General features: G+C 42.0%; 3 protein-coding genes across 7 annotated transcripts; 1 reads left to right on the top strand and 2 right to left on the bottom strand.

The window, feature by feature from the left end:
• Positions 1-49,888: 49,888 nt before the first annotated feature.
• LOC139368131 (uncharacterized) lies at positions 49,889-59,706 on the top strand. 3 transcript variants are annotated; one of them, XM_071106716.1, is made up of 7 exons: positions 49,889-50,040; positions 54,033-54,071; positions 54,484-54,705; positions 55,013-55,303; positions 56,759-57,253; positions 57,549-57,665; positions 57,815-59,706. In XM_071106716.1, the coding sequence occupies exons 1-7, from the start codon at positions 50,007-50,009 to the stop codon at positions 58,324-58,326; spliced, it is 1,710 nt and encodes a 569-aa protein (XP_070962817.1). In that variant the 5' UTR covers positions 49,889-50,006; the 3' UTR covers positions 58,327-59,706. The 3 variants fall into 3 exon arrangements, with proteins under 3 accessions (XP_070962817.1, XP_070962816.1, XP_070962818.1); XM_071106715.1 differs by having other exon boundaries at positions 49,935-50,040; positions 57,543-57,665; positions 57,815-59,700; XM_071106717.1 differs by lacking the exon at positions 54,033-54,071 and having other exon boundaries at positions 49,955-50,040; positions 57,543-57,665; positions 57,815-59,700.
• A 5,089-nt stretch (positions 59,707-64,795) lies between these two features.
• Positions 64,796-87,466, bottom strand: LOC139368130 (vesicular glutamate transporter 1-like). The gene is made up of 13 exons (XM_071106714.1): positions 86,973-87,466; positions 74,647-74,899; positions 72,831-72,949; positions 72,325-72,439; positions 71,880-71,967; positions 71,481-71,567; positions 70,833-70,975; positions 69,691-69,840; positions 69,303-69,435; positions 68,509-68,619; positions 66,577-66,704; positions 66,163-66,232; positions 64,796-65,814 (listed from the first exon to the last, which is right to left on the bottom strand). The coding sequence occupies exons 1-13, from the start codon at positions 87,032-87,034 to the stop codon at positions 65,528-65,530; spliced, it is 1,746 nt and encodes a 581-aa protein (XP_070962815.1). The 5' UTR covers positions 87,035-87,466; the 3' UTR covers positions 64,796-65,527.
• A 22,675-nt stretch (positions 87,467-110,141) lies between these two features.
• Positions 110,142-131,486, bottom strand: LOC139368129 (sodium-dependent neutral amino acid transporter B(0)AT2-like). Of its 3 annotated transcripts, none has more exons than XR_011626928.1 (13): positions 131,381-131,486; positions 122,988-123,207; positions 122,328-122,485; positions 121,804-121,924; positions 120,939-121,114; positions 119,939-120,049; positions 118,943-119,184; positions 118,584-118,767; positions 118,119-118,320; positions 114,052-114,211; positions 113,245-113,407; positions 112,305-112,887; positions 110,142-111,399 (listed from the first exon to the last, which is right to left on the bottom strand). XR_011626928.1 is itself a non-coding variant. In XM_071106713.1 (13 exons), exons 3-13 carry the CDS (start codon positions 123,205-123,207, stop codon positions 112,546-112,548), a joined length of 2,079 nt encoding a protein of 692 aa, XP_070962814.1. In that variant the 5' UTR covers positions 130,881-130,933; positions 131,381-131,452; the 3' UTR covers positions 110,142-112,545. The 3 variants fall into 3 exon arrangements, 2 of the variants coding, with proteins under 2 accessions (XP_070962814.1, XP_070962813.1); XM_071106713.1 differs by adding an exon at positions 130,881-130,933 and having other exon boundaries at positions 110,142-112,887; positions 131,381-131,452; XM_071106712.1 differs by having other exon boundaries at positions 110,142-112,887.
• Between the last annotated feature and the right edge of the window lie 8,935 nt (positions 131,487-140,421).

The following is a 140,421-nucleotide window of genomic DNA, read 5'->3' as shown; positions in this document are numbered from 1 at the left end:
AATACCAAAAGATCGTTTTGGGGTGGAATTTTCCTTTAAAAGGCACAGCATTCCACTCTCTTTCACACTCACTCTCTCCTCTCCCTCGCTCTCTATCTCTATGTAGGACAGAGCGTGAGTATAGATATATTTTCAGTGCATTGGTCCCCAGAAACTAGAATAGGAGAGTATCCAAGGAACAGATTGTCCCACTTTTACGTCCTGTTGAAAGTGGAGCGGCCAAGTTCTGTCCTCCATATCCCTCTCTTTCACTGGGTCTTCATCCTTCTACCTCTTTCACGCTGCTAGTCCCCTCTGTTTAGACATGGGACAGTTAGGGATGTGCTGTAGCCTAGGTCTATTACAAATATAGAGGGACTGACGGAATAAACACTTTTAATGAGACAGGGGGCGTTGATAAGTTGTATGGGAGGTACTGTACCTATGAGTGGGTCATTGGCCATCGAAGTGGGGAGTGGTCAGAGTTATCAGAGCTCTGACGTAGATAGTTACTCCCATGAGAGAAGATGAGGAGGAAGAGCTACAGTCTCTAGTGAAAGTCTACACACCTCTTACATAGTCCTCACATTTGGCTGTGTTATATATTTTTTTATCTCATAACTGAATAAATTGGATCTTTTTCCTACCGATCTACACAAACTACTCAACATTGTCAACGTTAAAGAAAATTATAGATCATTTTTCAAATTAATAACTAACTTTAAAAAACATATGTCTTCACAACCCAGAGTTAATATTTGGTGGAAGCACATTTGGCAGCCATTACAGCTGTGAATAATTTTGAATAATATTCTACCAACTTTGCAAAACTCTTAGGGCAATATTTATCCATTGTTTTTGTCAAAATTGCTCAAGCTCAGTAAATTTGGTTGGGAGTTCATTGATGGGCAGCCATATTCTAACCGTCTCAGATTTCAACCAAATTTAAGTCAGGATTGTGGCTGGAACACGCAGGAAAAATCAACACCTCTTGGAAAAGCCATTTGACATTAAATTGTGTAATTGTGATAAATTAAAACTCTATCCCAGGGTTTTCAGAAGACTGAGGCGGGTTTTCCTCTAACATTTTACCAGGGCTTTGCTCCTTTCATATTTATTTTGATCCTGACAAACTCCCCAGTCCCTGCAGGTGACAAGCATACCCATAACATGATGTGCCACCACAATAGTTGTTTTACATTTAATTTTAAAACAGCAAAATGTAAAGATTGCGCAAGGGGTGTGTAGACTTTCACTAGGCACTGTAAGCTTCAGTGGATAATTTCCAGGCCACAAACACTCCTTGGGGCCATGTTGTATGCTAGTTACGTTTCTAACTACTGTTTTATAACAAACTGAGGCAACACTTGATGCAAAAATTCAATGTGAGACAGTAAACTATCTAAAATGTATACATTTTCAGATTTAGCAGGTAAATACAATTAAATGTCTGTCAAAAATAAATGTCTGGTGCCTTAAAACTGTATTTTAAATCAGATAAGAACAAATAATAGTATAATTCAGCATCCTCAACAATGATTATCTTACCCTAATTTCATGGGGAAATGAAATTCAAACAGCTATTCAAACAGACATTATATTTAATAATTAATTAAGTGCTTGATTAAAATAATTACCCCGAGCCTACACTATTTGGTAAACAATTCCCAACTCTTTGATCTACACTTAAGCCTCCCCATCCAACAACTTCCCTTCACAAAGGGTCATCCTTTTTCTGGAAACATCTAGCCATCCCCCAAGGTTACAGATGGGCTGGCAACGTTTCAAACAGACAGCTTGGAATCACACTAATAGACAGCTATCACACTCATCTGTGCTGAGTCTAGCTAGAAAGCAGCTAAGGTGACAGACCACTCAATCCGGGCTAGGCTGGCGGTGGTCTGGTGCATATCAAAGTTGGGCTCTCTTTCCCCACCAGACTGGGTGTAAATGGGTCAGGTGGAATGTGTGTTGAGGGCCTTGCCTGCCTGGGATAGGCTATACTTGGTGGGGAGGGTGGGGAGCCTACTGTGCAGAGCACATTTTAGCTCTAATGTCCCCAATGCTATTTTTGAAAGCTCCCTTTCTACCGGGAATGTAATTCTTTGGTTTTCAAGCTGATAAAAGTATTGCATTTACAATTAATTTTTAAATAAGACGCATGGTACAAATCTTGCTAAAGTGTTGGTCCCATGTTTCATGAGCTGAAATAAAAGATCCCAGACATTTTCCATATGCACAAAAAGCTTATTTCTCAGTTTACATCCCTGTAAGTGAACATTTCTCCTTTGCCAAGATAATCCATCAGAGACCCTGGGTTCGCGCCCAGGCTCTGTCCTAACCGGCCGCGACCGGGAGGTCTGTGGGGCGACGCACAATTGGCCTAGCGTCGTCCGGGTTAGGGAGGGCTTGGCCGGTAGGGATATCCTTGTCTCATAGCGCACCAGCGACTCCTGTGGCGGGCCGGGCGCAGTGTACGCTAACCAAGGTTGCCAGGTGCACGGTGTTTCCTCCGACACATTGGTGCGGCTGGCTTCCGGGTTGGATGCGCGCTGTGTTAAGAAGCAGTGCGGCTTGGTTGGGTTGTGTATCGGAGAACGCATGGCTTTCGACCTTCGTCTCTCCCGAGCCCGTATGGGAGTTGTAGCGATGAGACAAGATAGTAGCTACTAAAACAATTGGATACCACAAAAAATTGGCAAGAAAAAGGGGTAAAAATTCAACAAACAAAAAAGCCCAGCATGATCATTACAGACGTGCATCTTCAGCTGGGGACAATAAAAGTCCACTCTAAAATGAGCAGTTTTGTCACACAACACAATGCCACAGATATCTCAAGTTTTGAGGGAGCATGCAACTGCAGGAATGTCCGCCAATTTAATGCTAATTTTACAACCATAAGCCGCCTCCAAAGTCCTTTTAGAGAACTTGGCAGTAAGTCCAACCAGCTTCACAACCACAGACCATATGTAACCACGCCAGCCCAGGACCTCCACATCCAGCTTCTTCACCTGCGGGATCGTCTGAGACCAGCCACCAGCTGTTGAAACTGAGGAGTATTTCTGTCTGTAATAAGCCCTTTTGTGGGGAAGAACTCATTCTGATTGGCTGGGACTGGCTCCCCAGTGGGTAGGCCTGGCTCCCAATTAGGTGGGCCTATGCCCTCCCAGGCCCACCCATGATTGCGTTTATATTTTTGTTCAGTATAGTAACATTGTGCAGACTGCAGACTCTGTATGAGTTAGACTTCTGTAGATCTTATTACCAACACAATCCCGTCATCAAATGTTTCCTCAAGAATTTAGATTAATGACTCAATCTCTGGGGCTTTCCATTTGGAAAGCCCCAGAGATTGTGGGTGGGGGGAGGGCAGTATATGGGGGATTCAAGGCAATAACAAACATGCTGTTAAATTAATATAGTACAAATTCATTGTTTTAACACCTATTTCCAATGTGAGGTGGCTGTCCCAAACCCTGACTCCTAAACTTCATGTTTGAAAATAAAGCAATTCATTATTTTAGTAATTTTTTAACAGTATTATTTTAATAGAACATCTTGAGTTGTTCATTTATAACATTGACATGTACTGATCTAAATAGTAGGTCTGTTCATTTTAAAACATCTTTTAAAAAAAAGGTGTTCCCACCTTCTGATGTCACTACCGAATCACACACATTAAAAGACTATAGAATATCTGCCTTAAGCCGAATCCCTACAAATATCACCAGGTGATGGGAAAGCACCCCTCCCCAGCATGGCCAAATGGAGTAGTCTGTCTGCAAACATTTTGGAGAAAATGAGTGAGCAAGTCAGTAAATTATGTATTTTTAAAAAAGTGTCACAACCGAACATCTAATATACGGTTTTGGGACTAAAATATGTTTGCTTGGACGTACACTATCATTCAAAAGTTTGGGGTCACTTAGAAATGTCCTTGTTTTTGAAAGAAAAGCCATTTTTTTGTCCATTAAAATAACATCAAATTGATCAAAAATACAGTGTAGACATTGTTAATGTTGTAAATCCCGGCTTCTGGTATGTGCGGTCATTGTGGGGACGACATTGTCAATACACTTACAGTGCCTTCAGAAAGTATTCATACCCCTTGACTTATTCCACATTTTGTTGTGTTACAACCTGAATTCAAAATGGATAATACAATAATATAACAATATTTACCCTACAATACTCCACAATGAGCCCATAATGACAAAGTGAAAACATCTTTGGAAATGTATTGAACATTTTAAACAGAAATATCTCATTTCCATAAGTATTCACATGTTAGAATCATCTTTGACATTTACAGCTGTGAGAGTTTCTGTGTACATCTCTCTGCACTTCACAAAATAGATGGCTTCATGGAGAAGGAAAATTATGTGGATATATTGAAGCAACATCAAGACATCAGTCAGGAAGTTAAAGCTCGTCGCAAATGGGTCATCCAAATGGACAATGACCTTAAGCATACTTCCAAAGTTGTGGCAATTGTCCGTAGAGCTCCGAGACAGGATTGTGTCGAGGCACAGGGTAGCAAAACATTTATGCAGCATTGAAAGTCCCCAAGAACACAGTTGCCACCACCATTCTTAAATGGAAGAAGTTTGGAACCACCTATGCTCGTTCTAGAGCTGGCCGTCGGGCCAAATTGAGCAATCGGGGGAGAAGGGCAATGGTCACTCTAACAGAGCTCCAGAGTTCCTCTGTGTAGATGGGACAAACTTCCAGAAAGACAACCTTTTCTGCAGCACTCCACCAATTAGGCCTTTACGGTAGAGTGGCCAGACAGAAGCCACACCTCAGTAAAAGGCACATGACAGCCCACTTGGAGTTTGCCAAAAGCACCTAAAGGACTCTCAGACCAAGAGAAACAAGATTCTCTGGTCTGATGAAACCAAGATTGAAGTCTTTGGCCTGAAAAACAAGCGTCACGTCTGGAGGAAACCAGGCACCGCAAATCACCTTGCCAATACCATGCCTGCGCTGAAGGATGGTGGTGGCAGCATCATGCTGTGGGGATGTTTTTCAGTGGCAGGGACAGGGAGACTAGTTAGGATCAAGGGAAAGATGAACAGAGCAAAGTACAGAGAGATCCTTGATGAAAACCTGCTCCATAGCGCTCAGGACCTCAGACTTGGGCAAAGGCTCACGTTCCAACAGGACAACGATCCTAAGCACACAGCCAAAACAACACAGGAGTGGCTTTGGGACAACTGTCTGAATGTCCTTGAGTGGTCCAGCTAGAGCCCGGACTTGAACCCAATCAAACATCTCTGTAGAGACTAAAAATAGCTGTGCAGCAACACTCCCCATCCAACCTGACAGAGCTTGAGAGGATCTGCAGAGAAGAATGGGAGAAACTCCCCAAATACAGGTGTGCCAAGCTTGTAGCATCATACCCAAAAATACTCAAGTCTGTAATTGCTGCCAAAGGTCCTTCAACAAAGTACTGAGTATAGGGTCTGAATACTTATGTACATGTGATATTTCAGTTTATTTTTTATTTTTATACATTTGCAAAAAATCGAAAAACTTGTTTTAGCTTTGTCATTATGGGGTATTGTGTGTAGATTAATGAGGAAACAAATCTATTTAATCAATTTTATAAAACGGCTGTTACGGAACAAAATGTGGAATAAGTGAAGGGGTTTGAATACTTTCCTGTCCACTGTCTGTCCACCAGGTCTGTCCACCTGACGTAATGTATGTCGTAAGAAGTGTGCTGAAAGTTTTGGGAAAATAGGTCATACATTTGAAAAAAAAAGTGGTTACCCCCAATTTACACAACTTCTGTGGAATGACCCTTAAACAGTAGCGTAATATGTACACGAGGCAGCACACTTTCTCCTCAGCTCCCTCCTCTCACTGCTGGCACGGTTTGACCGAGTGCGTTAAAATGCCATGAAAAGAGCGACTGAACATGAAAGGGATCTCTGCTGCAGGTATCTTACTGTTTCACAAACACAGCAGAAAGACAGAAACACATAGGGCCAGTGGGAATATATATAGGTTGAGAGAAAGGAAAGAGAAGAACCTGTCTCTGGGTCATTTCAATGGCCCAATAATTCCACTGTAATCTGAGTGAGACACTTAATATGTATGCCTGTTAGTACAAATGGTTCTGGTTGCAATTGTGAGGAACAGAAGCATACAAGATCCTAATAAACGTTGTCAGTTATGGCTGACAACTGGGGACTATGATGTCGGGTCTTGTTAAGGTTTGTTCTGTAACTCATTACTGTAGTGCAATTAGTTTTGGAGACTGTACTTCCTGACTATTAGGCACTTATTTGAGGGATGGAGTATAGGCCACTGATGATTGCTCTTCATCTGGCTCTGTGTTGGACTCGTTCTTAGAGCCTGTTATTACAGTGAAATCATTAGCTAGGAATTGTGGTGTTTCAGCAGAAGGGGAATGAAATTACTAGAGTATAATTCTGTCATTAAACCTACATTATGGTTTTGTTATTGGAATATAAGAGCAACTGACAATGTACATTTAGATTATTATTACTATTATTATTTTTTTTTTTACAGTGCTTTATTATGGTGGCTATGTCGCAGTTTACCAGCTCCAGCTTTGCTGGCCTGTCCACTAGCCTACATATTTACTCTAGGGACTGTCCTATGTAATATGAAAGGATTGCAGAGTCAGGTGGAACAGCTATTTTGTTGTGTTGCACCATCTTATTGAGTGTTGCTCTGGCAGGCTGTTACGCCAGTTACAGTAAACAACAGTCGAACGCTCGTTAAAAGGATACATCTGAGGATAGCTGTCTCAAGGCCTTTAATTGATGGCACTTAAGCAACAGAGCATATAGGACGTTTGACTTCAGTAATCCTATGTTTTTCCACTCTATTAATATGTTGATCAAGTTATATGTGTGTGTGTGTGTGTGTGTGTGTCCCATCTGCTGCAGTCCAGTTGTGATTTCCCCATGGGAGTGAATGAAGCTATATCATATTGTAAATTCTGCATCTTACTGTGCAGTAGCTCGGAATTCACCCTCTTTATTCCTTGTAGGAGTCTCGCTGCCACAAAAACATGGTCAACATGTCTCCCTCTTGTCTTCCCCACTCTCCATAATAAACCCTTGAGAGATACTGCAGCAAACACCAGAGTTAAATCTCCTACACAGTGACCTGTCCATTGCTCTCCTTTATTCAGAAATGGTAGTAGGGGTACAAAGGGACATTTCCCAGTTCTGTCAAGTGGAAAAGCACCCAATGAGACTAAGAGCATTGTGGTCTACATTCACACTTTCTTTCATTGTTGTGCTTTCCATGAACCCCATTTTCTTTCATTTCATTTGAACTCATTACGGTTTGTTAGTAATTTCACCGTCTTTGTGGAATTAAACTGCACTTCTGTGTATTTTCTCCTCTCTGTAAATGAATTCCCAGTTTCCCATAGAAAATATAAGTGTCTGTAGTAAGGCTGGTATAATGTACACTAAGTCCAGAGAGAGGCAGGCATAGACAATTACTTTCTGTATCTATAAGATCAACGTCTCCTTTAGTTGAATCTCATGTGCATGTCTTACACCATTGATGCATAGCACATTCCCATCTTATAACAACCTCTGCCACACGCAACTTGGCTAGCTAATATGACTGGTTTTTATGCCAGGCCATGACCCCAGAGATACAACTAAAGTGGTGTGTGGCTGTCTTCAAGTAAACTGTTACTTAGTGCTCTCGGCAAAGCCTGAATCCATGAATAGAGAGATCAGGTAATGATATCTATTTTGTTGACAAGCAGCAGAAAAGGAAGTGTGTCAAATTGGGTGTTGATGAGTTCTGCGATGATTCTCCTCACCTTTCCATTTCCTCATTCTACCCCTCTGAACTCCCACAGCAAGATGCAACACATTTTATAACTCTAATAGTTTATGCACCCATTGGATCAATATTTCCTTTCCAAAATTGTAGTACATAGGATGTAGGGTTGCAAAGGGAGGGTATATTACTGGAAAATGTCTAAGTTTACCAGTAAACTACCAGAATCTGGGTAACTTTAAATTATTGGGGGGAATTTTATCAGATGACATTTAGTGGCATTCTTGGGTACCTCTGATTATCACAGGTGTCTAATTATCTCTCATATCTGGCCCTCTGTGTGGCATTATCACATGTAAAATATATAAAATAATCAAATTAAATAATTTTAAAATAATATATAGAATGACGAAGCTGTAAAACATTATCCTAAATATAAACCATCAACTTAGCGAATACCATTGGTGTTTAATATGAAATTAAATATTGTTTTTCATTAGACTATGTCCATATGTCTTTGTTGTAAATGTTTTGGCACCAAACTTGTTGCAGTTGTGAAAAAAAGTCAACATTTGGAAGAGTTGCAGAGTTCATTGAAAATAATGCCATTGTTGATTAGATGCTTTTTTCATGAATTAGGCTATTTTCGCTTGAACCTCATGGTTTATCCACTAGAAATTCATGGACAGTATTGTCACAGATGTAAAAATATATATATATATATAATATAAATACATTTGTAAAAAATTATTCAAGCATAAATTACCTAAATTACCATAGATTAACAAAATTACAGAAGATTGCGGTAAATTACCGGTAGCTTTGCAACCTAACTCGTTCTTCGGTTTTAGTTTGTACATACTCAACCATTTCCCAACCCTGGTCCAAGTGGGGCACTACTGTACGTATTAAGGAATTATTCACACTAAGAAAACTCAATTTAAATGGATAAGGTGTAGACACTGTAAACTTCTACTATTTAATATTTCAGTTGTTAAACTGTTTTACCTACTAACTGTCCACAAGCGTTTGGCTACGTACTGTACAGTAATTATATGGAAATCAGGTATACATGGTATACAAGGCACAAGTAAGTCCTGACAAATAGAGAGTGTAGAGTGATATTAAGTGATGGAGTTATATTAATCTACTCTTAAACTGCTACTTCAGGATTTTGGCAATGAAGCCCTTTATTTACTTCCTCGGAGTCCAATGAACTCATGAATACCATTTTTATGTCTCTGCGTGCTGTTTGAAGGAAGTTTCTAACAAGCGTTAGCACAATTGCTAACTAGTGTTCGCGCAATGTCTGGAAGGCTATAGTAACTGCTAGCATGCTAGTAGATACATAGACTTCCAGTCATAGCACTAATGCTAGTTAGCATTGGCTTATAAAACTTTCTCTATCTTCCTTCATACTGAATGCAGATACAGTACAGGCAAATTATATTCATGAGTTCATCTGACTCTGGGGAAGAAGATAAAGGGCCAAAATCCCGAAGTATCCCTTTAAGTGATATGCCCGATTACATGAGTGTTGGCTTTGAAGAACCCCCTGTGATCATGTAATCCCTGTACTGTCCCACTTTGTATTCATTCCCATTGACTTATTCTACATTGTGTTACAGCCTGAATTCAAAATGGATAATAAAATAATATAACAATAATGACAAAGTGAAAAACTTATTTAGAAATCTATTGAACATTTTAAACCAAAATATCTAATTTCCATAAGTATTCACACCCCAATACATGTTATCATCATCTCTGGCATTTACAGCTGTGAGAGTTTCTGGGTAAATCTCTTAGGAACCTTGCACCACCAGGATTGTACAATATTTGACGTTTGTATTCATACCCATTGACTTATTCTACATTTTGTTGTGTTACAGCCTGAATTCAAAATTGATTAAATATAGGTTTTCACTCACCCATCTCACCCATGACAAAGTGAAAACATGTTTTTGTACATTTTTGCAAATTTATTGAAATAATACAATAATATCTCATTTACATAAGTATTCACACCCCCTGAGTCAATACATGTTAGAATAACCTTTGGCAGTGATTATAGCTGTGAGCCTTTCTGGGTAAGTCTCTAAGAGCTTTCCACAACTGGATAGTACAATATTGACATAATTATTAAAACAATTCTTCTAGCTCTGTCAAGTTGGTTGTTGATCATAGCTAGATTGCCATAGATTTTCAAGCTGATGTTGCCCTTTCCTGCAGTCAATGACCAAAAGAGCACTCTTTGGCCTCATGGGTGGAACTTTATTCATATTTTGTAAAGTTAATAAAGTTATTTTTTTAAACTGGTGTTTCCATTTTTGTTATATTTCAGTCTTCTGTATATAAAGTGTAACATTGGATGCAAACTCAAAATGTAATACATTTCAACTCTATATCTATTTTAAAGTTGACTTGTTTAAGACTACCAAGAATCACTCTGTGTGAACATGATTTAGCCCACTGCAGTAAAATGTTACAAAACTGTAACTAGGCCACTCAGAAACATTCAATGTAATCTTGGTAAGAAAATCCAGTGTATATTTGGCATTGTGTTTTAGATTATTGTCCTGCTGAAATGTTAATTTGTTTCCCAGTGTCTTTAAGAAAGCAGACTGAACCAGGTTTTCCTCTAGGATTTTGCCTCTGCTTAGCTCTATTCAGTTTATTTTTATCCACAAAACTGACAAGCATACCCATAACATGATGCAGCCACCACCATGCTTGAAAATATAAAGAGTTGTACTCAGTGATGTGTTGTATTTGCCCCAAACACGTTTTTTTATTCAGGACACATTTTTCACAGTTTTACTTTGTTGTCTTATTGCAAACAGGATGTATGTTTTAGAATATTTGTATTCTGTACAGGCTTCCTTCTTTTCACTTTGTCATTTAGGTTAGTATTGTGGAGTAACTACAATGATGTTGATCCATCCTCTGTTTTCTCCTATTACAGCCATTCAACTCTGTAACTGTTTTAAAATCACCATTGGCGTCATGGTGAAAACCCTGAGAAACCCTGTTTCCTTCTTCTCCGGCAACTCAGTTAGAAAGGACGCCTGTATCTTTGTAGTGACTGGATGGATTGATACACCATCCAAAGTGTGACTAATACTACTTCACCATGCTCAAAGAGATATTCATTGTCTGCTTTTAAAATGTTGACCCAGTTACCAATAGGTACCCTTCTTTGTGAAGCATTGGAAAACCTCCTTGGTGTTGGTGGTGGAATATGTGCTTCAAATTCACTGCTCGACTGTGGGCCTTTACAGATAATTGTATGTGTGGGGTACAGACATGAGGTAGTCATTCAAAAATCATGTTAACCACTATTAGTCCATTCAACTAATGTGACTTGTTAAGAAAATGTTTACTCCTGAACTTATTTAGTCTTGACATAACAAAGGGGTTGAATACTTATTGACTCAAGACATTTCAGCTTTTTATTTTTTATTCATTTGTAATAAGTCCTCTTTGACATTATGGGGTATTGTGTGTAGGCAAGTGACACAGAATCTCAGTCAAGGGGTGTGAATACTTTCTGTATAATGCATAAAACGTTATACATTATATTAGACCTCTTCACCACCATCACTCTGTAGTACACGCCCCCCCCCCCCCCCCCCCCCTGCTTTTTCAACAGACTCCAGCGCTGTGCTCACTTCACTCTCTAAAGAACACAGCGCCTTTCCAGCTCACACCCCACTCTGTTCAAATCACGCATCGCTGAGACTATGCCACAAACCTCTTGCGTATATCCAAGCTTCCTTCTAGGCGTCTTACCTTTCTCTTTTTGCACAGTGGATCCCTGTCATCAAACCATCGCCCTTATCCTATTACTCTCTGTGCCTTCGCCTTCCTGACACTTCTCCTGTCACCTATCTCGGTCGGTCCCCAATCACCAAAACCTGCTCTACATTCCCGTGGCTCTTATGATTTACCTACTAATGTTACTCTATCAATTATTCTTTAAGACAATACATCAGCATATAACTAAAAAGAAACCTGAAGCATAAATACCTTTTACTGGACTGTGTTCTGTTTCTTTGTATCCGCAGTGACCTCCTTTATACACCCACAAAGAGAGCAAGGAGGACCAGTGGAGATGAGTAAAGATCCAGAAGGACAAATAAGGAAAGGTAAAAAAAGAGCAAATGTTTTTCCCTCCATTCAAAATGACATTTTCAGCTCTTCCCACTCTATAAAGGAGTATCAATGGGACCCAGAGCAACTGCACTGAGCAGCAGCCTCTACTTCGAGGGGGATCTGACAACCTCTCTCTCACACACATACACACACCATTTCACCTGCCCTACCCCCTCTATAGCACTGTCTCCATCTCTCCCTCGCACACACACTCACATACTCTCCCTCTCCAATGTGGCTCATTCAAACAGTCCTGCTCTCTCTTTCTCTCTTTCTCTCTCTCTCTCTACAGCTGGTAGGTGGATCTCACTCATTCACTTTCCCCCCTCTCCCTTTACCTCAATTTTCCACTCACTCACTCACTCTAGCTGCTCTTGTTACTCTCTATTCTGACTTTCTATCCCTCTCTCTCCCTCTCATCCTACCCCTCTCGCTCTCCCTCTCTCACAAACACACACTTTCTTATTCCCTCTTGTCCCCCAATATTCTACCTCCCTCTCACACACTCTCCTTGTCCCTTGCTATTCTCTCTCCCTGCATCCAACCTTCTCTCACATACATTCTCTCTTCTCTCATGACAGTATGCCCCCCCCTCCGGTGTACATCTACCACTGAACCTGCCGTCTCCAGCCTCTGTAGTGCTGTTTCAGTACATATACGGTAAGGGCCCTCATAAGGGCTCTCTGCTTCACCGTTCTCTGAGCCTGAGATGGCGTGTCTGTTCTATTTAACACAATACACTCCAGTCCTACATTGGCTCTCAATCTAGTTTTGCTGTGTCCTATGTCCTGATTCTGATAAACAAGCTTTCCTCTTGCCTTCTGAGTTAACCCTTTGCATGCCAATGGGAAGGAGAAGAAGTGGGTCATGGGCAGGCAGAGGAGAGAGCAGGGATTGTGTGGATATCTGTGGTGTGTGTGTGTGTGTGTGTGTGTGTGTGTGTGTGTGTGTGTGTGTGTGTGTGTAAAGGGAGAGGAGAAAAATTATTTAATGATTAGGATGAAAGAAAGAGTATATACTGTTGTATATATAGCTCATGCAAAGAAATGTAAAAAAAAATGCTTTCATTACACAGGGAGAATACATAGTAAGTTCTAATATAAAAGCAATTTTGGCTATTTATCAATTCATTACAAACAAAGGCCATGACCTAGTGAGATATGCATGGCGGAGGCTCAATCAAGCTAATCGTTTCTCACTTGCACCAAAAGTTTTAAAAAGTGTTGAGAGGGGACAGAATAATTGGCATATACATTATTACCCTTCTAGAATTTCCACGTGGGCGAGGATAATGGAAATTTAATCAAAGCCTGTTGGATGACAACTTCACAACTAGGACAGAATCATTTATAACTGACTTTTTCCATCATAACATACAGTTGAAGTCGGAAGTTTACATACACCTTAGCCAACTACATTTAAACTCAGTTTTTCCACAATTCCTGACATTTAATCCTAGTAAATATTCCCTGTCCTAGGTCAGTTAGGATCACCACTTTATTTTAAGAATGTGACATGTCAGAATAATAGCAGAGAGAATGATTTATTTCAGCTTTTATTTCTTTCATCACATTACCAGTGGGTCAGATGTTTACACTCAATTAGTATTTGGTAGCATTGCCTTTAAATTGTTTAACTTGGGTCAAACGTTTTGGGTAGCCTTCCACAAGCTTCCCACAATAAGTTGGGTGAATTTTGGCCCAGTCCTCCTGACAGAGCTGATGTAACTGAGTCAGGTTTGTAGGCCCCCTTTCTCGCACACATTTTCTATGGGATTGAGGTCAGGGCTTTGTGATGGTCACTCCAATTTGTGACCAAGTTTTAACTTCCTGACTGATGTCTTGAGATGTTGCTTCAATATATCCACATAATTTTCTTTCCTCATGAAGCCATCTATTTTGTGAAGTGCACCAGTCTCTCCTGCAGCAAAGCACACCCACAATAAGATGCTGCCACCCCAGTGCTTCACGGTTGGGATGGTATTCTTCGGCTTGCAAGCCTCCCCCTTTTTCCTCCAAATATAACAATGGTCATTATGCCCAAACAGTTCTATTTTTGTTTTATCAGACCAGAGGACATTTCTCCAAAAAGTACAATCTTTGTCCCCATGTGCAGTCGAAAACTGTAGTCTGGCTTTTTTATGGCGGTTTTGGAGCAGTGGCTTCTTCCTTGCTGAGTGGCCTTTCAGGTTATGTCAAAATAGAACTCGTTTTACTGTGGATATACAGTCGTGGCCAAAAGTTGAGCATTTTTACAAAGTCTGCTGCCTCAGTTTGTATGATGGCAATTTGCATATACTCCAGAATGTTATGAAGAGTGATCAGATGAATTGAAATTAATTGCAAAGTCCCTCTTTGCCATGTAAATTTACTGAATCCCCAAAAAACATTTCCACTGCATTTCAGCCCTGCCACAAAAGGACCAGCTGACATCATGTCAGTGATTCTCTCGTTAACACAGGTTTGAGTGTTGACGAGGACAAAGCTGGAGATCACTCTGTCATGCTGATTGAGTTCGAATAACAGAATGGAAGCTTCAAAAGGAGAGTAGTGCTTGGATTCATTGTTCTTCCTCTGTTATCCATGGTTACCTGCAAGGAAACACGTGCCGTCACCATTGCTTTGCACAAAAAGGGCTTCACAGGCAAGGATATTGCTGCCAGTATGATTGCACCTAAATCAACCATTTATCTGATCATCAAGAACTTCAAGGAGAGCGGCTCAATTGTTATGAAGAAGACTTCAGGCGGCCAAGAAAGTCCAGCAAGCGCCAGGACCGTCTCCTAAAGTTGATTCAGCTGAAAGATCGGGGCACCACCAGTACAGAGCTTGCTCAGGAATGGCAGAAGGCAGGTGCAAGTGCATCTGCACACATAGTGAGGCGAAGACTTTTGGAGGATGGCCTGGTGTCAAGAAGGGCAGCAAAGAAGCCACTTCTCTCCAGGAAAAACATCAGGGACAGACTGATATTCTGCAAAAGGTACAGGGATTGGACTGCTGAGGACTGGGGTAAAGTCATTTTCTCTGATGAATCCCTTTTCCGATTGTTTGGGGCATCCAGAAAAAAGCTTGTCCGGAGAAGACAAGGTGAGCGCTACCATCAGTCCTGTGTCATGCCAACAGTAAAGCATCCTGAGACCATTCATGTGTGGGGTTGCTTCTCAGCAAAGGGAGTGGGCTCACTCACAATTTTGCCTCAGAACACAGCCATGAATAAAGAATGGTACCAACACATCCTCCGAGAGCAACTTCTCCTACAATGCCTTTTCCAGTATGATGGAGCACCTTGCCATAAGGCAAAAGTGATAACTAAGTGGCTCGGGGAACAAAACATAGATATTTTGGGTCCATGGCCAGGAAACTCCCCATACCTTCATCCCATTGAGAACTTGTGGTCAATCCTCAAGAGGCGGGTGGACAAACAAAAACCCACAAATTCTGACAAACACCAAGCATCGATTATGCAAGAATGGGCTGCCATCAGTCAGGATGTGGCCCAGATGTTAATTGACAACATGCAAGGGCGTATTGCAGAGGTCTTGAAAAAGAAGGTTCAACACTGCAAATATTGACTCTTTGCATCAACTTCGTGTAATTGTCAATAAAAGCCATTGACACTTGTGAAATGCTTGTAATTATACTTCAGTATTCCATAGTAACATCTGACAAAAATATCTAACGACACTGAGGCAGCAGACTTTGTGAAAATTAATATCTGTGTCATTCTCAAAACTTTTGGCCATGACTGTAGATATGTTTGTACCTGTTTCCTCCAGCATCTTCACAAGGTCCTTTGCTGTTGTTCTGGGATTGATTTGCACTTTTCACACCAAAGTACATTAATCTCTAGGAGACAGAACACACCCGCTGTCCTTCCTGAGCGGGATATGACTGCGTGGTCCCATGGTGTTTATACTTGCGTACTATTGTTTGTACAGATGAACGTGGTACCTTCAGGCATTTGAAAATTGCTCTCAAGTATGAACCAGACTTGTGGAGGTCTACAATTATTTTTCTGAGGTCTTAGCTGATTTCTTTTGATTTTCCCATGATGTCAAGTAAAGAGGCACTGAGTTTGAAGGTAGGCCTTGAAATGCATACACAGGTACACCTCCAATTGACTCAAATGATGTCAATTAGCCTATCAGAAGCTTCTAAAGCCATGACATAATTTTCTGGAATTTTCCAAGCTGTTTAAAGGCACAGTCAACTTATGTATGTAAACTTCTGACCCACTGGAATTATGATACAGTGAATTATAAGTGAAATAATCTGTCTGTAAACAATGGTTGGAAAAATTACTTGTGTCATGCACAAAGTAGATGTCCTAACCGGCTTGCCAAAACTATAGTTTGTTAACAAGAAATTTGTGGAGTGGTTGAAAAATGAGTTTTAATGACTCCAACCTAAGTGTATGTAAACTTCCGACATCAACTGTAGGTACAGAAGACCCCCTAATTGTATGGGACTCTTTTAAATGTGCCTTTAGATGCCATGCAATTCAGTACTAATTTCTAAAACAAAAGCAATTTAGGCCCAAAGACTCCATATTAACAAAGGAAATGGAAGGTCTAACAGTACAGATAGATAGCAATAAAAACTGTACCATAGAGGCACTGAATATGTTAGAGGAAAAACAAAAAGAAATGGAGGAACTGTAATATATGTGTAATATATTAAAAAAAGAAAGAGAACTGGATAAAATATGGGGGAAAATGCACCAAATTCTATTTTAAATCTTCAACATAACTTTTTACAAATAATAGAGTCACCCTTGATTCACCAAACTATACTTTGAAAGAGGAAGTAAAGTACTTTAAGCATATGTTTTCATTTCAGTCTCCTCCATCTCCACTAGCCAAATTTAATTGCATGGATTTTTTTCTAATAATAATGTAAAATTAACAGCTGTATAGAGTGTCCAAATTACAGAGGAGGAACCTCTTGATACAAACAAATCCTTGGAAAACTCCAGGGCTGGATGACATACCAGTGGAGGTATACCAAACCTTTTTGGACTGAGGACTGTTATTAGCCTGTTTTAACCACTCCTATAAAACATTGTAGATTATCAGATACTCAACAAAAAGATCTGATTTCATTATTACTGAAAAAGGATCCAAGTGGTAAATATAAAGATCCAGTCCATTTAAAGAAAATGGAGGCCCCTTACATCGCAGGGTGTGATGCAAAAAAATTCTAGCAGAATTTAAAAGGTATTGTTGGATATTATTCATCAAATTCAGACTGTTTTTTTGACATGGCTGATACATTGGAGATAATATAAGACTAGTACTGGAAACAATAGAACACTATGAAAATCTGGGAAACCAGGCCTGGTATTCATAGCTGACTTTGAAAAGGCTTTTGATAAAGAAATAAAGAATATTTCAATTTTGGAGAATCTCTTATAAAATGGGTTAAAGTTATGTATAGTAACCCTAGGTGTAAAATAGTAAATAATGGCTACTTCTCAAAAAGTATTAAACTGCCAAGAGGAGAAAAACAAGGTTGTCCACTATCGGCATATCTATTTATTATGGCCATCAAAATGTTAGCTATCAAAATCTTATCCAACAATAATATCAAGGGGTTAGTGATAGGTGAGAATTGTCTGTTAATTGAATGATTAGAATATTCTGCCCTGAAACATAGAATTGTATGGAATTGATTAGAATGTATAAAATCATAATCAATAAATGTGTAGTCCTAGTCAGAATTAGGGTAAAACAATATGTCTTTATGGTATTTTAAACACAGACTGTCTGAGCTTGGTGCCGACCTGACTAGAGATTTGGGAGAGAATGGGGAGTACGTCTCAAGGACAAGGTCACTATCTCTGTCGGCTGGGAAGTGAGACAGACAGTGTGTGCGTATGTTTGTGTGTATGTGTGTGCGTATGTTTGTGCGTATGTGTGGGCGTGAGAAGTCAGTATAAAATTAATTGTTTTGTATTCTTGACTTTGGAACGTTCCCGTGAATAAACCTTTTTGACTATTTAGCTGGGCCTCCGTCTGCTTCATTCGACCAGGATCTTACAAATTCTGGTCCGCAGACTGAGAGTAATATAATTAAATTGGGTTATGTGCCTGGAGAACAAAATTCTTTTATCAGTTAGAAATCCAGGGCTAAAGACAAAAAGGTGTCATTGTACTCTGATGATTCATGTTTCATTTCACACAATTTGGATCCCTCCCCAGCCTCATAGAGGGTCTAGATACTTTTTCGAACCTTTCTGGATTACAACCAAATTATGATGTGTACTATATTACGTATTGGATCACTAAAGAATTCAACTTTTACATTACAGTGTAGTTTACCAATAAAATGGTCTGACGTGGACGTGGACATACTCTGTATACATATCCCGAAAGAAGTTAGCAAAAAAAAGTTAGCAAAAATACATCTTGCTACCATGGAAAGGAAAATACCGATCTATTTGTGGAAAAATCACCCTGATAAAGTCTTTAGTCATATCCCAGTTTACCTATTTGCTTTTGGCCTTCCCTACACCTACAGTGCCTTGCGAAAATATTCGGCCCCCTTGAACATTGCGACCTTTTGCCACATTTCAGGCTTCAAACATAAAGATATAAAACTGTATTTTTTTGTGAAGAATCAACAACAAGTGGGACACAATCATGAAGTGGAACGACATTTATTGGATATTTCAAACTTTTTTAACAAATCAAAAACTGAAAAATTGGGCGTGCAAAATTATTCAGCCCCTTTACTTTCAGTGCAGCAAACTCTCTCCAGAAGTTCAGTGAGGATCTCTGAATGTCTCAGCCTCCAGTATTTATGCTGCAGTAGTTTATGTGTCGGGGGGCTAGGGTCAGTTTGTTATATCTGGAGTACTTCTCCTGTCCTATTCGGTGTCCTGTGTGAATCTAAGTGTGCGTTCTCTAATTCTCTCCTTCTCTCTTTCTCTCTCTCGGAGGACCTGAGCCCTAGGACCATGCCCCAGGACTACCTGACATGATGACTCCTTGTTGTCCCCAGTCCACCTGGCTGTGCTGCTGCTCCAGTTTCAACTGTTCTGCCTTATTATTATTCGACCATGCTGGTCTATTATGAACATTTGAACATCTTGGCCATGTTCTGTTATAATCTCCACCCGGCACAGCCAGAAGAGGACTGGCCATCCCACATATGCTCTCTCTAATTCTCTCTTTCTTTCTCTCTCTCGGAGGACCTGAGCCCTAGGACCATGCCCCAGGAATACCTGACATGATGACTCCTTGCTGTCCCCAGTCCACCTGACTGTGCTGCTGCTCCAGTTTCAACTGTTCTGCCTTATTATTATTCGACCATGCTGGTCATTTATGAACATCTGAACATCTTGGCCATGTTCTGTTATAATTTCCACCCGGCACAGCCAGAAGAGGACTGGCCACCCCACATAGCCTGGTTCCTCTCTAGGTTTCTTCCTAGGTTTTGGCCTTTCTAGGGAGTTTTTCCTAGCCACCGTGCTTCTACACCTGCATTGCTTGCTGTTTGGGGTTTTAGGCTGGGTTTCTGTACAGCACTTTGAGATATCAGCTGATGTACGAAGGGCTATATAAATAAATTTGATTTGATTTGATTTGAGATGCAGCCAAGAGGCCCATGATCACTCTGGATGAACTGCAGAGATCTACAGCTGAGGTGGGAGACTCTGTCCATAGGACAACAATCAGTCGTATATTGCACAAATCTGGCCTTTATGGAAGAGTGGCAAGAAGAAAGCCATTTCTTAAAGATATCCATAAAAAGTGTTGTTTAATGTTTGCCACAAGCCACCTGGGAGACACACCAAACATGTGGAAGAAGGTGCTCTGGTCAGATGAAACCAAAATTGAACTTTTTGGCAACAATGCAAAACGTTATGTTTGGCGTAAAAGCAACACAGCTGAACACACCATCCCCACTGTCAAACATGGTGGTGGCAGCATCATGGTTTGGGCCTGCTTTTCTTCAGCAGGGACAGGGAAGATGGTTAAAATTGATGGGAAGATGGATGGAGCCAAATACAGGACCATTCTGGAAGAAAACCTGATGGAGTCTGCAAAAGACCTGAGACTGGGACGGAGATTTGTCTTCCAACAAGACAATGATCCAAAACATAAAGCAAAATCTACAATGGTACAGGGAGTGAACATTTAATGAACGGACAAGTGACAGAACAGGAACAGCATCAGATCAGGGCGAACAAAACGACATGACAACAATTAATGCTGAAGCCGGGAACAGAGCTGGGTAACAGTCAGATATAGGGGAGGTAATAACACAGGTGATTGAGTCCAGGTACGTCTAATGAATTGCTGATGCGCGTGACCAGGGAAGCAGGTGTGCGTAATGATGATGGCAGGAGTCCGTAGTGCTGGGCAGCCTGGCGCCCTTGGGCACCAGGGAGGGAGAGCGGGAGCAGGCGTGACACCTAGCGACCTGTTTTTTTAAATTATATGAGCAAAAGATATTCCATTTTATTTGGAACGGCAAGCCAGACAAAATTAATATGAATTCGGAGGGCAGAAATGATTAAATATTAAAGCATTAGACCTCTCACTAAAGGCATCAGTCATACAAAAGTTATACTTAAATCCGACTGGTTCTCTAACAAATGAAGAATGTCTCACCCCCTGTTCAAGAATGCCATTTTTACCTTTATTCAGATTACTACCTCACTTTTCGTTATTTGAAAATGATCTAAAAAATATCGCTATTTTTAAGCAATAGAAAGTTGGTTGCAATTTCAGTTTAATCCACCAGAAAAGACATAACAAATAATACAACAAATATTGTGGTTAAACTCAAATATACTAATTGATAAAAAAATACATAAAAAAATAAAGGCTTAAAAAAGGTATAATCTTTGTAAATGATATCATAAATAGGACTGGTGGAGTTGTCACACATGCAGCTAACAAAAATATATGGAAACGTCTGCTCTACACAAAATTACAACCAACTAATTGCAGCATTACCGCAAAAATGGAAGAGGGAAGTGAAATGGGGAAAAAGTAAGGAACTTGTCTGTCGGCCCAGCATTAAAGACCAAAATTGTTTAAAGAAAATTGTAATACATTTTTAAAAATACCTGTTTTATTTAAGGACCAGAAAAAAATCACAGCTGTTCCATATGAATTGCAAAATAGTTGTGAAGAGATTCGATGTATCGATTCCATGCCACATTGTTCTTTAAATGATACAGAAAATAACGCTAGATTCAAAACTTCACATTTTTAAATTTACATCATTATACAAAAGTCTTGCAACCAGTAGGCCGTCATTGTAAATGAAGGTTAAATAAAAATACAATTAAAAATAGAATGTTATGTGAGCGGACCAAGTAATTTGGTGTCACTCTAAAGCGGAAAGGTGGAATAAACGAGTCAGGAGTAGGTCTTCTTGATTGAACACAGTTCTCTATTGAGGGATTTCTGTCAATACAAACACTCCAACACAATCAATGAGAATCTCCCAAGGAAAAACACAACTCTTCTTCTTCAGATGAAAACAGGAACACAAGACGATTATCTTTAAACTATAAGAAAAATCACAGGTTTGTCACCGTCTTAATGGTTCTTCGGGGACAGCTCCTTTCTCTTGGTGGCCATTCTCCAGAGATAGTTTATCTTAATCTCCCCCCCCCCCCCTCCCTGCTGGTTCCCTCCTCCCTCTTGTAGGGAAAAGAGAATATGTCATTAGTACCGTAAGCTGTGCTTAATTGCCTCTGGTCACATTGACTCACATGCCTGGTTGGGCTACTATGCGTGAGCCCAGCCTGCCCTCTGGTGGCCTTTCCACAGTTATATATATGGGAGAAACAACAATCCGATCTCTGCAGATTTTCTTGCGAAGAGACAATCATTAGATTATTTGTTTTGGTACTGTCCATATGTAGCTTGTTTTTGGTTGCAGGTCCAGGAATGGCTGAATAATTGCAACATTTACCTGCAGCTATGAAAAGTCATAGTCAATCGATCAATAATATAATAATACATTGTATTTAGTTTACAATCTGTAGAAACTATGAGAATAGAAAGTTTCAGAACTTTTGTGAAACATCACAGCACAGTTGAAAAATATATGGCTAATAGAAATCCAATACGGATGTTGTGAAGAGATGGATGGGAGAAGTTGAGTGGAGTTGAAAGGTGGGACTAATAACAAGATAACTCATGTCAAATATACAGTGTCCGTAAAATGTATATAGGTCCGGAACTTCTGTGAAAGAGCACAGTTAAAAATATGTGGCAAATAGAAATCTTCAGAAATAGATGGGAGGGGTTGAGTGTAGCAGAAGGATAGGATTAAAAACAAACAAAATACAACTATTGTAAAATAGATTGTGTCCATATATAATATGTATAAGCTGGAAGTAGAAGCCTAAGTGTTGTTGTTCATTATTTTTTCTCCAATTAGGGGAGGTCTGGTATGGTTAGTGGAAAATAATAAAGGAAAATATATATTACAATTACAAAAATGGAAGCAATTGCCACCATACGGTTTAAGGGCATTTCTACAGTGACAAAGGAGCGCAAAAAAAGATATCAGTCCAGAAAGATCATTGCTACACTCAACTTTGACCTCAAATCACAAAGCCATCTGGTTTATCTAAGAATGTAGGCTTAGCGTACAATTTATTTAGTGAAAAACAACACAGTGGTGAACTCTAGTGGTGTTTATTAGTAACTGAAAGAAGATAAGCTGCCTGTGGCCAATGCACTGATCAAGCTTTGATCAGCTGTGTGGAGTTAGGTAAAAAATTTAAAAAAACGTGCACCTCTTGGGGTTCTGAGGACCGAGTTTGGTAAACGCTGCACTGAGTGTAGAAAACATTAGGAACATCTTAATATTGAGTTGCATCCCCTTAGAACAGCTTCAATTTGTCGGGGCATGGACTCTAAAAGGTGTCGAAAGAATTCCACAGGGATGCTGGCCAATGTTGACCTCCAATGCCTCCCACAGTTGTGTCAAGTTGGCTGGATGTCCTTTGGGTGGTGGACCATTCTGCGTTGCAGTTCTTGACACACTCAAACTGGTGCGTCAGGCACCTACTACCATAACCCGTTATAAAAGGCACTTACATATTTTGTCTTGCCCATTCACCCTATGAATACACAATCAAATTAAAAATGTAAACATTATAAAGCCCTTTTTACATCAGCAGATGTCACAAAGTGCTTATACAGAAACCCAGCCTAAAACGCCAAACAGCAAGCAATGCAGATGTAGAAGCACAGTGGCTAGGAAAAACTCCACGTCTCCATGTCTCAATTGTCTCAAGGCTTAAAAGTCTTCTGTAACCTGTCTCCTCCCGAGTGACGCAGCGGTCTAAGGCACTGCATCTCAGTGCTAGAGGTGTCACTACAGACCCTGGTTTGATTCCAGGCTGTATCACAACCGGCCGTGATTGGGAGTCCCATAGGGCAGTGCACAATTGGCCCAGCGTCGTCCGGGTTAGGGTTTGGCTGGGGTAGGCTGTCATTGTAAATAAGAATTTGTTCTTAACTGACTTTCCTAGTGAAATAAAGGTTAAATGAAATGAATCTACACTGATCGAGGTGGATTTAGCAGACAGACATCAATAAGGGATCATAGCTTTCACCTGGTCAGTCTATGTCAACTAGTCAGTCTATGTCATAGAAAGACTGGGGTAATAAGTCATACAGACTGTATAACAGGAAACTCTTGCTAACAGGCACTTACTATAAGTCACTCAATTCCGGTTATCTGCAGTGCAGTGGTTAACACTTTTCAGTGGAAGTGGACAAAGGGCCTGACACCAGTAGCGTTTGGCCACTGGTTCCTCTTTCATTATGAACGCATAGCTATTTCTACACAGTACTCAAAATCTCACAGGAAGCTAAAAGCTATTTACTGTCTTTTTTAATCATCACATTGAAACCACATCTCCTCCGCCTCTCTGGTCGGCCATCAAACAAAATCTATGGCCTGTCTGTAACAAAAGACAATAAAAAGTGTTCCTCTTTTAGTGTAAAGTCTATCAGACTTTGCTGTTACAAAGCTCACAGACCCAATCGTGGATTTATTAAAGATGAAAGATAGATGAAAAAGTCAACCTTAGCCCAAAATGACTTCAGTTAAAAGTTCAGTTAGACCTGTTGGTTGTATACCCAATCCCCTGTTTTCACAGGAAGTCTTGTTTCTTCTTTCATGGTCTGTTTTGGGACATTATTACATTCTACAAATGTCGAATCATCTGATGTTTGCTGACCTTTCTTGCACTTCTGCTCCAGCATTTTGCAGATTGCACAAATGGTAATTGTTGGGTCGTTCCACGAAAAGAGTGCCTTTGCCTCCCTTTGATATTTTAAGTAGACATTGTGCACCAATATTGAGTTTTAAAAACATGTTACAATATATTAAGTGCCCTTTAATATAGACCACATGGAGAATTCAATAAATCCTATTTTGGATATGAATAAAGGCCTGGTAGTGCCAAAATTCAGCATTTTGATGTGTCCCTCCATCAACTCTGCATCACTTCGAGAAAGATTTTCAACCCACTTAATCCCAAAATGTTTTTTATGAAATAGATCATATGCTCTTTATGACAGAATTTTCAAATTAGGTGAAATTAAATGTTTTTGTTGTTTTTTTTATACCAAGTTTACACCTCTCAAAAGGCACTGAGTCGGTGGAATGACCTGGTTATCTGACTACAATGAGTTCTTCCCTAACTAGTTTTGAATTTAGTCTATTTCTCTATGCCCGATTAGTCATCAGTTCACAGATTTTGGTTCTGTGGTGATCCTACTGTTTCACATCCACAGAGAAAAGAAAGGAACACAGAGGGTCAATGGAAAAATATCTGTCTACGCAACAGTTCATCCCCGTGTACCCATTACGACGTGCATATTCCAAGGGCACGTTTTGCTTTTCAGATCTCGTCTCAGAGCTCTTCACTAAAGACCCGTGGCCTGAAGCCCTAGAAAAGCAGGACAATAGCAGCATAAAAAAAAAACTCCCTCAGGTTGAGAGAAAGGAAAGAACCCTTCTCTGGGTCATTTTGATTATGGATCATCATGGACCAATATTCCACTGAATCTGACAGACAGACTCACTTAATAATATTTTACTGCAGTGGGCTAAATCCGGGGCACACAGAGTGTTTTAAACCAATCTACTTTGAAAAAAAAAGTATACACCTCACACCTGTATCATGTCAGATATAGAGTTGAAATGTATTCCATTTTGAGTTTGCATCCCAATATTACACTTTTTATACATCACAGAAGAATGAAATATAACTCAATCATTTGACAAAGAAACACTGTATTATTGGGCGTGTAAAACATTATTAATCATGAAAAATATCAATAACATTCCACCCATGAGGCCACAAGAGGGTGATTTGGTAATTTGACTGCAGAAAAATAATACTATGTATTCCTGTATGTATTCCTGTATGTATTCCTGTAATATGTATTCCAAAGGGTTCTGGTTGCATTTGTGAGTTTCAGAAGCATACAAGATCCTAATAAACGTTGTCAGATATGGCTGACAACAGTGGGATTATGATTATGCCTGAGATTAGAAGTGAGAAGAAGTGACTGTCGGGTCTTGTCGAGGTTTGTTCTGTAACTCATTACTGTAGCGCGATTCGTTTTGGAGAAGGACATTTCTGTGCTTCCTGACAATTAGGCACTTCTGAAGGATGGAGTAGAGGCCACTGATGATTGCTCTTCATCTGGCTCTGTGTTGGACTCGTTTTTCAAGGCTGTTATTACAGTGGAATAACTTGACCAGCTCCAGCTTTGCTGGCTTGTCTTCTAGTCTACATCTAGGGGTTTGCAACAGGCAACCCGTGGGCCAAAACGGTCCCACAAAATTGTTTTCAGTGTTTGGTAAAAAAATAAAAATACTAAAATCACCAGGAATTCACACAAAAAAAGTTTAAACTGTTCCCAAGTTTTCCCACATTTTTTTTAAATAAAAAAAATATATGTGATCATGTCTCAATGTAATCAAGGTATGCCATGATAGTTATTTTCCAATACAATCTATTTTTGGGCTTATGGTCAATTTGCAGTGTACAAATTATTATTATTAGTTTCTGTCCACGGTTGAATCTAGTTGCCTACCCCTGCTCTAGGGACTGCCCTATGTAATATGAAAGGATTGCAGAGTCAGATGGAAGGAACAGCTATTTTGTTGTGTTGCACCATCTTATTGAGTGTTGCTCTGGCAGGCTGTTACGCCAGTTACAGTAAACAACAGTCCTATCGCTCGTTAAAAGGATACATCTGAGGATAGCTGTCTCAAGGCCTTTAATTGATGGCACTTAAGCAACAGAGCATATAGGACGTTTGACTTCGGTAATCCTATGTTTTTCATTCTAATGTGTTTCTTTAGATATGTTCGCAACTACTGTGTGTGTGTGTGTGTGTGTGTGTGTGGTGTGTGTGTGTGGCCCATCTGCTGCAGCCCAGTTATGAATTCCCCATGGGAGTGAATTAAGCTATATTGTATTGTACATTCTGCATCAATATTCTACCTCCCTCACACACACTCTCCTTCTCCTTGTCCCTTGCAATTCTCTCTCCCTGCCTCCAACCTTCTCTCACACACATTCTCTCTTCTCTCATGATTCTCCCCCTCCGGTGTACATCTACCACTGAACCTGCCGTCTCCAGCCTCTGTAGTGCTGTTTCAGTACGTATATGGTAAGGGCCCTCATAAGGGCTCTCTGCTTCACCGTTCTCTGAGCCTGAGATGGCGTTCTATTTAACACAATACACTCCAGTCCTACATTGGCTCCCTATCTAGTTTTGCTGTGTCCTATGTCCTGATTCTGAGAAACAAGCTTTCCTCTTGCCTTCTGAGTTAACCCTTTGCATGCCAATGGGAAGGAGAAGAAGTGGGTCATGGGCAGGCAGAGGAGAGAGCAGGGATTGTGTGGATATCTGTGGTGTGTGTGTGTGTGTGTGTGTGTGTGTGTGTGTGTGTGTAAAAAATGATTTAATGATTAGGATGAAAGGAAGGGTGAGCTTAAATACTGTTGTATGAATAGCTCAAGCAAAGAAATGTAAAAAAAAAAGGCTTTCATTACACTGGGAGAATACAAGGCCAAATGCATTTGTATATTGTAACTTACTATCTATCCATTCATTGCAAACAAATACTATGGAAGCAATTGCCACCATATGGTTTAATGGCATTTCTGCAGTGACAAAGGAGCGAAGAAAAAAAAAAAAATCGGTCCAGTTTAATAATTTCTACACTCACCTTTGACCTCAAAACACAAAGCCATCTGGTGTATGTATGTAATGTAGGCTAAGTATACAACATATTTAGTGAAGAAAAACACAGTGGTGAACTCTAGTGGCGGTTATAAGTAATTGAAAGAATGTAAGCTGCCTGTGATCTTATAGAAAATAATAATATGTCATAAAGCTTACAGGCACTTACTGTAAGTCACTCAATTCCTGATATCTGCAGTACAGCGGTAAATACTTGTTAGTGGAAGTGTACTAAGGGCCTGACACCTGTAGGGTTTCAGAGCTCGACATTTAAGCTTGTCCACTTGCCTAGGGCAAGTAAAACAAATCGTTGGACGAGCAGATTGTAGATTTAAGTTGTCCGAATGCGAATGGACAAGTAAAAATAATACCGCAAGAATCACAATATCAAACAATAAAGCTACTCAATCAGAATTGGATCAAAATGTCCTCTGGATGCGATCTGTTGCGCACACTGAGGTAAAATGCTAACCTCCCTTGTTATTGTAATTGTAAGAGGTTAGCATGTCTTGGGGGTATGATATTTGTGTGTCTGTAGCCTTCTCACTGTAACGGTTTTCTGTATGAGAAGGAGAGTCGGACCAAAATGCGGCGTGTAGATTGCGATCCATGTTTATTGTGACTATAGCAACACGAATCTAAATACAAACAGTGCAAAATAATAAACGTAATGAAAACCGAAACAGCCTAAACTGGTGCAAACTAACACTAAGGACAATCACCCACAAACACACAGTGAAACCCAGGCTACCTAAATATGGTTCCCAATCAGAGACAATGACTAACACCTGCCTCTGATTGAGAACCATATCAGGCCAGACATAGAAATAGACAAACAAGACATCCAACATAGAATGCCCACCCAGTTCACGTCCTGACCAACACTAAAACAAGGAAAACACACACGAACGATGGTCAGAACGTGACAGTACCCCCCCTCCAAGGTGCGGACTCCGGACGCACAACTTAAACCTATGGGGGAGGGTGTGGGTGGGCATCTGTCCGCGGTGGCGGCTCTGGCGCTGGACGTGGACCCCACTCCATAACAGTTTTAGTCCACCTCCTTAGCGTCCCTAGATAGGTTACCCTCCTTAAAGACCGCTCGGGACAGAGGGGCAGCTCGGGACAGAGGTAGCTCGGGACTGATGGGTAGCTCAGCACTGAGAGGAAGCTCAGCACTGAGAGGAAGCTCAGGCAGGTGGTTGGATCCGGCAGATCCTGGCTGGCTGGCGGTTCCGGAAGAGTCTGGTCGACTGGCGGATCCGGAAGAGTCTGGTCGACTGGCGGATCCGGAAGAGTCTGGTCGACTGGCGGATCCGGAAGAGTCTGGTCGACTGGCGGATCCGGAAGAGTCTGGTCGACTGGCGGATCCGGAAGAGTCTGGTCGACTGGCGGATCCGGAAGAGTCTGGTCGACTGGCGGATCCGGAAGAGTCTGGTCGACTGGCGGATCCGGAAGAGTCTGGTCGACTGGCGGATCCGGAAGAGTCTGGTCGACTGGCGGATCCGGAAGAGTCTGGTCGACTGGCGGATCCGGAAGAGTCTGGTCGACTGGCGGATCCGGAAGAGTCTGGTCGACTGGCGGATCCGGAAGAGTCTGGTCGACTGGCGGATCCGGAAGAGTCTGGTCGACTGGCGGATCCGGAAGAGTCTGGTCGACTGGCGGATCCGGAAGAGTCTGGTCGACTGGCGGATCCGGAAAAGTCTGGTCGACTGGCGGATCCGGAAGAGTCTGGTCGACTGGCGGATCCGGAAGAGTCTGGTCGACTGGCGGATCCGGAAGAGTCTGGTCGACTGGCGGATCCGGAAGAGTCTGGTCGACTGGCAGATCCGGAAGAGTCTGGTCGACTGGCAGATCCGGAAGAGTCTGGTCGACTGGCAGATCCGGAAGAGTCTGGTCGACTGGCAGATCCGGAAGAGTCTGGTCGACTGGCAGATCTGGAAGAGTCTGGTCGACTGGCAGATCTGGAAGAGTCTGGTCGACTGGCAGATCTGGAAGAGTCTGGTCGACTGGCAGATCTGGAAGAGTCTGGTCGACTGGCTGCTCTGGCTGCTCCATGCTGACTGGCTGCTCCATGATGACTGGCAGCTCTGGCTGCTCCATGCTGACTGACTGCTCCATGCTGACTGGCAGCTCTGGCTGCTCCATGCTGACTGGCTGCTCTAGCTGCTCCATGCTGACTGGCTGCTCCATGCTGACTGGCGGCCCTGGCTGCTCCATGCTGACTGGCGGCCCTGGCTGCTCCATGCTGACTGGCGGCCCTGGCTGCTCCATGCTGACTGGCGGCCCTGGCGGCTCCATGCTGACTGGCGGCCCTGGCGGCTCCTTGCAGACTGGCAGCTCTGGCGGCTCCTTGCAGACTGGCAGCTCTGGCGGCTCCTTGCAGACTGGCAGCTCTGGCGGCTCCTTGCAGACTGGCAGCTCTGGCGGCTCCTTGCAGACTGGCAGCTTTGGCGGCATCCTGCAGAAAGGCAGCTCCTTGCAGACTGGCAGCTCCTTGCAGACTGGCAGCTCCTTGCAGACTGGCAGCTCCTTGCAGACTGGCAGCTCCTTGCAGACTGGCAGCTCCTTGCAGACTGGCAGCTCTATGCAGACTGGCAGCTCTATGCAGACTGGCAGTTCTGAACAGGCGGGAGACTCCGGCAGCGCTGTAGAGAAGGAAGGCTCTAACAGCGCTAAACAGGCGGGAGACTCCGACAGCGCTGGAGAGGAGGAAGGCTCTGGCAGCGCTGGACAGGCGAGGCGCACTGTAGGCCTGATGCGTGGTGCTGGCACTGGTGGTACTGGGCCGAGGACACGCGCAGGAAGCCTGGTGCGGGGAGCTGCTACCGGAGGGCTGGGGTGTGGAGGTGGTACTGGAAAAACCGGACCGTGCAGGCGCACTGGAGCTCTTGAGCACCGAGCCTGCCCAACCTTACCTGGTTGAATGCTCACGGTCGCCCTGCCAGTGCGGCGAGGTGGAATAGCCCGCACTGGGCTATGCAGGCGAACCGGAGACACCGAGCGCAAGGCTGGTGCCATGTAAGCCGGCCCAAGGAGACGCACTGGGGACCAGCTGCGTAGAGCCGGCTTCATGGCATTAGGCTCGACGCTCAATCTAGCCCGGCCGACACGCGGAGCTGGAATATACCGCACCGGGCTATGCACCCGCACTGGAGACACAGTGCGCACCACTGCATAACACGGTGCCTGTCCGGTCTCTCTAGCCCCCCGGTAAGCACAGGGAGTCTGCCCAGGTCTCCTACCTGACGTAGCCATACTCCCTGTTAGCCCCCCCCCAAGAAATTTTTGGGGCTGCCTCTCAGGCTTCCATCCGCTACGTCGTGCTGCCTCCTCATATCTGCGCCTCTCAGCTTTCGCCGCCTCCAGTTCTTCTTTGGGGCGGCGATATTCTCCTGGCTGAGCCCAGGGTCCTCTTCCTTCTAATTCGTCCTCCCATGTCCATACCTCCTCTTTGGGCTGCTCCTGTTGCCTCTTCTCCTGCTGCACCTTTGGGCGGCTACACTCCCCTGGTTTAGCCCAGGGTCCTCTCCCGTCGAGGATTTCCTCCCATGTCCAGAAATCCTTATTGCGCGTCTCCTCGCGCTGCTCCTGCCTGTTGACACGCTGCTTGGTCCTTTTGTGGTGGGTGATTCTGTAACGGTTTTCTGTATGAGAAGGAGAGTCGGACCAAAATGCGGCGTGTAGATTGCGATCCATGTTTATTGTGACTATAGCAACACGAATCTAAATACAAACAGTGCAAAATAATAAACGTAATGAAAACCGAACCAGCCTAAACTGGTGCAAACTAACACTAAGGACAATCACCCACAAACACACAGTGAAACCCAGGCTACCTAAATATGGTTCCCAATCAGAGACAATGACTAACACCTGCCTCTGATTGAGAACCATATCAGGCCAGACATAGAAATAGACAAACAAGACATCCAACATAGAATGCCCACCCAGTTCACGTCCTGACCAACACTAAAACAAGGAAAACACACACGAACGATGGTCAGAACGTGACACTCACTCATCATTATTCATGATTCATTCAGGATTATCAAAAATGATGGTTGCATTCACATTAATGTAGAAGTGTTTAGAAAATTATTATATTCTTATTTACAATAACAGTAAAATGGCAATACATTATTTACCATTCATTTCTATTGGGCACAAAATAATCTGAAACGCAACCAAAACACACAACAAATGCATCCAACAAAGTTGCAGAGTCAAAAGCTAGAGGTAGCCGAAACCCCCCAAATTTTCACTATCCCAATACTTTTGGAGCTCACTGTAGCTATTGACATGTGCTCATTTCATTGTCATGTCCAATGTCCTAAAAAAAACTTTCCACTGGCACTTGTGTATAACTGCAAACGGACTCAAATGCCCGACACGCAGTTGATAGGGGTGCTCAGTCGATGAAACCAATGCTGCATACTCTGGTTGTAAAACCGTTTCTCAAGCTCTCAAAATTGGGTGTTGAGAAATGATTCTGACACCTGACAAGTAACACCTATGCTGCCAAGATCTCCCCTGAAAACTGAATATTTTAGCCGTACAAATAGATAAACATGTCTTGGTTAGCTACCTTGCTTTGAAGTCACCCACCTTGGCCATTTGATCCCTGGTTCCTTGTATTAGGGAATTATTTTATAAAGACATAACAAGTATTTGGTTGTAATTGTAATGTTGCAGGGTGCTTAACCATCCTCCAGGGGGGGGGGGGCATAATTACAAATAATTTGTAGAATCCAAATTGACAACAAGAAGCCCAAACAGAGATAATGTTTGATTAAAGCATAATCATTTAAAACCTTGCTCTCATTTCTATTTGATCACGTCTCACTAACATGTGTGAGAATATTTGGGAACCGATTTCTTCAATTCAAGTCACTTGGATCTGTTTTCACAATCTTATTTTATAGAAGTTTTTTTATTTTGCTTAGAAAGCTTGGGGGCCCTGCTTTACAGAATAAGACTTGTCTACGCTGCGGGAGGGGGGTTCTACTAAGCTATATGGAATTGTTTTAAGAAGGTCATACCAAGGACCATTAGCTATTTTATTTTGAATTTTAAGACTCCTTGAAGTATCCCCCCAAAAAATATATATCAAAATGTCATGACAATTTTTATTTGACCTTACTGCTATTCGCCCATACAGACACACTGAATAACAGATTCATTACATGGAACAACAGACAGTCCCCCCAAAAATCTAAAGGAAGTTTGAGAGACATAAGAAAGATCAGGAAACATGTAAAAAAAATATATAATTAACTCCTTATTTTCGGAACTGAACAGTCTCCATATATACTTCCATTTATTTTTGTAACTGGTAGAGGGGGACTTTAAGACGAGTCTTGTGAGGCCGGCCCGTAGGCGTCCTTGAGCAAAACACCTTTCCACAGAGGGGTCATATTGGTGTGAAGCCCAAACTGTTTGGACGCTACTGACAGAAGTTGTCAGATCGGTTGTATCTACGAGTCCCAAGACGCTTTTGGGGGTCGTAGAGCAAAATGGAGAACACCATCGTTTGCAAAATTGGCAGATGCAGTGGATTGAGATGCATCCAATGCAAAAAAATGATATCTCTTGCTTAAACTGACAGATATTTATGGAGATGTTTTTATTATGCTAATTTGATTTCCTTGAAGGTTAATGTCAAGTGACTTTTATCTCCCTCACAAACTTTAAACATCTGCTATCTGAGCAGCTAACCGATCGCTGCAGCTGTACATAGTCCATCGGTAAATAGCCCACCCAATTCACCTACCTCATCCCCATACTGTTTTTATTTATTTACTTTTCTGCTCTTTTGCACACCAGTATCTCTACCTGCACATGACCATCTGATCATTTATCACTCCAGTGTTAATCTGCTAAATTGTAATTATTCGCCTACCTCCTCATGCCTTTTGCACACAATGTATATAGACTTGATTTTTTTTCTACTGTGTTATTGACTTGTTTATTGTTTACTCCATGTGTAACTCTGTGTTGTTATCTGTTCACACTGCTATGCTTTATCTTGGCCAGGTCGCAGTTGTAAATGAGAACTTGTTCTCAACTAGCCTACCTGGTTAAATAAAATGTTTTAAAAAAGCTTGAGGTCTGTTTCCTCTTTCAAGAAGACTGCATTGCAATTTCTCTACAGGACATCTGATTCCCACTTTCACAATGCATTTTAAAGATGTTGTTCTTCTCAGAAATGTACAGGAAGCGAAAAGCTATTCACAGTCAATTTTTGTCACCACATTGAAAACACATCTCCTCAGCCTCTGGTTGACCATCAGACAAAATATATTGCCTGTCTGTGATGCACAACAATATCAAGTGTTCCACTTTTAGTAAAATGACTACCACTCTTTGGTGTTGCAAAGCTCATGGAAGCAATCATGAACTATAATTGGTTTGCCTCCCAGGCCCATGTTGCCCAGGGTTAAAAACATAAATTGTAGATTAATAATAATACATTGTATTGTATTACAGCCCCTAAACTTATTCCACATATCCCTTGTCCAAAATGTGTTTAATCTATTGTTAGTAATATATATATATATATATATATTTTAAATATATAAAAATAAATATTATTAAAAATAAATGTTGAGATCTGTCTGCTGACCGCCTGCAAGTACCTTGGACTTCACTTTGAGAACCGCTGGGTTAGACAGACAAATGTCTATTACATCCTGTTGACATCGACAAATGTTGGCAGAGGCAAGTCCCCTGTAATACTGACCTTTTGCTCCAGCATTTGACCAGATTTTTCAAATGGTCATTACTATCTCTTAAACGGAATACATTTGAATTATTCCTTTAACTCAATTTTAATTTGGTCTCTTTCGCTCTACATGATTAGTCATCAGTTCACAGAAAATAGGATGTGTCAGAACAGCCAAGCTTGCTGCACATTTCTGTTTCTGTGATGATGGCTAGGCTTGGCTTTGTGGTCGTGTGCTTAGTGTGAAACTTGCTAAACAGGGGAAGTACAGCTTCAAAATAATACCACATGTCATGTTGCAACCCAATGAAGTAACTTCACACTAAGACAAAGAGACACGCTCTATAGACATAAGAAATTACTGCACAACAAGAAATGTTTTAACCAGCAATGTATTGAACTATATTACCCAAATCCTCACTATCCTAAATAATTATCAGTACAGTAATTTCCCACTATTGATATTAGTATCTCTGGCTGAACCAGAGAAAACATCACATCACTTGAGCTGTACAGGGCTACAACTGAACCCAAATTTATACTGAGCAGGGCTGAGTATGTCTCTACGATACAACACAAGTCAGTTTGGTGCAGTCCAATTGTATAAATAAACAGAGGTTTTGACAAATACCTCATGACCTAAACTTTGTTTTAATAGGGAAATCTGCAGTTCATCAAATAACTTCAAGTTACTTGCATAACCCCGATTCTCTGATATTATGAGTGTGTAATCTCACATATGGGACATGGACCTTCGGGGAGGGGACCACAGGAAGCTCCTATCACACGTCTTTCGTAGGCAGACAGAAAGTGTATTGGACCACGTCAACAAGATAATAGTGTCCTGTAAAAAATTATGAATTATGAGGCTGGAAATTAGGTGTCTGGTAGGTGGACAGCTTAGCTAAGAATTTTCTTTTGGTATCAAAAATTATAATTTCATACTGTTAGGTTCTACTTTGTCAGAGTAAATAACTCACGGACACTAGAGAAGCTTAATCAAGTTTAATTCCCAAAGGGTCGGCACAGCTGTATTCAGACAAAAGCATGTTTCCACCATCACAAATATATATACTCCACTTTAGGCACTCCTCTTTCTCTCCAATCCTTACATCTTAAGATTCGACAAGAAGAGGGTAATAGGATAATAAACCATAATTTCTCCGTTCAGGGGATCTGACCTGACCGGCTGACCTCAACCCCCCCTGTCCATCTGCTTCCCCTATAGCAATCTGGTGACTTCCACCTGTCCACCCGCTTCCCTTATAGCAATCTGGTGACTTCCACCTGTCCACCCAACACATTCCAAAGCCATCTGTCTTTCTACAGAGAACCATGAACTTCTGACATAAAACCCAGTCTCTTTCACTCCTTTATATACTATACTTCTGATCTATCATGTCTTCAGTATCTCAATGTTCAAAGTTTACCCCGAATCCAACAATACAAAAAGCAATCAGTCACATATACAGTTGAAGTCGGAAGTTTACATACACCTTAGCCAAATACATTTAAACTCAGTTTTTCACAACTCCTGACATTTAATCCTAGTAACAATTCCCTGTCTTAGGTCAGTTAGCATCACCAGTTTATTTTAAGAATGTGAAATGTCAGAATAATAGTAGAGAGAATTATTTATTTCAGCTTTTATTTCTTTCATCACATTCCCAGTGGGTCAGAAGTTTACATACACTCAATTAGTATTTGGTAGCATTGCCTTTAAATTGTTTAACTTGGGTCAAATGTTTTGGGTAGCCTTCCACAAGCTTCCCACAATAAGTTAATGTGAATTTTGGCCCATTCCTCCTGACAGAGCTGATGTAACTGAGTCAGGTTTGTAGGCCCCCTTGCTTGCACACGTTTTTTTCAGTTCTGCCCACACATTTTCTATAGGATTGAGGTCAGGGCTTTGTGATGGCCACTCCAATACCTTGACTTTGTTGTCCTTAAGCCATTTTGCCACAACTTTGGAAGTATGCTTGGGGTCAAGCCATCTATTTTGTGAAGTGCACCAGTTTCTCCTGCAGCAAAGCACCCCCACAACACAATGCTGCCACCCCCGTGCTTCACGGTTGGGATGGTGTTCTTCGGCTTGCAAGCCTCCCCCTTTTTCCTCCAAACATAACGATGGTCATTATGGCCAAACAGTTCTATTTTTGTTTCATCAGACCAGAGGACATTTCTCCAAAAAGTATGAGCTTTGTCCCCATGTGCAGTTGAAAACTGTAGTCTGGCTTTTTATGGCGGTTTTGGAGCAGTGGCTTCTTCCTTGCTGAGTGGCCTTTCCTGTTATGTCGATATAGGACTCATCTTACTGTGGATATAGATACTTTTGTACCTGTTTCCTCCAGGATCTTCAAAAGGTCCTTTGCTGTTGTTCTGGGATTGATTTGCACTTTTCACACCAAAGTACGTTCATCTCTAGGAGACAGAACGCGTCTCCTTCCTGAGCGGTATGACGGCTGCGTGGTCCCATGGTGTTTATACTTGCGTACTATTGTTTGTACAGATGAAAGTGGTACCTTCAGGCATTTGGAAATTGCTGAATGAACCAGACTTGTGGAGGTCTACAATTATTTTTCTGGGGTCTTGGCTGATTTATTTAGATTTTCCCATGATGTCAAGCAAAGAGGCACTGAAGGTAAGCCTTGAAATACACCTCCAATTGACTCACATGATGTCAATTAGCCTATCAGAAGCTTCTAAAGCCATGACATTTTCTGGAATTTTCCAAGGCACAGTCAACTTAGTGCATGTAAACTTCTGACCCAATGGAATTGTGATACAGTGAATTATAAGTGAAATAATCTGTCTGTAAATTTTTTGGGGAAAAATTACTTGTGTTATGCACAAAGTAGACGTCCTAACCGACTTGCCAAAACTATAGTTTGTTACCGCCCAAATAGGTCCACAGACGATGCAATCTCAACCACACTGCACACTGCCCTAACCCATCTGGACAAGAGGAATACCTATGTGAGAATGCTGTTCATCGACTACAGCTCGGCATACAACACCATAGTACCCTCCAAGCTCGTCATCAAGCTCGAGACCCTGGGTCTCGACCCCGCCCTGTGCAACTGGGTACTGGACTTCCTGACGGGCCGCCCCCAGGTGGTGAGGGTAGGCAACAACATCTCCTCCCCGCTGATCCTCAACACTGGGGCCCCACAAGGGTGCGTTCTGAGCCCTCTCCTGTACTCCCTGTTCACCCACGACTGCGTGGCCACGCACGCCTCCAACTCAATCATCAAGTTTGCGGACGACACAACAGTGGTAGGCTTGATTACCAACAACGACGAGACGGCCTACAGGGAGGAGGTGAGGGCCCTCGGAGTGTGGTGTCAGGAAAATAACCTCACACTCAACGTCAACAAAACTAAGGAGATGATTGTGGACTTCAGGAAACAGCAGAGGGAACACCCCCCTATCCACATCGATGGAACAGTAGTGGAGAGGGTAGCAAGTTTTAAGTTCCTCGGCATACACATCACAGACAAACTGAATTGGTCCACTCACACAGACAGCATTGTGAAGAAGGCGCAGCAGCCCCTCTTCAACCTCAGGAGGCTGAACAAATTTGGCTTGTCACCAAAAGCACTCACAAACTTCTACAGATGCACAATCGAGAGCATCCTGGCGGGCTGTATCACCGCCTGGTACGGCAACTGCTCCGCCCTCAACCGTAAGGCTCTCCAGAAGGTAGTGAGGTCTGCACAACGCATCACCGGGGGCAAACTACCTGCCCTCCAGGACACCTACACAACCCGATGTCACAGGAAGGCCATAAAGATCATCAAGGACATCAACCACCCGAGCCACTGCCTGTTCACCCCGCTATCATCCAGAAGGCGAGGTCAGTACAGGTGCATCAAAGCTGGGACCGAGAGACTGAAAAACAGCTTCTCTCTCAAGGCCATCAGACTGTTAAACAGCCACCACTAACATTGAGTGGCTGCTGCCAACACACTGACACTGACTCAACTCCAGCCACTTTAATAATGGGAATTGATGGGAAATGATGTAAATATATCACTAGCCACTTTAAACAATGCTACCTTATATAATGTTACTTACCCTACATTATTCATCTCATATGCATACGTATATACTGTACTCTATATCATCGACTGAATCCTTATGTAATACATGTATCACTATCCATTTTAACTATGCCACTTTGTTTACATACTCATCTCATATGTATATACTGTACTCGATACCATCTACTGTATCTTGCCTATGCTGCTCTGTACCATCACTCATTCATATATCCTTATGTACATATTCTTTATCCCCTTACACTGTGTACAAGACAGTAGTTTTGGAATTGTTAGTTAGATTACTTGTTATTACTGCATTGTCACTGCATGTCATTGTTATTACAAGCATTTCGCTACACTCGCATTAACATCTGCTAACCATGTGTATGTGACAAATAAAATTTGATTTGATTTGATTTACCAAGAAAATTGTGGAGTGGATAAAAAACTAGTTTTAATGACGCCAACCTAAGTGTATGTAAACTTCCGACTTCAACTGTACATCATAAATCACAAACACGTGGAAATACAGTGCATTATGAAAGTATTCAGACCCCTTGACTTTTTCCAAAGTTGTTTATGTTACAGCCTTATTATAAAAGGTATTAAATATATTCTTCCCTCATCAATCTACACACAATACCCCTTAATTACAAAGGAAAAAATATTTTTTAGAAATAAAAAAATGACAAATAAAAATAAAATCTGAAATACTACATTTACATATACAGTGGGGCAAAAAAGTATTTAGTCAGCCACCAATTGTTTAAAAAGATGAGAGAGGCCTGTCATTACAGGTACACTTCAACTATGACAGAGAAAATGAGAAGAAAAAAAATCCAGAAAATCACATTGTAGAATTTTTAATGAATTTATTTGCAAATTATGGTGGAAAATAAGTATTTGGTCAATAACAAAAGTTTATCTCAATACTTTGTTATATACCCTTTGTTGGCAATGACAGAGGTCAAACATTTTCTGTAAGTCTTCACAATGTTTTCACACACTGTTGCTGGTATTTTGGCCCATTCCTCCATGCAGATCTCCTCTAGAGCAGTGATGTTTTGGGGCTGTTGCTGGACAACACGGACTTTCAACTCCCTCCAAAGATTTTCTATGGGGTTGAGATCTGGAGACTGGCTAGGCCACTCCAGGACCTTGAAATGCTTCTTACGAAGCCACTCCTTTGTTGCCCGGGCGGTGTGTTTGGGATCATTGTTATGCTGAAAGACCCAGCCACGTTTCATCTTCAATGCCCTTGCTGATGGTAGGCTTTGTTACTTTGGTCCCAGCTCTCTGCAGGTCATTCACTAGGTCCCCCTGTGTGGTTCTGGGATTTTTGCTCACCGTTCTTGTTATCATTTTGACCCCACGGGGTGAGATCTTGCGTGGAGCCCCAGATCGAGGGACATTATCAGTGGTCTTGTATGTCTTCCATTTCCTAATAATTGCTCCCACAGTTGATTTCTTCAAACCAAGCTGCTTACCTATTGCAGATTCAGTCTTCCCAGCCTGATGCAGGTCTACAATTTTGTTTCTGGTGTCCTTTGACAGCTCTTTGGTCTTGGCCATAGTGGAGTTTGGAGTATGACTGTTTGAGGTTGTGGACAGGTGTCTTTTATACTGATAACAAGTTGCCATTAATACAGGTGACGAGTGGAGGACAGAGGAGCCTCTTAAAGAAGAAGTTACAGGTCTGTGAGAGCCAGAAATCTTGTTTGTTTGTAGGTGACCAAATACTTATTTTCCACCATAATTTGCAAATAAATTCATTAAAAATCCTACAATGTGATCTTCTGGATTTTTTTTCTCATTTTGTCTGTCATAGTTGAAGTGTACCTATGATGAAAATTACAGGCCTCTCATCTTTTTAAGTGGGAGAACTTGCACAATTGGTGGCTGACTAAATACTTTTTTGCCCCACTGTATATTACTTGAGGCTTGGGCCGATTCCGGTGTGAGTTATCTGGCCCAAATGTATTAATTTGGGCTCGGGCCGATTGAGCCTAGTCTCTGGCAGATGATTACACGGGCTGCTTTATATAATTAACATTTAATTATTTATTTGTCCATATTTTCTCATTGTTTCTGTGATCATAAAATACAATTAACATTTCAATAAAATTCTTTAAGAGTCCTGTGTAGTATTTTAGTATTTTGATACTTTGTGCAAGGCAATTGATAGGCATTAAAAACATTGTTGACTCCCAATTGGTGCAGTGGTCTAAGACACTGCATTGCAAACTGCGTTGCTACAGATGCTGGTTCGAGACCTGTACCAGCTGCTCCTGGGAGAACCATGAGGCAATGCACACTTGGCCCAGTGTCGTCTGAGTTAGGGGAGGGTTTGGCCGGCCGGGATATCCTTGTCAAATCGTGCTGTAGGGACTCCTGTGGTGGGCAAGGCACATGCATGCTGACACAGTCACCAGGTGTATGAATCCATGTTTCCTCCGATCACAAAATATAACAGGTTATAGAGCACATCATTTTTTTAGGGGATGCTTCCCCGGAGATTTTACACACGCACCGCTACTGAAAATCAGGTGAGTTAGTGCTACTCTTTTTGGACATTTTCTGGTGTTTTGTGGTGGAAAACTGAGAAGGTTGAGCATAACACGTCAACCCTGTTACACATAGATAGACAGGCTAGAAATGTTTGGCTAGATAATGGCGCTAGAGGGGATGGCTGCCATTTTACGGGCTCCTGACCAATCGTGCTATTTTGTGTGTGTTTTTCAAATTGTTTGGAACTTATTTTGTACATTATTGCTCAATCTAATATTTATATATTTCTTATTTCCATTCTTTTACTTTTATATTTGTGTGTATTGTTGTGAATTGCTAGATACTACTGCACTGTTGGAGCTAGGAACACAAGCATTTCGCTACACCCACAATAACATCTGCTCAATATGTGTATGTGAGCAATAACATTAGATTTGATGTTGCTGCTACCATCTCTTACGACCGGAAAAAGCTTCTGGAAATCAGAAAAGCGATTACTCACCTCATAATGGACAAAGATTTTTTGTCCATATAATGTTGCTCTCAGACAAGTCCCAAATCCCCGTCATTCGCATAAAGAAAAGACGAAAAGGGGCACAGATCAGGGTTCGCTATGAGAATTCGTCGGCGATGGGGTAACCCCCCTCTACCATCCGTTCTTTTGCCCAACGTGCAATCACTGGAGAATAAACTGGTTGACCACCGTTCGAGACTATCCTACCAAAGGGACATTAAAAACAGTAATATCTTATGTTTCTCTCAGAGTCTTGGCTGAACGACGACAGATACAGTTGGCTGGGTTTTCCGTGCATCGGCAGGAAAGAACAGCTCCGTCCGGTAAGCAGACAGGTGGGGGTGTGTGTCTATTTAATGCCGGAAAACTTAAATAAGTTTTACCAGCATGTCACATGTGCAACCAGAGGGAAAAAACAACTCTAGACCACCTTTACTCCACACACAGAGACACGTACAAAGCTCTCCCTCACCTTCCATTTGGCAAATCTGACCATAATTCTATCCTCCTGATTCCTGCTTACAAGCACAACCTAAAGCAGGAAAAGCCCATGACTCGCTCAATACGGAAGTAGTCAGATGACACGGATGCTACGCTATGCAGGTAGCCTAGTGGTTTGAGCGTTGGGCCAGTAACCGCAAGGTTGCTGGATCGAATCTCTGAGCTGACAAGGTAAAAATCTGTTGTTCTTCCCCTGAGCAAGGCAGTTAATCCACTGTTTCCTGGGCGCCGAAGAAGTGGATGTTGATTATGGCAGCCCCCTGCACCTCTCTGATTCAGAGGGGTTGGGTTAAATGTGGAAGATACATTCAGTTGGACAACTGACTAGGTATACCTCTTTCCCTATGGGACTGCTTTGCTAGCACAGACTGGAATATGTTCCAGTATTCATCCAATGGCATTGAGGAGTATACCACCTCAGTCAACGGCTTCATCAGTAAGTGCATTGAGGACGTCGTCCCCACAGTGACCGAACGTACATATCCCAACCAGAATCCATGGATTACAGAAAACATCCGCACCGAGCTAAAGGTTAGAGCAGCTGCCTTCAAGGAGTGGGACACTAATCCGGATCCTCAAAAGAAATCCCGCTATGCCCTCCGACTAAACCATCAAATAGGGAAAAAGTCAATTCAGGACTAAGATTGAGTCCTACTACATCGGCTCTGATGCTCGTGGCAGGGCTTGCTAACTACTACGGACTACAAAGAAAAACCGAGTTGCCGAGTGACATGAGCGTACCAGACGGGCTAAATGCCTTTTATACTTGCTTCGAGGCAAGCAACACTGAAGCGTGCATGAGACCACCAGCTGTTCCGGACAACTGTGTGATCACCCTCTGTAGCCGATGTAAGCAAGACCTTTAAACAGGTCAACATTCACAAGGCTGCGGGGCCAGACGGATTACCAGGATGTGTACTCAGAGCATGCGCGGACCAACTGGCACGTGTCTTTACTGGCATTTTCAACCTCTCCCTGAGTCTGTAATACCTACATGAGTCTGTAATACCTACATGTTTCAAGCAGACCACCATTGTATAGTCCCTGTGCCCAAGAAAGCAAAGGTAACCTGCCTAAATGACTACCGCCTCATAGCACTCACGTCAGTAGCCATTAAGTGGACAAAAGGAATCTGGACAAAAGGAGCACCTATGTGTTCAACACCATAGTGCCCACAAAGCTCGTCACTAAGCTAAATGGCAACTGCTCGGCATTTGACCGTAAGGCGCTACAGAGGGTAGTGTGTACGGCCCAGTACATCACTGGGCCAAGCTTCATGCAATCCATGACTTATATACTAGGCGGTGTCAGAGGAAGGCCCAAAAAATGGTCAAAGACTCCAGTCACCCAAGTCATAGACTGTTGTTTCTGCTACCGCACGGCAAGTGGTACCGGAGCACCAAGTCTAGGTCCAAAAGGCTTCTTAACAGCTTCTACCCCTAAGCCATAAGACTCCTGAACAATTAATCAAATGGCCACCTGGAAAATTTGCATTGACACCCCCACCTTTGTTTTTTAAACCTTTGTTTTTACACTGGTGCTACTCGCACTAGATTATTATCTATGCATAGTCACGTTACCCCTACCTACAAATTACCTCAACTAACCTGTACCCCTGCACATTGACTCGGTACCGGAACCCCCTGTATATAGTGTCATTATCGTGTAATTTTATTGTGTAACTTTTTTTTTTACTAGATTTTTCACATTTGGGGGTCTCTCTGTCAGAGATCCATTACTACACACAATGGGCCTGCCTGGTATAGGTGATGTCTTCCTCTTGTGAATTTTGGGTAGAGCGTACAGTATGTGACAGGTGTGGGAACCCCACTACCAGGCGCCAAGGTCCCGCTCTCTGACATTCTCAACCATATGTATTTCTCCTTACGCTTGTAGCGAGAAGGGCAACGCGGTGAGATACCTCACTCATTTTATCAGAGAATTGGGGTTACGCAAGTAACCTTAAGTTCTCTTTCAAATAATTGTTTCGGTATCTCACATATGGGATATAGCAAACTCCCGTATCGCTCATATGCACTCCAGATAGTCCTGGCAGACTCATCCCTCCGATGCCCCAAACTAAGGATTGTTTGCGCCGAGAGCAGGTGCAACGATATCCGTACGTTAAAAGCCTCGTAACCTATGAGGGGTAACTAAAGTGCCGCATTACAAATCTCCTGACAGAGATGCCACAAGTGTTGCCATTGATTGGCCATGACCACAATAGCAAAGGGACCCTCAAGCCTCACCGGGGTAGCATACACGTGCCAACATAATGAACCTCCGCTATCCCATGGGGACAGACATTTGATGAGAGAGGGGACCTGCCCCCCTACCCAAACTAGGGAGGCACCCCTTTGGGACCCACGTCCCCTGAATGGGACAACGTCCTGCCGGTACCAGGCACAAGGTAGGGTTCCGTTCTGGAAGAAAGCCGAGCAAGCTGCTGGCAATAGCAGAATTTGCTCAGCAGATGAAGCGTTCATCCGTCCGATAGTGCAACCCGAAAAGGAAAAAGGAAGACACTGGAATCCAGACTTCCTATTCCTGGATAGGAGAACAGCTATACGTATTTGGTCAGCTTTGGCCCGTCTCCTGTGGTGGAGGGGCTGCAAGAGCTGCTGTGTCCCTCACTGCTTGTACCTGTGAAGGGGAGCAGAGAGGGTAGTAGCCCTAGTGCGTGAACCAAACACAGGATTGAAAATAAGTGGACAGTAAGGTGTGAGAGCACTGTGGACTTGTGAAATACCAGATAGCCGTCCGCCCACCAACATCTTTAGGTAACAGTAAATATAGTGGGTATCCATCGTACTGACGGTTCCCTAGTTCAAGTTCAATAGACAGCTGGAAAGAACAATTATTTAATCTGAGTCCCAGATATTATTTTATTTGCATGGGCACTGAACAGCTTTGTCAGGATGATCTTGAACCCCAGTTCAATGAGAAGGGCTACAAGAGCTGCTATGTCTCGTACCACTTGCTGTAATGTGTCTCTCCCCTCACCCCTTTCCTCTGGGGAACAGGAAGAACTGGGAGTAGGGCCTGTAGGCTCTCTCCTCATAGTACTATTCTGATTGCCCCTTTGGTTAGCGAAGAGGAGATATAACGTGATATTGGCAGGTAAGCCCCCCCATCTCCACCAATTAATGGTGCTAACCGTCTTCTGCTCTGTTTAACTCTGCATACAATTGTTTTTCTGTTATATTATGACCCCAAAAAATAAAGGGAACACTTAAACAACACAATGTAACTCCAAGTCAATCACACTTCTGTAAAATCAAACTGTCCACTTAGGAAGCAACACTGATTGACAATACATTTCACATGCTGTTGTGCAAATAAATAGACAACAGGTGGAAATTATAGGCAATTAGCAAGACATCCCCAATAAAGGATTGGTTCTGCAGGTGGTGACACAGACCACTTCTCAGTGCCTATGCTTCCTGGCTGATGTTTTGGTCACTTTTGAATGCTGGCGGTGCTTTCACTCCAGTGGTAGCATGAGACGGAGTCTACAACCCACACAAGTGGCTCAGGTAGTGCAGCTCATCCAGGATGGCACATCAATGCGAGCTGTGGCAAGAAGGTTTACTGTGTCTGTCAGCGTAGTGTCCAGAGCATGGAGGCGCTACCAGGAGACAGGCCAGTACATCAGGAGACGTGGAGGAGGCCGTAGGAGGGCAACAACCCATCAGCAGGACCGCTACCTCCGCCTTTGTGCAAGGAGGAGCACTTCCAGAGCCCTGCAAAATGACCTCCAGCAGGCCACAAATGTGCATGTGCGATGGGTCAGTCATGGTGTGGGGTGGCATTTCTTTGGGGGGCCGCACAGCCCTCCATGTGCTCGCCAGAGGTAGCCTGACTGCCATTAGGTACCGAGATGAGATCCTCAGACCCCTTGTGAGACCATATACTGGTGCTGTTGGCCCTGGGTTCCTCCTAATGCAAGACAATGCTAAACATCATGTGGCTGGAGTGTGTCAGCAGTTCCTGCAAGAGGAAGGCATTGATGCTATGGACTGGCCCTCCCGTTCCCCAGACCTGAATCCAATTGAACACATCTGGAACATCATGTCTCGCTCCATCCACCAACACCACGTTGCACCACAGGAGTTGGAGGATGCTTTAGTCCAGGTCTGGGAGGAGATCCATCAAGAGACCATCCGCCACCTCATCAGGAGCATGCCCAGGCGTTGTAGGGAGGTCATACAGGCACGTGGAGGCCACACACACTACTGAGCCTCATTTTGACTTGTTTTAAGGACATGACATCAAAGTTGGATCAGCCTGTAGTGTGGTTTTCCACTTTAATTTTGAGTGTGACTCCAAATCCAGGCCTCTATGGGTTGATAAATTTGATTTCCATTGATCATTTTTGTGTGATTTTGTTGTCAGCACATTCAACTATGTGAAGAAAAAAGTAATTAATAAGAATATTTCATTCATTCAGATCTAGGATGTGTTATTTTAGTGTTCCCTTTATTTTTTTGAGCAGTGTAATATAACTAAATATATACTATAGAACTGAAATTGTGAATTGTGTGCACTTTTTCTGTGGATTTGTAGACTCCTTGGGTTGAATTCAAATGTAAAGATTAAATAATTATACCTTTAAATGACAAGAGGGTGAATGACAGTCGCCTACTCAAAGGCATTTAATGGTGTTTTTTGCAGTTTTTGAGAAAGTAACTAGTTTAGATGCAAAATGGATATGAGTCAGTAACAAGGTTTGCATCCAACCATTTATTTCAGATGAATGACCGGATGCATAAAAAAATAGTTATGACAGGTCATTTTCTCGGTATTGGATCAGTTTGGGTCTGTAAAATGTATTATGCGAGAATTGGTGGGGGAAAAGCCTTAACGCACAAATATTGATACAATAACTATCATATCAAAGTAAACTTGGAGTTACGCGAGGATATGTTGTGTGGTCCTACCACTACTACTTGGGAAAGCATGCAGTTTATTAGGGTCTTATTCTGGTGACGTGATGGTTGATAGAAAAACCATCATGTAAGATTGGAATCACACGATGATGTTGTAGCCTAACACGACATTGAAAAGCATGCAGAGTTTATAGGCAGATGGAATAAGTTATTATGACCTTAATAACTTATTTCATAACTTCATAACTTATGGCGATTAAGTGCATGTTGATGAGCTTCGTGCAAATGTTCAATAAATATCGAGGGTAGGCTATTGTGTGAATGATGCTGGTGACATGATGATCGGTAATTGGCTGGCAATTGTTTTTTAAGGATGTTTATTTTATTCATTTCTCAACGTATAACCTAGAGCATGTTCCCAAACCAGTGTGCAAGTATGCTATTTATCGCGACAGTTTTAGTGGGAAAAAAATCCAGATTTGAAAATGCAATGGAAACACATTAAACTTCAGTTACTATTCCATTTAACCCATCTGAACAATACAGTTCTCTTGACATGCCATATTTGAAGTCCACATCTTTGGACTAAAATTTGTATAGCGCCTCATAAATCATCACATATTTCCCAAACATTAGGCTACTGTTACGGCCCTCCCTTCTCTTAATTTTCAACTCTACATTTCACAGCTTTTCTCTTATTGAATTAAACTCCGACATTGTCTTTTTTGTCTCAGTGGATCGACGTTAACTTTTTCTGCCCAAGTCCCCAAAAGTATCTTGTCAATTGTCGTGTATTTGACACACATAGTTAGGCCCTAAAGCAGATACAAATGAAAGAAAACACTCAATGTAGCCTATAGATATGAATTGCACAATAATTATATATTTATGGATTTTTAATGCATTGTTTTCTCTTTATTCAACCCGCACCCCCTACACGCTCGTCATCCACACAAGATTTAATGACCCTTAACCCACCCACCCCACGGATATAACCACGGGGAATGCGGGTTATGAGTCAACCAGCGCATCACAAGCAGAGGGAAGATAAATGACTTACACCAATGATAGAAGGACTCATATCTCCCGGTTCCTCTCTATAAAGTGCCTTTAAAGTTGATATTTAAAATGGCCTCGTAATTACTTCTGGAGTTGATTCTACATTTAGTATTCATTTCTAGGCCCTGAATTTCCCATTCCATTTAAAAAGGTAGTCTGCCGTTTGGACAAGAAACATTCTATCACGCTGCATGTGTCCACAGTTGCGCATTTTAGTACCAGGTGGATACGGGGTATTTCCCAAACTCTATAAGATAGAACTACATTTCTAAATGAATAATCTGTTGAATAAGACATGATAATGGATATACAAAAGGATAAATAAGGGTGCATCAATAATTTGGGGAGCTATAAGATATATTAAACTACAAACAGCGTTACAATATTTATTAGAATCATTATCCCCTTTATTTGCCAAATACATTTACAGTGCCCATAATAAGCATTGGATTTATATTGTATTTTATTTAACTAGGCAAGTCAGTTAAGAACAAATTCCTATTTTCAATAGTGGGTTGACCTTCAGGAGCAGAACGACAGATTTGTACCTTGTCAGCTCGAGGGTTTGAACTTGCAACCTCCCGGTTACTAGTCCAGCGCTCTCTAACCACTAGGCTACCCTGCCGCCCTTAATCACCATCCTCAGATCTCTAATCACAGCCATTCAACTCCGTAACTGTTTTAAAATCAACATTGACCTCAGCAAAATCCTCTCCAGCAACTGAGTTAGGAAGGATGCCTGTATCCTACTAGTGAATGGGTGTATTGATATACCACCCGAAACCGAACGAATAACTTCACCATGCTCAAAGGGATATGCCCATCTACCAATCCGTGCCCTTCTTCTCGAGGCATTGGAAAAACTCCCTGGTCTTATTGGTAGAATATGTGAGTGAACTTCTGTACTCCACTGAGTGACCTTAAAGATAATTGAGTGTGTGGGGTACAGAAATGGGGTAGTCATGTTAACCCCTATTATTGCACACAGAGTGAGTCCATGTGACCCATTATGTGATTTGTTAAGCAAATGTTTTTTTCATATTTGTGATGTCTTCACTATTATTCTACAATGTAGAAAATAGTAAAAAATAAAGAAAAACCCTGGAATGAGTAGGTGTCCAAACTTTTGACTGGTACTGTACACATTATGAAGTATTTTGTGTAGCGAAGTGAAATAAATCACAATTAAATCCCTAGCACAGCCCCCACTTTGTAACGGAACAAAATGTGCATTACAAAGTGAGAAGGTTTGTAAGACGGTCAGTTCTGGTGACTTTTTAAAAATAAAATTATATAAAATATAATTTCCCCCTCCAGAAATAAACCCAAGAACATATTGGTCCATATTATCAGGCAGGTGTTATTTAGTAATAAGCGTTATCACCTTCTGTAGCCTAACTGATGCAGGATAGTGGCAATATATACATTGGCCGAGAGTTTTCCATCTGCATTTACCCAATTGAATTCGACTAATCATTTTCTAAATCACAAACTCTAAACATTAGATTGAAGCTAGTTAGCAACATAAGCATGACTTGAATGTCCCCCAAAAAACGTTCCAATGTCACTCAGGCAAGGATCATGTACTATGAATATAATGTAGGCCTACCTGTTACAGCTGACCCGTGTTACATTTAAACCCGGTCTCCCCTAAGCGTTCAACGCCATTGGCGAGGACTAACTGGCATAAACCATGTCCCTGCTAATAACTCAGGTTCTAAAATGGTTCAGTTCACTAATATTTTGGATATGAGAAGTAAGTAACAAAAGAAAGCCCTGGATGACTGACCATCCATGATATCAAAAGAATAGTTTTAACCATTGTTATGAGTCCATACAGTGTTTGCTTACATTTACGTTGTTTACAAACATTGAAGTAGATCAAGCTTATATTTTGGGTTCTGGTGGGATATGACAGTTGAAATAAGTCCATGAGGTGGTTTATACGTTATGTTCTTCAATAATCAATGGGTGTACATAATTAATTTCAAAGACTATATAATGAATTGGGTAGTGCACCAGCAGTTTCTCTTGTCATGTCAGTCATTGCAGACCTCAGAGCTATTTATAACTCAGAAATGTACAGCTCAACTAGTTCATGTCAGCTAATGCTTTTTAGCTAGGTTTATTTTTCAGCCCATTGATTTTGTTGTAATGTTTGAGTCACTCAAATATCACATGAACACATATAAGGCACGGCAAAATGTGTATAATAGCAGGAAATTAGCTTTAAAACTGCTTAATTTTCTCTGCACCCCATGACAAAATGTGTATAATTGCATGAAATTAGCTTTAAACCTGCAAAATGTTATCTCCGCCAACAAGAGGGGTGTGAACAGTTTGTGTCATGAACAGTGCTCATGCCCATAGACATAGAAGTGGAGCACGTGCGCGGGGGGGCGTGCAGAAGTTTGTTCGGGAATGTTCTACTAAAATCAATCAAAACAAAAATATTTTGGGTGTCTTCCAAGTCTCAACTTCCTCAACATTGTTCTGTCTGTAGCACAGCCCCCATATGTGTTCTCCATTCACTGTCCTCTCATTGTTAGTCACCCAGTCATTTCCCTGATGTGCAGATCTTAAGTAGGCATACTGAACAGCGATGGGAATGACATACCTTTTCCTGATATTGGCAGGTAAGCCCCCCATCTCCACCAATGAATGATGCTACCAGTCTTCTGCTCTGTTTAACTCTGCATACAATTGTTTTTCTGTTATATTATGACCAACAAAATGTTATGTTTATATTATGACTAAATATATACTATATAACTGGAATTATGAATTGTGTGCACTTTTTCTGTGGATTTATAGATTCCCTGGGTTGAATTCAGTATAATGATCACATGTAAAGATTAAATAATTATACCTTTAAATGACAAGAGGGTGAATGACAGTCGCCAACTCAAAGGCATTTAAGGGTGTTTTTTTTGCGGTTTTTGAGAAAATAACTAGTTTAGATGCAAAATGGATATGAGTCAGTAACAAGGTTTGCATCCAACCATTTATTTCAGATGAATGACCGGATGCATAAAAAAAATAGTTATGACAGGTCATTTTCTCGGTATTGGATCAGTTTGGGTCTGTAAAATGTATTATGCGAGAATTGGTGGGGGAAAAGCCTTAACGCACAAATATTGATACAATAACTATCATATCAAAGTAAACTTGGAGTTACGCGAGGATATGTTGTGTGGTCCCACTACTACTTGGGAAAGCATGCAGTTTATTAGGGTCTTATTCTGGTGACGTGATGGTTGATAGAAAAACCATCATGTAAGCTTGGAATCACACGATGATGTTGTAGCCTAACACGACATTGAAAAGCATGCAGAGTTTATAGGCAGATGGAATAAGTTATTATGACCTTAATAACTTATTTCATAACTTCATAACTTATGGCGATTAAGTGCATGCTGATGAGCTTTGTGCAAATGTTCAATAAATAGAGGGTAGGCTATCATGTGAATGATGCTGGTGACATGATGATCGGTGCTTGGCTGGCAATTTTTTTTTTAGGGATAAAAAAATATATATATATATCTCATCGTATAACCTACCCTATCCACCTGTTGTCTATACAGCATGTTCCCAAACCAGTGTGCAAGTATGCTATTTATCGCAACAGGTTTAGTGGAAAAAAAATCCAGAGTTGAAAATGCAATGGAAACACATTAAACTTCAGTTACTATTCCATTTAACCCATCTGAACAATACAGTTCTCTTGACATGCCATATTTGAAGTCCACATCTTTTGACTAAAATTTGTATAGCGCCTCATAATCATCACATATTTCCCAAACATTCGGCTACTGTTACGGCCCTCCCTTCTTTTAATTTTCAAATCTACATTTCACAGCTTTTCTCTTATTGAATTCAACTCCGACATTGTCCTTTTGCCTCAGTGGATCGACGTTAACTTTTTCTGCCCAAGTTCCCAAAAGCATTTTGTCAATTGGCGTGTATTTGACGCACGTAGTTAGGCCCTAAAGCTTAGGCTTATGCACTCAAGGCAGATACAAATGAAAGAAAACACTCAATGTAGACTATAGATATGAATTGCACAAGAATTATACATTTATGGATTTTTTATGCATTGTTTTCTTTTTATTCAACCCGCACCCCTACCCGCTCGTCATCCACACAAGATTTAATGACCCTTAACCCACCCACCCCACGGATATAACCACGGGGAATGCGGGTTATGAGTCAACCAGCGCATCACAAGCAGAGGTGGAGATAAATGACTTACACCAATGATGGAAGGACTCATATCTCCCGGTTCCTCTCTATAAAGTGCCTTTAAAGTTGATCTTTAAAATGGCCTCGTAATTACTTCTGGAGTTGATTCTACATATATTATTAATTTCTAGGCCCTGAATTACACATTCCATTTTAAAAGGTAGTCTGCCATTTGGACAAGAAACATTCTATCACGCTGCATGTGTCCACAGTTGCGCATTTTAGTACCAGGTGGATACGGGGTATTTTCCAAACTCTATAAGATAGAACTACATTTATAAATGAATAATCTGTTGAATAAGACATGATAATGGATATCCAAAAGGATAAATAAGGGTGCATCAATAATATGGGGAGCTATAAGATATATTAAACTACAACCAGCGTTACAATATTTATTAGAATCAGAATCACCTTTATTTGCCAAATACATTTACAGTGCCCATAATAAGCATTTACCCCCCTTGGATTTCTTCACATTTTATTGTTTTGAAAAATACTTTTGCCAGTGATTACAGCTGTGATCCTTTTTTGGTAAGTCTCAAGAGCTTTGCACACCTGTATTGTACAATATTTGTCAATTTTTGTAATTTTTTTAATTCATCATGCTTTGTCAAATCTTGCCATAGATTTACAAGCAGCTTTAAGTAAAACTGGAAATAGATATTAACCGTCTTCTTGGTAAGCAGCTCCAGTGAAGATTTGGCCTTGTGTTTTAGGTTATTGTCCTCCATGCTGTTTAATTTTATCCTGGGTTGCTGCCTCGCTATGTTGTTGTCTTAGGTCTCTCCTTATGTAGTGTTGTGTGTTGTCTCTCTGGTTGTCATGTGTGTTTTGTTCTATATTTATATTGTATATATATATATTTTTTTATCACCATCCTCAGTTTTCTCTAAATCACAGTCATTCAATTTCTTAACTGTTTTAAAATCAACATTGACCTCAGCAAAATCCTCTCCAGCAACTGAATTATGAAGGATGCCTGTATCCTACTAGTGAATGGGTGTATTGATATACCACCCGTAACCGAACGAATAACTTCACCATGCTCAAAGGGATATACCCATCTACCAATCCGTGCCCTTCTTCTCGAGGCATTGGAAAAACTCCCTGGTCTTATTGGTAGAATATGTGAGTGAACTTCTGTACTCCACTGAGTGACCTTAAACATAATTGAGTGTGTGGGGTACAGAAATGGGGTAGTCATGTTAACCCCTATTATTGCACACAGAGTGAGTCCATGTGACCCATTATGTGATTTGTTAAGCAAATGTTTTTTTCATATTTGTGATGTCTTCACTATTATTCTACAATGTAGAAAATAGTCAAAGTAAAGTCAAACCCTGGAATGAGTAGGTGTGTTAAATTAAATCCATTTCAATCCCCCTTTGTAACGCAACAAAATGTGCATTTCAAAGTAAGAAGGTCTATGAGAAGGTCAGTTCTGGTGACATTAAAAAAATAAAATGATCAAAAGTATAATTTCCCCCTCCAGAAATAAACCCAAGAACATATCGGTCCATATTATCAGGCAGTTGTTATTTAGCAGTTAGCGTTATCACCTTCTGTAGCCTAACTGATGCAGGATAGTGGCAATATATACATTGGCTGAGAGTTTTCCATCTGCATTTACCCCATTGCAATCACAAACTCTAAACTTTAGCTTGTTGCTAATTAGCAACATACTGATAACTTGAATGTCCCCAAAAAACGTTCCAATGTCACTCAGCCAAGGATCATGTACTATGAATATAATGTAGGCCTACCTGTTACAGCTGACCCGTGTTACATTTAAACGCCGTCTCCCCTAAGCATTCAACGCCGTTGGCGACATTGGCGAGGACTAACTAGCATAAACCATGTCCCTGCTAATAACTCAGGTTGTAAAATGGTTCAGTTCACTAATCTTTTGGAAATGAGAAATAAGTAACAAAAGAAAGCTCTGTGATACCCTCTTTTAACAGTGGCCATCAAAACTGCTTTCAAAATGTGTGTTTTCCCACGACTGCATTAAGAATGTTATACAATGACGGGGCATGCATTCTCTCCCTGTGTGGCACCCGCAATTTGAATGTGCCTCGAGAGGAATATTATTTTCTCACATAGAATACGACAAGCTGACCAAACTATTCTACTGGGGTTATCTGACTTTGCTGTTGCTACTCGTGTTGTTGGCTCAGAAAAGTTAATTGTGGACAATATTTTTCATTAGATAATTCAAACTGTGCATAACCAAAGGTAGTTTCTGGGGTCTCCGTTCTGCCTATCTTTCATTTGGATCATAGGTCGCCTCAACCCGCCCAGTTTAACACGCTACCACAGCGTAGAGAGAATGGGAAGTGCGTACAGAATTATGTAAAAACAATTTTTATTTTATTTTTTACAGTGTTTTCTGTTGTGGTCAAGAGTCAGCTCAAACCCCAGGGTAAGTACACAGCGTTTTACAACCCCACGCAACCAAAAACATGTATTTTTCACTTGAAGCCAGAAACCATACACGCCTATCTACCTAGTCCGCCCGCCAAGCCTCCACCTGCTCCCCCCGGACCCCCCTTCTTTCTGCTTCCGCCCATTATTTGGCACAATATCTCTGAAAGTGTGATAAAGGCGTTAGCCATTACAGCAACTTTCATATCGCTTCTAAAATGCGATGTCTCAAACGCTGATGCTTGTAATCTACCGCTAGGTGGCAGCATAAACCTAACCTCAGACTGCAGTTGGCAAGTTCCGATTTACAGTAGCCAGCAGTGACAAGCATAATATTGTGAGAATTCCTATTTGCACCAAGAGAAAAAAGCATCTCCTCCAACGGTTCTCTCTCCTGTATCTCTTTTCAGTTTCCATGGTCCTCACATTCAAGCAAGTCTACTCTGGGGATACAATAATTCTGAGTTGTGACAACAGCATAGGTAAGGTAAAATGGTTCTTCAACAAGGTTGAGGATCAAAATCAAGCCAACAAGACATGGAGCATAAGGGCTGTCTCCGCTAAGAACTCCGGCTCATATCAGTGTGAGAACAATGGACAGAAGAGTGACAACTTCAACATCACAGTTCAAGGTAAATATACCACGCCAACTCCCGAATGCCTAAGCCTCATGGACATATCGTTTCAGCTCAGTGGCATAAAATGTGGGTAGTTTAAATTAAGCAGAGAATTCATAAACTAACAGATATGGCAAGAGTTATTACACTTTTTTTATACAAGTATTGCTGTGTTCAAAATGCATGCGTCATATACATGCTGTTTTCATGCTCAACCTCAACCCTTACTTAAAAAATAAATAAAAAACTATCCCCTTACTTTACTTTTGAACCTTCCACTCCACTACAACCTACTCTGGACTCACCTGGGACTGCATCACAGAGTACCTTCCACCTGCTACTCTGTTGCTCAAGTCAGGGGAGCCAGTCATCAACATAGATGGCTCAGTAGTCCTGGAGCTGCTGGTGGAGGAGGATGAGAATCTGAAGGGATGGTGCTGTTGGGTGTACAAGGCTGGGAGAGTAGGAAGAATAACACTCAAGAAAAGTCTGACGACCGAAAATCACAAAGTGTTGACCTTTCAACCCAGCAAACTGAAAGACAACGTCGCCATCTACTGGTGTAGTGACGAGACTAACCTGAGGAGCACCCCCCTCACCATCAAGACCTCAGGTAAAACAACCATTGGTGGCTGCAATGTTTCCATAATTTCAATGGAATTGTGGAATAAATATGAACTCTCGAATTCATGTTTTGGCAATTAATCATCTCGATCCTAGAAACCCAGGACTAAAATATTGTGTCAAGTTCTCATACCATTATGTTACATACCTAGTCTGTCCACGATTAGGAAGAATTAAAGCCTCCTTGGCAAAGTGTTAATGGTTACAGTAGGCTGTGTCAGACCTCCAAGTTGTTGTAGCCTAGGCCTAGCTTTGACGCAAGGGCGTTTTCACACCTAGTCCTGAGCTATAGTTCGAATCAGAGTGCGATTATTTGTTACATTGTATTATTTTTCATTTCTTCCATTTCGTTTCACATTGCCAAATGTCAAACGAACTAAGATGTCTAAACAAATCACGTGATCATGCAAGTCTATTGTTTGTTGAGTTCATTGTTTATTGGAGAAAAATGGATGAAACTATGATTATCAAAAAGCAGAACTTGTGTCCCCCAAAAATTACTTTGGCTTTGGTCTTCAACAACAAAATGCGTTAGCAAACAGCGCAATAGCTGCTCTAACTGGGAAGTAAGTAGGCTATATTCTGTAGCCTATTGGCGCTTTCAACACAACTGAGAACTAAACAACAAAAGTTAGGTCAAATTATGATTTCATTGTTCTTCAGGTCGGAAAGTCTCTAGAAATATGCCAGAATTGTCCATTTGGAATTCCGAGTTGGATGGCCATTCAAAATATTTTTCACAGCTCGTTGTTTTCCGGAGCCATGAATTAAAACAAAAGCAAGAAATAGTCTAATAGCAAATGACTTACTAGAATAACTAAATAACTCACCAACAGTAACTTTTGAACCATTCAAGCTAGACACCAAACCGGCTTTCACATCTTCAGGCTATCCTAATTATTTCTAATTCTTTAACATCTTTATAAACTACATTTTCTTCAGGAACAGTACTTTTCTAGTTTGTATTTAAATCCTGTCAAGCCATTCCTGGGTTTCTTTCCAGTTGTGGGCGTCCAAGTTAAGAGTAGGTTTGTTTCCTGTTTTTCATGTACAGTATATTCTAGTTAAGTCACAGCGTTTGAGATGTATTGGCTTAATAGGTCTATCCAAATCACCTTGACCTTTTATGCTATACAACATGCTCATGATGCCTCTCCTTTGTTGCAGAACCACACACAAACCTTTACCATATCCAACCACAAGTCCTCCATAAATATGTGACATTTGTCATCTGCTTACTCTCTAACCGGGGAAAAGTACTCCTGGTGAAATCTAACCACCCAGTTACCTATCTTGGGTTCCTGAGCCATTTTTTTTGCTACTATACAGGATGTCTGCATCAAATGATAACCCTGTTTTATCTGATCCCTCCCTTCTCACTTTGCAACTATGCCCTTTTTTCTCTTCCTCTCTTCCACCTTCCCTGTTTCTATCTCTCCTCCAGACCGGGTCGTACGGATGATGATATTGCCTGGGCCTGCTCTTTTGGGGGAGAAACTGAGTCTGCGGTGTGTTGTGTCGGGGACCGACCGAATTAGCCACACTATATTCTACAAGGATAAACAGACGATAGAAGACGGTTCCAGTTCTTCTTATGTTATCAACAATGTGACCGAGTCCGACCAGGGGATATATAGCTGTCAAGCCACCTTTACGCGAAGCGACAAAGGAGAGCCAAACACAGTCAACTCAACTCAACAAGAACTGATTGTTTCAGCACCCCCTATGAAGGCAGTTGTCTCGGAGTCCGCTGGCCTGTCCTGCTCATGCTCCAGCTGCCCCAACGGCGCCTTCTATCACTGGTACTACAAACAGCACAATCCTCAGTGGCTACCTAAAGGCATCAGCGAAAGCTACACAGGTTTCATGCCGGCTGGTAGTTACGCATGCAGAGCAGTGTGGAAAAACGGGAGGTCTGCACTAAGCAATATCCATCATTGTGAGTTCTACACAAATGAGAGAACCTGAACATATATTATTGGAGCGTGAAAATATGAGAGTAGATTCTTGTTGAAGGACATGCCTGATAGAAGTTTGAAATATTCACATAAAAGTTAGTTGCTCAAGCCAGCTCTGCTTAAGCCAACTCATCATACAGTGTAGTAGGCCTATGATGTTTTTTTTTAGTGATACACTTGTCAGCAAAATTAAACAAAGTTAATAAACCTTTAGAATTGGACAAACCTAACATTGATCATCTTTCTGCTTTACTCATACTCATTTACTCGTGACAGATGACGTCGACGCTCAAGAGACACATGTGCTACTGATCACCATTGGGTTGATCGTCTTGGGGGTTATGCTGGTCATAGGAGCCATAGTCATGTATCGCAAGAGGAGGACTAGGGAAGGTAAGCCTACAACTGGTATCCTCAGCGCGTTTTTGTGTGCACAGACATACATGTATGTTTAAATGACACATAAGTCTTTTACATGACATCAACTGTTTACCATTCAAAAGTTCTTCGTTTAAAATGTATTTTCTGTGTTTCTCTGCTAGAGGCCATTTACCAAGATATGCCCCTGATGACAGTGAAGTCGCAGGATGGAGGAGATGGGGGGTACGAGGAGCTCCACAAAAAACATGGTACCAAGAGAGAGGGAGAGTACGACACCCTGAACACAACTCCAGCACAAGCAGCAGGAGGAGAGAAAACAGAGGGAGCGTACGAAGCGCTGAAGAAAGCGGAAGGAAAGGAGGAGGAGTACCACACCTTGGAGGAAGGAGCGGCGAAAGGTGGGGATGGGGGGTATGAAGCGTTGAAAAAGTCCAAAGATGAGGGAACTGGGGATCTGTACCACACCTTGGGGGCGAAAGGTGGGGATGGAGGGGATGGGGGGTATGAAGCGTTGAAAAAGTCCAAAGATGAGGGAACTGGGGATCTGTACCACACCTTGGGGGAAAAGGGGGCGAAAGGTGGGGATGGAGGAGATGAAGCATTGAAAAAGTCCCAAGATGGGGGAACTGAGGATTTGTCCCATACTTTGGGGGCAGAAGGAGGCAAAGAGTGAGATGGAGAGTTTGAAGCATTGGAGAAGACTAAAGAGGGGTATACCGATCTCTGGGAGCAGAAAGGGGAGAGGAGAAGTAGGCATAAATCTGAGACAATAGCAAGTCCTGTAATGACAAGAGGAAAGGTGGGGTGTAGGATCGGTGGCGTAGCGCAGTTTTGCAGGGCCCCCCGCAAGGTCCAAGCAAGGCAGTTTTATAGCTAAGCTATTTGACCCATTTTGCCATTAGGCTGAAAGAAAAGTTTGCTGTTTTAGAGCTAATTTCCTGCTATTCTACACATTTTGCCATGAATCTGAGAGAACAGTTTGTAGTTTTAAAGCTAATTTCCTGTAATAAAAATAAATAATTCCTCCCGAGTGGTGCAGCAGTCTAAGGCACTGCATCGCAGTACTTGAGGCATCACTACAGAGCCAGGTTCGATCCCAGGCTGTGTTGCAGCTGGCCGCGACCGGGAGACCAAAGAGGCGGTGCACAATTGGTCCAGCGTCGTCCGGGTTAGGGGAGGGTTTGGCCGCCCGGGATGTCCTTGTCCCATTACGCTCTATCGACTCCTTGTGGCGGGCCGGGCGCATACGATCGGCAGTTGTGCGGTGTTTCCTCCGACACATTGGTGCGGCTGGCTTCCAGGTTAAGCGAGCAGTGTGTCAAGAAGCAGTGCGGCTTGGCAGGGTCGTGTTTCGGAGGACGCATAGCTCTCGACCATCGCCTCTCCCGAGTCCGTACGGGACTTTCAGCGATGGGACAAGACTGTAACTACTAATTGTATATCACGAAATTGAGGAGAAAAAAGTAGGGGTAAAAAAAATACAAATAAATAATAATAATAATTAATGTCTTATGACATGTACATATGTTATCTGGGATGCCCAACCTTCGGAGGGTATCCCAACCCCCCAAAAAATGTAATAATTGTTTATTTTTGGGTTGTGGGAGGGGGGGGGCGTATGAAGCTAGTGTGTAGGATAATGCTTTTATCTCTGTAATGTGTGAAGTGTTTAAAAGGAGGGATTTCAATACTTACTTTTCTTTGTAATATTAGACATTTTCAGTATTGTTTTAGACAGATATCAACTGCAACACTGAAAGTTTGACAAAAAATGTTTGTATATGTTTTGGTGTTTTGATTTGAGCTTTAAGGCAAATATGCACTGTTCATTAATTAAGCACTTTCTCTTTTTTGGGTTACGAATTAAACCGAGTCTGTAATGTAAATAGAATGTATAAAACATATTATGCTTAAGTTGCACAGTATCTGAGATATCTAAATGCAGTACTCCAAACTGTATATTCATGTCATTTACAGTGGGCGGCAGTGTAACATTGGTAATATATCATTATGATAATTTAGTTTGCTGAAATAAAGTATTAGCATAATCAATTCTCGTGTTTTTTTGTTTGTTTTGTTTAATCAGGTTGTTTGATTCCCACACTCAAGATTAAATCGGTATCATTTTACCATGGTACTTTGGTGTACGTTGGTGCAGGATCACCTGTGCTGGAATAATAATGTTTTATTTTATTCCACCTTTATTTAACCAGGTAGGCCAGTTGAGAACAAGTTCTCATTTACAACTGCGACCTGGCCAAGATGAAGCAAAGCAGTGCGACACAAACAACAACACAGAGTTACACATGGAATAAACAAACATACAGTCAATAATACAATAAAAAAAAGTCTATATACAGTGTGTGCACTAAGCCATAGTGGCGAAATAATTACAATATAGCAATTAAACACTAGAGTGATAGATGTGCAAGTAGAGATACTGAGGTGCAAAATAAATAAATAACAGTATGGGGATGAGGTAGTTGGATGGGCTATTTACAGATGGGCTATGTACAGGTGCAGTGACCTGTGAGCTGCTCTGACAGCTGGTGCTTAAAGTTAGTGACGGAGATATGAGTCTCCAGCTAAAGTGATTTTTTCAGTTTGTTCCAGTCATTGGCAGCAGAGAACTGGAAGGAAAGGCGTCCAAAGGGGGAATTGGCTTTGGGGCTGATCAGTGAAATATACCTGCTGGAGCGCGTGCTACAGGTTAATATTTTATAATATTAAAATAAGGTTTGAGAACAATGGAATGAGAAGCAGAGTTTAATAGCACTAGACAAGATGGATGGGTAATTAACACGGTCTACAACTGGTTACTGTTTTGGGCCTGTATTCACAAAGCATCTAAGAGTGGATGTGTTTATCTAAGATCAGCTCCCCCCTGTCCATGTAATCTTATTAATTATGATTGAAGGCAAAACTGATCCTAATCAGCATCATGCTTTGTAAAAACGGACCTTGCTCTTAACAACCTTGAAGCCAGTAGCTTTGACCCAAGAAAAACCACTGAGAGGGAAGCTGAGTGAGCAGTGCTGGGCGGGCAGAGGAGGAATCCTCCTGCACCACACTCATCCATCTTGACTTTAATTTGCCGAACCCACTGTTCCCTCCAGGAAGCTCCTCAGCCCGGCGCTGCGTGTCAGAGAGAGACCTCAGCTAACCTGACAGCTTCTCTTTCCTCCCTCCTGCCTCACTCCCAGTCTCTCTCCCCTCAACCCCTAACAGAGAAATGCCAAGAGAATACAGAGTGCAGTTAGAATTCAGGTGTCATATTAAAGTACCGTTGTCTGATATCACTTACCAATGGCTCTCCCTTCCCCCCTCCTTTTCTCTCTCTGTCGGGCAAAGAGATTATCTCTCCCTGGTGTTAGACAACGACAAGAGAGGAAGGGAGAAAGAGAGAGAGAGAGAAACAAACAGGGAGAGAGAGAGTCCTGTCCCATATGACCAGTGTCGAAAACTATTTTCTGACATGACGACATAGACCCTACAATCTTGGAAAAAAGGTATCCAAAAGGGTTCTTCGGCTGTCCCCATAGGAGAACCCTTTTTGGTTCCATGTAAACCTTTTTTGGAAAGGGTTCTACATGGAACTCAAAAGGGTTCTACCTGGAACCAAAAGGGTTCTACATGGAACCAATAGAGTTATTTAAAGGGTTATCCTATAGGGACAGGCGAATAAACCTTTTAGGTTCTAGATAACACCTTTTTTTCTAAAAGTGTACACGCGCTCCCTGGACAATGGCAACGGCCTCTTTCAGATCCCATCAAAATCTTTATTTCTCCCTGACATTATCTCTAGCCCAGCGATCAATAGATGGAGAATAAATAGGTGGAGCGTATTAGTAATACGACACCTCGCATCTGGAGAGAAGGGTTCTTTGCCCGTTAGCAGCCAAACCAGAGGGAGAGGAAAGCAGGGGGTGAAGAAGGGAAAGTTGTGGGCTGACAGAGTGGGAAGCAGAGGCTTTGTGTAATATACAGTTTGTTCATTAAGCATTTGTTTAAAGATCATTTCACGATTCACATTCACATACAAACCTGAACAGGCTCACAGAGAAAATATAATGTAATGTTAAAAAATAATCATTTGTAATAATGTTGATAGTAGTAGTAACAATAATATGAATAATATAGTAATAATAACATTGTACTCTAGCTTTTTTTTCACCATATTTTTTCACATTAATATGTTTTTGAACATATACAATTGTACATTTTACAGGAAAGAACCAAACAAAAAGAAAATAAACAAACATTCAAAAAGACAACAGGAAAATCCCTAACAGTTATTATTCCTATTTTCCTGGAATGTGATTTTTATTTTTGATTGTTTACAGTATCTCCATATGGACTGAAGCAAATTCTCCAGTCAAAGCATCGGACCTGGGTCAAATACAAATAAAAAACTGTTAAATACTCGAGCTGCTCTTGAGTTAGTTTGCTGGTTTAAATCAAGGGCATCTCAAATACCTTCAAGGTTTTGACATACAGTATGTGTTTGATCCTAGTGACACACCTCTCTGCTCTACCAATGAAAACATGGGTTTTATATTTGGCTCACTAAACAACTCACAACGCTTACCATTAAAATGATTATTTCTGTACAGTGACATACATAATTCATTATTTATTGCTTTTCGACTAAGTGCGTAAAAATCACTAGCCTACAAATGTTTCTAAGTAGTAAAAGTCCAGTGCAGGCTACAATATAAAGGAAGGAATTGAAGAGAGAGATATTCCTCCATAGGAGAGAGATCTCAGTTCCCCTTCTCTGCTCTGTATGAACACCAGGGTCGTGTTCATTAGGGCGCAAGAATGAGCATTTCTTGTAGGATAAGTCCAGGTAGTTCCCCCCTGTTTCAATCTGTTTTTTCCCCGTTTGGTGCCTAATGAACACGGCCCTGCAGGAGAGGGAGCCTGGGGCTCCATCAATCCCATGGTTGACATGCACTGTCAGCAATCGACTGGTACATAGCTTCATGCACCATTTTGCCCTTCAAAGCAGTCACTATTTGATTGGTTCGAATGAGTGATTGATAGGGTCGTGGTGGGTGCTCGTTGGGATCACGACACCGTGGTCTCTCTCCCTCGGTGTGTTATTGCTTCGCGATGGCGGGCACAGGCTGGCGTGCGTGGGTTTTAGGCTCCTTGGTGCAAGAAAACAGCTTCTTCAGTGAGAGCGCACTGACACTGCAATATATCAAGCGTGACCGTCCAGACAAAGTGGAAACCGATACAATACAATAACTTCCAGACTATTGGAGGTGGAGAATACAGTATATATGGAATGCAGACTTTTTTGCGTTTTACGCGATTGTGAATGTTCCTTTGCCAAAACACGTTCAGACGTAAAACAGATCCGAAATGTCCTGAAGAGTCCAACAAATATATGTGAAATATGTACCATATACTGTACTTCTTCACTGTATTTTGTAGAGCTTGGATTGGATGGAGATGCTGTGTTGGTCTTTGAAGCAACTATTCTTCTCATCCTTCTCTTCCCATCTCAATTGACAATAATTTTCAACCAGGCAGACAGGTTAGGCCTAATATATACCTGTATATACAATTCGTTGACATGATAGACTGTAAAAGTGTGCTTATCGAAGTGACACTGTGGAAGCAACACTGAACGGACTAAAGATACTTCATTGTGACCAGTATGCAAGTCAATAACTTTGAATTTTAAAACTGCCTTTCACCAGATTAAGCAAACCAATGTTACAGCACAGAATACTGTGCTTTATTGGCACAAGTAATATATTTTTTCTTAAAAGTGAACATTATCATGAATTGATTAATTTAGCTTTCAAGGACGTTAGCCGCCAGATAGTGACGACATACATGGCCATCAGTTGTAGCTACATCTACTGATAGTCGTGTAACAAAAACTGTCACAAAAATCAGGCTCATACTCATTATGAAATAAAACCAGACTGACAACCCACATGGTGGGTTATAATAAACACACTGTTGATGAAAGTAACCAAACTAGGCCCCCCAAAAAAACCTCTTCAATAAGAGGTGTAATACCACTATCGACATAGAAGCTTTGGTGCCCTAAAATACTCTTAGAGAGCCTGTCACACATACGGGGCACAAACACAAAACACACTCACATAGAGTGCATTCAGAAAGTATTCAGACACCTTCCCTTTTTACACATTTTGCTACGTTGCAGCCTCATTCTAAAATGGATTAAATAAACAAAATCCTAATCAATCTACGCACAATACCCCATAATGACGAAGAAGGTTTTTAGAGATTTTAGAAAGTTTATAAAAAACAAAAACTATTTACATAAGTATTCAGACCCTTTGTTATGAGACTCTAAATTGAGCTCAGGTGCATCCTGTTTCCATTGATCATCCTTGAGATGTTTCTACAACTTGACTGGAGTCCACCTGTGATAAATTAAATAGATTGGAAATCATTTGGAAAGGCACACACCTGTCTATATAAGGTCCCACAGTTGACAGTGCATGTCAGAGCAAAAACCATGAGGCCCGAAGGAATTGTCCGTCGAGCTCCGAGAAAGGATTGTGTCCTTAACAAAACATTTCTGCAGCATTGAAGGTGCCTAAGAACACAGTGGCCTCCATCATTCTTAAATGGAATAAGATTTGAACCACCAAGACTCTTCCTAGAGCTGGCTGCCCGGCCAAACTGAGCAAGCAGGGGACATGGGCCTTGGTCAGGGAGGTGACCAAGAACCTGATGGTCACTCTGACAGAGCTCCAGAGTACCTCTGTGGAGATGGGAGAACCTTCCAGAAGAACAACCATCTCTGCAGCACTCCACCAATCAGGCCAGACGGAAGCCACTCCTCAGTAAAAGGCACATGACAGCCCTCTTGGAGTTTGCCAAAGGGCACCTAAAGGACTTTCAGACCATGAGAAACAAGATTCTCTGGTCTGATGAGACCAAGATTGAACTCTTTGGCCTGAATACCAAGCGTCACGTCTGGAGGAAACCTGGCACCATCCCTACGGTGAAGCATGGTGGTGGTGGCAGCATCATGCTGTGGGGATGTTTTTCAGAGGCAGGGACTGGGAGGGAAAGATGAACGGAGCAAAGTACAGCGAGATCCTTGATGAAAACCTGCTCCGGAGCGCTCAAGACCACAGACTGGGGGGGGGGGGGGGGCAAAGGCAAACCTTCCAACAGGACAAAGACCCTAAGCACAGAGCCAAGACAATGCAGGAGTGACTTTGGGACAAGTCTCTGAATGTCCTTGAGTGGTCCAGCCAGAGCCTGGACCTGAACCCGTTTCAAACATCTCTGGAGAGACCTGAAAATAGCTGTGTAGCGACATCTAACCTGACAGAGCTTGAGAGGATCTGCAGAGAAGAATGGGATAAACTCCCCAAATACAGGTGTGCCGAGCTTGTAGTGTCATACTCAAGAAGACTCAAGGCGGTAATCGTTGCCAATAGTGCTTCAACAAAGTACTGAGTAAAGGGTCTGAATACTTATATGCGTTTTTTTATTTGAAATACATTTCCAAAAATGTCCAAAAACCTGTTTTTGCTTTGTCATCATGGGTTATTGTGTGTAGATTAATGAGGGGGAAAAACGATTTCATCCATTTTAAAATAAGGCTGTAACGTAACAAAATGTTAAAAAGTCACGGGGTCTGAATACTTTCCGAATGCACTGTACAGACTTAGTACATGGCTCATCCTCTTTCCGCTGTTGTACAATCTGTTTCAGTTCTCCGTAAATAATACTTTGGTCCTCCCCTTCTTCCGCTCCTCACCCTCATCCCAACCACCCACCCCACCTCTTTCCAAGTTCCTGTGCCAAAAGGAAACCATCTACTCTTTCTGTCTGCTACCCCACTCTGTAACTCCTACCTGTAAGTCCCTCTATGTTAGCTCCTTGTCTTCCTCTCCTCCGTATAGGTAGCTATTGGTTCCTGGTGGTTGTACTAACTCCTCAGTCTTATCCCAGTCCGAGACCCAGGTTCCTGCGCCTCCTCCTCCTCCGTTGGGATCCTGAGCTTGGATCGTTGCTCCGTAGCCTCCTTCTCCGCTAGTACGGTACAACTCCTCTGTCTCATTGGCCAGCTCATCCTCATCCAGAATTCCACACTTCTCATCGCTAAGTTGCTCGGGCTCTGCCCACCACTGCTTTTCTCCGGAGGCAAAAAGTCCTAGAATACAAAAGATAAATGAAATCATTCTTCCCAAAACTATACTTACTTTGACTTGGATCGAGATTATGCAGTCCAACTCTAAAGGGTTGCATGCCTAGTTAAATAAAGGTTCAATAAAAATAAATGAATACAAATGAATATAAGAAATAAAAAACCAAACTTCATTAAATGTTAATATTAGGACAATATGGAATACAATCGTGCAAGAACGAATATCAATACAATACACAATTGAAACACATTCATTTACTTCAGGGTCAATTCAAACAAGTGTTGCATCACTATACAGCTTCATTATGACATGCGACGACAGGGGGGGGGGGAGAAAACAGACAGAATACGTACCGTAGAATATAACACCCCCGTAATGAACGAGTGCAGCAATGAGAAACACATACTGCCACTCTTCCCGCGTCTAAGGCGGGAGAGGGAGGGAGAAAGATAAAGAGGAGTTTTATTGTCACGTGCAGAAGTACAGTGAAATACCTAATGTGATTGATAGACGGCGGGATAAAGAGTGAGAGAGTGTGTGTGTGTGTGCGTGTGTGTGTGTGTGTGTGTGTGAGGGAGGGAGAGAGAAAATAAAAAGAGAATGAACGGAAGTGAGAGAAATAAACTAAAACAAGTGATAAAAGAGGGATGAATATTGAGTAAGAATGTGTATCCCTCCATAGATAATGATGTATATGATGTGTGATGGTGGGTGTGCAGTAGGCAGTGTGCTGTATGGTGTAGGGTAGAAGCAGGGTCATTTCGTACCTTATGTTTGGTCATGGCACCAACAATGAGCGGGCACACCATGCCAGACAGAGTGCCCACCCCGTTGGAGATGCCCATGAGGATACTGGCATAGCGGGGAGCAATGTCCAGGTGGTTCACATTGAAGCCTAATGGGGAAACAGAGAGAAAGGTCACCAATAAATTGTTGTTGTCACTGTTGTTGTTGTCGTACCGACACAGACCATCAACTTTCAAGAAGTATGATATAATAGTAGCCAAACTCTACAGTATGTCAGATAGCAAAGACAATCCCCTAAATAACTGAGCTTGAGAGATTATGCAATTCTCTATGGACAATTCAAGGTTAGCTGTTCTGCTGACGGAGCTTATCCTTTTCTGTGAGGAGGTGGAGTGAACTCTCTGATCTGTTGTGTGATAAACCTGCCAAAACCTGTCTTGAGGAGAGAATAACAGAAGACCGAGAGGTAAGAGAACTATGTGGACACCTCTTCAAATTAGTGGATTCGACTATTCAGCCACTCCCGTTGCTGACAGGTATACAAAATCGAGCACACAGCCATGACATTTCCATAGGCAAACGTTGGCAGTAGAATGGCCCGTACTGAAGAGCTCAGTGACTTTCAATGTGGCGCCTTCATAGGATGCCACCTTTCCAACAAGTCAGTCTGTCACATTTCTGCCCTGCTAGAGCTGCCACGGTCAACTGTAAGTGCTGTTATTGTGAAGTGGAAACGTCTAGGAGCAACAACGGCTCAGCCGCAAAGTGTTAGGCCACACAAGCTCACAGAACGGAACTGCCGAGTGCAGAAGCACGTAACGTGTAAAAATCGTCTTTCCTCGGTTGCAACACTCTACCAAGTTCCAAACTGCCTTTGGAAGCAATGTCAGCACAAGAACTGTTCTTTAGGAGCTTTATGAAATTGGTTTCCATGGCCGAGCAGCCGCACACAAGCCTAAGATCACCATGTGCAATGCCAAGCGTCGGCTGGAGTGGTGTAAAGCTCGCCGCCAAGCTCGCCGCCATCACCATCGGCAGTCCGACGGACAAATCTGGGTTTGGCGGATGCCAGGAAAACGCTACCTGCCCCAATGCATAGTGCCAACTGTGCCTTCTTCTCCCCAATTTTGTGGTATCCAATTGGTAGTTACAGTCTTGTCTCATCGCTGCAACTCCCATACGGACTCGGGAGAGGCGAAGGTCAAGAGCTGTGCGTCGTCCGAAACACAACCCAACCAAGCCGCACTGTTTCTTGATACATTGCCCACTTAACCCGGAAGCTAGCCACACCAATGTGTCGGAGGAAACACCATACATCTGGGGACCGTGTCAGCTTGCACTGCGCCCGGCCCACCACAGGAGTCGCTAGTGCGCGATGGGACAAGGACTTCCCTGCCGACCAAACCCTCCCCTAACCCGGACAACGCTGGGCAAATTGTGCGCCGCCCCATGGGTCTCCCGGTCGCGGCCGGCTGCGACAGAGCCTAGTAAAGGGAAATCTTAACACTACAGCATACAATAACATTGTAGACAATTCTGTGCTTCCAACTTTGTGACAAGAATTTCGGGAAGGCCCTTGCCCCTGTGCACAAAGCGAGGTCCATACAGAAATGGTTTGTCGAGATTGTTGTGGAATAACTTGACTGGCCTGCACAGAGCCCTGACCTCAACCCCATCGAACACCTATGGGATGAATTGGAACGCCGAGCCAGGCCGAATCACCCAACATCACTAATGCTCTTGTGGCTGAATGGAAGTCCCCGCAGCAATGTTCCGACATCTAGTAGAAGCCTTCCCAGAAGAGTGGAGGCTGTTTTAGCAGCAAAGGGGGGACCAACTCCATACTAATGCCTATTGATTTTGTAAGGAGATGTTTGACAAGCAGGTGTCCATATACTTTTGGCCATGTAGTGTATATGAGAGATATGTAAAGATAACAACCAAAGTCTCACCTGAAATAGCGAACCCACTGAAGCCCACAGCCAGAACCAAAAAGGTGATAGCCACAACTTTCGTATGAGAAAACCCGACCACTAGCAGCAGGGTGGCTTCCATTCCGAAACCTATCACGAGAAAGTTAAGACACATAAACAAATATGGAGGAAGTCAAGAATCAAGGTAGCATTATTTCAATACTCGGGTAAATGAACGGGGATAAAACAGCACACAAAGACAGTGGTGAAACTTGATAGAGGATATTCTTCTAGTTAAAAGGTATTGAGTGCAGTCTGCCCGAAATGTGGCTCTATGTGGTTCAGCTTCCCACAGTGATATAGATATGTATAAGCTTCTCATTCCCCTCACTCCTGTATTCTCTGCAGTTCAAAAATAGTTTACTGTGGCAAGCAATGCTGCGTTACTGTAAGTCATAATTTGCCTTGTGCCGTGATCGTTTTCTCACGCACCGACCGGACACCATGGTTACCACAAAACGAGGTGTTGTATTTTCCAAGTAAATATCTCTCTTACATTTTTTGGGTGAAACTTTTTTTACTTTCTATTTTTCCTTCTAGCTGAGTTGTTTTGTTCATGTAAAAGTAGTCTTTGGTTATATATGACAAAACTGGCACGAGCTGTCAACGAACAGCTGATACGAACAAACCAACAATCTTTCACAGTTCTTAAAAAGCAACACTTGATAGCTAATCACGAAATCAAAGACATGTCTTGCCCTGTCGCCTGCTTCTGCTTTTTCCTTCCTCCTTCCTTCTCTTTTCCACCTTCTCTTTTCACCCTCCTCTCTTACCTCCGCAGTTCATCATCTTCCGGACGTTGGTGGTGCTCATGATTTTGTTTGTGCGCAGGTAGTCAGCCAGCTGGCCACCGATCGGCACGATGATGGTCATCACCAGATGGGGGAGAGCCGACACCAAGCCCACCTGGGATGAGAGGTGGAGGGGTGGATAGGAGGTGGCCAGAGGGTGGAGGGTATTTTTTAGTACTGTACAACAAATAAAACCAGTCTTGGAGGAGCATAACAGTACTTGTTAGTAGTCCTCATAAGAAAAGCTAAAAAGGCCATTTGTGCACCCCGGGATCACACAACCCTGGGTTCACATAGGGCCACATAAACCTGCACCAGCACAGTACTAGCTCTAGGCCAGATGTACATGGATATTCCTTGTCTTAGTCACCTTGCTGATCTCAAACCCAAACACTTCTTCAAAGTATGCAGGTTGGCTGATGAGGAGCAAGTAGAAGGTCCAGCTTCTACAGAAATTGGCCACGATGATGGCGTAGACTGGCATCGAAGTGAAAAAGGCTCTCCAAGGCGTGTTCCATTTCTAGAAGGACCAGAAAACATTCAATTTACAGTAAGGAGGCAGGCAATAGTGCATGGTAAAATACAAATTAAACATTGAGTAGATACTGGACAGAATAGCGATTACAAGATACCGACATTAACATTTTTTGCGTATTATGACCAAATCATTCAAAAGTATCTAAAATGTTTTGTGTATCTCAACAAAGTCACTTACAGATGAGTTGTAAATGGTGTGAGAAAAATGCTACTATACATATGTAGGATCTTCATTTTGAGACAGTTTGCTACAGCAGGAAAGTGATCCTGCAGCAACAGGAAATGTGAATTATTATTATTATGTGGTCTATAATCAATGTAAATTTTTTGTAGGGGTTGATATATCTTTTGTTAGGGCAAATCAAGTCTGAGATTTTAAAGTGGAAATTACAAACTTTAGAAGCCTTTTTAAACATTGAATACTCTACAAGCTTGCATTTCCTGTTATGCAGGAAAGTAATTCTCAGCAACAAAAGAGTGATCAAATGAAGATCCTACATCTGTAAATACCATGACTTGCATGGGATTTGTGCCATTTGTGCCAGCATTTGGAAACAGTGCCAGGGAAACTAAACCAAAGCATGGATTGCTGTCATACTTTGTCCATAGATTGCTTACAGGGGTAAGGAGACCAACGTGTCATTTTGTAATTTGAGTGAACTATCACTTTACAGTTTTTGTAACAGCCACCACATTGAGACCAGGGTTGATCGTGATCATCTTATCATGACTCCAATATGTGTTCTAAAAGACACCATATCCCCTATATAGTGCACTACTTTTGGCCATAGCATGCCACTTCAGATGAAGACACTGTTAAAAAGAAATATTAGTTTAAAGGCTCAAATCCCCTAAATCACATTGTCAGAACACAGCAACGAGGGGCCATGAAAAGTGGATCTGCAGAGGAAGAGAAACAAAGTGATGTTTAGCTTAGAAGCGAGATAGTGGATAGTGGAATTTGTGTAGACTAACCGTAACAGGTGTAGAGTTAGCGGCTGACATTCCAATAGCCTCCTCAATGTATTTCCGCTCCTGTTCTGTGATGGTGGGGTGGGCTGCCGGGCTCTCGTACGACACCAGGATCCAAAAGAGATACCAGAAGATCCCAAAGCTGCCTGGGAGGTGGAAGGTAGAGTGGAACGAGTGTAGAGAAAAGAGTAAGAATAGAGAAAATTAGGTTTCTTAAAACTAGGACAGACTGAGGTTCAGAGCTACAGTGCATACGTTTCACAACCAATTCATAAGCCTTTGTAGCATTTGCATACTTGAACTGAACTGAAGGATTGTTCACTTTTGCACCGCTAACCGATACAATCCATTTCCACTAGCATTGCTACATTCTCCAAAAATGCTAGCCAGGAGATGTAGGACTTCGCTAAATACATAGATAACCAGGGTTGTGGTCAATTCCATTTCAATTCAGGAAGTACACTACAATTCAAACTCTCTTCAATGCTTTTCAATAAGGAAAAATGTGAATTTAAATTGGAGTTTGGTCCACATTTTGAATTGACTGGAGTTTAAATGGAATTGACCACAACCCTGCAGCAAACTGATACAATTAATATCATACACCTGTATCACTTTAAGTTGGGAACAGTTATGACAGAGGTTACTAACCATAGACATAGAAAACAGATGACCACCCTGAATACTGGACTAGTACTCCAGCCAGTGGCATGGCTATCACGGCTCCTGCATAGGACCCTGAGATACAGAGGCAGACACACTCAAACATGAGTGAGACATAAAGGTCAGTCATATGGAAGTGCACATCAATAAACAACATTGCTTTGGAACTAGAACTACTATCTTGAGCAATCCGAGCATGATTATTAATGATTACAATGGTAGAAATAGTCAAAGTAGATGTTGAGATGGTTCCAGTCATATAGGATTATGGAGAATTAAGTCATCACAATAAGTTATATTAATTGTAGTAGAGAGCACAACTGTGACCCTTTGTAGTGCCCAGACAAAGACAGGAGAGAGGATGACAGAAGAGTGAGTTGACCTCACCACAAAAGGCTGTCGTGGCCAATCGACTTCTTTCAAGAGGTGGGGCCCATTTTGCCCAGATACCGTGGCACGCTGGGTATGAAACACCCTGCAAGAGAAAGAATTACAGTTAAGTGACCAGGAACTTTTCATATTTGTAGTTATACTGAAAGGTTACTGACAACTTATTGTTTTCTCTATGGTCAACTGGCCACTGACCATGTCATAATTTTTTATGTTTTCTTTCTAATATGAAAATCTCCTAACATCCATGACATCACTTCCTGGTGCAACTCTTTCTCTCAAAGGGGTGTTTCAGGTGAAATGCACTCTACACGAGAAAAAAAACCTTCTCGTCATGTAGGACACATGGCCAGTGACCAGTTCACCATAGAGAAAACAATCAGTTGTCAGCATAGTGAAATCTGATGTATGCTAGGGAAAGCCATGGAATGTAGCCAAGCACCTCCACGAGTCCTTGACATATCCTGACAAGGATAACACAGGCAATGTGAGTTCGTGCTGCCGAAGGGATCAACATATTCAGGCATGAGGTAGCCACTATGGCAAAGCCAAAGACTCTGCGTGATAGAGGAGAAAAAAGAGGGAATATAATCAGATATGTACCTACACTCTTAGGAAAAAAAAGGTGCTGTCTAGAACCTAAAAGGGTTCTTTGGCTGTACCAATAGGAGAACCCTTTGAAGAACCCTTATTGGTTCCAGGTAGAACCCTTTTAGTTCCAGGTAAAACCCTTTTGGGTTCCATGTAGAACCCTTTCCACAGAGGGTTCTACATGGAACCCAAAAGTGTTCTACCCGAAACCAAAAAGGGTTCTACCTGAAACCAAAAAGGGTTCTCTTATGGGGACAGCCAAAGAACCCTTTTGGAACCCTTTTTCCTAAGAGTGTACAGTAATAGTTATTGAAATATTCACAGCATATTATTCACATATAAGTATAAGCAGCTGACCTGTTGGCTGCAAATTTTTGACAGATGAATCCCCCGGGTATTTGGGTTACTATGTATCCCCAGAAAAATGACCCATGGATCATTCCAACTGTTTCTGGTTCCCAGTTGAACTGAGCTTTCTACGGAGAGATGGAGAGAGTGAGAAAAAAAATGAAAGGAGAGTTCAAGGCAAAGAAATGGGAAGGAAAAAAATACATGTGAGATCGCTCAACCAAAGTAGGCGACCCTTACTACCACCCTTCAATGGTAATCATTAATCAAAGCCTTATCAACCCAACAAAAGACAAAGTTGACAATCAAACGATTTAATTGCGATAGATGAACGTTTTCACTAACTGTAACAATCCTCTTTTAGCTAGTGCAACATTGCATGCGTCTCGTGTTTGCTGGTCAATAAGGTCATTATCATTATCCATTTAGGAGAAGGAGGTAAAGCCAAACCAACCAGATTGGTCCAACTCTCTGACTCTTAGAGAGCATACAATACCATCACTGACAATAAGGATTCAGTCTCCCAAAAAGTCACACATATCACTCATGGAAACAAAGGTGCTACCTAGAACCATAAAGGGTTCTTTGGCTTGTCCCTGTTGGAGAACCATTTTTGGTTTCTGGGAGAATGTTTCATCCAACAAAGAACACTCAAATGATGGAAAAGGTTCCATGAACACTGAACAAAAATATAAACACAACATGTGAAGTGTTGGTCCCAGTTTCATAAGCGGAAATAAAAGATCCCAGAAATGTTCTATACGTATAAAAATGTAATTTCTTTCAAATGTTGTGCACAAATATGTTTACATCCTTGCAAGTGAGCATTTATCTTTTGCCAAGATAATCCATCCACCTGAAAAGTGTGTCATATCAAGAAGCTGATTAAACAGCGTGATCATTACACAGGTTCACCTTGTGCTGGGGACAATAAAAGGCTACTCTAAAATGTGCAGTTTTGTCACACAACACAATGCCACAGATATCTCAAGTTTGGAGGGAGCATGCAACTGGCATGTTGACTGCAGGAATGTCCACCAGAGCTTGTTGCCAGAGAACTGAATGTTCAATTATCTACTGTAATATATATATATGTACTCGATATGTATATACTGTACTCGATACAATCTACTGTATCTGCCTATGCTGCTCTGTACCATCACTCATTCATATATCCTTATGTACATATTCTTTATCCCCTCACACTGTGTACAAGACAGTAGTTTTGGAATTGTTAGTTAGATTACTTGTTGGTTATTACTGCATTGTCGGAACTAGAAGCACAAGCATTTCGCTACACTCGCATTAACATCTGCTAACCATGTGTATGTGACAAATAAAATTTGATTTGATTTGATTTGATTTGATTTGATTTGTAAGCCTCCTCCAACATCGTTTTAGAGAATTTGTCAGTACATCCAGCAGGCCTCATAACCGCAGACTATGTGTAACCACGCCAGCCCAGGGCCACCACATCCGGCTTCTTCACCTGTGGGATCGTCTGAGACCAGCCACCTGGACAGCTGATGAAATTGAGGAGTATTTATGTCTATAATAAAGCCCTTTTATGGGGAAAAACTCATTCTGATTGGCTGGGCCTGGCTCCCCAGTGGGTGGGCCTGTTCCCTCCCAGGCCCAACCATGGCTGCGCCCCTTCCCAGTCATGTGAAATCCATAGATTAGGGCATAATAAATGTCTTTCAATTGACTGATTTCCTTATATGAACTATAACTCAGTAAAATGGTTGAAATTGTTGCATGTTGCGTTTATCTTTTTGTTCAGTATAGAACACTACCAGTCCTCAAATGACCCTTTTGGACTCACCACAAGGATGGGTTTGTCGCCCTTGTAGATGGTTTGGTTGTTGACCATGCTGACGATGGCCACGCCCAAGTTGCATCGGATGCCAAAAGAGATGCAGAAGCCCAGGCCGGAAAGGATGGCGATGATATAGCGCCGTGGCAGGCCGAAGCAGGTGCAGTCCACCACGGGCATCTCCTTCTCCTCCACGATAACTGCCTGGCCCTCATCGGTGAGCTCGATGGTCTCGCCATTTTCCTGCCGCTTCTCTAGGATTCTGAGAACAAAGAGGAGAGAATATATATACTGTATATATAGAGACCGTTGGCTTGTGACTTACAGCGACAGCTGTAACATACAGATGGCAAAGAGACATGATTCAGCGACATTGCACAGTCGAGATTTTGTTGATATTAATTGAAAGTATTTGGAGACATATGTTACATTTACAAGTAACTGCCAAAATAAAGGAAACACCTACACAAAGTGTGTTAATAGGGCATTGTGGCACCACGAGCCGCCAGAGCAGCTTCAATATGCCTTTGCATAGATTATATAAGTGTCTGGAACTCTATTGGAGGGATGCGGCACCATTCTTCCACAAAAAAGTCCATCATTTGGTGTCACAGGCACCGCTCCTGGCTTGAGATCTGGTTATTGAGATGACCATGGCATATGGTTTCCATCGTTTTCATGCTCATCAAACCATTCAGTGACCACTCATGCCCTGTTGATGGGGGCATTGTCATCCTAAGTGAGCACAACCATGGTAGCCAAAATAATGGGCAACTGGGGCTGCCCAGCATTTTTATAGATGGCATGATGGTTAATTACTTAGGAATTGCTCAGAAACCACACCTGTGTGGAAGCACCTGCTTTCATTGTACTTTGTACCCTCATTTACTCAAGTGTTTCCTTTATTTTGGCAGTTACCTGCATGTTCTTGTTAGCATCAGTCTGAGGTATGATTGTGTAGGTGTGTGTGTGTGTGTCTTCCATGCATTAGTTATGCAAGTTATTTTGCATAGCATTAAACGTCCATGAGGTTGTATTCATTGCTAATGTATTTTAATGGCTATGCTTGACAACACAAACATATTTCCATTGTGGAAAAATCAAGACTCATCCAAGACTGAGACTTTCCTTCCTGTAAACCTCTTTAAAAAATGTCAACCACCTCTGGGCTATTCAATGTCACCTTGGCCAAGCCATGGCTTGCAGTGATTATTATTATTTTTTCTTATATATTTTTTGCTGACATGGCCAGTCTGACAGGCCTGGCTGGCAGGCTGTGGTAGAGTAGAGCCAAAACCATAAGGTGAAAACAGTACTCAAGCCCCACCCCGCTCTCTCCTGCTTTCTCCCAACTCATCCAGCTCACTGAGCAAACATGCTAACGACCTGTGCCAGCCTCCAGTCTGGGAAACATCAAATATGTATTCAGCCGAGGCACATCATCCATTAAGCATGAGATCTGCCCGGCCCCAGTGCGAGGCTGTACCTCTGCTGCAAGGCCAGGGAATATGGGGAGATGTGGGGGAAACTGAGGTTTCACATGCCCCTGCTTTATTTACATTCTGGTCATACGTTTTTAATGCTCAAGTGATTAGGGGGAAGGAGAGCCATTGGTTAAGAGCAGACTGTAGGAAGCGGTAGAACACTAAACTGTCAATCAGTCAGTGGTGATGCCAGCATTGTTTGAACTGCAAAATTGACCGTTTCTCGTCTGAGGAATCAGACTATTGGCTTTGTATATATTTTAGCTAGTTGGGTATAGTTCTTGGGAATGGTAAAAAATGGGTACTGCCTTGAACCACACTGTGATTTGCTATGTTATACTTTTTTTACCCAGACCTTTTCATCCCTCCAAAATCTCACTTTTGTCATTTTACAGACGTATCAGAAACAACGTAATATGAAGTGGAAGGAGGAAACTGCTGTTTAAGGTAAAAAGCTTCACAAGAAACAGGGGAAGGTGATGCTTAGACGGGATGTCTCGCAAATATAGTCTCTGAAAACGGTACAGAATACATTTTTTGATACATTTGTCCATATCAAGACAAAAGTATTTATCATACTGGGTCAATGCTCTGATATCCTTACCTACCAGAAACTTGACCAGAATTTCAGAACCACCAGGGCAATATCTACTGAGACAGACTACCCAGGTCCTGTCAAACCCATGATAAATCAAGCTAGGGTAATCTCCTGACAGTGTCACCAAAGCAGTATGTAGACCAATGTCACAATGGCATAGCGATCTGTCACACAGCAGCACTGTCACTGGGCACAAGGTGTGTGTCTGTCACCCCATCAACATGCAAGGCCATTTTAGAAGGTGAGCTTCCTATGTGGAGGCTTGAGAATGATGCGAGGGTAAAATAGACATGTCCTCTAATACACCTTTGAGAGCAAACTTTATACCATATTTGGCATCAAACTATAGTTCACAAACTGTGCATTGCGGCAAGTCAAAAACTGCTGTGGTATGCGGAACCTGTGTACGCTAACACATGGGAGGAAGCAACATCCACAAGACGGGTGCCACTACGGTAGCCTGGCTGACTCGTCCCACGTGACTTACGTCGAGGGAGAGCTGTGACACGCTGGTCTGGACCGGAAGCCGTTTGATAATGCAATAGTCGCTCAGAAATTGAGGGGACGAAATTGATTAGTTCTCTCAAATGTTTTGGATTTGAAAATCCAACAGTTGTAATGGAAGGGGACAGCGCTCAGGGGCTGTCCATGGCTGTGCGTGTGGGTTCGAGTGAGAAAGCGACGAAGGAGAACCAACCAGTAAAAGCACAGCACCCTTCATTATCGACGCATTGTGCCGACAACATCAAAACAGTCTTTCCAGACTCTGCAGTCAGGAGGACTTTTGAATTTGGTATCAGCCAGACTACCACTACGGTGCCTTTACCAATAGCAGTTCACACAAGCAATGGCTCCAACATTCTTCGACATTGATGAAGTATTAATGACTTTCGCTGACGATTAATTATTTATATCTCCTCCTATTTCTGTCTTAGTGGGCCTCTCTTTCTTTCTATTCCTCCTGTCCCTCGTTCATCTTTTTTGGGTCTGGTCTCAGTCCCTGCCTCCCATCCTCAATTCCCTCTCCTCTCACATTGTCACACCCATCTTGCACGACTGTTCTTCTAACACCAATTCCCCCTTTCTGCGTCTTGAGAAATCACTCCCTGTCTGAACAGGAGAGCACACAGAAGGACACATCTGTGCAGGTGAAACAATGTCCTTTTGATACCTGTCAGGTGTTTATGAAATGTGTTCAAGGGGGAAACGTGCTCAACACTACTGTCTTGCAAATAACCGCTGAAAAAGTGCGAGGAGCCAACTGTCCCATAGTAATGAAGTAGAAGACAGGCCAGAGCTCACTTGATATCATTGCAGCAGATGCTTAGATTTTTTTAAATGCATTTCCTTTTCTGTCTTTTCTCCTCCATGTCTCAACTTCCGGTTGCCTTCGCCTGGCCCCGAGACGTATAGCCCTTTAAACCCTTGGCTCTTCACTAACCCCTCTCGTTTTGACTCTCTAAATAATATCACACAAACCGACAGAATGATACGTACCTGTGTAGTAAATGTGGATGTCTTTCTGCACAAAACTCTTTTGAGAAATATTACAGGAGAGGAAATGAAATAGAGGTCAATGACTCTGAATAGTTGTTCACTGGTTTGTCCAATGAGTATACCAGGTTCTCTCCAACTTAATCTCTTAATTCATTTGTCAAGGACACTGACGTGAGGACAGTTCAGCGTTGCAGTTCAGAGTTCAATCAACAGGTTAAGATGATTGAAGAATCAGTTGTAATGTACATGAAGAGTAGGACTAGATCTGGGAAGCAACTAGAATGGGAATTATTTTCAAGGTACCGTACCACCTGAATATGACACAGACCCTCTTGATATGAGGTTGCAGACTTCTGAATACACAACGGAATAGTTAAGTCAATTGTTGAGAAAAATGTGAAATGGCATAGGAAAACCTTTCGACACCGAGTGAAAAGTAAGCTGAGGGCAATGGAACTCTCTCTTGAACAATACGATCATAGATGTAGAAATTAAAATACATCTCTATGAATACAATAACCAAACATCTTATTCTCTCAACAATCCACACACTGTACCGGGCCAAAATGAGCTTGAGAAACACTCAGGCATTTTTTATTGGGTTTATGAAAACTCTGCTCTAAACTCACAATAGATGGCTGATTGGTGACTGATAATATTTTGTGTTAATGACATGACATCACATGGTAGAAAACACTGGCTACTTCCCACTGGGCACAGACATCAATTCAACATCTATTCCACGTTGGTTCAAGGGAATTTAATTGAAATGACGTGGAAAAAACTTTGATTCAACCAGTGTGTTGTGTTAATAAGACAAACTATACCGCAGACACAAGTTAATCTGCAGAAAATGTCCCAGAGTATTATCACCATGTGGGCAAGGGACTCAGCCTTAATCAATTGAATTGCATTCAGCAGCTAAATGTGATATTGTTAAGACCCCAATGCTTGACAAAACAGGTGGATCTAACTATATACTCTCTGCCTTGGGGACAATGTCAACCAAATGTCATTATGCAACTGTTTATACAATGTTTTGTAAATGACGAATTATGACATGGATTGGTTATATCAAATTAGGGGCACTGCACTTGAGTTGCTATTTTACTACAAGATGAGACACTCTCTCATCCTTTCTAAAAGTTCTGAAAACAAAGATACTGTAGTTCTAGGCAAAAGCCTCCATTTAATGCCACCTCTTTGTGTTTGAAACTTGCAGAGAGCAATGTCAGGTTAATTAAAGAAACATTCCACCCAAAAACAATCTTTTGGTATTTGTTTCATTAGTCCATGGTTGACATAGTCTAAAATGTTTTGTTTGTCAGCAATCAAGTTTTCAAGATATGTCAACTTTCTAAATACAGACATCATCCCTGTATGTTGCATTTTGCATTATATGAAAAATGCATCAGTACAATCAAAATGAATTGAATGAGTCTGGCAACCTAAAACATATACGTATATGGAGAACTATTGCTATGGCGTAGTAAATGTCACAGAAATGCACGCATGACAACTACAACTTTATATTGATACGCATATGCTCGTTAACCTAGCCACAAACCAACACCTCTGGGAAACACCTCCGCGCACGCACGTGCTGAGGAAGTGAGGGTTTACCGGACACTATCGCGTAAGGCAATAGCCTACAGTAATCCTGAGTTTAAATGCTTTTGGAAGGGACAATGACGAGTTGTCGAAAGGGGCGGACCTGGAGAGGTGTAGGCTACTGAAAGAAAGAGAGGGGGGAGAGAGAGAGAGAGAGAGATTGTAAATACAACCCATATTTATGTTGATTTATGTATTTGCACATTGTTACAACACTGTACATAGCCAAAATATGACATTTCAAAATGTCTCTATTCCTTTGAAACTTTTTTTTAAGTGTACTGTTTAGACCTACTGTTCATTGCTGATTGTTTATTTCACTTTTGTTAATTATCCATTTCACTTGCTTTGGCAATATAAACATGTTTCCCATGCTAATAGAGCCCTTTGAATTGAATTGAAGTGAGAAAGAGAGAGATAGAGCGAGAGAGAGCGAGAGAGAGAGAGAGAGAGAGAGAGAGAGAGAGAGAGAGAGAGAGAGAGAGAGAGAGAGAGAGAGAGAGAGAGAGAGAGAGAGAGAGAGAGAGAGAGAGAGAGAGAGAGAGGGGTATATGGTGATTGGGATTTATGTGGGCCAACAGCTTGGAGGGGGAGGGTTATTTCGGGAGAGGATTTGTGTGTTTAGACACATCTTAAAATCCCGAGAAAAAGAGAGACCGCAAACTCTTTGCCCTCTTATATCCATCCAATGTTTCTGAAGATTCATCATACCTTTTCTTGCATCGTGGGCGCGCCAAACAAACACTATGTTCCCTTTTGAAAGATGTGTCTTTCACATTTCTTGAGCAGAGTAGCCAGCTCTCGCAAGTGGTCACATTGCATCTCACTAGGCAAATTAGCTGCTGATCTAACTTTCATTTTATGTAGGCCTAGGCTAATTCCAAATGCTTTTTTTGTATTTAGTTTTTATTTAACCTTTATGTAACTAGGCAAGTCTGTTAAGAACAAATTCTTATTTACAATGAAGGCCTACTTTTACAATGTGACAGTACTTAGCTGACCAGCTGGACACAATAGGCTATGGACTGGGTGGACAAAACATTAGGAAAACTGTGCCTTTTTATTAAGTGCCTTTGAACGGGGTATGGTAGTAGGGGCCAGGTGCACTGGTTTAAGTGTGTCAAGAACTGCAACGCTGCTGTTTTTTTCTCACTCAACAGTTTCCTGTGTACCGGCCTCCCGGGTGGCGCAGTGGTTAAGGGCGCTGTACTGCAGTGCCAGCTGTGCCATCAGAGTCCCTGGGTTCGCGCCCAGGCTCTGTCGTAACCGGCCGCGACCGGGAGGTCCGTGGGGCGACGCACAATTGGCCTAGCGTCGTCCGGGTTAGGGAGGGATTGGTCGGTAGGTATCTCCTTGTCTCATCGCGCACCAGCGACTCCTGTGGCGGGCCGGGCGCAGTGCGCGCTAGCCAAGGTTGCCAGGTGCACAGTGTAGCCTCCGACACATTGGTGCGGCTGGCTTCCGGGTTGGATGCTGGCTGTGTTAAGAAGCAGTATGGCTGGTTGGGTTGTGTATCGGAGGACGCATGACATTCAGCCTTCGTCTCTCCCGAGCCCGTACGGGAGTTGTAGCGATGAGACAAGATAGTACTACAACAATTGGATACCACGAAATTGGGGAGAAAAAGGGGTAAAATTAAAAAAATAAAAAAAATACAGTTTCCTGTATGTTTTAAAAATGGTCCACCACCAAAGGACATCCAGCCAACTTGAATCCCTGTGCAACACTTTCGATACCTTGAAGAGTCAAATGCCCCAACGAATTGAGGCTGTGCTGGGGGCAAAAGGGGGTGCAACTCAATATTAGGAAGGTGTTCCTAATGTTTTGTACACTCAGTGTATACCGTTCTTTTGCACACAAAAAATACCTAAAATGCATGCAAACTCTGGGCACAAAGCCACATAGAGATCAGCTTGTTGTACCCCCTGTATATAGCCTTGTTATTGTTATTTTATTGTGTTACTTTTTTTTTTACTTTAGTTTATTTAGTAAATATTTTCATAACTAGTTTTTTAAAACTGCATTGTTGGTTAAGGGCTTGTAAAGTAAGCATTTCCACCTGTTGTATTAGGCGCGTGTGACAAATCAAATTTGATTTGATTTGTTATCGTGTCATTACAGTAAAATAACCATGATTATTGGGGGGTAAAATATGAACCAAGCATAAACTTAAATGAAACTTCATGTCTCCGACTTCATAAAGTTCTAAAAAACGAAGATACAGTAGTTCTAGGCTATAGCCTCCATTTAATGCCACCTCGTTATGTTTGAAACTTGCAAAGAGCAATTCAACTGGGCACACCACGTCATTTCAAAGTGGATAATTGGATAACATTTGGTTGAGACGTTGATCAATGAGATTGCAACCTACAGTTGTGGCCAAAGGTTTTGAGAATGACACAAATATTAATTTTCACAAAATCTGCTGCCTCAGTTTGTATGATGGCAATTTGCATATACTCCAGAATGTTATGAAGAGTGAACAGATGAATTGCAATTAATTGCAAAGTCCCTCTTTGCCATGCAAATGAACTGAATCCCCCAAAAACATTTCCACTGCATTTCAGCCCTGCCACAAAAGGACCAGCTGACATCATGTCAGTGATTCTCTCGTTAACACAAGTGTGAGTTTTGACGAGGACAAGGCTGGAGATCACTCTGTCATGCTGATTGAGTTTGAATAACAGACTGAAAGTTTCAAAAGGAGGGTGGTGCTTGGAATCATTGTTCTTCCTCTGTCAACCATGGTTACCTGCAAGGATACACCTGCCGTCATCATTGCTTTGCACAAAAAGAGCTTCACAGGCAAGGATATTGATGCCAGTAAGATTGCACCTAAATCAACCAATTATCGGATCATCCAGAACTTCAAGGAGAGTGGTTCAATTGTTGTGAAGAAGGCTTTAGGGCGCCCAAGAAAGTCCAGCAAGCGCCAGGACTGTCTCCTAAAGTTGATTCAGCTGCGGGATCGGGGCACCACCAGTACAGAGCTTGCTCAGGAATGGCAGCAGGCAGGTGTGAGTGCATCTGCACGCACAGTGAGGCAAAGACTTATGGAGGATGGCCTGGTGTCAAGAAGGGCAGCAAAGAAGCCACTTCTCTCTAGGAAAAACATTGAGGACAGACTGATATTCTGCAAAAGGTACAGGGATTGCACTGCTGAGGACTGGGGTAAAGTAATTTTCTCTGATGAATCCCCTTTCCGATTGTTTGGGGCATCCGGAAAAAAGCTTGTCCGGAGAAGACAAGGTGAGCGCTAATATCAGTCCTGTGTCATGCCAACAGTAAAGCATCCTGAGACCATTTATGTGTGGGGTTGCTTCTCAGCCAAGGGAGTGGGCTCACTCACAATTTTGCCTAAGAACACAGTCATAAATAAAGAATGGTACCAACACATCCTCCGAGAGAAACTTCTCCCAACCATCCAGGAACAGTTTGGTGACAAACAATTCCTTTTCCACCATGATGGAGCACCTTGCCATAAGGTAAAAGTGATAACTAAGTGGCTCAGGGAACAAAACATCGATATTTTGGGTCAATGGCCAGGAAACCCCCCAGACCTTAATCCCATTGAGAACTTGTGGTCCAGCCTCAAGAGGCAGGTGGACAAACGCAAACCCACAAATTCTGACTACTCCAAGCATTGATTGTGCAAGAATGGGCTGCCAAGCATTTCATAAGTGTCAATGGCTTTTATTGACAATTACATGAAGTTGATGCAGAGTCAATATTTGCTGTGTTGATCCTTCTTTTTCAAGACCTCTGCAATCCACCCTGGCATGCTGTCAATTAACTTCTGGCCCAAAATGTACACCTATGTAGATATTCCATTTTTTTTTTAAATGCTGTTTCCAGCTACAATAGTAATTTACATCATTAACAACGTCAACACTGTATTTCTGATCATTTAGATGTTATTTTGATGGCTTTTCTTTCAAAAACAAGGACATTTCTAAGTGACCCCAAACTTTTGAACGGTAGTGCATATATATTCACTACATGGCCAAAAAGTATGTGGACACCTGTTCGTTGAACATTTCCTTCCGAAATCATGGGCATTAATAAGGAGTTGGTCCTCCCTTTGCCGTTACAATAACCTCCACTCTTCTGGGAAGGCTTTCCACTAGATGTTGGAACATTGCTGCGGAGACTTTCTTCCATTCAGCCACAAGAGCATTAGCAAGGTCGGGCACTGATGTTGGGCAGTCAAATCAAATCAAATCAAATTTTATTTGTCACATACACATGGTTAGCAGATGTTAATGCGAGTGTAGCGAAATGCTTGTGCTTCTAGTTCTGACAATGCAGTAATAACCAACAAGTAATCTAGCTAACAATTCCAAAACGACTACCTAATAGACACAAGTGTAAGGGGATAAAGAATATGTACATAAAGATATATGAATGAGTGATGGTACAGAGCAGCATAGGCAAGATACAGTAGATGGTATTGAGTGCAGTATATACATATGAGATGAGTATGTTGGCGTTCCAATTCATCCCAAAGGTGTTAGATGGAGTTGAGGTCAGGGTTCTGTCCAGGCCAGTCAAGTTTGTCCACACCGTTCTCGACAAACCATTTCTGCATGGACCTCGCATTGTCATGCTGAAACTGGAAAGGGCCTTCCCCAAACCGTTGCCACAAAGTTGGAAGCACAGAATTGTCTACAATGTCATTGCATGCTGTAGTGCAGGGGTAGGTAATTCCAGTACTTGAGGGCTTGATTGGTGTCACAGTTTTGCCCCAGCCCCAGCTAACACACCTGACTCCAATAATCACCTAATCATGATCTTCAGTTTAGAATGCAATTTGATTAATCAGCTGTGTTTGCTAGGGATGGAAAAAATGTGTGACACCAATCAGGCCTTCGATGACTGGAGTTGCCCACCCCTGCTGTAGTGTTAAGATTTCCACTCACTGGAACTAAGGGGCCTAGCCTGAACCATGAAAAACAGCCCCAGACCTTATTTATCCTCCACCCAACTTTACAGTTGGCACTGCATTGGGGAAGGTAGTGTTCTCCTGGCATCTGCACAACTCAGATTCGTCCATTGGACTGCCAGATGGGGAAGCGTGATTCCTCACTCCAGATAATGCATTTCTGCTACTCCATAGTCTAATGGGGGCGAGCTTTACAACACTCCAGCCAACTATTGGCATTGCGCATGGTGATCTTAGGCTTGTGTGCAGCTGCTCGGCCATGGAAATTATTGTGCTGACGTTGTTTCAAGAGGCAGTTTGGAACTCGGTAGTGAGTGTTGCAACCGAGGACAGACAATTTTTACGCACTGCGCGCTTCAGCACTCGACAGTCCTGTTCTGTGAGCTTGTGTGGCCTACCACTCTGCGGCAGAGCCATTGTTGCTCCTAGCCTTTTCCAACAGCACTTACAGTTGACCGAGGCAGCTCTAGCAGGGAATACATTTTACTAACTGACTTGTTGGAAAGGTGGCATCCTATGACGGTGCCACATTGAAAGTCACTGAGCTCTTCAGTACGGGCCATTCTATTTCCAATGTTTGTCAATGGCGATTGCATGGCTGTGTGCTCGATTTTATACACCTGCCATCAACGGGTGTGGCTGAAATAGCCGAATCCATGAATTTGAAGCGGTATGTTCAATGGCTAAGGGGTGTTATTAAGCATGATGCAACTCGGAGTGGATACAGTCATTATCCGTGGTATATTGGCCATATACCACAAACCCCTGAGGTGCCTTATTGCAATTTTAAACTGGTTACCAACATAATTAGAAGAAAAAAAATAATTGTCATATCCGTCTGATATATTATGGCTTTCAGCCAATCAGCATTCAGGGCTCAAACCATCCAGTTTATAATCATGTTTAGATCATCATGGTATATCTATATAAAATAATTTACATGTCATATTAGAATAAACTAATGTTGGCTATTCGGTCTCTTCATCCATCCATCCCATCACAAGCTGACTGAGCTTTGCGCACCTAAGTGAGCTGAGGCTAACTTCTTTATTTAGGTTCGGCCTACAGAAAACGTCCGTGAACTCGAAGATACTGCAGGTTCAAATCTAGCCTTTAGGGAAACTATTTGAGGTAAGACCTATCTATAGACTTTAGAATGGACGGAACGGAAACTGTCTCAAGTTAACAGGTAAAAGTGAGGACATTCCCACATCGATATTAATAGGGCCTGAATTAAATCAATCTAGTTAGCTATATTTCAAATCCAATTGTATTCGTCATATGCTTCGTAAACAACAGGTGTAAACGAACAGTGAAATGTTTACTTACGGGTAATTTTCCAGCAATGCAGAGTTAAAGATACATAATAAAATACAATAATAATAACAGAAATAGTGACACGAGGACTAAATACACAGTGATTTACGAATAAATATAACGAGTAAAAATAACATGGCTAATACAGGGAGTACCAGTACCGAGTCTATGTGCAAGGGTACGAGGTAATTGAGGTAGCTATGTATCTCTTTGCAATGTCCTTGCTCTGACATTTGACATAGAAGCTATACATTTACACACGATGAAAAATCAAATATTTTCTATTAGAGCAACCATAAACCTTTTTGAAATTAACAATTTAACATGAAAGATAATCAAATAACCCACATTAAAAACAGTTGGCTACTCGTAAAATACATCACTGAACATAAATAAAATGTAGGCTAGGCCTATCTTTAATTTTACTCAGTTAGAGTTGTCTCAAATGTAAAAAATAAAAATAAAAAAAAGAAAAGAAAAGGGGGTTTTATGAAATTGACAGAAACACCAAATTGATCATTGCAAACAGATGTTTCGTCAGGTCAACCAACCCCGCTCAGGCCTTTGGGCATCTTGATATTCCCTAGCCTACAGCCAAATGTGTCTACCGGCCGGCCCACCGGTTCCTTTTTAGCCAAAAGTGCAGATAAAAGTAATCCCTGATCTTTTACAACGCTTAATAGGCCTAGGTTACTTGAATATACATACATTTAAACTCTATATAAACTCTAAATGCGTGCCGGGCGGGATGACAAGTGACTATTTTGTAATAAAAAATCAAGACCGCGCTAAACTGGATTTCACGCGCTACGATAACAAAGTAGGCTACACAATTTGCACCAATAAACCACACAGAAAAAGTAATAAAGCTGTTGTTTTAACTTACTTGTGTAATTTTCCGAGGGTCTGGCCCGCGACGATTTTAAACCTATCTGGTCGTATCTCCATCCTTGCGACTCCAGTCTCTGACCGATTTGCTGTCCGCGCGCACTCCCGCTTGAGCGCGCAGCCCTATTCACTATCACCTTCTCTCTCCGCCCTTAACCTCTCACTCACATACCATTAAACCTGGCTTCCCTTTATCAACTCGCTGGTCCACCCCCTATGCTGGTCCACCTCCTATGCTGGTCCTCCTTTTCGTGATTATTTTAGCCCAATTCAACCCAACGTGAGCAAGGAGTAGAAATTCAAGAAAAAAGTACAAAAACTTCCCATGCCTACATTTTACACAATCGAGATTAGAAAATACGTTGTTTTAGCAGTGTTTGGCAATTAAAAAATAACTTATCAAACAAATCCAAATGTGTATCTCGAATGAATGATCGCGCGCTGTTTGGCCGCGAGTGTCACTATCCATGGTGCTGAAACCAGATTACTGACCTCAAGACTAATCTGCCCGATTGTGTGTAGCGAGTATCTGTCACTTCCTTTCCAGAAGCCCAGCGTCTTAAGTAGCCTGGCTATTCTCGTACCACACTGAATGACGGGCATTAGATTAGTCTATACAGACACACATGTATCCTACTGGAGGAACAGGTAATTTAGGGCCAGAGTGGTCGCCTGAGATTAGACGTGAGTAAAGGTATAACTACTATCTTGAGTAAACTCATTTAAAGAGACGTACATACCGTGGCTGTTTGAGTTCTGTTTGTTGCCACAATAACTGTAAGACCACAAACATGGATGCGCTCTGATTCGGCCATATTATCAGTAGTACTATTGGCTTTTATTTTAGGCTATTTTGTTTTGATTGAATAGATGAGATGCTTATTAATCTTTCTAATTCCTGCCATCACTGACGTCTTTATCATAAAATAACTCTACAGTACCACAAGTATCACCAATAGCTAGGTGTTCTAGCACCTACTGGCTTGAATATGACATGACATGTAATCTACAGTAGACTACTCATCTATGACCATAGTACTGCAGACAAAAAAAATGCAGTTCTTGAATTTCAGAATTTCCAAAAACCATAGGATCACAGGAAATGCACAGTGTAAACATCAATTAAAGGTAGAGAGAGAGTCACATGTATTATGTGTTCAACAGCACCAACTTTAGTTAATTACAAAAATATATATATAGAATGTATGGTGAGTATAACTCCTACCAATTATCCGGTTCGTATGTCGCTAGTCACTGGTAATCTAATATAAGATGACGCTTCTCTCCAGATTTCTAACTGATATGGTCCTGAGAGGGTAAGATGAGAGAAAGAGGGGAGGGTAGGGTAGGGCACTGCAGCGGGAGGAGGAGCCAGCATGGGTGGTACAGAGATTATGGAGGTGGTGTCAGAGAGGAGAGATCCATTACTAGCCCTCCACACCTCTTTCTTTCTGTTCATCACTCTGACAGAACAGTGGAAAAAAACAGGAGATGCCTCTGGGAGGTCATGGGTCAACTTTTTAGAGAGAGAGAGAAGGTGAGAAAGAGATAAAGAAAGAGGGACAAACAGAGAAAGAGTACATATTGTCAAAGTGCAGTACATATTGATTGAGAACAAAAATAATAAACATAAGTAGTCTAGAACTTGCTTCTCTGACGTGGCCCACGTGGTACACAGTGAGGAAGAGTTGTGGCCCACTGATCTAGAAAGGAGTCCGTTTGTTGGTGCAACATTCATCCAGGAATTGATTGAGCTTCGATTGGTTCTCTCAAAAGGTTTTTTCCCCTGGGTTTATGGAGATGTATGCTCAATACAAAAGTATAATCAACTCATTGCAGCTTTGCCACAAAAATGGAAGAGGCAATTACTTAAAAGAGAAAGGAATTAATTGGTTTCTCTGCCTCCAATGAAAAACCATGCATGGCTTAAAATGACTAGCTAGCATCATTCGTAAATTGCATGTTTTACTTAAGGTCGAGAGGTTTGACAACTATTCCGCATAAAATTCTAGATAGTTGGAAACAGATGTTTTATGTCCCAATACCATGGCATTGGGTTTATGAACTGATATACAAAAAATCATTCAGTTCATTTCAATTTAAACTATTAGAAAGAAATTCTCGCCACAAAAAGAATGCTCAACATATTGAACATTGAACAGTCAGCCTTGTGGAGACTCTGCCCCAAGGAAACAGAGTCAACAGATACTCTGTTTTGATTACTGTCCTTCGGTGGCTTGATTTTGAAGTCATGTCCAGGAGTGGTTCTTAAGTCATAATGTCTGTGTTCAGATAGATCTACAAACAGCACTGTTATGATATTTGAAAAACCACATTCAATCAATGGGAAAATGTATTACACTCTTAGATAAAGTATTCATTTTTTAGGGAAATCTCTATAGAAATGGTACACAGCAATTCTTCAAGACCCTCATAAGACATCACAGTAAAAGAGAAGGATGTATTGCAAAAGGAAATAGTAAAGGGGTAGTGTACTGGGAAAGATGGGTTATGGGTTGATGGACATCTGAGTGTTGGAATTAAGATTGGAGTGATTGGATGATTGGCAAAACACTTGGAGTCCAGTACAATTCAACGAAGAACGTTATATATACATATATAGAGTTGTAATGTTTTCCACCCACCAAAAAATATAGTGAATAAAAAGGGGAATTCAAAATTGTGCAAGTAATGTTATTTGATAGACTCCAATTCTATCTTCTAATTTCATAGCTGATCTATCCCCTAAAAAAATAAGACACCTTTTCCCCAACTCCAGGCCAGTGGCTATTGATGGGCCAAACCCCCATGTTATCGTTCAAACTAAAAAAATATATATCTCTCACAACACAAGCAGTGGAGCGGCTTCTGTTGTGAAAAGCAACTACGGATCCGGGCTGTCTGCAGTTGTTTTTCAAAACAGAAGACGCCCACTGCTTGTGTGGGGAGAGTGAAAAAACAGAATTTGAACGAAAACATGCGGGTTTTGGCCACCATACAGAACCAATCAGTCACTTTGTTATCGATAACTATCATCAGAAATCACGCGATATGAATCAGACGCGTCTTTCTTTTCCTCAACGCAGTTAAGCCAAAACCACGCCCCGTTATTCAGATGTTAGTTCGACAACGCTTTGAGCGTTCTCCAAGTCCGGAAGTGAATATCACGTAGCGCGAAATTTCAGTCACTGATTAACATTTGCCCTTGTATTTCAAGATAGAAAAATATAATAACATAATGTTGTGGACCGAGCTAACCATTAACGTCCCTTAACGCTCAAAGACAGATTGAATGGCTGTGGCATAGCTTATTCTACTGAATGATTAGCGAATACATATTTGAGAAATGATATAACATATAACAACTTCAAATACTGAGCTAGTAAGGTTAAGTAACGTTAAGCAGCCTAGGTTAATGTAGCTGACCTTCAATTGAGGGAATTCAGCAGAGTTCTGAGACATTTTTACAACTCATTGAAACTCTGAAAATAAATACATGGGCAAATGTTACCAAACATGATAATAATAGGCTTGCATTATGGTTGCCAGCTAATTGTTAAATTACACTTTCCATCCTTACCTTGGAAGGTTACTGTCTGCACTGATGGCCTATGAGTGAGACAACGCTAGCTAGCCAGTAGTAGAACGTCTCTCTGAATAACGGGGCGTGGTTTTGGCATAACTGCGTTGGGAAAAAGAAAGGCGCGAATCAGACAGAGGGGCGCCGCCTCACCCACTAATTGGTCAGAAGGTTCAAATCAAATATTCATACCATAATTTCCAAGTGAAATGTTTACAGTAGGCAAAAAGCATCAACCACTGCTGTTATTGGACCCTGTACTAGTTTGTGGGGGAGAACTTTTCATGAGTGCAATTCGATCCGAATGTATTAACAATTTCCCATGATTTGCAATTTTGCATTTAGCAGTCGTTTCGGGTTAAATTTCCCAGGAACCATGACATTATGTAATTTCCTGTTTTGGGTGATAGACTGTATCCAGTGGCGATTTTAGCATGTAAATCTTTGTGGGGCAAACTAAAAACATAATTTTTTGTTCAGCACTTTTGAAATGTACAGCAACAGAATTCAGAACATGGGCCGTTCTTACACTATTCACCCTGTACACCAAGTCAGAACCGTAGGATAAATTAAGGATGCATATAAGCAGACAATGAAAGCTCTTACAATATGCAATGATTACATTTCTCTACATGTGCACACCACCAAATCAGAACAGCTAAATTATGAGGGCAAAAGGGACCAAATTATTAGGGTGAAGCACATGGACTACTAGCAGCTTACTACACAACATACACTTAGTAATACTTTATTAGCAACAGAAAACATATCTCCCTGTCACGCCCTGACTTTAAAGATCATTTTTATGTCTTTATTTTGGTTTGGTCAGGGCGTGAGTTGGGGTGAGCATTCTATGTTTTGTGTATCTATGATTATCTATTTCTATGTTTTGGCCGGGTATGGTTCTCATTCAGGGACAGCTGTCTATCGTTGTCTCTGATTGGGAACCATACTTAGGTACCCTTTTTCCCACCTGTGTTTGTGGGAAGTTAACTTTCTTTGATGGCACATAGCCATATCTGTTTGTTTAGTATTGTTTATTGTTTTGTCGGCGGCATTTCAAATAAAAGAGAAAATGTACGCTCACCACGCTGCACCTTGGTCCAGTTCTTTTAACGGCCGTGACACTCCCTTGCATATTACATAATTTATGCAGCAGCATACAATACATGTTTGGACTCACCTTGAACTGGAAGGTGGTCCTTCTTGTTGGCAAATTTGGTCATCAAACTTTGTCATCAAAGTCTGGCATTCTCTGAATTTATGGTGCTTTCAAACAACTGGGAACTTGAAAAGAAAACAGGTAGAATCATGACGTCAGTGACAGCACATATTTTCCTAGATGTCTTGAACTCTGAGATTTCCCAGTTCCGAGTTTCAAGTTATTTTGAATGCGACAGAAGTTATTCTGGATTGACAGCATGGCCAATGTATTCAACCTTTTCTGGCACATGATGTGTTGCGAGTTAATGTTTATCCTTTTAAGCTTGGAAAATAGACCCTTAAATCCAGACTTGGACCACACATCCTCTCCACTGAATAGTAGGCTAGTGATCGCTATGCAAAGCTTGCAGTTAGCCACTGATTCCTTCCAAACTACTCACTGTTGAATTTGCAATTTCCAACTTGTTGTGTAATGTTTAAATCCAATGGCCGATGAGCACCAATACGTTTAATCTATAATTTCTCTTCATATGACAAGGATTTGCCAGCAGATTGTCAACTTGATTCATGACGATGACTGCTTGACTAGCTTGCTAGCTAAGATTCTGAAAGTATTATGTTTACATGATCAGTCCAATCAAAGCTACGGTAGACATAACGTGATTTGACATCATTTCATCTGTTGCCAATGACCTTGAGCCTTCTTCGATGGGCAGTACTAATGTAAATCTATGGCAGCACCCAAGGGGCTTGAATTTTCCAGCTCTCCCCGTTGATTTTGCGTCCCCATGAGTGACAGAACACTGAGCCAATCACGGCGCAACTAGAGAACATTACCAACCCCTCCGATCCGTATTTTCCGTTGGCTGCCTCACCACCACAGAAAGCACTGAGCTAGGCTGAAACACTTGCATTTTGGAGCTGTCTTACTCAAGAAAGCAAAACAATACACCATGTTTGTATGTGGCTTTATTAACTCAATGTTGTTTTTTTCATTGTTTGCAAACTGATATGTGACACGTATTAATGCCAAAATAACATGCAAAGCATGCTCTGCCCCACCTGTCCTCAATTAGGGGTCGCCACTGGCTGTATCTCATTTCTCTGGCTGAGTCTTAATTATCCACACTTCTCTCAAAGTGTGCACCAGTACACTTTCTCACAGGGACTTAAACTCCCTCTTGACAATACTTACAACATTCCTATCCTATGATTTAAAATCCATGACAGGGATGGTGCAAGTGCACACTTCTGAAAAAGGGTAGATAATCAGGATGCAGCCTGTGTCCTTAATCCTGAAGTGCACTCTTGATCATTCAAATGAATATATTAAATGACTGGTATAACCATTTTGGTGAAAAATCCCCCAACCCCTTGTTTACATCAATCAAATGAGATGACAATTGGGATGAAAGGAACAGATAGAAAAAGCCATGACCTAATGTGGCTTATGTAGACAGACTAGGCCAGTGGTTAGGGTGACAGGTTCCAGCTCACAGCTGCAGAACTGCAACCATGCTTCCTGAGCTCTTCCTGGAATGAGGACCTTCCGTTTCTTAGATTGCATTGCTAGACATTACACAAGTGCTGGTGAGATACATGTCTCTAAGAACTTTCAAAATGACATATTTTCATCATAACAGTGTGAACAGGGTCATGGTAAACTGGATCAAATTAAATACAAATCTAAGTTGTTATTTATGCAGGAATACAGTGTAATGTGCACAACACAATGAAAGAAGTAGGTAACTACAGTATATTAAGTACAGTGCTGTAGATAACTACAGTACAGTGCATTCGGAAAGTATTCAGACCCCTTGACAGGATTGTGTTGAGCCACAGATCTGGGGAAGGGTACCAAAAAAATTCTGCAGCATTGAAGGTCCCCAAGAACACAGTGGCCTCCATCAATCTTAAATGGAAGAAGTTTGGAACCACCAAGACTCTTCCTAGAGCTGGCTGCCCTGCCTAACTGAGAAATCGGGGGAGAAAGGCCTTGGTCAGGGTGGTGACCAAGAACCTGATGGTCACTTTGACAAAGCTCCAGAATTCCTCTGTGGAGATGGGAGAACCTTCCAGAAGGACAACCACCTCTGTAGAACTCCACCAATCAGGCTTTTATGGTAGAATGGCCAGACGGAAGCCACTCCTCATTTAAGGCACGTGACAGCCTGCTTAAAGTTTTCCAAAAGGCACCTAAAGGACTCTCAGACCATTATGAAACCAAGATTGAACTCTTTGGCCTGAATGCCAAGTGTCACGTCTGGAGGAAATCTGGCACCATCTCTACGGTGAAGCATGGTGGTGGCAGCATCATAGTGTAGGGGTGTTTTTCAGAGGCAGGGACTGGGAGACTAGTCAGGATTGAGGGAAAGATGAACGGAGCAAAGTACAGAGAGATCCTTGATGAAAAACTGCTCCAGAGGGCTCAAGGACCTCAGACGGGGGAGAAGTTACACCTTCCAACAGGACCACAACCCAAAGCACACAGCCAAGAAACACAGGAGTGGCTTCGGGACAAGTCTCTGAATGTCCTTGAGTGGCCCAGCCAGAGCCCAGACTTGAACCCGATCGAACATCTCTGGAGAGACCTGAAAATAGCTGTGCAGCGATGCTGCAAGAAGACTCAACGCTGTAATTGCTGCCAAAGGTGCTTCAACAAAGTACAGAGTAAAGTCTGGTGAGACTGGTAAGACGAGGGGTTGGGGTTGTGTGTCTTTGTCAATAACAGCTGGTGTGCAATGTCTAATATTAAAGAAGTTAATATTAGCTGTAGACCACATCTACCAAGAGAGTTCTCATCTATATTATTCGTCGGCGTCTATTTACCACCACAGACCGATGCTGGCACTGAGACCACACTCAACCAACTCTATAAGGCCATAAGCAAACAAGAAAATGTTCATCCAGAAGTGGCACTCCTAGTGGCCGGGGACTTTAATGCAGGCAAACTTAAATCCGTTTTACCTCATTTCTACCAGCATGTCACATGTGCAACCAGAGGAAAACAAACTCTAGACAACCTTTACTCTACACACAGAGATGAATACAAAGCTCTCCCCACCCTAAATTTGGCAAATTGACCATAATTCTATCCTCCTGATTCCTGCTTACAAGCAAAAACTAAAGCAGGAAGTACCAATGATTCGCTCAATACGCAAGTGGTAAGATGATGCGGATGCTACTCTACAGGACTGCTTTGCTAGCACAGACTTGAATACGTTCCGGGATTCATCCAATGGCATTGAGGAGTATACCACCTCAGTTATCGGCTTCATCAATAAGTGTATCGATGACGTCATCCCCACAGTGACCGTACGTACATATCCCAACCCGAAGCAATGGATTACAGGCAACATCCGCATCGAGCTAAAGGCCAGAGCTGCCGCTTTCAAGGAGCAGGACACTAATCTGGACGCTTATAAGAAATACAGGATTTTTATACTTTTATTTTTTATTTTACCCCCTTTTGTCTCCCCAATTTCGTGGTATCCAATTGGTAGTAGTTACAATCTTGTCTCATCGCTGCAACTCCCATACAGACTCGGGAAAGGCGAAGGTCGAGAGCCATGCGTCCTCCGAAACAGGATGCAGTGCCTTAGACCACAGCACCACCCGGGAGGCTACAATACAGGATCAAGATTGAATCCTACTACATCAGCTCTGACGCTCGTCGGCTGTGGCAGAGCTTGAAAACTATTACGGACTACAAAGAGAAACCCAGACACGAGCTGCCCAGTGACGCAAGCCTACCAGACGAGTTAAATGCCTTTTATGCTCGCTTCGAGGCAAGCAACACTGAAGCATGTACGAGAGCACCAGCTATATGGATGACTGTGTGATAGCACTCTTGGTAGCCGATGCGAGCAAGACCTTTAAACAGGTCAACATTCACAAAGCCACAGGGCCAACTTGCAAGTGTCTTCACTGACATTTTCAACCTCTCCCTGACCGAGTCTGTAATACCAATATGTCTCAGGTGGATTCCCTCCAGGTGGAATCCCACAAACTCTCCCCCCAATTTATTGTCCCGTTCCCAATATCCAAGACCTCTACCTTACCCTGACCCTGACCCTGCCTGCCGCCGGTACTGTTGCCCCACCTCTGGTTTACTGACCCCTGCCTGCCTAGACCTGTCTATTTACCTGCCCATGTTGGGATATTAAGCTATTGTTTATTCAACGTGGTCTGCATCTGGGTCTTACCTTCATACCTGATAGTAAGGCACTACAGAGGGTAGTGCGTATGGCCCAGTACATCACTAGGGCCAAGCTTCCTGCCATCCAGGACCTATATAATAGGTAGTGTCAGAGGAAAGCCCAAAGAATTGTCAGAGACTCCAATCACCCAAGACATAGACTGTTTTCTCTACTACCGCACCGCAAGCGATACCGTAGCGCCAAGTGCAGGAAAAAAAGTTCCTTAACAGCTTCTACACCCAAGCCATAAGATTGGTGAACAATTAATCAAATAGCCACCGGACTATTTCTATTGACAACCCCCCCCCCCCCCCATTTGTTTGTACATTGCTGCTACTCTCTGTTTATTATCTATGCATAGTAACTTCACCCCTACCTACATGTACAAATTACCTCGACCAACCTGTACCCCTGCACATTGACTCTGTATATAGCCTCGTTATTGTTATTTTATTGTGTTACTTTTCATTATTTTTTACTTTAATTTATTTGGTAAATATTTTCTTAACTCTTCTTGAACTACACTGTTGGTTAAGGGCTTGTAAGTAAGCATTTCACGGTAAGGTCTACACTTGTTGTATTCGGCGTATGTTGACAAATAAAGTTTGATTTGAACTGCAACAAACACTCAAACTGGACAGTTTTATCTCAATCTCTTCATTCAAAGACTCAATCGTCGACACTTACTAACAGTTGTGGCTGCTTTGCGTGATGTGTTGTTGTCTCTACCTTCTTGCCCTTTGTGCTGTTGTCTGTGCCCAATAATGTTTGTACTCTGTTTTGTGCTGCTACCATGTTGTGCTGCTGCCATGATGTTGCCATGTTGTGTTGCTACCATGCTGTGTTGTCATGTGTTGCTGCCATGCTATGTTGTTGTCTTTAGGTCTCTCTTTATGTAGTGTTGTCTCTCGTCGTGATGCGTGTTTTGTCCTATATTTTTATTTTTAATCCCATTCCCCTGTCCCCGTGGGAGGCCTTTTGCCTTTTGGTAAGCCGTCATTGTAAATAAAAATGTGTTCTTAATAACTGACTTGCCTAGTTAAATAAAGGTTAAATAAAAAATCGAAATAAATTTATATTTCAGTAAAAAAATGTTTTGTAAATTTGCACAAAAATCTAAAAACCTGTTTTTGCTTTGTCATTATGGCATTTCACTGTACTTGTGCATGTGACATTAAAACTTTAAATGAATTAAGACACTGCCAGAGAAAGGAGATGCAGCCTAGCACCCAAGACATGAAATAACACCGTGCCCGGGAAATTTAAGTAAAAAATACTCTCACTCAACAAATTATATCTCCTACTATGGGTCATATTCTGGGACTATCCCAGTATAATTGTTTTTTAAAATCCATTACATTAGCATGTAAATCAAAAAACATTTTTGGGGTACCTTTGACCTTGAAGAAAAAGGAAGTCAGAAGATCTAGTTTTAGTTACAGCACAATCAAAAATGTATGAAAATTGTAATTACCTCCACTAACTTGTATGGGGTGTAATAACAGGCGTGGTTGATGATTTTTTGCCTACTGTAAACATATTGCACTCTGAAATCATGATATTAATAGGATTTGAACCAGTCTGACCAACTAGTGTGCAAGGCTTAGCCCCTCTCTGAATTATATTGTGTTATTTCTGATTTATGTATTTATAATTCTGGATTATATCGACTGATAGGCTCTGTATGGGGTATGGGTGGGGGCAAAGCCCCATGTATTCGTTCAAACTCTATTTTTACTCTCACAACAAAAACAGTAGGCGGCTTCTGTTGTGAAAAACAACTGCAGATCCGGGCCACTGCTTTTTCATAACAGAAGCCGCCCACTGCTTATGTTGTGAGAGAGAAAAAATAAGAGTTTGAGCAAAAACATGGGGGTTTAATTTTGGCACAACCATAGCCGCATGGATGGCATTGGGAAAGGTGCGTCTTTGCGCTAAATCCCGCCCACTCGAACGACGGTTATTGTGGCATTTTAGCAAATTAGATTAGCTCACTCACAGCGTTCTGTCTCCTCCATTCTCTCTCGCCTGCTTTTGAAAAAATTCAAAGTTAATGTAGGAGAGTCAGCGAGAAGCGCAAACGTGGATGAAAATGCACTTGCTTGAAATGAGACTGGGAATTCAAGACCTCGGAAATCTCTGACTTCAGGCAATTTATGTTCAAAACTGGGAAAAATCTTTTGAATGGTCGTCCAACTCGGCATCTCGAACCTTTTTCTAAAACTCCGACTTTCCGACCTGAAGATCACTGATGTCATGATTTGACCTTGATTTTTCCAAGTCCCCAGTTTCAACAGTCCTTCTCCACTTGTGTGTTATTATGCAAATTACATTTACAAGGGTGGATCCCAAAAGCCAGGGGCGCAACTTTCACTGGGGACATGTCCCCCCCCCCCACCACCACATTCTGAAATGGCATTTTTGTCCCCCCCCCAGTTTCATCATTGGAATGTAATACAAAACAAGGCAACGGTGTGCTTTAGGACCATGTGGACACCTCCGAGCAGTCAGGTTGGAGTGTCTATCTGATTGTAATTAGGACTAAGCGGACACCACAGAGCGGGCTGACAGGTGGTGTGAAAGCAAAGCTTCTGGAAGGCTGGCTGAACCAGCATGGGAGAGTTGAGCATAGTACAGTGTGTACGTTGCACTCTTTCACCGAGTTGTAAAAGGAAGCAAAACAGAAACTGGCTACTATTTAGTTGACTGATGTAGCTGGCAAGGTAACTTCTGTTTAACTTAACAGAAAAAAAACTAAACTTGTGTTTATTTGCAGTGCTGAGCTAATATTGTAACTGACATGTGACGTTAGCTAATGTTTCATCCCCTCTCGACTGAGGTGAATAAGCTACGCTAGTGAGTAGCTACCACAGCCATGTCAGCTCTAGCCTCTAGTTATCTGTCAGATAGTGATATGAGGTGGCTATTATTCCTATCTAACAGCAGTTGTTTGTATGGACATGTTTTGTAGCCTTTGTTTTGTCATGTTTCAGACATAAATTAACTTGGCAAGCTTGACAGTTGATGTACCGTTAGAGAGAGAGAGCTTGCCAAAAGTTGGCTTACATTAGCTATTATTTTTGCCTCAATCAAGTTAGACCTGAATCAAAAGATGAAACCATTGAACAAACGATTCAAGATTGATATTTTGGCATTTTTTTAGTGCAATGTGAGTTGCATTAGTCAGTATGTCATTGTAACGTTATTGATCTGTCAGTTTCCCTAGCTAATTCCCTACTTTTTCAGACACAGTCATAAACAGCTCTAAAGTTACAGGCTTCCCTGTCATGGTGCACAGTAGAGGTCTGCGCAGGACCGATTTCTTCATCCCGCTCCTGCCCAGACCCTCTGGCTTTCAGTCTAACTCCAGCCCTCAGTCTGACTCCCGCCCACTATGGCAAGAACTGGTCCCAAAACCCAACCGCAGTCCCGCAATTATTTGATGCGTATGTAATGCAGCTCACTTGACAGCCGTGGTCCCAGAACTTTTGCACCCTATAGGCAATATAAAATGCGCAAAAATAACTTAAGAAATATGTTGTATTCTCACATGGCCTTTACATTGTATTTCTGGGCTATATCAGCCAATATGCTAGATGTAGTTTGAAGAGAGCAGAGTAGGAGAGACTTACACTTTCTCTTGAGCTATTTTCATAGCCTACCTTATAGGAGTGGGAGGATTTTCATATGGAGAAATATGGGTGATCAATATTTAGGCCTATTTCTAGGCAATGTAGTAAACTAATCCATCTTTCAACGAATGTGACAGGGGATCCAACCACCAAGTGACCAAGCAGCGTGCCCAGGAGTGGAGGACATCCTGGACCTTGGAGGAGGTAATGGCAGGGGACAAGACCCTGCGTTGGAAGCAGGCGGAGGCAGCGAGAGAGGAACGGCGACGAGACCAGGAATCAAGGAAACAACGGAAGCCCGAGAGGCAGCCTCAACAAAACAATTTGGGGGGGCACACGGAGCAAAGGTGGGAACAAAAACCAACTCCCTGTAATTACGATGAGGAGTTGGTCACGGTTCAGATACCATGTTTTCCTGCCTCCAGTGCACACCCTTAGCCCGGTGCGTTCTGTGCCTGCTTTGCGTACTTTTTTATTTTACTGTTATTTTATCAGGTAAATTGACTGAGAACTCGTTCTCAATTACAGCAACGACCTGGGGAATAGTTACAGGGGAGAGGAGGGGGATGAATGCGCCAATTGTAAACTGGGGATTATTAGGTGACCGTGATGGTTTGAGGGCCGGATTGGGAATTTAGCCAGGACAACGGGGTTAACACCCCTACTTTTACGATAAGTGCCATGGGATCTTTAATGACCTCAGAGAGTGAGGACACCCGTTTAACGTCCCATCCGAAAGACGGCACCCTACACCGGGCAGTGTGATATTTTTTTTTAGACCAGAGGAAATAGTGCCTCCTACTGGCCCTCCAACACCACTTCCAGCAGCATCTGTTATCCCATCCAGGGACTGACCAGGACCAACCCTGCTTAGCTTCAGAAGCAAGCCAGCAGTGGTATGCAGGGTGGTATGCTGCTGGCCGTGCTGTGCCAAGGTGAGCAACTGTCCAGGACAGATTGTGCCGGCTCAGCGGTCCTGGTCTCCAGTGCGTCTCCTCGGCCCAGGATATCCTGCGCCAGCTCTACGCACAGTATCCCCAGTTCGCCAGCACAACCCAGTGTGGCCTGTGCCAGCTCCTCACACTTGCCGTGGTACAGGGGATATCCAGCCAGGACGCGTTGTGCCAGCTCCACGCACCCGGCCTCCAGTGCGTCTCTCCAGCCCGGTGCGTCCTGTGGCAGTTCCATGCACTCTGCCTCCAGTGATGATCCATGGCACGAAGCCTCCAGTGAGGATCCATGGCACAAAGCCTCCAGTAATGATCCATGGCACGAAGCCTCCAGTGATGATCCACGGCATGATGCCTCCAGCAACGATCCACGGCACGAAGCCTCCAGCGACGATCCACGGCACGAAGCCTCCAGCGACGATCCACGGCACGAAGCCTCCAGCGACGCACCACGGCCCGAAGCCTACAGCGACAATCCACGGCCCGAAGCCTCCAGTGACGATCCACGGCCCGAAGACTCCAGCGACGATCCACGGCCCGAAGCCTCCAGCGACGGTCCCTGGTCCGGAGCCTCCAGTGACGGTCCCCGGTCCGGAGCATGCAGTGACGGTCCCCAGTCCGGAGCCTGCAGCAACGGTCCCCAGCCTCCAGAGACGGTTCCCAGTCCGAAGTCCGCGACAACGATCTACGGTCCAGAGTCCACGACGACGATCTACGGTCCGGAGTCTGCGGCGACAATCTACGGTCCGGAGTCCGCGACGACAATCTACGGCGACGATCCCCGCACCAGGGGCGTCACCAAAGTGGGGGGAGCCTCAAGCGGAGCGGGGTCTGCCTCCACCGAGATGCCCACCCGGACCCTCCCCTATAGGTTCAGGTTTGCGGCCGGAGTCCGCACCTTGGGGGGGGGGGGGGGGGGTACTGTCACGCCCTGACCTTAGGGAGCCTTGTTTATTCTCTATTTGGTTAGGTCAGGGTGTGACTTGGGTGTGCAAATCTATGTTTCTATTTCTTTGTTGGCCTAGTATGGTTCCAAACAGAGGCAGCTGTTTATCATTGCCTCTGATTGGGGATCATACTTAGGCAGCCTTTTTTCCCACCTTAGATTGTGGGATCTTGTTTGTGTGTAGTTGCTTTCTGCACTGCATATAGGTTTACATTCATTTTCTTATTTTGTTTTTCGGTGTCATTTTGAATAAAGAAAAAATGTACACCTACCACGCTGCACCTTGGTCTCATTCTAACGACGGACTTAACAGGGTAGTCTGGCTGAAATTTGATATAAGAGTTTCTTAAAGACAATCAAAAGTTTTCTTTGTATTTTATTTGTAAGAGTTGTTAATTTGTTAGCCTATTGGTTAAAGGTGCAACACAATATTGATTATTGAATTATCATTTATCTAGTTCTGTCTTATCAATCACTTAAACATATTTAATAATCTCTTACCTAGCTTGACTGTGGGCATTTTTGCTTACTTTTTGTTGTTCTAAATAGAGACGGCTAGAAGGGCCATGGGTCATATTAGATTGTGTAGAAATTCAGGAAATGTGCTTTAGATGCCCCCCAAAATTTGAGGACCCCAGAACCCCTGCCAAGTTATGTCCCCCTCTGCAAATAGCACTGCTGGGTGATTTAAAAGGTTATAGTCATTAAATCAACAATATGATAATACTCTTAGCAAAAAAATATATATTTTTATTTACAATATGTAAAATCTATGACAATAGAAAGGACTTTTGTTAAACATCACAGCACAGTTTAAAAAATGTATGGCAAATAGAAATCAAAACTAGATGGTGTTTAGAGATAGATGGGAGGGGTTGAGTGGAGCTGAAGGACATTGTAAAATATACTATCTGTAAAATTTGTATAGTATGTATAAACTGGAAGTAGAAGCCTAAGTGTTGTTATCCATTGGTGTACTCCAATCAGTGGAGGGGTGGTAGGGTTAGAGGATTAATAATAAAGGAAAATATATTTTACAAATATATTTACAAAAAAATATATGGGGGATTGGAAATGATGCAGACAATTACATTGATGGAAGCCACAATCTATCTGCAATATTAAAGCTGATCTACCCCCTAAAAAAACGAACAAAAAACAAAGTTGCGCCCCTGCCCAAAATAAATGTATAAAGTGACCAAAACAAATTAAGTTAGTTGTGAATGTTTTTAACCTCCGACAAAAGCTGATTTAAAGGGGTCTGTCAGATTTCAAAACTCTTCCGCAATTGGATACACATGAGTAACCTTTTTCGTCACTAGTTACGACAGCCATAAAGTCAGAAAGCCCGCCTACTCGACCTATCAAATGAGGGAGTATGATGACACGTATGCCGACCCGTTTGCAGGGGTAGACGAGACACATGCATTTCTTTTATCTAGTGATCCATCAATGATTTGGTCATTTTTTTGCTATAATAAATCCAACCGCTCTAAAAGCAAAGTGTTAATCGGAAATCTTATTCAAGCGAAGCTTGCAAGCTTATCATGATGTTTGCCTTTACCCATAGTTGCTTGTCTTCACCAATGTTCCCTCTAATTTTTGGGGTCACTAAGCAAATTTCAGGTCTGCTGAGAGCAAACTTTAACTTTCAGCGCGCATTTACTGTGAACACTGAGGCTGATGGCCATGTAGGCTACTGTGGCAATTTGATCATAATGTAGGCCTACCAGAGTGACCTACAATCAAAAACAATGGAGAAAATGCATCCCATAACATTTTCACATGGAAATAGCTGTTCTATCATTCAGTCTACAGTAGCAACCAATGTGTGGTGTTCAATGTAGGCCTAGATTCCATGTGACTTGAAAAAAACTTGCAGGGCTTGACATTAACTGTTTATCCACTAGTTCTTCAGACAAGGAGGTGACTGATAAAGTTGTGTTGTTTGATGCAAGAAACCACTTGACAAAATAAAATGCATTATTATTCCCATACCATTAGTACAGAGAATCAGACAAATTATGCTACCCTCTGCCTACTGGCTACTTCGCTTATTCAAGCCTGTCTCAAAATACAACACTACCCCTTTAAGACAAAAAAAAGCTCTTTACCAGACTCGCTTTTCAAAGATGTCTAGAAATGTACACGTTTGGTGTTCTTGTAGGAAGCAATCACTCCCCTATTGCTGACTCCAAATTATCTATAACTGGGCTAACTCACTAACTAGCAAAAGATATGAACAAAATGTCCTCACATGTAGTACTCGCTTTGAACTCAAAACAAGTGCATCTACTCACAACTGCTCAGCTGTAAACACAGTCCAGTTCAAAGTAATTGGCACAGATCCATATATGGCAATGGTCTATTTGCATATAGGCCTACTGCAGCTCTGATTGCATGTCAATCCAATAGAATCCTACTCCGGTGCGTTCTGCTTACAACAAAATCTCTTGCATAGTTTGTTTTGTTTTGGTATGTTGCATTGAATGTGGCTAATATTGCGTTGCCTAGTGGTTAGAGCGTTGGACTAGTATCCGGAAGGTTGCAAGTTCAAATCCCCGAGCTGACAAGGTACAAATCTGTCGTTCTGCCCCTGAACAGGCAGTTAACCCACTGTTCCTAGGCCGTCATTGAAAATAAGAATTTGTTCTTAACTGACTTGCCTAGTTAAATAAAGGTAAAATAAAATAAATAAATAAAACAATTGCCAAAGTAAAGGGAAATGCTGATAGTGTTAACTGGGGAAAATCTAAAAGTGGTCAACAACCTTTTCTGAGTACAAATTCAAGTCAAAATCTCCCAGGTCCTCCCGGGTGACACAGTGGTCTACGGCACAGTGGTCTCCGTCACTGCATCGCAGCGCTAGCTGTGCCACCAGAGACTCTTGGTTCGCAACCAGGCTCTGTCGCAGCCGGCCGCGACCGGGAGGTCCGTGGGGCGACGCACAATTGGCCTAGCGTCGTCCGGGTTAGGGAGAGCTTGGCCGGTAGGGATATCCTTGTCTCATTGTGCACCAGCAACTCCTGTGGCGGGCTGGGCGCAGTGTGCACCAACAAAGAAAGACAGGTGCACCAATGTTCCTCTGACACATTGGTGCGGCTGGCTTCCGGGTTTGGAAATTTGTGTTAAGAAGCAGTGCAGCTTGGTTGGGTTGTGTTTTGGAGGACACATGGCTTTCGACCTTCATCCCTCCCGAGCCCATACGGGAGTTGTAGCGATGAGACAAGATAGTAATTACTAACAACAATTGGATACCACGAAATTGGGGAGAAAAAGGAGGTAAAATGTATCAAATAAAAATATATTTTAAAAATGCAACAATTGAAAACAGTACTGTAGCAATTAAGTTTGTGCAGTAAGCTAAAGGCCCAATACATGATCACTGCATATTGGCTTTGCTTGAATTTCCCAGCATTTTTGTTCAGGCCATTTAAAATATATATATTTTTTAAAATATATACTTGTGAGGCACAGTTGAGTGAGCATAAATTTAAATAATTTGCTTTTTATTTTACTGGGATGATGGCATCTGCTTCCAGTGGTCAGTCTCAGTGGAGGGAGAGAACAGCAGTCTGCCTTTCAACAGCTCTTCTAACTAATGGCGAAACTCGAGTCGAACCGCATTATTTCTGCCTCATGCACAAATTCATTAAAAAAGACCTAAGCCACTGATAATAACAACAACGTAAGCCTTTAGATCAGTGGAGGCTCCTCCTCAGAGGAACGGGAGGACCATCCTCCTCAGTGAATTTCATAAAAAAATTGAAATTGTAAAACATTTCAAAAGTTATCCTTTTTAGATAATTGATTAAAACACACTATTTTGCAAAGAAGGTCTACAGTAGCCTCAACAGCACTCTGTAGGGTAGCACCATGGTGTAGCCGTAGGACAGCTAGCTTCCGTCCTCCTCTTGGTACATTGACTTCAATACAAAACCTAGGATGCTCATGGTTCTCATCCCCTTCCATAGACTTACATAATAATTATGACAAGGAGGACATCCCTCCAGCCTATCAGAGCTCTTTCAGCATGAACTGACATGTTGTCCACCCAATCAAAGGATCAGGGAATTAATCTAGTACTGAATTCATAAGCTACAGCTAGCTAGCACTGCAGTGTACAAAATGTGGTGAGTAGACTCAAAGACAGAAAAAGACAATGGTTGAACAGTTTTGAATAAATTAATTTCCTCCCAAATGAAGGAGAAGCCAGAGAGAAATAGGGACAGAAAGATTTTGTCCTTTTTTTTCACTTTCAGTTTCACTTTCTTAGATAGCAAATGGAGCTAGCTAGTAGCCAAACAGAGGGATGCTATGTTAGCTAGCTGGTTATGACTTTCCAACAACACTGGAACTCTTCTGAGTCAATGTAAGCTTTTGGTATTACTAATTTATTGCCACCGGGGCCCTCCAGTGTAACTGCTAACTGACTGTACACTGTAACATTACCGCATGATTTTAGCGGGTTCACTAACGCATTCGTTTTTTCTATGCTGACTATGACATTACTTTAGCTAATATGGTGACAACGATGTAGGCTGTGTGTAGCGGTTTGGCTTGGAAAGTTGTTTTCTCCTGGTCACATACAGCTGATGTGTTGTGCATTGAAGTCCACAAGCGAAGGGAAGAGGTGAGAGGAGGAGAGCGCATAGATGCGACAAAGAATACAACGTGGCTGCTATGAAAGTGAACTGTGTTCACACGTTATCAGGGGTGTATTCATTCCACTGATTCTGTTGAATTTTTTTTCTTAAACAGAAGCAACGCGGTATTGAATATCACTGTTTGTGACCTCAAATTTGTCTCTCGACCTGGGTGCACCTACGTTGGTTGTAGCAAATGCATGAGGGCTATAGGGAAAAGTAGAGTATCATGTAGTAGCCTAAACCTATCGCTGTTACATTGAACTGGGTGAATGGAATATGAATGACAGTGATCCAATATCAAATTGTAATCAGCAACGTAACTTGGATTACCCACACTCAGTAACATAAACTGATTACATTCTCCTTAAGAGGCATTAGAAGACAAAAATGTATGTTACCAATTGAATGACATCTGTTTCAGGATAAATCAATGTTACATATTACATAGCTGGCCATATATGGATGTAGGCTTCTTCTAACCCATCGCTTTCTACTACATATAATAAATCTATGATTAAATTACAACTTTACATTAATAACCAAAGTATCAGAATTCCAGTAATTCCAATAAATGTTATACCCCTTGATCTTCAAGAATAAGACTTGGCAATATGGAAGTATAGATTACCCAAATTGTTTTACCTGAGTATAACCCCAAAACTAAGGCTCATTGATTCGAGTTGAAAAATAAATGCTGTTTTTATGGAATGGCATGCTTGGAGCACTACTGAAAAGTGATATTTACATGTGAAAAATTAATTCTGCATTTGCTATAGGCCTAATGTATGCCTTTTTGTTGGTGACACTTTGATATCCTGATGATATGCAGCTGTTTAAAGGGAAAATCCACGGAAGAAACAATAACAAAACCCTCGCCACACCTCTGTTTTGGTAAAAAGCTGAGGGATGGGCCTGGAGAAATGTAACCACTCTCAGATTAATAGACAGGGCTATGGATGCAAGGACTGACCGTCCATGATATCAAAATTATGGTTAAAACAATGTTATGAGGCTACACAGTGTTTGTTTATATCTACAATGTTTACAAACATTGGAGAAAAACAAGCTTCTAGTTAGGGTTCTCATGGAGTGTGACAGTTGAATTAAGCTCATGAGGCATTTATAAGTTATATTATTCAAGAATCAATGGAGATGTATAGTACCAGTCTCAAGTTTGGAGACCTACGTTTTTCTTTATTTTTACTATTTTCTACAATGGTGAAGACATCAAAACTATGAAATAAAAGTGTTAAACAAATCAAAATATATTTTAGATTTCAGATTATTCAAAGTAGCCACCCTTTGCTTTGCACACTCTTGGCATTCTCTCAACCAGCTTCATGAGGTAGTCACTTGGATTGCATTTCAATTCACGTGTGTACCTTGTTAATTTGTTGAATTTATTTCCTTCTTAATGTGTTTGAGCCAATCAGGTGAAGCTGGTTGAGAGAATGCCAAGAGTGCAAAGCTGTCAAAGCAAAGGGTGGCTACTTTGAAGAACCTCAAAAAATATATATTTTGATTTGTTTAACTTTTCTTTGGTTACTACATGATTCCATATGTGTTATTTCATAGTTTTAATGTCTTCACTATTATTCTACAATGTAGAAAATAGTACAAATAAAGAAAAACCCTTGAATGACTAGGTGTCCAAACTTTTGACTGGTACTACATGTATGTGTTTTTTTTATCAGCATGAATTAGATTGAGCAATAAAAGCCCCACGTTTATTCCATAGGCTGGGCTGTAGCCTACAAAAGCCTATTCCTACTCTTATCCCGCAATCCATCAAACCCATTTTGTGTGCCATCATAGTGGTCTCTGATTTGTGGTCAGACTTTTTATTTAACTAGGCAAGTCAGTTAAGAACACATTCTTATTTTACAATGATGGCCTACCCCAGCCAAACCCGGACGACGCTGGGCCAATTGTGCGCCGCGCTATGGGACTCCCAATCACGGCCGGATGTGATACAGCCTGGATGGAACAAACGTAAATTTGCGCCTTTTTCAATGCTGATTTGAATGTCATTGAGAAAACAAGTGTCAAATATTTTTTTTCGCAAACATCGTTTATGAATTTAAAAGTAATCTAAGTAATCTAGTTTTTCAAAAGTATCTAATCTGATTAGACTACTTTTGCTGGTAACGTAACGGTTTAGTTACCATTTTTATAATCCCTTACTACATGTAATGGTAATCCGTTACTCTCCAACCCTGATTGTAAACTTTATACTGTGCATCAAACCACATCCACTGCACGCACGCCTGTTCTTAAAACTATGTGGAGATATGGGATCAGAGCATGCCAATTTTCTATTTCACACTGAGGCTTAGTTGTTATCGAGGGGGAGTGCTGGAAAGACTTTCCGCATTGAGAGAGGAACTGTTGTCATTCACAATGGATGTAAAACAAATGACTTGGTTGATTTTCTATGTAATGAAAATAAAATGTAACCTTGCCTATGTAACAGACTGGGAAACTGAACGCAAGCATGCACGGTAAATACAAAAACATTATTCAGTGTATTCAGAGGAAATAATTCTTATTGAAGTCTTTCAAAAGCGAACCATGAACACTTCCCTCCGCTGTGCATGTTTCTAACAGAAAACAGCATAAGTAAATGTCATCCCTCGTGTGGGACTGCTCACCTCCAACACTTGGAAGAGCACTTTGGGATCTACTTACCAATCAATCCATTTGATCATGGCTAAATTGACATGCCGGTGTTGTCGAAAATCCCCCCCCCCCCCCCCCCCGTTCTAATTTTGTGGCTAGAGTCATACTTTCTATAGAACAAACTTCACATCAGGATAGGCAACCGAAATTAATAATTAATGTATGTGTGTTATTAAACAGAGGGAGTAAAATGTTGGCAAGCAATAAACACTTCAGAACAACTATGGCTGAATTATTATCATTACACTTTCAAAAATACTAGTCGAATAAGACATGAGAGAAATTACGAATTTTGGAAAATAAATGTATTTATAGACTAATACAAATCAGTAGCGGATTTCGGTACGGGCGACATGGGCAGACGCCCGGGCGGCATCTTGCCAGGGTCATCGCATTCACGGGCCATTGTGGAGGAGTTTTGGTTCCTGACAAACTGAATACCCTGCAGTCTCCTTCTGAGCATTAATGCCTCGTTCAAAACAACTGGGAACTCGGAAGAAAACGAGCTCCGACTGGGAAAAAAACTTTTGAACGTTCAACCAACTTGACTTCCCAAACTGGGGATCACTGACGTCATGATTTGACCTCGTATTTTTCAGAGTTCCCAGTTGTCTTAAAAGCACCATAAAAACTCATGGTACCCTTCGCATATCATATCGTTGTGAAGCTGGCTTCAGTGCTCTCGACTGCATTAAAGCGACATTTAAATTTAGGTTGGATGTGACAGCAGAGATAAGGTGCGCAGTCGGCCACGCGACATGCATCAAGCAAACCCACCTCATTAGTGGGGGTAAGATAAAGAACATGTTAGACTGCAATTGATTGTCATAACCCCACATTAAAAGTATGCGATGGTGAAATAGCCTACCGTTAGAATGTGTCTCAATTGATTGCCATAGCACCAAATAAAAAAGTAAACATTGTGTGTTAATTACAATATCTACACATGGTTGGGGTCATGAGAATTTTCAGATATCAAAATGGGGTCGTGGGCAAAAAAAGTTTGGGAACCCCTCTAAGAAGCAATCTGTTACTGGTAAGGAAGAGACTCTATTCCTCTTACTGGTATTGTCATGGCCCTGCCTAAATTTAGAACCTCCATAGGCATGTGCTTCTATCTTCAATTGCTGACCTTACCTCGAGTTGAGTTCCACATCCCTCCTGGTCCTTGTTTCACAGGAACTGGCCTGCCTTAATCAGGAACTGAAACTGAACTGTTGCTCTTTTCCTCCTTCCTTATTAATATTCAGCAATAACATGTTTGAACAAACTTCCTGTACTTCCCCTTGTCTCTCTATTCACCCCTACATATAAATGTATTATAATCAATATGTTCTAATATGGTAACAGGAATAAGTATATTTCAAGTTAGAACCCAAGTCATTCATTTATTAAATCCCAACATTTGTGGCAACTGCAGATAGACACTAAGGCAGGGGTGTCAAATCAACCTTGGAGGGCGTGGTGTCTGTAGGTTTTTGGTTGTTCCTTTCAATTAAGCCCTACACAACTAGGTGTGGGGAGTTCCTTAATCAAATACAAGGAAGGAGCAAAAACCCGCAAACACTCGGCCCTCCGTGGAATGAGTTTGACACCTGTGCTTCGAGGCAACAAACATTTCAAATACAAGCACAAGTCAGAAAAGTCTACCATAATTCTAGCCTGCTTTTCTTTTTTTAATTTAAAAAACACATACACTATGGATAACTTTTAAATATATATGGTAGAAACATTAAAAGTAGTACTTGCATTATATTACACATTTGTATAAATAGTACTTTGAGAAAGTGTATCTTAAAAAATACTTAACATCAAATTCCATCCAAAAGTAAAGTGGAATGTACAGCGAGGTTCAAAATATTCGGACAGTAGCATTTCAGGGACCCACTAAATCCTAGAGGGACTGATTCATGTGGAAGTGTTCAGAAACATTCTAATTTGCATATGTGACTCAAATGACACAATACATTATTCACCATTCATTTCTATTGGGCACAAAATAATCTGAAACACAACCAAAACAAACTGCAAATGCATCCAGCAAGTTTGGAGTCACAAGCTTGATGCAAACATTGCATGCTGGGAATATGGGACCAAATATTGAACGTTTGACTACTTTAATACACAAGTTGATTTGTCCCCATACTTTTAATTTACTAAACTTGGGGGGGGGACTAGGTACAAAAATGGTTCACCCAATATGGATCAAAAGACCCACAAATTAAATCTGACAGTCTGCACTTTAACCCCATAGACATTTTTAAAGCGGTGGAGTACAGATCCAAAACAACAAAATTGCCACTGTCCAAATACTATTGGACCTCACTATGTCAAGTTCATGGCTCATATCCTCATCAACAGACAAAATAAAGTTGGATACGGAGCCACTTCGAAACATTTCACTTACATTAAACTGACTCAAAACCAATAGGCTCAAGTAAAAGGAAGCTACATTGAAATCATGCATGCTCTGATGAATGTCTGACGACCTAAATCACAGCCTAAAGAAATTGGAAATTGTGTATTGATCCTGAGTGTGCGGAGATGAATTTTCCAGCTTCAAACAGGTGCTCGTGCTCCTATACTGATCAAATTGATACACTGATACTGTGCTTTGTCAAAATCCCTAAGGCTCAAACTGTTGTTTATAAGTGAGATGTGTTGCCAAAATGTTCAAACCTGCAACCCACCTATTGTGTTTTTCCACACCACTGTTATGTTTAACATCCCATACTTGGTTAAATATATATTTTTTTAACCTTTATTTAACTAGGCAAGTCAGTTAAAGAACAAATTCTTATTTTCAATGACGGCCTAGGAACAGTGGGTTAACTGCCTGTTCAGGGGCAGAACGACAGACAGATTTGTACCTTGTCAGCTCGGGGATTCGAACTTGCAACCTTTCGGTTACTAGTCCAAAGCGCTACCCTGCCGCCCCAAGGCTCATGATATGGGGTGGTAAAGAACTCTTGGACTGGAATATTCCCTTCCACCACAGGTTGGGCAGAAAAGTATAGTTCCATTGATTGTTTCAAAGTGAAAAGCAGGAAAAATGACGTATTACCAACAAACTGGCACAATATACAATTTGGCAAGGATCGTTAATATTTAGGCTCAAAAAAACAAATTGCCATTTTTCAAGTGAGTGGATGACTTCTATTCTGTATGGGAATTATTACTGAAGGCAAACAGGAAAATATTTTGTCACCCATTTTGCATCTGCATTCACCAAGTTACCTCAACACATATTTGCAGGACATGTTACAGGTCTGTGTAACTGCTTTCGCTTTGCAACACAATCGTACAGTGGAACTATACTTTTCCACCCAACCTGTGGTGGGAGGGAATATTCCAGTCCTTAAGAGTTCTCTACCGCCCCATATCATGAGCCTTATTATCTGTAAGCAACCAAGTAAAGTGGTGTGGAAAAACACATTAGGTGTTTTTTGAGGCAACGTCTTGGCAACACATATCTCCTCACTTATGAACAGTTTGAGCCTTAGGGATGTTACTGACAAATCCGTTTTTCACCCCTCTGGAATATAGCATTAAAAAAATGAAATGTAACCCAACATGGCTGCATTCATATTATTTAAAATAAAGAAAACATCTGAAAGCAGAGGATCTTTTAAAACTAGTAATTTTATCTTTAAAATATATTTTTCAATGTATACGTCAGTATACATTCTTTTGTGGTCCCATGATGTAACATCTGACATCAAGCAGCTCATATTTCCCTCTTTTAGTCTGTTTTCTCCTTGTTTCCTCCCCCTCACACGCTAGTTGAATCCTCTACATCGTCTGCCCCTTCCCTCTGTGGGAGGAGCCGGAGGTTCTCCTCGGCCAATGGCGAGGGAGAATCCTTAGGTATTCTATTCCTTTCCAGGTGTTCGTCCAATAGGGAAGCTACTGGGGTGTCACACTCCACAGTGCTGCACTTAGTGTATACGCCCCCCATGTCGGTTCCCAGGCCACTTCCTATGGAGTTGCGTCTAGCTCTGTTCCTCAGGGTGGAGTGGATGTAGCCCAGGGGAACAGGCAACGTGGCGAATATGATCAAAACAGCCAAGACACCCAGGGCCCAGTCAGGGTAGTCCAGAGTCTCCTCGGAGGCCTGAGGGAGAGACCGAGATGATTAAATACAATTATAAACTGGGTGGTTCGAGCCTTGAATGCTGATTGGTTGACAGCAGTGGTATATCAGACCGTACACAACAGGTACGACAAAATATTTATTTTAACTGCTCTAATTACGTTTGTAACCAGTTTATAATATCAATAAGGCACCTCAGGGGTTTGTGATTATACGGCCAATATACCATGGCTGTGTCCAGGCACTCCGCGTTGCATCAAGCATAAGGACAGCCCTTAGCCGTGGTAAATTGGCCATATACCACACCCTCTGGCCTTATTGGTTAAATATAATACGGTCCAAAGTGAGAGGACAATGAGCAGCCTAGTGTTGCCTAACCTTTTCTCTGTTCCAGGCAGTGTAGGTGGGCCGTTTGAAGCACATCTTTAGCAGGCTGGCTCCCAGCAGTCCCAGCATGGCCAGCAGACACACATACTTCCACAGGTACTTATAGACCACAGGAGGGCGCCAGTGCAGCATCTTCTCTATGTCATCAAGGAACCTGATCATTCAGATATACAAGGCAATGATCAGTGAGAGACCAGGGGAAACAGACAGACACAGCGAGTCAGCCTGAAGGATCAATGTTTGAGACACTTTCGTTCTACCTTGAATAATTCAAGTATGATTACATTTCTTCATTAAAGATATTCGCCGGTACTTTTGTACAATTTTTAGCCAGTAGTTCTGAAAGAAGCACCCACGAGCCAAAAGTGTCCCTGAAAATTGCAAATATGTGCACCACGTCATAGCTCTCTCCCTGGCTCTACTGTGTGTGTCTTGCTAGCTGTCACTCAAATGGCGAGGGGCTGAAGTTCATTGGCTGAAACTCAAATTGCTAGGGGGCTGGTCCATGTGGGGGTAAATATAGGGAAAGTGTCACCGCACATCTTCCAAAAAACAATTGCTTTTAAACTAGGGACTTTGTGGCTAATTTAGGTAATCTGCTCATAGATTATGCATGTATGAACTATACATTGACACATCACTACAAAAGGGAAGGTTTCCAAAAAATACTTACTTGTCGCCAAAGTACCGGAGAATGTCTTTAATGAATATTCCGCTTTCGTGAAATAAAATGGTCTCATCTAATTTCTGAAGTGTGCCATGCGGTTCATGCAGTCACTGTAGCTAATAGATTCTTACCGGTCAGCGCCGTACACCCAGGACACACTGAAACACTCAAACACCACCACGATGATGAGGGGCAGGGTGGCGGAGTAGTCGTCAAACATCATCACAAAGTAGTTCCCACAGCGCTGAGTGAACAACATGCCAATCAGGAAGCCGATGATGCAGCTACACACTGGGGGATAGAGAGAGAACATTACAGATCCCACACAGATATACTTGGCATATTTACTAAAGAGGGGTCAGGACTAACAGTCAGGCCCCATTATGATGCCATCTTATAAAACGTAACCGCATATTAAAATTTGGTTTGCTCCTAGACAAAGCGAACGTCTGTGCCTCGCATACTCTCTGAAAAGACCTTTGCTTGAACAAGAAAAAAAGTGGCAATGTTTGTCCTTCTTGAGACGCCATATCAACAACTTAGCCAGGATACACTTCCTCAAAATAGACAAATCAAGAAATCTGTAATTCATTGATGTTTTTACCAAGCAGGCCTTACTTAGTCAGGCAAATTTACATCTAACTAAGATGTTTGGTGCAGTATTTCTCAAGTGAAAAAATGTTGCATGAAAACTAGTCCTCAATAAATTACAAACACTTAATTGAAGAATCCCATCCATAAGTCCCACTCCTACTGGGAGTAGTAAGTAGTTGACCAATCACCGACGAAGGGGCGTAGACTTCGGGCTACCAAACTTCCGACTGTTTTTCAAATCCCTTTTGAAATACTGACAGCCTAAACACCAATTACAAGTTACCAAATCGGATGCGTTTGTTCAGACAGCAGTCATTTGCTGACATGGCTACACTAGCTGTCATAGTAACGACAGGCGTGTTGTTACGGATATAGGTAGCCCTATTCACAGGTGCCGCCAATCAGTCACCAATCTGAAGACACACCTGCTCCTTTTCCCTTACCCAATCACATCCCCTTTCCCTTGGTTTAAAAAGCCAGTCAGTTGTTTTCTCAATAGCTCAATCTCTCAGTCACTCAATCTCTCGCTGGATTGAGCTCTCTTTTTTTATCTCCTACATGTCACATTTGTTCGGTATTATGAGAGTGTGTTTGACTTTGTTTGATGGTGGGAAAAGGGGGTGCCAAGTCGCCCATGGGCATACATTACCCGTAGGAATACATTGTCTAAGAACACTAGTTAGAACTGGGCGGACCACCCGCTGTATTTGATTGGTTAGTTAGCTGTATTGAAGCAAGCAAGTCTAGCTTAGGGGTGTTTTTGGATATTTATTGTTTCTTTCCTTGGGTCCAGCTCAGCCCCTTTTCCCCTCACCGTGTGTTTAAACAATAAACCATGAGTGTTTGACGGTAGATTTAAGTTGTCTGTGGTTATTAGTTCTCACTGTTCCTTTTCACTGTTATAATTTGCATGAGTTATGTTACGGGTCTCGTATCCACCCCCCCTAGACTGCAGGGCCAAAGGGATTCGTAACACATGTGCACAGTGGTGTAGGCTGATTGGTGGTTGTTAACTCAATGACAAGTTTCCAATTTAACAACTTTTACTTAACTGTATTAGCACACTACATGGTTGCCATTGCACTCAGGCCAGGTTCATCAACAACGACTGCAGGCGCACTAATAACAGAGTGATAGCCCCGTAATAATAGAAATATAGGGATACTTAAAACAACTTAACAGTGGTGCTCGTGCTTCCCATCACTCATGTAACCTGCCATGGATGTTTCCCAGTTTCTTTAAATGTTCAAAATCATGATGTAAGAACACTTAAAGCCTCTAAGGATAAGATGCACCGCCTTCAAAACTTGAGACATCTGTGGCATTGGGTTGTGATAAAACTGCACATTTTAGAGTGGCCTTGTGTCCCCGGCACAAGGTGCACCTGTGTAATGATCATGCCGTTTAATCAGCTTCTTGATATGCCACACCTGTCCAGTGGATTATCTTGGCAAAGGAGAAATGCTCAGTAACAGGAAGGTAAACTATTTTTTTCCACAACATTTCTTAGAAATGAGCTTTTTGTGAGAATGGAACATTTCTGGGATCTTATTTCAGCTCATGAAACATGGGACGAACACTTCACATGGTGCGTTTATATTTCTGTTTAACTTTCAATACTTTGTTTGTAAACAATTAACAAGCTAGTTTGATACATGTTCTTGTAAAAACTGTCAAATAATAATATGCCAAATAAGTCTAAAAACCACTTGAGGCCAAATAAATCCGATTTGACGTTCAGACAAGTCACATGGACAGGAATCCGATTTATATATATTTTTATTTTACCTTTATTTAACTAGGCAAGTCAGCTAAGAACAAATTCTTATTTTCAATGACGGCCTAGGAACGGTTAACTGCCTGTTCAGGGGCAGAACGACAGATTTGTGCTTTGTCAGCTCGGGGATATGAACCTTTCGGTTACTAGTCCAACGCTCTAACCACTAGGCTACCCTGCCGCCCCATCTGATTTCAAACCACCTACGAAGGTGGAAAAATATTGGATTTGAGGCACTTAACTGCCAACGTGAATAAGCCTTTATTGTACTTGACCTGTATAGTTTTCTTCCAGTGGTTCCCAAATAGGGTTTAATACCTGTAAACAGTATCCCGAGATTTCCCGACCAAGCTCCTTCCTGTTTCCTGAGAGAAATAATGACGGGACCAATAATATACAATTGCTATACCACACTAATGCAAAATGGGCACGTGCGATTAGCTACATGAACTGGACATAACTCTCTGGCTTCATTCATGCATACATAAGACCAGTCATCACAACGCTAAAATCCTGCCATATTTACTCGACATAAAATCCCCGATAGAGTACTTCATGGCTTGAATTGCTGACTATCATGAATAGGCTACACAAGACCGACACAGTTACGGTAGACAATCTCCATACTACCTGTGTGGCACTGGCAGAGGCTCAAAATATGTGCGCTACTCGCTCACTGTTATCAAAACGGCTGATACACTGGGTCCGAAATAGCGTAGACATTTGTAACCTTGTTCCATGATTCCATAACAAAAGCAAGAGCATGGCGGACTTAGTCAGATTCACTAGGAATTGATCAACCGCAGCGCTATCCATGGTGCTGAATCGCCGCTCCTTGCTTTGTTAAGAGGAGTATCTGATATGTTCCCTGTCAAAGTCTAAGCAGGTTATCATAAAGTAAAAACAGACAATTTTCACTAGGCTGTAATAACCTCAACAATTTACCAGTTGGCCAACAGTGCTTCACAGATTCCTACATAAAAACTAGGCTACATCAACGAAATATGGTGGTGACTTGGATTAAATAGCAACAAATACAGCGCATTCGGACCCCTTCTGTTTGTTCACATTTTGTTACGTTACAGCCTTATTTAAATATTTTTTTCTGCAAACAGAAATACCTTATTTACATAAGTATTCAGACCCTTTGCTATGAGACTCGAAATTGAGCTCAGGTGCATCCTGTTTCCATTGATCATCCTTGATGTTTCTACCTGGCATAAATTAAATTGATTGGACATGATTTGGAAAGGCACACACCTGTCTATATAAAGGTCCCACAGTTGACAGTGCAAGTCAAAGCAAAAACCAAGCCATGAAGTAGACGGAATTGTCCATAATCCTCCGAGACACAGATCTGGGGAAGGGTACCAAAACATATCTGCACACTGCTTGTGCCTCACCAAAGGTGCTTCAACAAAGTACTGAGTATAGGGTCTGAATACATATTTAAAATGTGATTTCAATTTCTAAACACCTGTTTTTGCTTTGTCATTGAGGTATTGTGTGTAAATTGATGAGAAAAAACAAACAATTTAATCCACTTTAGATTAAGGCTGTAATTTAACAAAATGTGGAAAAAGTCAAGGGGTCTGATTACTTTCCCAATGCACTGTACATCAAACAATTAGATCATTGTGTATATTTCTCGATTTACAGTGGTATAGTCATGTCAGATTTTTTGCGCTGGAATTATTTCTAAATTGCAGTTCTGTTTTGAAAGGTGAATCTATCAATTTTCTCGTCAAGGAAAATTGGTAGATAAAAAATATTCACAAACTTGAGGTCAGAAACTCACGTTAAGCTGGGTCACGAGATGCTCTTTACCTGTGAGTATGGTCTTGTGGCGCTTCAGCACTTTGAAGTTGTCGGTGAGGGGTGTGAGGATGCCCTCCATGGTGCCGAACATGGTGCTAAGACCCAGGTTGAGCAGCATGAGGAAGAACAAGGCTGACCAGAAGGGACTGCCCGGGAACAGAGTCATGGCCTCTGTGAAGGCTATGAACGCCAGCCCTGTGCCCTCCACACCCTGCGAGAGAGGAATGATGCTATGTCATTTATCGTGACATAGCATCTCAACAGATCCAAACTTTATCTTTACATTTTATATACACATTTTAGCAATATACCTACTAAAATGTAATTTGTTAATTCATAATGAGTGGGAGGAGCAACAAACAGGCAGGTTAGTTTGGTTTCCAAATAAAGAGGGCAAAGCTGTAACTCAAAGAATATAGAGAGCGAGATGCAGTAAAAGAAGAGGCAGGCTTGAATGCAAGATCAACCGTTTACTTTGTTCATCTCATTCTCCAGGCTGCAGTCGGTGAGGTTGCCAGGGACATTGGCTCCGTGAACCTTGAACCAGTCCCTGTAGGCCTCCAGGGGACCCGAGCTGGGGTCAGAGATGTTGATCACGGGCAGCAGGTCCCGGTCAATAGGGCCCACTGAGAACTGCTCCGACAGCTTCTCCAAGTTACTGATAGAGGGGAGGGTGAAGAACAAGCAGTCAGTTCATTGTACATTTTAGCAACGGCCCAGAGCTGAGTAGGTATGACATTTAACAAATTACTCCAACTGGTGGCCCGTGGGCGATTTTATTGGGCCCCCAAGTTCTGACCAAAAAAAAAACACACACAAAAAAGCACACTCACTGAGTCACGCAGCGCATTGCGACTTCCCTGGCGCGGAAGCCCAGCACGGCGAACACCACCAGCGTGGCGAGGACAGAGGTGAGAAAGTTGATGGTGGAGACAGTGAGGGCGTCGCGGTGGCAGTTGTTGCTGCGTGGGTTGTAGGAGGAATAGGCAATGACCGAGCCAAAGCCAAGGCCCAGGGCAAAGAAAACCTGCGTTGCCGCCTGGCGCCACACCTGCACTTCACCCCAGATCTCCAGCTGGAGGGAGAAAAGAGGGGGGGGTGAAGAGAGCGAGGGGGAAAAAAAAGAGAGATAGTCAGTGGAGAAAAAGTCAGCTAGATTTCTGCCCCGGTCAGCTGTCATTATGAAGTGGAAAAGTCTAGGAGCAACACCGGCTCAGAGCGAAGCGAAGCTCACAGAACGGGACCGCCGAGCACTGAAGCGTGTAAAATACGTCTGTCCTCGGTTGCAACACTCGCTACAGAGTTCCAAACGGCCGCTGGAAGCAAGTCACCACAGCAATGTTCCAACGTCTAATGGAAAGTCTCATTTTAATGTCCATGATTTTGGAATGAGACGTTCAATGAGCGGGTGTCTACATTCAATTTTTTTATTTTACCAGGCAAGTCAGTTAAGAACAAATTCTTATTTTCAATGACGGCCTAGGAACAGTGGGTTAACTGCCTGGGTAGAACAGGCAATTTGTACCTTGTCAGCTCGGGGATTCGAACTTGCAACCTTCCGGATACTAGTCCAACGCTCTAACCACTAGGCTACCCTGCCGCCCCAAAGTGTTTCTAGTTTGTTATTTGCCATGGTTTCAAAAGCTGAGAAATTCTGAACCACATACCCCTTTGGAGCACATCAGAAGAACAGTTACTAAACACAGGATTTGTTATAAGTGTGTGCTTAAGAACGCTGTATGGTCAGGTTATCTGGCTTTCCAGACCCTCTATTTTCCCTTATAACTATCGTTCATACAAGCAGTGTGCTGGGTGGATGATGATGATACCTTAGGGTAGAACATGTACTTGATGCCCTCTGCAGCCCCTTCCAGCATCAGCCCTCTGATGAGGAAACACAGCAGCACCACATACGGGAAGACCGAGGAGAAATACATCACCTTGGACGAGAAGGAGGGGTAGATGAGGCTCACAGCAAAGAAAACGTTCATTTATAAACAGGGATGCAAACTGGTGAGGGCCCAAAAATGTGATACTTTCCCCCCCCCACTGAAACACGCAGAAAATCCCTGCAGGTTTTAACTAATTAAACGACAAAGAATATGATCTACATGATCAGTCTGTGTGTAAAATAAAAAGTGGTTAATGTGAACCTAACTCACACCTAAAAAGAAAGCAATCCAATGTTATTTGTTGCCTAGACTTCACTGCAAATGACACTCAAGTCTTGAGAAAAAAACAATACACTAATATTGCAGTTAGCCATGACAGCCTTTATAATAGAATGCTTGTGACCACACACACATCTAAATACTGCATTTGGGGCGGGGGGCATCTTAACTAGAAATAGAATGAAACAAGCAAGCATTCTATTTTTTCTCTATTATATAGCACAAGGTTACATATGTGCAAAAACACTGTTCACTGAGTAAAACATTAAATAATCCCCCCTCACTCACACACATTACTGTCAAGTTCAACACAACAAAAGCAATATCTTTGGGCTCCACTGCACATCATACACTTTCTTCCTGTGGACATCTGTTCTACAATGTGCCAGCAGATCATGATTCCCTTTGTTGGCATACTTGATCTCTTTCAGGCAGAGAGTACACCTGGCATACCCCTTTTAATCCACTCCAGCTACACTTGATCCCTGAATCCACTTGTTTAACAAGCAACGCCTCATTTTCAACTAATTCTCTCATTCTGAAAATTAACCACATACTGTAGAGGGAAAACATTAGTTTACAGATAGTAGGTAGTTAGCTAGCTATTTAACATTTCCTATTTTCCCCAGAGTCCAGTAAGAAACGGAACATTCAGTACCTTGGCAGAGGATTTGATGCCCTTGAACATGCCCAAGCAGACGATGGTCCAGGCGGCCAGCAGGCAGCAGGTGATGACAGGGTTAAACTCGCCCGTCTGTTCGATGGAGTCGGTGATGTTAAGAGCCTTCCGGAACCAGAAGTAGGTGGTAGGACTGCTGGCCGCACATTCCTTCACTGAGATTAAGAAACAAAGCAATGGTCAGGTGAAAATATTAGGCAAAGAATATGGAAGAAGATTGTTGCAGCCGAAATGACAAACTATTCCTTATATAGTACACTTTATGTGCCGCCTTGCTCAAAAGTAGTGCACTATATAGGGCAGGGATGGGCAAATGGTGGCCCCTGAGGATCAATTTCCACACAAAAAAAAGGTATATATAGTATAAATATTTTTGGGGAAATCGGTCAGGGTCTCAACTTACTGTTTGTCGACAGTTAGAATACAGCAGGTTCAATTTTGAAACCTGGTTGCGCATCAGCAGTTTTTCGATTGTTATGTCAGTCACTGACAGTCACTCAATTAGCTCGTGTCAGCAAAAAAAAAATTGACTGGTAAATTATCTCAACTTGCCATCAGCATGGTCGAATTACCGATTTGGGGGGGTGCATTGACCATCAAATAGCATTAAAAAAACTGAAGACATTTGTCTCCACCCTATAGCAAAAATATTAAATTGCCCAATTTTTTTTTTTGCCGCTGTCAATCTGGGTACTGCAGATCCACGAACCACTGTGGCCCCTCATGATGAGTTCAGATTTTTTGTGTGGGCCCCACCCACATCAAAGAAGCATCCCTGATAAAGGGAGTACGACGGTTTTTCAGACACAGCTGATGGGTTATTGCTATGGGAGTGTTAACTTACCAGTTATGTTACCGTGTTCAGGACACTCATTCCAAGGTAGTGGATATTGAAATGAGTTTCCTAAGTAGAAAAGGCTCCAGCCGATGATCACGTTGTAGTAGAGAGCAACAAAAAAACACACCTGAAAAGGAGAAAAGTTTACATGGGTTAGTAACACATTGTTGTCTCCCTCAGGATATTTATAACATGTTCGGGATACAACTTTCAACTCTATTAGAACGCTCTCCAGTCAAGTGATGTTATGTAAAGTCAAATGCAATGCGCCCGTAGGATTTCAAATCTCGTGCTCAAACTGAAGCATTGCTAATCCTTGACCTTGGGCCATGTGTGGTCAGGTCAGGGGTGTATTCATTACAGAATCCGTATAAAAACAAAACGATAGAAACTCGTTTGCGCTGGGACAAATTCAGGTAAATCCTCCCTGTTTCGTTTAAGAGTTTTTGAAACAGAATTGGCGCAATGAATCCGCCCCAGATGACCGCGTTTGTATGACTAGCAGACAGCTACGTTGTTAAATCTCTCACCACACAGCTGGAGTAGCCGATCCCCGCCAGCTTGGGAGAGATGTGCTTCCACACGCCGATGCTGCCCTGCCGGATGGACTGACCAGCCGCCAGCTCCAGGAAGAACAAGGGAATGCCCACCAGGATCATGAGCAGCACGTACAAGAGGAGAAAGGCCCCTGTGGGAAGGAGAAAAAGATAGAAGTGTTAATGAGGGCTAAAAACAAAACTGGCCTTGTGCCAAGTGTTAGATAATATGACAGTGAGGATAATAATTGAATCATATTGGCAAATCCATTAGGACATTTGAAGATGCAGTAAAAAGGCATACTGAGTTATTGTTTTCCAAGACAAATGCATTCACAGCAAAGATTAGAGGAAAATGTTCAAGTAGTTTGCCGCCTCAGACCTTTGCCAGTATTTATAACATGTCTCAGAGTAGGAGTGCTGATCTAGGATCAGGTCACCCTTATCCATGCAATCTTCTTCATTATGATCAAAAAAAAGAAGGCTAAACTGATCCTAGACCAGGTATATTCATACAATATGCATTATGAGTATGGGCCCAGGTGAGAAAACAAATACGAAAATGTATGTACTCACTACTGTAAGACACTCTGGATAAGAGTGGCTGCTTAATGACTCAAATGTAAAACCCACTGATATTGACACCACCCTCACCTCCTCCATTTTGATGGCAGAGGTAGGGGAACCTCCACACGTTGCCCAGGCCAACGCTGAACCCCACCTGAGCCAGGAAATACTCCAGTTTACTGTCCCACCCATCCCGGGCGGGGGGCTCCACTACGCCCTCCTGACCATCCTCGCCGGCCAAGCTGTCCAGCTGAGTCTCTGGTGTCACTGACGTGTAATCGTCATTGGGCAGGGGAGGCTTCTCCATCTATCAAAAGACGGAAACAATATAATTTAGTAGGGCCGGGACAATACCAGTATCGAGACACTCATTAGTATCATGGCCATGAAACCAGACACGAAGCAGATTGAACTTCTTTAGGAAAACAGCCCTGATGTTGGAAACAAAGATTAAATGTGTATCTGGATGACCATTTATTTTCCAAGCTACAGCACACAATATTTTACATGCAGCAGGTTTTCAAAGGAACAGAGTTGTCTGCTTCAATTTTTGCCATGGAAAAATATATTGCGATACTGGTATCATCCCAGCCATAACGTTTAGTGTGGCTAGTAATATGCCACATGCATCTAGGCTACTACATGGCGTGAATCGAAAGTGGGCACACCAAGCAAAAAGTGCATTGTATAAATCCATTTGAATCACTTTTTGACAGCATCCCTTTTGATTGAAAACTTTCCATAAATGTTTGCCCATGAAAGAAGGGGTCAGAAAGTGACTTTTTAGACCCGAATGCCAAAACATTCAGGAGACAATGGTGCTAAAAGTTGACCTCTTTTGGAAAACCTGTTTCAGTCGGCTTTCCACCAGACACTGGGAGATAATTGTTCCCTTCAGCAGGACAATAACCTAAAACACAAGGTTAAATGTACACAATCTCCATAGACAAACATTGGCAGTGGAATGGAATCACTGAAGAGCTCAGTGGCTTTCAACGTGGCACCGTAATAGGATGCCACCTTTCCAACAAGTCAGCTCATCACATTTCTGCCCAAATCAACTGTAAGTGCTGTTATTGTGAAGTGGAAACCTCTAAGAGCAATAATGGCTCAGCCACGAAGTGGTAGGCCACACAATCTCACAGAATGGGACCGCAGAGTGCTGAAGCGTGTGAAATCCGTTGCAAACTGCCTCTGGAAGCAACGTCAGCACAACGTTCCATCGGGAGAATCATGAAAATGGGTTTCTATGGCCGAGCAGCCACATACAAGCCTAAGATCACCGTGCACAATGCCAAGGGTTGGTTGGAGTGGTGTAAAGCTCGCCGCCATTAGAATCTGGAAGCGCTTTTTCTGGAGTGACGAATCACGCTTCACCATTTGGCAGTCCAACAGACAAATCTGGCTGGGTTTGGCTGATGCCAGGAGAACACTACCTGCCCCAATACATAGTGCCATCTGCACATTTTGTTGGAGGATGCATAATGGTTTGGGGTTGTTTTTCATGGTTCGGGTAGGCCCCTTAGTTCCATTGAAGGGTAATCTTAACGCTACAGCATACAATGACATTGTAGACGATTCTGTGCTTCCAACTTTGTGGCAACAGTTTGGGGAAGGCCCTTTCCTGTTTCAGCATGACAATACCCCCGTGCACAAAGCAAAGTCCCTACAAAAATAGTTTGTCGAGATCGGTGTGGAAGAACTTGACTGGCCTGCACAGAGCCCTGACCTCAACCCCATCGAACATCTATGGGATGAATTGGAACGCCGACTGCAAACCAGGCCTAATCACCCAACATCTGTGCCTGATTTCACTAATGCTCATGGCTGAATGGAAGCAAGTCCCTGCAGCAATGTTCCAACATCTGGTGTAAAGCCCTCCCAGAAGAGTGGAGGCTGTTATACACGAAAAGGGGGATAAACTTCATATTAATGCCCATGATTTTGGAATGAGATGTTCAAATGAGCAGGTGTCCACATACTTTTGGTCATGTAGTGTAAATTGGCTTGAAAATCTATTGCAAGACTTGATAAAGGCTGGTTAGCAATGACCAACAACCAACTTGACAGAGCTTGAATATTTATTTATTTTTTACAATTCATGTGCAAATATGTGTTAAGTTCATAGACTTACCCAGCAATTGCCAAAGATGATTCTAACATGTATTGACGCAGGGGTGTGAATACTTATGTAAATTAGATATTTTTGTATTTCATTTTCAATACATTTGCAAAAATGTAATTGTGGGGTATTGTGTGTAGATGGGTGAGGGAAAATTATTATTTTTATTCAATTTTGAATTCAGGCTGTAGTGCAAAGTGGAATAAGTTAAGGTGTATGAATACTTTCTGAAGTCACTGTGTAGCTTAGACCCTATTTCACTTCTGAGGTTTTTGTGTTGTGCCCACCATCGGTTCAGACAACATGCTCTTGAATACAAGGTGGGTGTCATTTCAATCGTAGAAATAGAATTCATAGAAGGACCTATCCTTTCAGACCACTGTGCAATTTAGCTGGTACGTCACACCGTCGACTGTCAACTTAAAATGGTAATGTCTATTCTGTAGTCTTTATGATTTCAATAGGTTCCTATGGAGGATTGACAGCAATGTTCTCTCTAAACTGCGGGCACCAACCCAGAGACTGCCACGCAGCTCCCTGGGACTGAGCGCAGAAGAGAAGTACGAGATTGAACTTCACTCAACTTTCTAGTTTTCCTTGTTAGTTAACAGTATCAAAAAGTTGCTCTTTACTGTAGCAATTGTGATTGAATCAACGTATTAGCCACTTTCAATGCAACATGCCGAAAACAAAATGAACTATGCAAGAGCTGTTGTAGGCTGTTGTAGGCAGAACGCATGACTCTGCCAGTACTCTACACATACCAGTGTGGCATGGCCAATCAGAGCTGCAGTAGGCCTATACGCAAATAGACCATTGCCATATATGGATCTGTGCCAATTACTTTGAACTGGACTGTGTTTACAGTTATGGTCATGAGTAGATGTGCTTGTTTTGAGATCAAGTAAGAGCTGCATGTAGCCACGTGTACGTGCACATTTTGTTCATATCCTTCGCTGGTTAGTGAGTTATTAGCCCAGTTATTGATAATCGTGTAAGCAATGGGGGGTGATTAATTAGCACAAAATGTGTACATTTCTAGACATCTTTGAAAAGCGAGTCAGGTAAAGAGTTGTCTAGGCGGAGGTAGTATAATTTGTCTGATTCTCTGTAATAATGATATGGGAATAATAATGCATTTTGTAAAATGTTTTCTTGCATCAAACTAAATTTTCAGTCACCTCCTTGTCAGCCAAAACTCGACCCTGTATTCATGCGTCTCAACCGATGGCAAGCACAACACAGAAACCTTAGACCATGTAACATAGGGTCTAAACTACATCAGCAAATATTAAATTCAATCAGAGTTGACATTACAATTTAGTGATAACACTTTTTTCTAGAAATGATTAAATAGTTTGACAACCCTATTTGTAAGCTGATATCAATCAACAACTTTTATATTTTCCAGTATGAAGACATGGATGTCTCATGGTATGCAAAACGGGTCAACTAAGTACCTTTATCTTTTGGATGATTTGGCATTCAGGCCCAAAAAGTCACTGTCTAAGCACTTATACAATAGGGAAATGTGTGGAAGAATTCAATACTCTACAAGAGAGCCAAGGAAATTGTTAGGTATGTGAAGTCATCAAGTTATAGCAGCAATCTACCTCACCAAGCAAAGTAAGAAGAATAAGAGACCACATTGAAGCTGCCCAGCAAAACCCATTGGGGTGGAGTTGTCATCATGTTTGACAGTCTGTCTGAGGGGAAGGAGTCTCACCAAGAAATGGACATATCACAGTCTGCCAATATGGACAGCCCCATCAAGAGGTTCCTCCTGGATGATGTATTTTGGGAGAGAGTGGTAATTAGCCTGAAACCTATAGCAGTAGCCATTGCACGGATTGAGGGAGACAATGCCATCCTGTCTGATGTTCAGACTCTGCTTGCAGACGTAAGAGAAGAAATCCATACTGCCCTGCCCACTTCACTGTTGCTCCAAGCAGAGGAAACTGTAGTTCTGAAATACATCAAAAAGCGTGAAGACTTCTGCCTGAAGCCCATACACGCCATAGCGTACAGGTTGGACCTCAAGTATGCTGGCAAGAGCATCCTGTCTGGTACAGAGATCAACGAGGCCTATGGTGTCATCAATACTGTGTCTCGCCAACTTGGCCTGGATTAGGGCAAGGTTCTTGGCAGTCTGGCGAAGTACACTTACAAGCAAGGGCTTTGGGATGGAGATGCAATATGGCAATCGTGCCAACATATGACATCAGCCACCTAGTAGAAGGGACTTTGTGGATCTGTTGCCTCCATCATCCTCTAAATCCAACCAACATCAGCCGCCTCAGAGCGCAACTGGTCCTTGTTTGGGAACATACACAGACCAAGGCACACAAATGGCTGACTATTACAAGGGTTGGAAAAAAAAAAAAAAAAGTGTTTGCCATCTGGGCAAATTTGTGTCTTTTTGAGCCCGACAACAAGCTAACCTCAACAGGGTTGGAAAGCGACAGTGAAGATGAGGCCTAGGAGTCTGATGTTCAAGAGGTGGACATTGAGGAGGTCCAGGGAGAAGACATGGAAGCCTGAGAGGAAGACAACCAAAGCTTTCGTTTCTAGAATATCATTTTACAGATCATTGGGGGCATTCAATATTCCCTTTTGTTGTTCAGTGAAATCAGTGCATGTGAAGTCAACTCATTTAATTAATGTTCAATTCGTAACTCAATTGTTTGTTTTTTTCTATTGGAAGGATGTAATAATTTGCAATTATGTCTACTTATGATTATGTAAAAATGTTTATGTTCGTCTCCAAATGATATGGTAAATATATCCAATGCAAAAAACATCTACATTTAAATGGTATTTATATTAATTTGCATACATTTCCGTTAACTCCCATATATTCCCATGGAAAGTTTCCACCTCTGAATATTCCCCAAAATGTGCAACCCAAGCTACAGGGTTGTTCTATTTGATTTCAATCACTTTGACTGTACCCCTTTGGATTAGACGTATGATACATATTTGCCCATGGTAAAAGTGGTCAGAATATAACTTCTTGCACCTGAATGCCACAATATTTAGGAGATAGAGGGGCTCCAAGTTTTGAATACTCCACCCTACCATGAAACAACCATGTCTTCATCACTGGAAAAGATACATGGTTGAGTTGGTATTACTTAAACGCTTACAAATAGGATTGTCAAACTATTTGATAATTTACTCTTTTTTCTTCTTTTTTTCTCCTTTAATGTCAATTATCAATGTTTTCTTCATATGCTGTAGCTTAGACCCTATTTTTCATCAGATGTGTTTGTGTTGTCATCAGTTAAGTCAACATGCTCTTGAATACAGTGTGGTGTGTCATATTTAGACTGATAAACATACTAAAGTGGGTTTAAAACGTAAACATCAACATTCAAAATGGTGGCAGAAAGATGGTTGAAAGTCCACACAGAGAATGTTGACTTAAATGACCATATCAGTTGTTTAAAATTATTGTTAAACTTCCATAGGAAACCGATAGAAATATAGATAATAGAATAGGCATTACCATTTAGGTTGACATTCAACAGTGGATTGACAGGCAGCCATCTTTGTGATAGCAATTGGAAGCAAAAATATCAATTCAATTAAAATATCAACGATGTACCAGCTAAATTGCAGTGGTCTGAAGGGAGAGGTCATTCTATTAATTATATTTGTATTATTAAAATTACACCCACCCTGTATTCCAGAGTATTTGATGTCTCAACCGATGGTGACGTGCGTGTCTCATGGTAGGGTACTCAAAACAGGTCAACTTTGAGGAAAATGTGTTGGCATACAGGTCCAAAAAGTTATTTTCTAACCACTTCTACCATGGGCCAATACAGTTGGGCTGGAATTCTTGGATCCCTTGACAAAGATGAGCAAAAAATACTGTATAAAATACAAATACTGAGCTATATTGTATTGAATGTTTGTTTTTTTACATTACACTTTTTTATACTTAATAATTGCTCAAAGAAAGATTACTTCTCAAACAATCAAATCTACAAGAGTCAAAATGATTGGAGCCCCTGTTTTCAATACCCTCCCCTAATAGGCACAATTAAATGATAGATGGGCATGGTTGTTATATGGGTACTTTGGGCATTTGAACTCATGACCAGAAAAGGTGATACTTGTTCATGATGCTGTTAACCTTAACAAGGGCCTCAGAACCAGTGGAAGCAAAACAGCCCCATAACATCAAAGATCCACCAGCATATTTTACAGTAGGGATGATTTTTTCCCCGCATATTCATTGTTTTCTCTTAGGGCAAACCCACAAATGGTGTGGGGGTTAGTGCAATTTGGGATCCTTGGGACATCCTTACCCTAAATATTTTACATGTCAACTTCAATGGGGTGACGTTAGAGTTGGGCCGTCCCAAGGATCCCGTTCATAGGTAGAGACGTTATTTTTGTCTATGTTATCCGGGATCCTTTGGACGGTCCTACCCCATTGAAGTTTACATTTAAAATGGTTAAAGGGTTAGGGTAGGGGTTTTATACCTCAGTGGCCGAGGACCTCCATTTTCGTGTCACATGACCAATCAAAAGGGGGTGCTGTCAAAATGTGATTGAAATCAAATTAAATGACCCTACAGCTAAATAACACTTATTTTGGGTTAGGGACTCTATTATGTAGCCAGTTCTCACTGTAACACAGCACTGTACAACACCCAGACAATTCGGAGAGAGGGGCACTCACCACGTGACAACATAAAACATTGTCTCATCCAATTACCACTTGTGTTTTTTAATCACCAGATAATCGCCAGTCTTTTACATGTAGAAGCATCAAACTCTTATTATCACTAAACATTACAGGTGGCCTGCTATAGTAATAGCACATACAAGACATTGACAATGATGGGTGAAATGACCCGCTTGCATCAGCTAAGCACAACACGCCACTCAGTTCAATTCCCGTTTGTCGAAAATTGCATGTCTTCAAGTTGAAAAAGACTCACCTGACCTCTACGTCAATATTGCCAGTGTAGGAACCGTGGGTAAGGACCGCCAGCGACGTAAAAAGAACAAACTCCAAGCTAGCTAACGTTAGCTAGCTAACAGTAGTAACGAAACATGTGGCATCCACCACCAACAATGCAGCTACAAGCAGATTCCCTGCGCAGTGATGTAGCTAGAAGTGGGATCAAAATGTGTGAGCGATCGCTTACAAATTCACATGAAAAGTCATTCTGGTTCGAACAATAGATCTAGTATAGATTATTAAACGATATTAATCAGATTCATGAGGAACCTCAAAGAAACACGCGGGTTTCCTTTGTGGGCGTGTGTATTTCCACTGCCGCGTATTATGGGGACAGGCGCTCCAATTGTACTTCGGCGCAACAAAATACTTCTGTACTGAATGTGAGAATTTTTGTCGGTTTATGTTTGAAACCACTCAATCAGCTTCAACAAATCCCTCCAACATGTTTTCCCCCCATTTATTTCTGTCATAATTTCTTTAGAAATATTAACACAAAAATGTAATATTAACCTTATTTTTGCTGTCACTTGGACGATGGCGTTACTAAGCCTACTATTGTTGGGTTAAAATAAATACTCATCTGCCTACGGTGGTATGGATGTGAATCAACTATATTATGTGATTAATGTAAATGTTGCATAATAATATTACGGAACACGTTCAAATGTTTATAAACCACAAGCCATTCGTTTAATATATATATATATATATATATATAAGACAATGTAAATAGCATATGGCATGATCACCCCATAATGATGCCTCTGCTATTTAACAGTGTAATAGACCTTATATAATATTTTGTCCCCAAAGTAATTTGTTATGACTGCTGCTGTCCACCCACATTTCCTTTTCCCATGGAACGGCAAATACCTACCTATACCACGTTGCAACTTTCTGCGTGTGCTGTTGTCCTCTGTCTTGTTTTTTCTTTAGCATTCAATTACATAGTTTAGAGTTAATACTCGGCCTACTTGAAAAAATATGAATGACGACTTCATCATTCCAGGTGGATATAATAACACTACTCAAACTAGTCTAGTTTGGGAAGCAGGCTAAACTAAAGAATCTGATGTAACAACTGTTGAGGTTCACAAAGCAGCGGCGTCCAAGCCCAACAATGCACCCCCCCAAAATGATGTGCTAAAGGCACACAAGTACGAAATAGATTAGGAAAAAAAAGAGTAGCGAACATGCTCGCCAATTCTCATGTTATTTCAAAAGAAGGTAAAAACATGCACTTCAAAAACCATATTTTTTACGCCATCTCAACAGTCTTGTCTGTTCCACTTAACATATTCCTTGTTTTTATTCTCAAATTAAAGCAACAATGCAACACAATATGATATTATGCTTTAAATGAATGACTATAAATACCTTGGCGTAACAGAATAGTTCTTTCTTTTAACTTTATCGAGTTCGACACAAACGCCACGTTGATACGAGGACACTACTTCTTCTTTAAAGTTCTACGGCAGACTACACCTAATTGCTGTATTGCCGCCACCTACTGTACGGGGTATTGAAACAAGATAATACAAAAATAACCACCCCACTCCTTCAGTCACATTCAAATCACATCCCTACACAGGCTCAGGTGCCCGTGATTACGAAGCATTCATCAACATGATTCCTTGTAATGACTCAGCTGCAACGCTGGCGCAACTTTGGTTTTAGAAGTGTGGGTGACATAATATATATATATTTTAATGGGGTAGATCAGCTTTAATATTGCAGATAGATTGTGGCTTCCATCATTGTAATTTTCGCATCATTTCCAATCCCCCATATATACACTGCTCAAAAATATAAAGGGAACACTAAAATAACACATCCTAGATCTGAATGAATGAAATATTCATGTTAAATACATTTTTCTTTACATAGTTGAATGTGCTGACAACAAAATCACACAAAAATGATCAATGGAAATCAAATTTATCAACCCATAGAGGGCTGGATTTGGAGTCACACTCAAAATTAAAGTGGAAAACCACACTACAGGCTGATCCAACTTTGATGTAATGTCCTTAAAACAAGTACAAATGAGGCTCAGTAGTGTGTGTGGCCTCCACGTGCCTGTATGACCGCCCTACAACGCCTGGGCATGCTCCTGATGAGGTGGCGGATGGTCTCCTGAGGGATCTCCTCCCAGACCTGGACTAAAGCATCCGCCAACTCCTGGACAGTCTGTGGTGCAACGTGGCGTCGGTGGATGGAGTGAGACATGATGTCCCAGATGTGCTCAATTGGATTCAGGTCTGGGGAACGGGCGGGCCAGTCCATAGCATCAATGCCTTCCTCTTGCAGGAACTGCTGACACACTCCAGCCGCATGAGGTATAGCATTGTCTTGCATTAGGAGGAACCCAGGGCCAACCGCACCAGCATAGGGTCTCACAAGGGGTCGAGGATCTCATCTTGGTACCTAATGGCAGTCAGGCTACCTCTGGCGAGCACATGGAGGGCTGTGCGGCCCCCAAAATAAATGCCACCCCACACCATGACTGACCCACCGCCAAACCGGTCATGCTGGAGGATGTTGCAGGCAGCAGAACGTTCTCTACGGCGTCTCCAGACTCTGTCACGTCTGTCACATGTGCTCAGTGTGAACCTGCTTTCATCTGTGAAGAGCACAGGGCGCCAGTGGCGAATTTGCCAATCTTGGTGTTCTCTGGCAAATGCCAAACGTCCTACACGGTGTTGGGCTGTAAGCACAACCCCCACCTGTGGACGTCGGGCCCTCATACCACCCTCATGGAGTCTGTTTCTGACCGTTTGAGCAGACACGTGCACATTTGTGGCCTGCTGGAGGTCATTTTGCAGGGCTCTGGGAGTGCTCCTCCTGCTCCTCCTTGCACAAAGGCGGAGGTAGCGGTCCTGCTGCTGGGTTGTTGCCCTCCTACGGCCTCCTCCACGTCTCCTGATGTACTGGCCTGTCTCCTGGTAGCGCCTCCATGCTCTGGACACTACGCTGACAGGCACAGCAAACCTTCTTGCCACAGCTCGCATTGATGTGCCATCCTGGATGAGCTGCACTACCTGAGCCACTTGTGTGGGTTGTAGACTCCGTCTCATGCTACCACTAGAGTGAAAGCACCGCCATCATTCAAAAGTGACCAAAACATCAGCCAGGAAGCATAGGAACTGAGAAGTGGTCTGTGGTCACCACCTGCAGAACCACTCCTTTATTGGGGGTGTCTTGCTAATTGCCTATAATTTCCACCTGTTGTCTATTCCATTTGCACAACAGCATGTGAAATGTATTGTCAATCAGTGTTGCTTCCTAAGTGGACAGTTTGATTTCACAGAAGTGTGATTGACTTGGAGTTACATTGTGTTGTTTAAGTGTTCCCTTTATTTTTTTGAGCAGTGTATATCATTTTTTATTATTTTCACCTAACCCTACCATCCCTCTCCTAACTGAAGTAAACTAATGGACAATATCCTTCAGCTCCACTCAACCCCTCCCATCTATCTCTGAAATCAAATCAAATTGTATTTGTCACACGCGCCAAATACAACAGGTGTAGACCGTACAGTGAAATGATTAATTACAAGCCCTTAACCAACAAAGTTTTAAGAAAAAATATAAAAAACAAATAATTAAAGAGCAGCAGTAAAATAACAATCCTCCTCTCTCGGAGGACCTGAGCCGAAGGACCATGCCTCAGGACTACCGGGCATGATGACTCCTTGCTGTCCCCAGTCCACCTGGCCGTGCTGCTGCTCCAGTTTCAACTGTTCTGCCTGCGGCTATGGAATCCTGACCTGTTCACCGGACGTGCTACCTGTCCCAGACCTATTATTTGACCATGCTGGTCATTTATGAACATTTGAACATCTTGGCCATGTTCTGTTATAATCTCCACCCGACACAGCCAGAAAAGGACTGGCCACCCCTCATAGCCTGGTTCTTCTCTAGGTTTCTTCCTAGGTTTTGGCCTTTCTAGGGAGTTTTTCCTAGCCAACGTGCTTCAACACCTGCATTGCTTGCTGTTTGGGGTTTTAGGCTGGGTTTCTTTACAGCACTTTGAGATATCAGCTGATGTACGAAGGGCTATATTAATAAATGTGATTTTATTTGAATAGCAAGGCTATATACAGGGAGTACCGGTACCGAGTCAATGTGCGGGGTCACCGGTTAGTCGAGGTAATATGTAGATGTAGGTAGAGTTATCTAAGTGACTATGCATAGATTATAAACAGAGAGTAGCAGCAGAGTAAAATAAGGGGTGGGGGGGTGAAATGCAAATAGTCTGGTTAGCCATTTGATTAGATGTTGAGGAGTCTTATGGCTTGGGGGGGTAGAAGTTGTTTAGAAGCCTCTTGGACCTAAATTTGGTGCTCCGGTACCTCTTACCTTGCGGTAGCAGAGAGAACAGTCTATGACTAGGGCCTTCCTCGGTCACCGCCTGGTATAGAGGTCCAGGCTGGCGGGATGCTTGGCCCCAGTGATGTACTGGGCCGTACGCACTACTCTCTGTAGTGCCTTGCGGTCTAAGGCTGAGCAGTTGCCATACCAGGCAGTGATGCAACCAGTCAGGATGCTCTCGATGGTGCAGCTTTAGAACCTTTTGAGAATCTGAGGACCCATGCCAAATCTTTTCAGTCTCCTGAGGAGAATAGGCTTTGTCGTGCCCTCTTCACGACTGTCTTGGTGTCCTTGGACCATGTTAGGTTGTTGGTGATGTGGACACCAAGGAACTTGAAGCTCTCAACCTGCTCCACTACAGCCCCGTCGATGAGAATGGGGACATGCTCGGTCCTCCTTTTCCTGTAGTCCATAATCCTTTCCTTTGGCTTGATCACGTTGAGGGAGAGGTTGTTGCCCTGGCACCCCCACCCATAGGCTGTCGTTGTCGGTGATCAGGCCTACCACTGTTGTGTCATCTGAAAACTTAATGATTGTGTTGGGGTCGTGTCTGGCCGTGCACTCATGAGTGAACAGAGTACAGGAGGGGACTGAGCACGCAAACCTTAGAGGCCCCCGTGTTGAGGATCAGCATAGCAGATGTGTTGTTACCTACCCTTACCACCTGGGGACGGCCCTACAGGAAGTCCAGGATCTCGGAAGTTTACAAACACAGTAGCCAAATACATTTAAACTTAGTTTTTCACAATTCCTGGCATTTAATTCTAGTAAAAATTCCATGTCTTAGGTCAGTTGGGATCACCACGTTATTTTAAGAATGTGAAATGTCAGAATAATAGTAGAGAGAATGATTTATTTCAGCTTTTATTTCTTTCATCACATTCCCAGTGGGTCAGAAGTTTACATACACTCAATTAGTATTTGGTAAAATTGTTTAACTTGGGTCAAACGTTTCGGGTAGCCTTCCACAAGCATCCCAAAATAAGTTGGGTGAATTTTGGCCCATTCCTCCTAACAGAGCTGGTGTAACCGAGTCAGGTTTGTAGGCCTCCTTGCTCGCACACGCTTTTTCAGTTCTGCCCACACATTTTCTAAAGGATTGAGGTCAGAGCTTTGTGGTGGCCACTCCAGTACCTTGAATTTGTTGTCCTTAAGCCATTTTGCCACAACTTTGGAAGTATGCTTGGGGTCATTGTCCATTTGGAAGAGCCATTTGCGACCAAGCTTGAACTTCCTGACTGATGTCTTCAGATGTTGCTTCAATATATCCACATAATTTTCCATCCTCATGAAGCCATTTATTTGGTAAAGTGCATCAGACCCTCCTTCAGCAAAGCACCCCTACAACATGATGCTGCCACCCCCCGTGCTTCACGGTTGGGATGGTGTTCTTTGGCTTGCAAGTATCCCCCTTTTGCATCCAAAACATTACGATGGTCATTATGGCCAAACAGTTCTATTTTTGTTTCATCAGACCAGAGGACATTTTTCCAAAAAGTACAATATTTGTCCTCATGTGCAGTTGCAAACCGTAGTCTGGCTTTTTTAATGGGGTTTTGGAGCAGTGCCTTCTTCCTTGCTGAGCGGCCTTTCAGGTTATGTCGATGTAGGACTTGTTTCACTGTAGATATAGATGCTTTTGTACCTGTTTCCTCCAGCATCCACAAGGTCCTTTGCTGTTGTTCTGGGATTGATTTGCACTTTTCGCACCAAAGTACGTTCATCTCTAAGAGACAGAACGCGTCTCCTTCCTGAGCGGTATGACGGCTGTGTGGTCCCATGGTGTTTATACATGCATACTATTGGTTGTACAAATTAATGTGGTACCTTCATGCGTTTGGAAATTGCTCCCAAGGTTGAACCAGACTTGTGGAGGTCTACAATTTTTTTTCTGAGGTCTTGGCTGATTTCTTTTGATTTTCTCATGATGTCAAGCGAAGAGGCATTGAGTTTGAATGTAGGCCTTTAAATACATCCACAGGTACACCTCAAATTGACTCAAATGATGTCAATTAGCCTATCAGAAGCTTCTAAAGCCATGACATCATTTTCTGGAATTTGCCAAGCTGTTTAAAGGCACAGTCAACTTAGTGAGTCAGACAGAAAGCCAGAGGGTCTGGGCGGGATCAGGATGAAGAAATCGGTCCTGCGCAGACCTCTACCGTTCACCATGACAGGGAAGCCTGTAACTTTAGAGCCGTTTATTACTGTGTCAGTGTGAAAAGTAGGGAATTAGCTAGGGAAACTGACAGATCAATAACGTTACATTGACATACTGACTAATACAACTCACATTGCACTGAAAAAACGTCAGAATATCAATCTTGAATTGTTTGGCAGATGGTTTCATCATTTGATTCAGGTCTAGTTTGATTCAGGCAAAAATAATAGCTAATGTAAGCCAACTTTTGGCCAGCTCTCTGTCTAACGCTAAGCTTGCCAAGTTAATTTACTTCTGAAACGTGTCAAAACAAAGGCTACAAACCATTTCCAAACAAACTGCTGTTAGATAGTAATAATAGCCACCTCATATCACTATCTGACAGATAGTGAAATTTAGCATACGCTCTTATTCAGAGTGACTTACAGTGGTGAGTGCATACATTCTCATACTTTTTTGTATTCGTCCCCCATGGGAATCAAACCCACACCCATAGCATTGCAAGCACAATGCTCTACCACAGGGGTTCTTAAACTTTTTCAGCCTGGGACCCAAATTAGAAACTCTGTGTTTTCCTGGGACCCAAACTTAGACCCAAACTATGCGTAAATATCGGTACATTTAATTTCCCTTATGCCTAAAAAAAAATGCAAAATAGACAAAAAACAAATAACAATGAAATACCCATAAATATATTTTCATGTTTATTTTTCCCCATTAAAAACAGTCTTACACACCTGTTCAGGTTGGAACTGTTGCTGTTAAAATACAATAAATAATTTCATTCTGAACTGTAATAAATAGATTGATCACATCACACAGATGTATTACAGAGCAGACACACACACACACACACACACACACACACACACACACACACACAGGCTTTTTGATCATGCAACCCTAAGTAACAGTATAGATTTAAAAAATTATCTGGCCCAATGCACATCTTACTGTATAAATTATTGTTGATAGAAAGTCTAGGTTGGAACTGTTGCCCTTAAAATACAATTTTTTTAAATTCTGAACTGAAATAAACTGATTGATCACCTAACACAGAACACACAGTCCTTTTTATTATTATTTTTTTGTTAACCTTTATTTAACCAGGGAGTCCTAATGAGAGGTGTGTGGCTGGTTGAAGTTTCCAACAACAACACTGAGGTCATGCTCAGCATTGGTACTCTTTCTGTACTTGAGAAACCTGAATTGCATAGTTATGTGGTGCCAAACTGGATCAGAAAATCTACTGCTTTCCCAGTCAGGCAGGAGACCGCTTCCTGCTGCAGATGAGCAACCCAGAACTGTGTGCGTGTTTGTCTCAAAAAGTATCTTGTAACAGCAACAGTCCCAACCTAGACTTGTTTTCAACAATAATTTGTACAATAAAACTGATAACCAGAGAGCGCAGTTGCACTTGGCCAAAACAATCCCAGTAATTAATTAAATAATTATACATTAACGTTGTGACCCACCATTAACAGGTCCGCGACCCATACTTTAAGAAACGCTGAGCCACAGGATCAGCTGGCATATGATACTCCTCCCGTCTACATACACTTAAAAAATATATATATATAATTTAGCACACTGCATGGGTTTGGGCTCGAAGGCTCTCACAGGGAATCTCATAACCCAAATATACGTGAGAAGGGTATCAAAAAAAACAATTGAATGGATTGAGTGGACTTCCGCGCTCCATCCACCATGCGGATCGGTCGTGCACCAACCACTTGATCCAATTCTTCACGTACTGTGCACTACTTTTCAGTGCATTCGGAAAGTATTCAGACCCCTTGATTTTTTTCACATTTTGTTACGTTTCAACGTTATTCTAAAATGTATTAAATTGTTTATTTCCCTCAACCTACACACAATACCCCATAATGACAAAGCAAAAACAGGTTTTTAGAAATGTTTGCAAATGTAATAATAAAAAATAGAAATAGCAAATTCATATGTATTAAGACCATTTACTCAGTACTTTGTTGTAGTTTCTTTTGACAGTGATTACAGCCTTGAGTCTGCTGGGTATGACTCTACAAGCTTTGCACACCTGTATTTGGGGAATTTCTTCCTTTCTTCTCTGCAGATCCTCTCAAGCTCTGTCAGGTTGGATGGGGAGCGTCACTGCACAGCTATTTTCAGGTCTATCCAGAGATGTTTGATTGGGTTCAAGTCCGGGCTCTGGCTGGGCCACTCAAGGACATTCAGAGACTTGTCCCGAAGCCACTCCCGCATTGTCTTGGCTGTGTGCTTAGGGTTGTTGTTCTGTTGGAAGGTGAACCTTTGCTCCAGTCTGAGGTCCTGAACACTCTGGAGCAGGTTTTCATCAAGGATCTCTCTGTACTTTGCTCTGTGCATCTTTCTCTCGAACCTGACTAGTCTCCTGGTCCCTGCCGCTGAAAAACATCCCCACATCATGATGCTGCCACCACCATGCTTCACCGTCGGGATGGTGCCAGGTTTTCTCCAGACCTGACGATTGGCATTCAGGCCATAAAAGTTCAATCTTGGTTTCATCAGACCAGAGACTCTTGTTTCTCATGGTCTGAGAGTCTTTAGGTGCCTTTTGGCAAACTCCAAGCGGGCTGTCATGTGCCTTTTACTGAGGAGTGGCTTCTGTCTGGCCACTCTACCATAAAGGCCTGATTGGTGGAGTACTGCAGAGATAGAACTCTCTACCTCTGTCAGAGTGACAACTGGATTTTTGGTCACCTCCTTGACCAAGTCCCTTCTTCCCCGATTGCTCAGTTTGGCCGGGCGGCCAGCTCTAGGAAGATTCTTGGTGGTGCCAAACTTCCATTCAAGAATGATGGAGGCCACTGTGTTCTTGGGGACCTTCAATGATGCAGACATTTTTTGGTACCCATCCCCAGATCTGTGCCTCAACACAATCCTATCTCAGCGCTTTACAGACAATTCCTTCGACCTTATGGCTTGGTTTTTGCTCTGACATGCACTGTCAACTGTGGGACCTTATTTAGACAGGTCTCTGCCTTTTCAAATCATGTCCAATCAATTGAATTTACCACAGGTGGACTCCAATCAAGTTGTATAAAGGATGAAACAGTATGCACCTGAGCTCAAATTCGAGTCTCATGGCAAAGTTTTTTTTATTTTTTTGCAAAAAAATTAAAAAGCAGTTTTTGCTTTTCATTATGGGGTATAAAATGTGGAAAAAGTCATGTAACAACATTGATCCAGAAGCCTTATTCCAACCAAGAAAGACTTACTAGTTTTTACAGGTTTTCACTACCACTTTACTTCTCTTATTTCCTTTTGCATTCGCTTCCAGTCAGAAAATGTTGTGAATTTAACCATGGTCCATAACTTGGAACTTAGCCAAATCCCCAAGCTCATTGACAGACATGGCTGACAAGCTTTTGGCAATAGTGTCAGTGATGCCTCTGAATTATCATGGCTATAGTATTTAATCCTGTAGACATTTGTAGATCAACACTAGGCTAATCATCAGAGAGTGAGCCACCAGCAAAAAAATAAAAACAAACGCACAAATGTATCTTATGACATATTCAGCTTCAAATAGTATTTGATATCTGTAGGACTCAAGGGGAATATGTGAAATCATGTGAAAACGTGTTTTTGGAGCACTTCACGGGACAACAAAAATGAGGGGTTACAATACACACACAGTGCTTTTAACACAAAGCTATTTCAAGATACATATTCATTAGACTTTGACATACATTACATATGTTTATACAGTCCTTCTTATTCAACTTGTCCTCTCCTGGGATTTGAACTCACAACCTCCTGGTTCACAACATTTTTTGCGCTACGCTATCACCTCTATGTCAATGACTGATTTCATGTGTATTTCTACACTTTGGACTTCAAGAGTAAATCTCAGCTTTGTTAA

The sequence above is a fragment of the Oncorhynchus clarkii genome, chromosome 16, assembly GCF_045791955.1.
Source record: "Oncorhynchus clarkii lewisi isolate Uvic-CL-2024 chromosome 16, UVic_Ocla_1.0, whole genome shotgun sequence".
NCBI lineage: Eukaryota > Metazoa > Chordata > Actinopteri > Salmoniformes > Salmonidae > Oncorhynchus > Oncorhynchus clarkii.
The sequence above is the reverse complement of the archived record's forward strand: the minus strand, read 5'-3'. Positions and strand labels throughout refer to the sequence as shown.

Coding starts and splice junctions, on each gene's coding strand:
- LOC139368131 (XM_071106715.1), top strand. CDS start 50,007: ATGGGAATGACATACCTTTTCCTGATATTGGCAG. Junction 50,041..54,032: donor CCTTTTCCTGATATTGGCAG/GTAAGCCCCCCA, acceptor TATTTTTTACAG/TGTTTTCTGTTGTGGTCAAG. Junction 54,706..55,012: donor CTTCAACATCACAGTTCAAG/GTAAATATACCA, acceptor ACTGCATCACAG/AGTACCTTCCACCTGCTACT.
- LOC139368129 (XM_071106712.1), bottom strand. CDS start 123,207: ATGGAGAAGCCTCCCCTGCCCAATGACGATTACACGTCAGTGACACCA. Junction 121,115..121,803: donor TGAACACGGTAACATAACTG/GTAAGTTAACAC, acceptor TCTTAATCTCAG/TGAAGGAATGTGCGGCCAGC. Junction 118,321..118,583: donor TGGAGAATGAGATGAACAAA/GTAAACGGTTGA, acceptor CCTCTCTCGCAG/GGTGTGGAGGGCACAGGGCT.
- LOC139368130 (XM_071106714.1), bottom strand. CDS start 87,034: ATGGAGATACGACCAGATAGGTTTAAAATCGTCGCGGGCCAGACCCTC. Junction 74,900..86,972: donor ACCCTCGGAAAATTACACAA/GTAAGTTAAAAC, acceptor CTTTGTTCTCAG/AATCCTAGAGAAGCGGCAGG. Junction 70,976..71,480: donor ATCTGTTTTCTATGTCTATG/GTTAGTAACCTC, acceptor TCCACCTCCCAG/GCAGCTTTGGGATCTTCTGG.